Source organism: Trachypithecus francoisi, unplaced genomic scaffold, assembly GCF_009764315.1.
Source record: "Trachypithecus francoisi isolate TF-2019V2 unplaced genomic scaffold, Tfra_2.0 Lachesis_group12, whole genome shotgun sequence".
Classification (NCBI taxonomy): Eukaryota; Metazoa; Chordata; class Mammalia; order Primates; family Cercopithecidae; genus Trachypithecus; species Trachypithecus francoisi.
The window spans coordinates 16103442-16244677 of record NW_022681457.1 but is presented as its reverse complement, the minus strand read 5'-3'; the positions used below and the strand labels follow the sequence as shown (position 1 = coordinate 16244677).

The following is a 141236-nucleotide window of genomic DNA, read 5'->3' as shown; positions in this document are numbered from 1 at the left end:
TATGGGAGCCTGGAACAGAAAAGAAAAAAGGGGGGACATCAGTAGAAAAAGTGTTAACATTCAAATAAGACTGGTAGTTTAGTTGATACTATGGTACCAATGTTAATTTCTAGTTTTGATCATTGTGCTATGCTAATAATACTAGGGGGAGCAGGATGGGAGATACGCGGGACCTCTCTGTACTATCTGCACATTTCTGCAAGTCTAAAATTATCTAGCATTACAGCTTCCACCTCACTCTCTGCGTCAACTTGCTCACCGTCTGGCCCTCCCCACAGTCCCCATGACGTGGCCTAGCTTCCCCCCGAGCAAGTAGACCCAGAGGAGTGTGTGAGCCCCTTAGAAGGGCATTCTCCCATCCCTTTAAACCCTTCTGATGACTGGACCCCAGGCCAGTGTCTTCGAACCAGAACCATGTGGATCAGCCACTCTCAAATACCTGACTCACAAAAAGTGTGTGAGACAATAAATATTTACTGCTTTGACCTCCCAGATTTTCTTTTTGAAATTCAGAAAATTGTTGTTGCACATACTGACAACTAGATGGCACCAGAATTCCAAGGATAGAAGCCGGCTGCCAGCATCATGAACTCAATTGCCTCTGAGTTTGTTTACAAATTTATCGCAATCCCAATACAGATATCATCAAAGTTTTTTTGTTTTTGTTTTTGTTTTGCCCCAGAGCTAGAAAGAAGCAGTAGCAGCCGTAGCTGCCACCAACAACTTAGGCAGTAGCTCTACCAAATACTTAAAACAATAGAAGTGGCCAGGCATGGTGGCTCATTCCTATAATCCCAGCACTTTGGGAGGCCAAGGCGGGTGGATCACCTGAGGTCAGGAGTTCAAGACCATCCTGGCCAACATGGTGAAACCCCATCTCTACTAAAAATACAAAAATTAACTGGGCATGGTGGTGGGCGCCTGTAATCCCAGCTACTGGAGAGGCTGAGGCAGGAGAATCCCTTGAACCCGGGAGGTGGAGGTTGCAGTGAGCCGAGATCGCGTCATTGCACTCCAGCCTGGGTGACAAGAACAAAACTTCGTATCAAAAAATTTAAAAATAATAAAAATAATAAAATAAAAATAAAACAATATGTGTCCTTGCCATGGTTGGGGCTAAAAACAAAGTAAATTAGAACAATATTTAAAAATGTGTTACTGATGCACGAATAAGCAGACAGATCAAGATAAGGTTAGAAAATCCAAAGACAGAAGCAATTGCTTATGGAGATTTATATGATGATATAAGAAGGGACTTTAGAAAAGGTTTTAATTTAGTAGTGTTGGAGCAACTGGATGACCACGTGAAAACAAAGAAGCTTGAATGCATTTCCCACCACGTACACCAGATTAAATCCTAAGCATATCAAAGATCTAAATGAAAAAAACACAGCCTCACAGATAGTAAAACACTGGTGAGTTCCCTCATGACCTGGGAGGCTGTAAATTTTCCAAACTATTACTCAAGATCCAAAAGCCATAAAAAAGAATTTTGTTAAATGAGCAAACAAAAATACAAACCTTTTGCGTGGCCACAAAATAAGCCATACACAACCAAAAACTACAGATGACAAAATAAGAAAAATATTTACCACTTATATCACAGAAAACAAAGAGTTAAAATCCCTAAAATATAAAGTGTCTAAAATTAAGGGGGGGAAAAAAAAACAAGAAACCTATTGGAAGTGGGCAAGATACATAAACAGAGAGTTCACGTTAAAAAATGCAAATGTCACCTAAATTTATAAAAATAGCCAGACACAGTGGCTTATCCCTGTAATCCCAGTACTTTCGAAGGGAAGGTTGGGGGGGATTGATGGATCCCAGGAGTTTAAGACCAGCCTGGGTAAGATGACAAGACCTGGTCTCTACATAAAATAAAATAAAATAAATTAGCTGAGTGTGGTGGCACACACCTGTGATCCCAGCTACTCGGAATGCTGAGGTGAGAGGATGGGAGGACTGCTGGAGCCCAGGAGTTCAAGGCTGCAGTGAGCTATGATTGCACCACTGCACTCCAGCCTGTGTGACCGAGTAAAACCCTGTCTTCAAAAAATAAAACATCACACCTGTAATCCCAGCATTTTGAGAGGCTGAGGCAAGCAGATCACCTGAGGTCCGGAGTTCAAGACCAGCCTGGCCAACACGGCAAAATCCTGTCTCTACAACAAATACAAAAATTAGCCAGGCATAGTGGCACGCACCTGTAATCCCAGCTACTCAGGAGGCTGAGGCAGGAGAATCGCTTGAACCCGGGAAGCAAAGGTGGCCGTGAGCCAGCCGAGATCACGCCACGCCACTCCAGCCTGGCTGGCAGAGCGAGCCGCCGTCTCAAAAAATAAAACATGAAATAAAGCTCAATCTCACTAATAATAAAAGAAACGCAATTAAAACTGCCCTGAGATCCTATTTCTCACCTAACAGATAAGCAAAAATCCAAATGTTGGACAGCACTCTGTTGGCAACGCTGTGGGGAAAATGTGTTCCATTTTAGTGATGGAATATAAAAAGATAAAACCTCCATGGAGAAGAATTTGGCAATATCTAGTGAATTTGCCCTCTGACTCAGCAATCCTACTTCTAGGAATTTGTCCCAAAGACACATAGACAGAAATAGGAAACTTCATATGAATGTGCCTCTTCACTGGAGCCCTGTGCATGATAGCAAAAAACATAGTTTCAACTACTGCAATGGCCATGAAGAGGGTGCTGCTTAAATCAACTATGCTATATCCACAAACATAGAGCACTGTACAGCTGTAAATATGAATAAGATATATTAAGATTACATATATGTGTGATGTGTGTGTATGTACAAGCATGTACACACATGTTTTCTTTGTTGTTGTTGTTGTTGTTGTTTGACTGTTTGTTTTGTTTTGTTTTGAGACAGAGTCTTGCTCTGTTGCCCAGGCTGCAGTGCAATGGCACGATCTTAGCTCACTGCAACTTGCACCTCCCGGGGTTCAAGTCATTCTCCTGCCTCAGCCTCCCTAGTAGCTGGGACTACAGGCACATACCACGACACCCAGCTAATTTTTGTATTTTTAGTAGAGATGGGGGTTTCATCATTTTGACCAGGCTGGTCTCGAACTCCTGACCTCAACTGATCCACCCGCCTCAGCCTCCCAAAATTGCTGGGATTACAGGCGTGAGTCACTGCACCTGGCCCAAGGCTGCCATTTAAAATGGGTTGTAGGCTGGGTCCCGTGGATCATGCCTCTAATTCCAGCACTTTGGGAGGCTGAGGCAGGAGGATTGTTTGAGGCCAGGAGTTGAGACCAGCCTGAGCAACATAGCAACACCTCATCTCTATAAAAATAAATAAAATAAAATAAAATACATATGTTCATTGGTTTATATTTTCCAAGTAAATGGAATGTTGAAACATTTTTTTGCAATTGGGACTCAATCACCCCCAAAACAATGGTTTGGGTTTTTTGTTTTCTTGAGACAGGGTCTTGTTCTGTCACCCAGGATGGAGTGCAGTGGTATGATTATAGCTCACTGCAGCCTCCACTGCCTGGGCTCAAGCAATCCACCCACCACAGCCTCCACAGTAGCTGGGACTGCAGACGTGTGTGACCACGCCTGGCTAATTTTTTACTTTTTGTACATATGGGGTCTCATTATGTTGCCCAGGCTAAAACAATGTCTTTTTTTTTCTTTTTTTTTTTTTTTTTTGAGACGGAGTCTCGCTCTGTCGCCCGGCTGGAGTGCAGTGGCCGGATCTCAGCTCACTGCAAGCTCCGCCTCCCGGGTTTACCGCCATTCTCCTGCCTCAGCCTCCGAGTAGCTGGGACTACAGGCGCCCGCCACCTCGCCCGGCTAGTTTTTTGTATTTTTTAGTAGAGACGGGGTTTCACAGTGTTAGCCAGGATGGTCTCGATCTCCTGACCTCGTGATCCGCCCGCCTCGGCCTCCCAAAGTGCTGGGATTACAGGCTTGAGCCACCGCGCCCGGCCAACAATGTCTTAAAGTAATTTAAGACATATGAATTTGGCATAAATCCCTAATGGGGTATAGCCTACTGGGAAAAAAAGCACCATAAGAAAATCTTGGCCGGGCGCGGTGGCTCAAGCCTGTAATCCCAGCACTTTGGGAGGCCGAGACGGGCGGATCACGAGGTCAGGAGATCGAGACCATCCTGGCTAATACGGTGAAACCCTGTCTCTACTTAAAAATACAAAAAACTAGCCGGGCGACGAGGCGGGCGCCTGTAGTCCCAGCTACTCGGGAGGCTGAGGCAGGAGAATGGCATAAACCCGGGAGGCGGAGCTTGCAGTGAGCTGAGATCCAGCCACTGCACTCCAGCCTGGGTGGCAGAGCAAGACTCCGTCTCAAAAAAAAAAAAAAAAAAAAAAAGAAAATCTTATACTATATTTAGTCATCATATTACTAGTGATAATATTGATATTGATATTTTAAAATTTTACATATGCACATACATATTCAGATATGCATGTATATTCACATATATAATGCACATACTTCAAAACGTATGTTAATGTCACTACAATTCAACATTCTCTTTTTTTTCTTTGAGAACTCAACATTCTCTGAATAAGAAAAAAGAGACATAATAATAACATTTTAGAAGTTGTAAAGGGCAAAACTAAACTATGGACATACATTTGGATAATTAATTACTATACAGAAACACAGAGATAATTGCTATAGAAGTCAGGCTGGCCAGGCACAGTGGCTCACGCCTGTAATCCCAGCACTTTGGGAGGTCGAGGCAGGCGGATCACCTGAGGTCAGGAATTCAAGACCAGCCTGGGCAACATGGCGAAACCACATCTCTAAAATTTTTTGTAAAAATACAAAAAATTACCTGAGTGTGGTGGTGCACACCTGTAATCCCAGCTACTTGGGAGGATGAGGCTGGATTATTGGTTGAACCTGAACCTGGGAGGCGGAGGTAGCAGTGAGCCCGAGATTGCGCCACCTCACTCCAGCCTGCGTGACAGAGTAAGACTCTGTTTTAAAAAAAAAAAAAAAAGGCCGGGCGCGGTGGCTCAAGCCTGTAATCCCAGCACTTTGGGAGGCCGAGACCGGCGGATCACTAGGTCAGGAGATCGAGACTATCCTGGCTAACACGGTGAAACCCCGTCTCTACTGAAAAAAAATACAAAAAACTAGCTGGGCGAGGTGGCGGGCGCCTGTAGTCCCAGCTACTTGGGAGGCTGAGGCAGGAGAATGGCGTGAACCCGGGAGGCGGAGCTTGCAGTGAGCCGAGATCCGGCCACTGCACTCCAGCCTGGGCGACAGCGGACAGCGTGAGACTCCGTCTCAAAAAAAAAAAAAAAGTCAAGCTGAGGGTTAATTTTGGTAGAGAGAAGGGAGGCGCTGGGCCTGGGCGCCTGGGCTAGGGCACATGGAGACGCTTATGAACAGCTGGCAAATTCTATTTCTTGACTTAGATGTGGTTACAAGTGGCTTGCCTTAAAATAACACAATTTGTATTTTCGCTGAATTTCAGGAACTCCTATTTTAAGAACTTCCTGTTTTTTGTTTTAACAAAGAAATGTAGTACTTTGTTTTTCAAAAGGAAGATTTTTATTATATGAATCAGTACCTAACAAATCAGAAGCAAAGCCTCTTGTAGAGAAAAAGATCCACCAATAAGGAGATCTGCATTTCTTCAGGGGGGAAAAAAAAAGTCACCACCATCACAGAATCAAAAACAAAGGAATAATCATACAGATTTGGGAGGCTGCGGACTTTGCCTTTGTTTTCCTTATTTTAAATTAGGAGTGCTGGCTGATGAAATCAGGGCACCCTGAACCAGACATCTCGATCAGCCCTATTTTGGGCCTCTGTAATGTCAAATAATTTTGAATATATTTTTGCTTTTACAACCTTATGCTAGCTGTGAAACCACTTGAAATGCAGCATTTCCTGCAATTACAAAGCTCCTCCATGGGAAACTCTCCTTCTTTCTAATGTGTTGAGAAATAGACTTAGGTCAAGAAGAAAAGCATTCTCTATGAAACGAAAACGCTTTGGGAGTTTCTAAAGGTGCCCTAAAGGTTGTAATTCTCTCTCCACTTGCAAGATTTTCTTTTTTTTCTTTTTCCGAGATGGAGTCTTGCTGTGTCACCCAGGCTGGAGTGCGGCAGCTCAATCTTGACTCACTGCAACCTCCACCTCCCAGGTTCAGGTTCAAGCAATTATCCAGCCTCATCCTCCCAAGTAGCTGGGATTACAGGCACATGCCACCACGCCTGGCTAATTTTTGTATTTTTAGTAGACACGGGGTTTCACCATGTTGGCCAGGCTGGTCTCGAACTCTGGACCTAGTGATCTACCCGCCTCAGCCTCCCAAAGTGCTGGGATTACAGGCGTGAGCCCACCCAGCCTGGTCTTTTTTTTTTTTTTTTAAGACAGGGTCTCATTCTGTCAGCCAGGCTGGAGTGCAGTGGTGTGATCTCGGCTCACTGCAACCTTGAACTCCTGGGCTCAAGTGATCCTCCTGCCTTGGCCTCCCAAGGTGATGGTATTACAGGTACTGAGTGAGCCTTCACATCTGGCTCACTTACAAGATTATAGTGAGATCAAATGTGGAGAACTTCTGATCTAGATTCAAATGGTCTAGATTTATATTCTGGCTCCCTCACTTACTAGCTGTGTGATCGTAATCAAATCACTTAACCTCTCTGATTCTATGACCACACACATAAAACTGACACATGACAATGCCTACCTCATAGAGGTTGTCGTGAGAATAAATTGTCTTAATAGAAGTAAGACACTTAGAATAGGGCAAAGCTACCTTGAGCTTTACAGAGAAGCTCAGATCCAAGCCCTCCATGCTGAGTGGACATGCTGCAAAATCCACGCATGGAAGAAGTTGAGCAGCACCTCTGAATCAGTTTCCTGTGGCTGCTGTCACAGACTCCCACAAACCCCACGGCTTAAAACAACACAGATTGGCTGGGCGAGGTGGTTTGCGCCTGTAATCCCAGCACTTTGGGAGGCTGAGGTGGGCGGATCACTTGAGCCCAGGAATTTGAGATTTAAGAAAGAATGAAAGAGAGAGAGAGAGAAGAGACAGGAAGGAGGAAGGGAGGGAGGGAGGGAGGGAGGAAGGAAGGAAGGAAGGAAGGAAGGAAGGAAGGAAGGAAGGAAGGAAGGAAGGAAGGATTGATTTATTCTCTCATAGTTCTGGAGGTCAGAAGCCAACAACCAGCTTCCCTGGGCTAAAGCCAAGTAGTTGGCAGGGTTGATTCTTTCAGGAGGCACTGAGGGAAGACCTCATGTCCTTGTCTTTTTAGCCGCCCACATCCCCCGGCTCATGGCCCCCTCCTCCTTCTGCAAAAGCATCCCTCGGCTGGGCGCAGTGGCTCACGCCTGTAATCCCAGCACGTAGGAAGACCAAGATGGGTGGATCACCTGAGGTCAGGAGTTCGAGACCAGCCTGGCCAACATGACAAAACCCCATCTCGACTAAAAATATAAAAATTAGCCAGATGTAATGGTGAGCGCCTCTAATCCCAGCTACTCGGGAGGTTGAGGCAGGAGAATCGCTTGAACCCGGGAGGTGGATGTTGCAAAGAGCTGAGATTGCATCACCGCACTCCAACCTAGGCAACAGAGCCTAGATTGAGACTTCATCTCAAAAAAAAAAAAAAAACCCCGCATCCCTCTAATGTCTGCTTCCACTGTCACCTTGACATCCCTCTGACCAACTTCTCCTGTGTCCCTCTTGTAAGGATCTTTGTGATTCTATTCAGGACCCACCCAGGTAACCCAGGATCATCTCCCCATCTCAACAAACTTAATCACATCTGAGAGTCCATTTTGCCATATAAGGGAACGTTCACAGTTCTAGGGATTAGGATGTAGAAACTTTCTTAATTATTATTAATACTTAGCCAAGCCTTGGGGAGCAAGAGAAACTTTTTCTTTTTTTGTGTGTTTTTTGGGTTTGTTGTTGTTGTTGTTGTTGTTTTGGTTTGGTTTTGTCGTTGTTGTTTGAGATGAAGTCTCCTCCTGTCACCCAGGCTGGAGCACAGTGGCACAATCTCAGCTCGCTGCAGCCTCTGCCTCTGGGTTCAAGTGATTCTTATGCCTCAGACCCCCGAGTAGCTGGAATTATAGGAGCCCGCCACCACACCCAGCTAATTTTTGTTTTTTAGTAGAGATGGGGTTTCACCATGTTGACCAAGCTGGTCTCAAACTCCTGACCTCAAGCCTGCCTCGGTCTCCCAAAATGCTGGGATTACAGGCATGAACCACTGTGCCCAGGCTTTTTTTTTTTTTTTTTTTTTGAGACTGAATCTCACTCTGCTGCCCAGGGTGGAGTGCAGTGGTGCAATCTCAGCTCACTGCAACCTCCTCCTCCCGGGTTCAAGCAATTCTCATGCCTCAACCTCCCGAGTAGCTGGGACTACAGGCACCCACCACCACGCCCAACTAATTTTTTTATTTTTAGTAAAGACAGGGTTTCACCATGTTGGCCAGGCTGGTCTCGAACTCCTGACCTCAAGTGATCCACCTGCCTCAGCCTCCCAAAGTGCTGGGCTTACAGGCATGAGCCACCGTGCCCAGCCTTTTTTGTTTTGTTTTGTTTTTGAGAGAGTTTCCCTCTGTTGCCCAGGCTGGAGGGCAGTGGTGCGATCACAGTTCACAGCAGCCTCAAACTCCCAGGCTCAAGTGATCCTCCCACTTCAGCCTCCCAAGTAGCTGGGACCATAGATGCGTGCCACCACGCATGGCTTATTTATTTATTTAGTAGAGACAGGATCTCACTATGTTGCTCAGGCTAGTCTTGACCTCCTGGACTCAAGTGATTCTCCCACCTTGACCTCTCAACTGCTGGCATTACAGGGATGAGACACTGAATCCAGCCAGGATATGGAAATTTTGGAGGCCACATTATTCAGCCTACCACAGTCTCAAAGTGTGGTCTGATTCCATTCTGTCGGCTGTGTTATTTCTTCAGGTCTCAGACCTAACGTGGACCTATGGGTGCTACTTAGGACATAGGTTCACCCAGAAGTCAGAGAAGGCTACTGGAACTGCCAGTTCAGGACCCTTGAGCTCCCCTGTACATGCCTTTGTGCACATTAGGAAAAGGCTGTCCTCCCTTCCTCTGGGTAGACACAGCCCCACACCAGGATGTGTGACTGGTGAAAGGGCACAGGTTGCATTTCAGCCTCCACATGCCTCCTGGGTCAAACAAATTTGTGCAGTGCACAACCTATACAACCCTACTTTAAGGCACAGGGCCCCCACCTCACCCTGATTTAACAACAACAACAACAACAAAATTAGGGAAGCATGCCCAGTCTTATTCTTGTCTTTCTCGGTATAATTTAGATCTGCACAAACTCTCTACTATGACTCACACTTCCTGAAACCCTGGAGCCTCCCAGATGTGAAATCACTGAGACCTGGCTCTTCAGAAACAGTGACTCCTTTAACAGGCAGGCTTGGAGGACGTCTCTTGTGGATCTAGGTCTTGCCGTTATAAGACTGACTCCTGCGGGGCTGCCTGGGACTGGTGGTAGGTCAGGGCTTGACAGAGCCCCAGCGCAGGGTGAGATTGGAAGAATTACATCTCTGTCCTTTGGCCAAGAACCAACACCTTTGGAGCCTGCAGAGGTCTGGAGGAGTCCAAGGAGACTCCGAGGCAGAGCTGGCAAAGTCTGGGAGGGAGCGTGGGTTTGCCGTGTTCTCCCCGCGCCCTGATTCCCACTCACCTGAAGGAGCAGCTGCTCTCTTGTGGGAAACCCACCCTTCAGCCCTTCCACGCGCAGGAAGCTGGGTGGGAGGAAGAGTGCAGCGCCCTGCTCTGTGTGAAGGCTGCCCGAACAGGGACTCTGGCAGGATCCATCCCATAAACAGTACAGTCTGGGATCAGTGACACAGCTCTGTGGATCCTGGGATGTCCCCTGTCATCCTTCATTCTCATTTTTCTTGGACATACTAAATTCGTCTCAATCAGAATGAAATTAACAATAATGTTTATTTTCCACTTGGGTGTTTTTTGTTTTTGTTTGACGTGTGGCTTCCAAATGTTGTCAATAAACACTGTTACAAGGATGTTTCAGGGCTCTGAAATCCCAGCCGGTAACCCCAGCACTATGGGAAGCCCAGGCAGGAGTTTGAGGGGCTTGAGGCCAGGAGTTTGAGACCAGCCTGGGCAACATAGTAAGATCCCCGTCTTCACAAAAAAAAAAAAAAAAAAATTGAAAATTGAAAATTAAAAAATTAGCCAGGTGTAGTGGCACGCTCCTGTAGTCCTAGGTACTCAGGAGGTGGTAGAGGGAGGATCACTTAAGCCTGGGAGAGCGAGGCTGCAGTGAGTTGTGATCCCGCTGCTGAACTCCATCCTGGGTAACAGACCAAAATAAAATTTTCGACTGGGTGCGGTGGCTCACGCCTGTAATTCCAGCCTTTTGGGAGGCCAAGGCGGGTGAATCATTTGAGGTCAGGAGTTCAAGACCAGCCTGGAAAACATGGTGAAACCCTGTCTCTACTAAAAATACAAAAAATTAGCCAGGCGTAGTGGCAGGTGCCTGTAATCCCATCAACTCAGGAGGCTGAAGCAGGAGAATTGCTTGAACCTGGGAGGTGGAGGTTGCAGTGAGCCAAGATCATACCACCACACTCCAGCCTGGGCAACAGAGCAAGACTGTCTCAAACAAACAAAAATTAGCACATGCCTGTAATCCCAGTTACTCAGGAAGCTGAGGCAGGAGAATCGCTTGAACGCAGGAGGCGGAGGTTGTAGTGAGCCGAGATCATGCCACTGCACTCCAGCCTGGGCAACAGAGCCAGATTCCGTCGCAAAAAAAAAAAAAAAAAAAAAAATTCTTGTTGGAGTGATGAAAATGTTCTGGAATTGATTGTGATAATGTAATGGTTGCACAACTCTGGAATATGCCTGATATGGTTTGAATCGGTGTCCCCGCCCAAATCTCGTGTTCAGTTGTAATCCCCAGTGTTGGAGGAGGGGTCTGGTGGAAGATGATTGGACCAGGGGGGTAGAGTTCTCATGAATGGGTTAGCACCATCCTCTTAGTGCTGTTCTCATGCTAGTGAGTTATTATTTTGAGATTTGGTTGTTTAAAAGTGTGTATGTGTAGCACCTCCCTCCTCTTTCTTCCTCCTGCTCTGGCCATGTAAAGTGCTGGCAACCCCTTTGCCTTCTGCCATGATTGTAAGTTTCCTGAGGCCTCCCGAGAAGCAGGTGCTGCCATGCTTCCTGTTCAGTCTGTGGAACTGTGAGCCAATTAAACCTCTTTACAAATTACCCAGTCTCAGGTATTTCTTTATAGCAATGCAAGAATGACCTGATACAATGCTAAAACTAAGTAATTGTATCTTTTAAATTGGTGGATTTTATAATATATGAATTCTATCCCATTAGAGCTGTTCCTAAAAATAAAACAAAGAGCATGGCACAGTGGCTCACACCTGTAATCCCAGCACTTTGGGAGGCTGAGGCGGGCGGGTCACCTGAGGTCAGGCATTGGAGACCAGCCTGACCAACATGGAGAAACCCCGTCTCTACTAAAAATACAAAATTAGCCGAGTGTGGTGGTGCATGCCTGTAATCCCAGCTACTCGGGTGCCTGAGGCAGGAGAATCATTTGAACCCAAGAGGCGGAGGTTGTGGTGAGCCGGGATCATGCCATTGCACTCCAGCCTGGGCAACGAGAGCGAAACTCCGTCTGAAAAAAATAAAATAAAATAAAATAAAAATACGTAAAACAAAAAGCGTAGGGGCAGGAACCCGAATTACCTTGACTTCTACTTACTGTCTGTTACTTTTAGCACATTGCCTCATGACCCAAGACAATTGCTTGAGCTCTAGACATCACATCTAAATTCTAGGCAATGAAAGCAAAGAAGGAAGAAGGGCATGGCATCTCCCTTGCAATGTGAATTACTGGAACTTATGCAAACATTTCCATTTACGTGGTTTTAGTGAGGACACGGAAACAAAGCCACATCTAGCTGCAAAGGGGGCTTTCCAATCCCACCATTATAGGGAGTCATTCTTGAAGGGGTTGGAAGGGCATTGACCAAGCCAATCCCAAAGCGAAGTTATTAACCCCACTTTAAAGATGAGTAAACTGAGGCACAGAGAGTGGAAGCTGCCTGCCCAAGGCCTCAGCTATTAGGTGGAAGGAAAGGAAAGGAAAGCCACTATGCTCAAAGATTCCAGCTCAGATCAGGAAATTCATCAAAGATGAGCCATCCCACTCACAGTAAGACCACAGTAGAAATAATGTCACCAGTTCTGGATATGTGTCCCTTCATAGAGCCATCAAGGACGTGGTCAGAGTGCAGATGAGGCTGAGGTTTATGAAAAGCAAACACATTTAACGGTTAACCCAGGCCTGAATCAGGCTGTCTGGATGGACAGGTTTTCAGTTTGTTCGTTTTTGTTTTTCTAGGTTTTTTTGAGACAAAATCTCTCTCTGTTGCCCAGGCTGGAGTGCAGTGGTTTGATCTCGGCTCATGACAACCTCCACCTTCCAGGTTCAAGTGATTCTCCTGCCTCCGTCTCCCGAGTAGCTGGAACTACAGGTGTGCACCACCATGCCTGGCTAATTTTTGTATTTTTAGTACAGATGGGGTTTCACCATGTTGGTCAGGCTGGTCTCAAACCCCTGACCTCGTGATCTGCCCACCTCGGCCTCCCAAAGTGCTGGAATTACCAGTGTGAGCCACCGCGCCTGGCCAATGGACAGTTTTTATAAGCTGTTATCAGGAAGGAATGCTTTTGGCTGCAATAACAAACAAACAAAAAAAAAATTAACCTGGTGAACACTAGCTGAAACCTATAAGAAATTAACTTTATGCCTATTTTTCAAGGTCCAGAAGAAGGCTGTCCAGAACCATTTTTCTGGTTCGGGTGAGCTTAAAAACCAAGTCCTTGTGGAAGGATCACTCGAGGCCAGGAGTTCAAGACCAGCCTGGGCAACACAGCAAAACCCCATCTCTAAAAAATAAAAACAAAATTAACTGGGTGTGGCGACATGCACCTGTTGTCTCACTTACTTGGGAGGCTGAGGCAAAAGGATCTCTTGAGCTTAGGAGGTGAAGGCTGCAGTGAACTATGATTGCACTACTGCTCTCAAACCTGGACAACAGAGTGAGACTCTGTCTCTAAAAATAAAAATAAATTTAAAAAATTTTTTAAACCCAGGCCTCTAGGAATCAGAGGTCCTCTATGGGTCTCTAAAGAATGTCCATTTAACTTTATTAATACTTTGATACATTTTACTTTACTAATACTCCCTTAGAGAATCAGCTCCAAAGACAGCTAAGCATAACACAAGGGGTTAGGGCTTCAACGTAGAAACTTTGGAGGGCACAAACATATTAGGGGTGCACACTGGGGTGACAACCAGAAGGAACTGGGAAACGTGATTGCTATAAAAGACAGCACAGGCTGAGAGCAGTGGCTCACTCCTGTAATCCCAGCATTTTGGAGGCCAAAGCGGACGAATCACGAGGTCAGGAGTTCGAGACCAGCCTGGCCAACATGGTGAAACCCTGCTCTACTAAAAATACAAAAATAAGCAGGCCTGGTGGCACATGCCTGTAGTCCCAGCGACTCAGGAGGCTGAGGCAGAAGAATTGCTTGAACCCGGGAAGCAGAGGTTGCAGTGAGCCGAGATCATGCCACTGCACTCCAGCCTGGGCAACAGGGCAAGATTCCATCTCAAAAAAAAAAAAAAAAAAGACAGCACAGTGGCTACCCAGGGGAGTAGGGAGAGGATTGGGATGGGGAACAAGGCGGGGTTCCCGGAGTGCCTGGCAATATTCTGTTCTTGAAGCAAGTGGAAGTTAAAAGGCTTACCACTTGAAGCAAGTGGAAGTTAAAAAGTTAAAAGGAAGTTAAGGTAGACCTTTGTTTGGTGTAGCTTGCTTCCTTCCTTCCTTTTTTCTTTCTTTTCCTGGAGACAGGATCTCGCTCTGTTCCACAGGCAGGAGTGCAGTGGCACTGTCATAGCTCACTGCAGCCTCAACTTCCTCTGCTCAAGCGATCTTCCCACCTCGGCCTCCCAAGTAGCTGAAACTACGGGCACGCACCACCACACCCAACAATTTGGTGTCATTTTCTGTATATATGTTTTATTTTACAACACATAGGCTTATAAAATAGGCTCCCAGGCCCAGCGCAGTGGCTCACTCCTATAATCCCAGCACTTTGGGAGGCCAAGCTGCGAGGATCGCTTGAGCCCAGGAGTTCGATGCTGAACTCAGCTATAACCATGCTACTGCATTCCAGCCTGGGTGACAGAGTGAGACTCTGTCTTTTTAAAAAATAAAAATAAGATGGGCTCCTCTGCTCCTGCTTCATCATCCAACCCTCTGGCTTTCTTCCTCCTGGTTGCAAAATAACTCCTGCACCTCCGGGTTTCACATCCACATCTCTGGCAGGAACTGAAGGGCAAACATCTAGAGTCTTCTCCACGTAAAGCTTTGCCTTACCATTTAGAAAGAAAACCCTCTTCAGGCCCACAGCAACCTTTGCCTCCCAGGTTTAAGTGGTTCTCCTGCCTCAGCCTCCTGAGTAGCTGGCATTACAGGCACCTGCCACCACGCCCAGCTAATTTTTGTATTTTTAGTACAGACGGGGTTTTGCCAGGTTGGCCACACTAGTCTCGAACTCCTGACCTTATAATCCACCTGCCTCAGCCTCCCAAAGTGCTGGGATCACAAGTGTGAGCCGCTGCGCCCAGCTGACTTAATTGATCATTTAAACCCTGACATCTTTGAGCACCAATCCCCCACCTTTTTGGCACCAGGGAGCAGTTTTGTGGATGACAATTTTTCCATGGGTGGGGTGGGTGAGGTGGGAATGGGTGGATGGTTTTGGGATGATTCAACCACATTACATTTATAAATAGCTTCTCATAAGGAACGAGCAACCTAGGTCCCTTGCATGCACAGTTCACAATAGGGTTCACGCTTCTATGAGAATCTAATGCCACTGCTGATCTGACAGGAGGAGGAGCTCAGCTGCCCTGGCTCACCCGCTGCTCACCTCCTGCTGTGCGGTCCAGTTCCTAACAGGCCATGGACCCATATCAGTCCATAGCCTGGGGGTTGGGAACCCCTGTCTTAAACAACTAAGCCCGATGCTCCTAAATTCTTGTGGCATCAATTTTTCATCAGCCAAGCATCTAACCCTCCAGGCACAGCCTTAACAAGCTTGTCTCTGGTACTTCAGTTCGACTAACCTTCTGCAAAATCAGTGGTAACTGGGCCCTGACCCTCCATCGTGGATATGGGGAACGGATGCCCTGCGTCTACTCCCAAGCTCCCCCTACTGTACCCTTGAGTACTGTAGAAGCTGGAAAGCTATTTTTAAAATAGTAACTTCACCACTCTCACCCAAATTATCAATACTTAATTGCCAAATGGTTTTCTGTGCCTACCCTCCTGTCTTAAAATATGGTGTAGACCAGGCGTGGTGGTTCACACCTGTAATCCCACCACTTTGGGAGGCTGAGGCGGGTGGATCATGAGGTCAGGAGATCGAGACTATCCTGGATAATGTGGTGAAACCCCGTCTCCACTAAAAAATACAAAAAAAAAAAAAAAATAGCCAGGTGTGGCAACTCGCGCCTATAGTCCCAGCTACTCGGGAGGCTTAGGTGGGAGAATGACATGAACCCAGGAGGCAGAGCTTGCAGTGAGCCAAGATGGCACCACTGCACTCCAACCTGGACAACAGAGCAAGACTCAGTTTCAAAAAGAAAAAGATGTAATACTAATAGAAAATTTGAGGCTGGGCATAGTGGTTCATGTCTGTAATCCCACCACTTTGGAAGGCTGAAGCAGAAGGACTGCTTGAGCCCAGGAGTTCAAGACCAGTCTGGGCAACACAGTGAATCCCCATCTCTACAAAACATACAAAAATTAGCCAGGCATGTTGGTGCATGCCTGCAGTCCCTGCTGCTCAGGAGGCTAAGGTGGAAGGATCGCTTGAGCCCAGGCAGTGGAGACCACAGTGAGCCAAGATTGTATCACTGCACTTCAGCCTGGGTGACAGAGCTAGACACTGTCTCTAAAGGAAAAAAGAGAGGCCAGACACAGCGGCTCACGCCTGTAATCCCAGCACTTTGGGAGGCCAAGGCAAGTGGATCACCTGAGGTCAGGAATTCAAGACCAGCCTGGTCAACATGGTGAAATCCCATCTCTACTAAAAATACAAAAAATTAGCCAGATGTGGTGGTGGGTGCCTGTAATCCCAGCTACTCGGGAAGCTGAGGCAGGAGAATTGCTTGAACCCGGGAGGCAGAGGTTGTAGTGAGCCAAGATCACTCCATTGCACTCCAGCGTGGGCAACAAGAGCAAAACTCTGTCTCAAAAAAAGAAAAAAGAAAAGACATTTTGAAGTAACAGATGAGGAGATGATTGCTGTAGAAAAGATAGTTTGTTACAGTTCCCAAGAAGAAGGGGCACATGATTCCATGGGGCACCACACGGGGGAGCCCCTGAGTCAGTCAGGGGAAGAGACAGAGGAGGAAACTGGGCAAGAATTTTTACCGTGGTTGCCACAGGAAGGAATTGCTGATGCTGCTACTGGAGTGAAGTGTTGCTACAGTAACACTCACAAGAACAGCAGGCAGACAGGAAGCAAAAGTCCCTTCTCCTGGAGGTGACCAGCCTCCCTGGAAGGGGTTCCGGGATGCAGAACTTTCAGTGCTAAAAATGGGAAAAATCTGGGGAAAGTGGGACGAGTTGATTACCCTACTTCTGCAGTCTCCTAGCAAACTCTCTTGCCAGAGCCCAACATAGAACCATCTGGCAAAGCAGAAATGTGGTTTGCTTGTCCCAGCATCACAAAGCAGAGCACAAGATGGTGCGTTTGGAGCTGAGAGACAGTAACTCTGTAATTGATACTGACTTTTTTTTTTGACAGAGTCTCACTCTGTTGCCCAGGCTGGAGTGCAGTGGTGTGATCTTGGCTCACTGCAACCTCTGCCTCCCGGGTTCAGGTGATTCTCCCAGCCTCCCGAGTAACTGGGGCCACAAGCAAGCACCACCATGCCTAATTTTGTATTTTTAGTAGAGACGGGGTTTCACCATGTTGACCAGGCTGGTCTCAAACTCCTGATCTCAGATGATCCACCTCCTCAGCCCCCCAAAGTGCTGGGGTTACAGCCATGAGCCACCTGGCCCAGCCTGATACTGACTCTTTATGATCTTTCTGGTCCTCTCCAACCCATCCTCTGGGCTGCCATTGAGAAGAGCTTTATGAATAGATAAAATTGATCATTTCAGACTCTTGCCAAAAGTTTTCCATAGTTACTTACCAGCCAATCAGGGTGAAATTTCAACTTTTTAATGAGGCATAAAATGTTCCGCAAAGTTATCCTCAGTTACAGCCCAGTTTTATCTCCTCTCCTGAACTTGACTTTCCAGAAATATATAAATCTTTGAATTTTAAAAAATAAATCATATTCTCCATTTCCTATGCTTTTTAATATACTAGTCCCTCTTCTGGATAAAAAGAAGATTAGGCCAGGGGCAGTAGCTCACACCTGTAATCCCAGCACTTTGGGAGGCCAAGATGGGCAGATTACCTGAGGTCAGGAGTTAGAGATCAGCCTGGCCAACATGGTAAAACTCTATCTCTGCTAAAAATACCAAAATTAGCCAGACATGATGGTGTGCACTTGTAATCCCAGCTACTTGGGAGGCTGAGGCACGAGAATCACTTGAACCCAGGAGACAGAGGTTGCAGTGAGCCGAGATCGCACCGTTGCACTCCAGCCTGGGTGACAGAGGGAGACTCTGTCTCAAACCAAAAAAAAAAAAAAAAGAGCATATTAAGCCCCCCTTTTTAGAGACAGAGTTTTGGTCTGTCACCCATGCTGGAGTGCAGTGGCGTGATCACAGCTCACTGAAGGCTCAACTTCCTGGCTTCCTGGACTCAAGCTATCCTCCCACCTCAGTCTCCCAAGTAGCTGGGGCTACAGGCCCACACCACCATTTTTTTTTTTTTTTTTTTTTGTAGAGACAGGGTCTTATCCTGTTTCCCAGGCTGGTCTTGAACTCCTGGCCTCAGGGGATCCATCCACCTCGGCCTCCCAAAGTGCTGGGATTACAGGCGGGAGCCACTGTCCGCCCAGCCAAACCCCTTTTTTAGAAGAAAATGTCAGATCAAAAGATATGCTTCCTCTTTAAGAATGGAAGTTAACTTCTGATCAGCTCAATGGATTTGAAGGCCAAAGATAATTGAAGCAAATGTATTTTTGAATTACACAGTATTTACTGTTTTCACGCTTCTGACACCCAAGGAGAAGAAAGATAACGCTCCCAGTGCTAATGAAACTTGCTAGGTTTTCTTTCCTGTTAAAGATATTTATACTTGAATTCTTTTATTTTTTAAATTTTTTAGAAGCAGGGTCTCACCGTATCACTTTTTTAATTGAGATATAATTCACATGCTATAAAACTCGCCATTTTGTTTATTTTTTGTTTGGTTGTTTTTTTTTGTTTTTGTTTTGTTTTTGTTTTTGAGATAAAGTCTGGCTCTGTTACTCAACTGAAGCGCAATGGTGGGATCTTGGCTCACTGCAACCTCTACCTCCCAAGTTCAGGCAATTCTCCTGCCTCAGCCTCCTGAGTAGCTGGGACTACAGGTGTGCACCATCAGGGCTGGCTAATTTTTGGATTTTTAGTAGAGACAGGGTTTCTCCACGTTGGTCAGGCTGGTCTTGAGCTTCTGACCTCAAGTGGTCCTCCTGCCTCGGTCTCCCAGAGTGCTAGGATTACAGGCATGAGCCACTGTACCCGGCCGAAATTCATCCTTTTGAAGTCTGCAACTCAGTGAGTTTTCATGTATTCACAATGTTGTGTGACCATCACCACTAACTCAAGCACATTTTCACCACCCTGAAGAGAAACTCTGTACCCACCAGCAGCCACTTCCCGCTTCCCCTTTCCCCCAACCCCTGGCAACCACTAATCTACTTTCTATCTCCATGGATTTGCCTCTCTGGACAATTTATAGAACAATTTATAGAATGATACCTTTGTCGTGTGTGTGTGTGTGTGTGTGTGTGTCAGAGAGAGAGAGAGACAGAGAGAGAGAGGTGGTCTTGCTACGTTGCCCAGGCTGGTATCGGAGTTCTGGCCTCAAACAATCCTCCCACTTCAGCCACCTGAGTCGCTGGGATTACAGACCCATGCCACCAAGCCCGGCTAATTTTTAAAAACTTTTTTAGAGATATGGTCTCACTACAACACTTATCCTTTAACATCTGGTTTCATTCAAGGTTCATTCAGATGGCCAAGCCTGCGGGGGACCTTCCTGAAGGCACAGCAAATATCATGACCAGTAATGCAATCTGCAATACCTTGGCACGCCAATACTGTTTCCACATACTGTCACTATTTCTTCTCTATACTTTTTTTTTTTTTTTTTTTTGAGACAGGGTCTTGTTCTGTTGTCCAGGCTGATGTGCAGTGGCTGGGCAAACAATCTTGGTTCATTGCAGCCTCGGCCTTCTGGACTCAAGCGATCCTCCCACCTCAGCCTCCTGAGTAGCTGGGACTATAGGTATGCACCACAAAGCCCGCCTAATTTTTCTGGTGTTTTGTTGTTACTGTTGCTTGTAGAGATGGGGTTTTTGCCATGTTGCCCAGGCTACTCTTAGACTTCTGTGCTCAAGCCATCCTCCTGCCTCAGCCAACCAAAGTGCTGGGATTACAGAAGTGAGCCACTGCACCTGCTCCATCCATAGTCTTTGTTTTTAACCCTGTCGCTTTGAGGCTTATGCTCTTGAGCTGTACTGCTTCCACTTCCCCTTAGCAAGCCTCCTAGACAGATCCTCTGTTTTGGGGTTTGTTGTTTTCTTTTTTCTTTTCTTCTTTCTTTTTTTTTAGATGGAGTCTCGCCCTGTCGCCAGGCTGGAGTGCAGTGGCACAACCTCGGCTCACTGCAACCTCCGCCTCCCGGGTATAAGCGATTCTCCTGCCTCAGCCTCCCGAGTAGCTGGGACTATAGGCGTAGGTCACCACACCCAACTAATTTTTGTATTTTTAGTAGAGATGGGGTTTCACCATGTTGGCCAGGCTGGTCTTGAACTCCTGACCTCGCGATCCACTTGCCTCAGCCTCCCAAAGTGCTGGGATTACAGGTGTGAGCCACTGCACCCTGCCTCTTTTTTTTTTTTTTTTTTCTTAGAGGTAAGATCTTGCTCAATTTCCCGGGCTGGAGTGCAATGGTGTAATTACAGCTCACTGCAGCCTTGAACTCCTGGGCTCAAGCAATTCTCCCGTCTCAGCCCCACGAGTGGCTGGGACTACAGGTGGACACCACCACACCAGGCTAACTTTACAAGTTTTTTGTTTTTTTTTTTTTTGTAGAAACTAAGTCTCACCATTTTTTTTTTTTTTTCCAGAAACAAGATCTTACTCTGTTGTCCAAGCTATAGTGTTGTGGTGCCATCATAGCTCACTGCAGCCTTGATCTCCTGTGCTCCTCCCTCCTTGGCCTCCCGAGTAGCTGGAATTAAAGGCACATGCCACCACACCTGGCTAATTTTTATGTTTTGTAGGGATGAAGTCTCGCTATGTTGCCCAGGCTGGTCTTGAACTTGAACGCCCAGCCTCAAACAATCCCCTCTCCCCACCAAAGCCTCCCAAAGTGCTGAGATTTCAGGTGTGAGCCAACGTGCCTGGCCAGGTCCTCTTCTCTCTTGCTCTCCATGGTCTGCTTGGAAATCTGAGAGTCGGCTGCGTGCAATAGCTCATGCCTGTAATCCCATCTCTCTGGGATCCCAAGGCGGACAGATCACCTGAGGTCAGGAGTTTGAAACCAGTCTGGCCAACATGGTGAAACCCCATCTCTACTAAAAATACAAAAATTCGCTGGGCATGGTGGTGGGCGTCTGTAGTCCCAGCTGCTTGGGAGGCTGAGGCAGGAGAATTGCTTGAACCCAGGAGGTAGAGGTTGCAGTGAGCTGAAATCACGCCATTGTACTCCAGCCTGGGCGACAGAGCAAGACTCTGTCTCAAATAAATAAATAAATAAATAAATCACTCCTCCCTCTTCCTTACTCCCATAGCAGACCTCTTGGAATGTCCTGGAAGTTCTAAGCCTGCCACTTCTCAGTCCCCACAGAAGCCACCCTCTCCCAAGCCACCATCATCTCTGGTTTGAACTACTGTTGCAGGAGCCTTCCAAGTCTGGCTCCTACACTTAATTCATGATCTACCCAACAAGCAGAGCACGTCAAGTCACTCCCCTCTTAAAATCCCCCATAGTTTCCTGTTTCCCTTAGGAAAAGTCTAAAACCCTTAACTTCTTCTAGAAAGTTCCTCCAGGAAGATCTCTACCTGCTGTCTCAGCCTTGGACCTTCTGTGCTTCTTCAGCGTCCTGTGCTGGCACTCAATTACTTTAGGGGTTTCATGACAAGGTTCTGTCCCTCCCACTCCTTTTCATCGTTGGGGTCTTAGCTTGCTTCCCGAGGCCTCCCCACCCAGTTGTTCTCGGTCTCTGTGTGCCCACAGCGCCCTCTACTGCCCCTTCCCAAACGCGCAGCATGGGTGTGTTCGCCCAGCGCCTCTCCGCACACCCAGGCTTCAAGTTTCAAGACGGCAGGCACTGCCTCCTCCATCGCTAAGTACCTGGTAAAGCAACTGCAGTCAGTAAATATTATTTTCTTTTCTTTTTTTCTCCTTTTTTTAATTTTTTTTTTTTTTTTTTTTTTTTTGGTAAAGAAAGGCATTTATTAGGTCTGGGCATGGTGGCGCATACCTGTAATCCCAGCACTTTGAGAGGCCAAGGCGGGCAGATCACCTGAGGTCGGGAGTTCAAGACTAGGCTGACCAACATGGAGAAACCTCGTCTCTACTAAAAATACAAAATTAGCCGGGTGTGGTGGTGCATACCTGTAATCCCAACTACTCGGAAGGCCGAGGTAGGAGAATCACTTGAACCTGGGAGGCAGAGGTTGCAATGAGCCGAGATCGTGCCACTGCACTCCAGCCTGGGCAACAAGAGCGAAACTCCACCTCAAAAACCGAAACAAAACAAAACAAAAAAACCTTTGTCTCCCTTTGCCTCCCGGAATATACACAGAGTTTACTGTGACCTGTAGTCCTATTGCAATGCTCTGTTCTCGAGTAAATACCTTTTTCTTTTAGAAAAACTCTCTCTGTTATTTAGGTTGGCATGGTTAATAGGTGTGAGGGTTAATGATTACTAGATAATTAATATTGATTAATGGATGATTAATAATTGAGTAATATATGTCATGGATAATAATTATGAATTATGATTAAATTAGCTTTCTGGATGTATTAGTCTACTTGGGTTGCTGCAACAAAATACCTTAGACTGGATAATTTATAAATAATATAAATTTGGCTGGATCTGGTAGTGTATGCCTGTAATCCCAGCACTTTTGGAGGCCAAGGCAGAAGGATTGCTTGAGGCTGTGAGTTCGAGACCAGCCTGGACAACATAGCAAGACTCCATCTCCACAAACAAAAAAAATTTTAACACTTTGGAAGGCCAAGGCAGGCAGATCATCAGGTGAGGGATCAAGACCATCATGGCCAACATGGTGAAACCTCATCTCTACTAAAAATACAAAAAAATTAGCTGGGCGTGGTGACGCATGTCATCCCAGCTACTCAGGAGGCTGAGGCAGGAGAATCGCTTGAACCTGGGAGACAGAAGTTGCAGGGAGCCGAGATCGCACCACTGCACTCCAGCCTGACGACAGAGCAAGACTCCATCTTAAAAAAAAAAAATTAATTAAATTAGGCAGGCTTGGTGGCATGAGCCTGTGGTCCCAGCTACTGGGGAGGCTGAGGCAGGAAGATCACCTGAACCCAGAAGACTGAGGTACAGTGAGTCGTGATCACACCACCACACTCCAGCCTGGGTGACAGAGTGAGACCCTGTCTCAATAAAAATAAAATAAAATGGGGCCGGGCGCGGTGGCTCAAGCCTGTAATCCCAGCACTTTTGGAGGCCGAGACGGGCGGATCACGAGGTCAGGAGATCGAGACCATCCTGGCTAATACGGTGAAACCCTGTCTCTACTTAAAAAATACAAAAACTAGCCGGGCGACGAGGCGGGCGCCTGTAGTCCCAGCTACTCAGGAGGCTGAGGCAGGAGAATGGCGTAAACCCGGGAGGCGGAGCTTGCAGTGAGCTGAGATCCGGCCACTGTACTCCAGCTGGGTGGCAGAGCAAGACTCCGTCTCAAAAAAAAAAAAAAAAAAAAAAAAAAAAAAAAAATAAAATAAAATAAAATGAAAAGAATAGGGCCTGGCGCAGTGGCTCACATCTGTAATCCCAGCACTTTGAGAGACCGAGGCAGGTGGAACACTTGAGGCCAGGGGTTCGATACCAGCCTGGCAAACATGGTGAAACTCCATCTCTACTAAAAATATATATATATATACAAAAATTAGCCAGGCATGGTGGTGTGCACCTGTAGTCCCAGCTACTCAGGAGGCTGAGGCATGAGAATCCCTTGAACCTGGGAGGCAGAGGTTGCAGTGAGCCGAGACTGCACCACTGTTCTCCAGCCTGGGCGGAGGAGTGAGACTCTGTCAAAAAAAAAAAAAAAAAAAAAAAAGGCAAAAAATAAAAAGACTAGAAATTTATTGCTCACAGTTCTGGAGGCTGGGAAGTCCAAGATCAAGGTGCCAGCAGATTTGGGGTCTCGTAAATGGCACTTTCTATGTATCTTCACCTGGCAAAAGAAAACGACAGCTCTCTGGAGCCTCTTTTATAAGGACATGAATCCCATTCATGAGGGCAGAACCCTCATGGCCCCATCACCTTCTAATACCATCACCTTGGTTATGTGGTTTCAACAGGGGAATTTTGGAGGGTCACAAACATTCAGGCCATAGCACTGGCTTATAAAGAGAAGCAGAACAGGGCTGGAAGCCCAGACATCCATGCCACCTCTGAATCACCATTAGTTCTCGATTCACCTGACATCATTCCCTTTCAGTGTTTCCTTCTATGTTTCTTTTTTAAATTATTATTATTTTTTTCTTTTTTTTAAAAAAAGACAGGGTCTCGCTATATGGCCCAGGCTGGTCTTGAACTCCTGGTCTCAAGTGATCCTTCTGCCTTGGCCCCTCTAAGTGCTGGGATTATAGGCATGAGCCACCACACCTGGCCCCTTCTATACTCTAGACCTCATGAAATGCCCTTCCTTGCTATGCCTATTGAAAGAAAGCCAGTTTCATGCTTGAGAGGGTGTGTCCCCTTCCTCTGCCCTCCCTAACTCCTTTGTCTCGCCTCTCCCACAATCCTCCTTCTGGGTGTGTCCTCGAGTCCTCCCCATTTACCCCCCCTGAAACTCCCACAGCTCTCTCAGCAGAGTCCTCTGCAGAAGTCTGGAGCCTCACCAGGATGTTGTCTGTCCCCGAGCTCATTTCTGAATAGAAGGATTTGAAACCCTCAGAAACTACACCCTGAAAAAAAGAAACAGAACGGTGCACCCGAGAGATATATCCCAGGCCTGGGCTTGTTAAGTCTGTCTGCCAAACCAGGCTGTGCTTTGGATGCAATGTGGACAGCTTTGCAAAGCCCCCTCCCCCCGTGCAAATCATAGTTCCTCCCTCCCGGCTAAAACGGGGGTTGTCTGAAATTATAGCACTGGAGGCTGTGTTTGTCTGCGCAGGCTGCCATAGCAAAGTGCCACAGACTGGGTGTCTTAAACAACAGAAATTTATTTTCTCACAATGCTGGAGGCTTGGAAGTCTAAGACCAAGGTGTTGACAGGTTTGCTTTCTTCTGAGGCCTCTCTCCCTGGCTTGCAGTCGGCTGCCTTCTCACTGTGCACTGTGTCCTCACATGGTCTGTCCTTTATACATACACCTCCCTGCTGTCTCTCTGTGTCTAAATTTCCTCTTCTTAGCCAGGCATGGTGGCTCAGGCCTGTAATCCCAGCATTTTGGGAGGCAGAAGAAGGAGGACCACTTGAGGCCAGGAGTTCAAGACCAGCCTGGGCAACATAGTGAGACCCTGTCTATACTAAAAATACAAAAATTAGCCAGGTGTGGTGGCACGTGCCTGCAGCCCCAGCTACTCAGGAGACTGAGGCACAAAAATGGCTCGAACACAGGAGACGGAGGTCACAGTGAGCCAAGATTGCGCCACTGCACTCCAGCCTGGGTGACAGAGCAAGACTCTGACTCAAAATTATTTAATTAATTAATTAAGGACATCAGTCAGTTTGGAACTGGACCCAGCCTCATGACCCTATTTTAACTTTATCACGTCTTTAACAGCCCTATTTCTAAATATAGTCACATTCTGCGGTGTCGGGGGTTAGGGCTTCCACATACGATTTGGGGGGAGGGGGAACACAAGTTGGCCATAACAGGGAGAGTCCTTGGTTTTAGGATATTACCAGTCCTTCAGGGTTCTCTGAATAAGAGCAATAACCAATGGAAGAATAAGTAAGTAAGTGTCATGTCTGTGAAAGCTGGAGACAGGATACAATTAATTTTTAAATGAATAGGTACAGGCTGGGTGTGGTGGGTCACACCTGTAATCTTAGCAGTTTGGGAGGCAGAGGCCAGGAGGATCACTCAAGCTCAGGAGTTTGATACCAGCCTGAGCAACACAATGAGACCTCATCTCTCTAAAAATACATTTTTTTTTTTTGACCAGGCGCAGTGGCTCATACCTGTAATCCCAGCACTTTGGGAGGCCGAGGCAGGCGGATCATCTGAGGTCATGAGTTTGAGACCAGCCTGGCCAATATGGCGAAACCCTGTCTCTACTAAAAATACAAAAATTAGCCGGGCGTAGTGGCATGGGCCTGTAATCCCAGCTACTCAGGAGGTTGAGGCAGGAGAATCACTTGAACCAGGGAAGCAGAGGTTGCAGTGAGCTGAGGTCGTGCCATTGCACTCCAGCCTGGGCAACAGAGTGAGACTATATCTCAAAAAAATTTTTTTTTATTAAAAAAATAAAGAATAGGCCGGGCGCGGTGGCTCAAGCCTGTAATCCCAGCACTTTGGGAGGCCGAGACGGGCGGATCATGAGGTCAGGAGATCGAGACCCTCCTGGCTAATACAGTGAAACCCCGTCTCTACTAAAAATACAAAAACTAGCCGGGCGAGGTGGCGGGCGCCTGTAGTCCCAGCTACTCGGGAGGCTGAGGCAGGAGAATGGCGTAAACCCGGGAGGCGGAGCTTGCAGTGAGCTGAGATCCGGCCACTGCACTCCAGCCTGGGCGACAGAGCGAGACTCCGCCTCAAAAAAAAAAAAAAAAAAAAAAAGAATAGGTATAAATAATTGTATGTCAGCTAGCTTTTTTCTTTCTTTCTATCTTTCAGATGGAGTTTCATTCTTGTGGCCCAGGCTGGAGTGCAATGATGCAACCTCGGCTCACTGCAACCTCTGCCTCCTGGGTTCAAGTGATTCTCCTACCTCAGCCTCCGGAATACCTGGGATTAAAGGCACCCACCACCATGCCCAGATAATTTTTTATATTTTAGTAGAGACAGAGTTTCCCCATGTTGGTCAGGCTGGTCTCGAACTCCTGACCTCAGGTGATCCACCAGCTTCAGTCTCCGAAAGTGCTGGGATTACAGGCATGAGCCACCGCACCTGGCCAACTAGCTTTTTAACTCAATGAAAGAGAGCAGAGGAGGCCTGGGATCCACACATCTGGGTCCTTGCCCCAGTTGTGCCACTGTTAAAGGTGAGACAGTACCAGTTAAAGAGACTGGAAGAGAAATAAAAAGGAAGGTTCCAAATTGCAGGAATTAGTATCTCCAAACAGCCTCAATTCTTTTGGAACTGGGAAGCATGCCTGAAGGACTGAATGATAAAATTAGTAGTAACTCTGTATAAAGCAGAATTTTGGCCAGGCGCGGTGGTTCACGCCTGTAATCCCAGCACTTTAGGAGGCCGAGGCGGGCGGATCACGAGTTCAGGAGATCAAGACCATCCTGGCTAACATGGTGAAACTCCGTCTCTACTAAAAATACAAAAAAATTAACCAGGCATGGTGGCGGGCGCCTATAGTCCCAGCTTCTACCTCAGAGGCTGAGGCAGAAGAATGGTGTGAACCCAGGAGGCGGAGCTTGCAGTGAGCCGAGATTGCGCCACTGCACTCCAGCCTGGGCAACAGAGCGTGACTGTATCTCAAAAAAAAAAAAAAGTAGGATTTTTCTTTCCAACTCTGAGGACTGCGGTGCACATTTGATGGAAAAATGGGAAGAAAATCAAATCAAATGCACTAAACTTGTTCCAGGGGCAGGCACAGCAAAGTATCTGCCAAGAAGGGGGGATCCCAAGGAGAAAATTTATCAGCCTCAGTTTTCCGTGGGGTTAGCTTTGTACACAAGGATCCCAGGTATCCTGCCAATAGCGTAGGATACATTGTTGTGGGACAGATATGCTAAGTACATGGTATCGTCATGAAGATCTGGAGAATATCTTCATACATTACATGGCAGGTTTGATTGTGAAATTTTTATTTTGTTTTGTTTTGTTTAATTTTATTTTATTGTTTTGAGACAGGGTCTCACTCTGTCGCCCAGGCTGGTGTGCAGTGGCACAATCACAGCTCACTGTGTCCTCCACCTCCCAAGTTCAAGTAATTCTGCTGCCTCAGCCTGCTGAGTAGCTGGGGCGACAGTCATGTGCTACCACGCCTGGCTAATTTTTTGTATTTGTTGTAAAGACAGTGTTTCATCGTGTTACCCAGGCTGCTCTCAAACTCCGGGGCTCAAACGATCCACCCACCTTGGTCTCCTAAAGTGCTGGGATTACTGGTGTGAGCCATCACAGCTTGCTGATTATGAAGTTTAAAAAGTTAAGTCCTGGCCGGGCGCACTGGCTCAGGCCTGTAATCCTAGCACTTTGGGAGGCCGAGGCAGACAGATCACTTGAGGTCAGGAGTTCCAGACCAGCCTGGCCAACATGGTGAAATTCTGTCTCTACTAAAAACACAAAAAATTAGCCAGGCGTGGTGGCAGGCACCTGTAATCCCAGCTACTTGGGAGGCTGAGGCAGGAGAATCGCTTGAATCCGGGAGGTGGAGGTTGCAGTGAGCTGAGATTGCGCTACTGCACTCCAGCCTGGGTGATAGAGCAAGACTCCGTCTCAAAAAAAATAAAAATAAAAAAGTTAAGCCCTCTGTGTCACATGAGTTTGTATGCTTGGGTAGAGGTACAGCTCTCCATTGTTCCTGGACACATAGTAAGACTAAATGAACGGAGTCTTGGCTGGGAAGCGTGTGTTTCCCATTGACGTGTTCCCAGGCACGTGTGGACATGGCTGGCATGGGCCTCGGGAGTAAGACAAGGGGAAGTCAGGAGTTCCTCTCTCTGTGACACATGACAGCTTAGGTCACGTTCAAGTTCCTTTGTTATATGCTCTCATACAGTTGCATTCTTCTCCTTCTGTCTTAGTCCATTCAGGCTCCTTATGACAAAATGCCATAAACTGGATGACTTATAAACAACAAATATTGGCCAGGTGCAGTAGCTCACACCTGTAATTCCAACACTTTGGGAGACCGAGGTGGGCAGATCACAAGGTCAGGAGTTTGAGACCAGCCTGACAAACACAGGGAAAACCCTGTCTCTACTAACAATACAAAAAATTAGCCAGGCATGGTGGCACATAACTGTAATCCCAGCTACTCAGGAGGCTGACACAGGATAATCACTTGAACCCAGGAGCAGGAGGTTGCAGTGAGCTGAGATCAGACCCTTGCACTCCAGCTTGGGCAACAAGAGTGAAACACCACCTCAAAAAAAAAAAAAAAGAGAGAGAGAGAGAGAAAGAAAAAACAACAAATATTTATTTTTCGTGGTTCTAGAGGCTGTGAAGTCCAAGATCACAGCACAGGCAGATTTGGTGTCTATTGAGGGCCCATTTCCTAGATGGTGCCCTCTCATCGTGTCCTCACATAGTAGAAGAAAGAAACAAGCTCTCTGGGCTTTTTTTTTTTTTTTTTTTTCCTGAGACGGAGTCTTGCTCTGTCACCCAGGCTGGAGTGCAGTGGCGCAATCTCGGCTCACTGCAAGCTCCGCCTCCCGGGTTCATGCCATTCTCCTGCCTCAGCCTCCCGAGTAACTGGGACTACAGGTGCCCGCCAACACGCCCCGGCTAATTTTTTGTAATTTTAGTAGAGACAGGGTTTCACCATGTTAGCCAGGATGGTCTCAATCTCCTGACCTCATGATCCGCGCACCTCAGCCTCCCAAAGTGCTAGGATTACAGGCGTGAGCCACAGCGCCTGGCAGGGCTTATTTTATAAAAGCACTAATCCCAGCCTGAGTGCTCCACCCTCATGATCAATCACGTCCCTAAAGACCCCAGCTTCTTTTTTTTTTTTTAGAGAGATGAATGAGGTCTCACTCTTTCACCCAGGCTGGAGTGCAGTGACACCATCACAGGTCACTGCAGCCTTGACCTTCCAGGCTCAAGTTATCCTCTCACCTCAGCCACCCAAGTAATTGGACTACAGGCATGCACCACCATGCTGGGCTAATTTTTTTATTTTTTTTGTTGAGACAGGGTCTCTCTAGGTTGCCCAGGCTGGTCTCAAACTCCTGGGCTCAAGCGATCCTGGGAGGATCAGCCTCCCAAAGTGCTGGGTTTACAGGCATAAGCCACCATGCCCAGCCATATTAACATTCTTGCTTGTGTGATGAATGCCATCACTGAAGAAACCCTCCCAGGTCTCTGGTAATGCCATGAATTTCTAATATTTTCAGACTCAAAGCAATACCCAGAGTTCAAAGAAGAACATCAGAACCTCATTTGACACTCACCTGCCTGACCCTAGTGAGGGGCAGTCATCTCAAGTGCAACTGACTATCAAGTTCAGATCTGACACTTTTATCATAGATTTATGAGCTAGCTGGTCCCAGGTGTGCATGGCCCACTTCTCCTTGTCCATGATCAAGACAATTTGCTTGTTATTTGCTTTTTATTATTTTATTTTATTTTTTGAGATGGAGTCTTGGTCTGTCACCTGGGCTGGAGTGCATGGAGCGATCTCGGCTCACTGCAATAAAACCTCCATCTCCCAGGTAAAAGCAATTCTCTGCCTCAGCCTCCCAAGTAGCCAGGATTACAGGTGCCCACCACCATGCCTGGCTCATTTTTTGTATTTTTAGCAGAGACAGGGTTTCACCATCTTGGCCAGGCTGGTCTTGAACTCCTGACCTCGTGATCCACCTGCCTCAGCCTCCCAAAGTGCTGGATTACAGCCGTGAGCCACCGTGCTCGGCCTGCTTTTTATTTTTCTACCAAAGACTTCTGTCCTCAGTTTTCTTCTCCCTCCAGCCCTTCTGACCCAGCTAGCCACAGACCATGATGGATGAAGTGCAGAAGTCCTCGCTGCCAAGCTGCTTCTCCCTTGTGACCATGTCCATGCTAAGTATTTCTGTCTTAGAATAGAGCTACAAGAATTATAGAGGCTGAAGACTCTCATTAATAAACAGCCCTTTGCATTTGACAAGGTGTTACAGAGGAAGAAAGAAGTGAACTTTTTTTTTTTTCCAGACAGAGTCTGGCCCTATCACCCAGGCTGGAGTGCAGCGGCACAATCTCGGCTCATTGTGACCTCCACCTCCCAGACTCAAGCCATCCTGTCACCTCAGCCTCCCGAGTAGCTGGGACTACAGGCATATGTCACCATCACACCCGGCTAATTTTTGTATTTTTTGTAGAGATGGGTTTTTGCCGTGTCTGATCTGCCCAGGCTGGTCTTGAACTCCTGGACTCAAGCGATCACCTGCCTAGGCTTCCCAAGGTGCTAGGATTATAGGTGTGAGCCACTGCGCCTGGTCAGAAGTGCGTATTCTTGATGGCCTCTAATCACATTCTCAGGAAATGAAAGATGTATTACTGGGCCCATACTCAGCTCCTGGCAAAGCCACTTCCATCAACTGCCCCCATTCCAGCTGGCTGGCTGTGAAATTGCCTTTGCAAAAATTATGACAGGGAAAGAAATCTAACGTAACTGACTCCATCTTGCTTCTAAGCTCACAGCTGTCCTTGATCATTCCTGCACATAGGCCAAACCAACTATAGGAGGAAATTAGGTTATAGTTTAACTTTAAAACAAAGCAAGCCAGGCATGGTGGCTCATGCCTGTAATCCCAGCACTTTGGGAGGCCAAGGTAGGTGGATCACCTGAGGTCAGGAGCTCCAGACCAGCCTGGCCAGTATGGCGAAACCCCATCTCTACTAAAAAAATACAAAAATTAGCCAGGTGTGGTGGCACACGCCTGTAATCCGAGCTACTTTGGAGGCTGAGGCAAGAGAATTACTTGAACCAAGGAGGCAGAGGTTGTAGCGAGCCAAGATCACGCCATTGCACTCCAGCCTGGGCAACAGAGCAATACTCCATCTCAAAAAAATAAAAATAAAAATATAGAATAAAAAGAATAAAATAAAGCTGATAACAGTCCCTTCCTGAAACTAACCCCCTTCTTGCTCAGGGACTGACTGACACTGCCTTTGTATAATCTCAAGGTTAGAATTGTGGTAGGGGCCTGAATTCTGCTAAGATGAAGGCATACTTAAACTTAACAAGTCATTGTTTCTTCTAAGATGTGGATGTAGTTAAACTCTAACCAGTCATTGTTTTATAACTTGCCTTTTTTTGTAGCTGCTTATTACTCAGAAGTCATATAGCCAATGGTCACAAGATTTATAACTTTCCCAATTCCCCCATGGACAACATCACTATTGTAAAATCAAAGACTGGTATTTGAGATATTTTCCAGACCTTGCATTCTGTATGGACCAACTGGCGCCACCTGGACCAGCAACTGACACCCAGGAACTGACTTAGCACAGAAGACAGTTTCGATCCCCTATGATTTCATTCCTGACCCCAACCACTCAGCAGTCCTCATTCCCTAGTCCCCTGCTTGCCAAACTATCCTTGAAAAACCCTAGCCTCCAAATCCTTGGGGATGTGGATTTGAAAAATATCCCCCGTTCTCACTTGACTGGCCCTGTGATTATTACACTTTCTCTGCTGTAACTCCTGCTGTTCTCAGTATCTTGGCTTTTCTGGGCAGCAGGCAAGAAGAACCAGTTGGGTGATTACAACAAGGATGGGTTTCTTGCTCAGTTATGAGATCCTTCTTTGTAGCAGGCCATTATCCCGATGAGATAATGGGGATAATGGCCTGGTCATTATCCCCATTATCAGCCATCCTTGACTACTTTTGTCCAGAAGCACGCCCCGCAACTTGTCTGAAGTGCAACCTACACCCACCCCAGTAGGAATTGCCCTGGGACATGACTGAGCTCTTCAGACCCACGGCAGTGTCAACTGTGAGTCATGCAAAGGAGAAATGCCAAATAAAAAAAAAATTGAGACAAAAAATAAATAGAGCCAAGGAAGACTCTGGGGATCTTCTAGGTTGTACAAACCAAAATAGGTTTGGGGGAAGGAAAGAGAGTGAAGGAATTACAAACAGATCCATCAACACCCTCCTTATCCTCAACGTTTACTGTGTTTTTGTTTTATTTTGTTTTGTTTTGAGACAGGGTCTTGTTCTGTCACCCAGGCCAGAGTGCAGTGGTGTGATCATGGCTCACTGTAACCTCAACCTCTGGGGCTCAAGCGATTCTCCCACCTCAGCCTCCCGAGTAGCTGGGACTACAGGGCATCCATCACCATGTCCAGCTGATTTTTTAAAATTTTTTTGTAGTGATGGGGTCTCACGATATTGCCCAGGCTGGTCTCAAACTTTTGGACTCAAGCAGTCCTCCTGTCTTGGCTTCCCAGAGTGCCAGAGTTACAGGCATGAGACACTATTGCTGGCTTACTGTGTTTTAAAGAAGCCAAAGAAGTACTTCAGCGCCCTGACACGATCTTTGCTGACAGTCCTCCAGGCACGTTCAAAGGCAACTTATCATATAATGATGCATCCATTTCAATCCACTGGTCCAGGAGCGGCCTTTGGGGCATTAGGACAACTGGGTCTTACAAGCCACTTCTGTTCCAGCCCACTCTTCAGGGGAGTTGATGGAACACAATGAGAATGTTCCAGCAAAAAAGTGTATACCTAAAGGTGAGAGTCACAGGTACTCAAAAGAAAGCAATATTGGTATGCACAAAATGAAAAGCTTCCCAGCAAATATTCCCATACCAGCTTCTTTCTTGCCCCATCCTTTGGCTTCTAACGGCCTCTTGCACCTGTCCTTGGCCAATTCTTTTCTCTCTCCATGTTTATTGTCTCACCTCCCTCCCCCTCACCCCCAGTCCTTATTCTCATCTTCTGCTTCAGATTCCTGTCTGTTTTCAAGACAAAGGATCTAGTCTCTTCTTGATCGTCATGTCCATCTTGACTCTTGCATGACCAACACCCTCTGACCTACCATGCAATCACCCTACCTCTTCCACCTCACATTTATTGTCCCTGAGTGACAAATTTCTCTCCTGTTCTTTGCTTTTCAAAAGCAAGAACTGACTAAGAAAAATTTTGAAGCCAGGGGCAGTGGCTCATGCTTATAATTCCAGCACTTTGGGAGGCTGCGGTGAGAGAATCGCTTGAGGCTGACTGCAAGATGAGCCTGAGCAACAGAGTGAGACCCCATCTCCACAACAAAGAAACAGCCAGGCATGATGGCGTGCACCTGTGGTCCCAGCTATTTAGGAAGCTGAGATGGGAGGACCACTTGAGCCCGGGAAGTTGGGGCTGCAATGAGCCATGATTGTGCAACTGTGCTCTAGCCTGGGTGACAGAGCAAGACCCTGCCTCAAAACAAACAAACAAACAAACAAACAAACAAACTTTGAGATTATGAAGAGCTTCCTGATTGTTAAATATATCCCCAGATGGGGATGGTGGTGCACTCCAACTCTATGCAGATAGAAACTCCCATACTTAGAACGCTTCCAGACCTCACCCTATGCACCTCTTCATCTGTTCCCTTGTACCCTTTATATTAAACTGGTAAACGTAAGTAAAGTGTCTTCCTGAGTTTTGTGAGCTGTTCTAGAAAATTATCGAACATTATGAGGGAGGCATGGAAACCCCCTGATTTATAGCTGGTTGGTCAACCAAAAGAGTCAAACTCTGTAAAATATTTGAAGAGATTTATTCTGAGCCAAATATGAGTGACCATGACCCATGTCACAACCCCAGGAGATCCTGGGAACATATGCCCAAGGTCGTTGGGACACAGCTTGCTTTCACACATTTTAGGGAAACATGAGACATCAATCAATATACGTAAGATATACACTGGTTTGGTCTGGAGAGGTGGAACAACTCAAAGCAAGGTAGAGGGGTAGAAGGGAAGGGAGGTGGGGATTCCAGGTCATAGATGGATTCAAAGATTTTCTGATTGGCAATTGGTTGAAATAGTTTAACTAAAGACCTGGAATCAATAGAAGGGAGTATCTGAGTTAGGATAAGGAGTTATGAAGGCCAAGGTTCTTTTTTTTTTTTTTTTTTTTGAGACAGGGTCTCTGTCACCCAGGCCGGAGTGCAGCGGCACAGTCTTGGCTCACTGCAACCTCCACTTGCCAGGTTCAAGCTATTCTCATGCCTCAGCTTCCCTGTAACTGGGATTACAGGCGTGTGCCACTACACCCAGTTAATTTTTGTATTTTTAGTAGAGACAGGTTTTTACCATGTTGGCCAGGCTGGTCTCAAACTCCTGACCTTAGGTGATCTGCCTGCCTCAGCCTCCCAAAGTGCTGGGATTACAGGTATAAGCCACTGTACCCAGCCAAGACCAAGGTTCTTCTTATGCAGATGAAGCCTCCAGGTAGCAGGCTTCAGAGAGAACAGATAGTAAAATTTCTTATCAGACTTAAGAGTCTATTATGTCAGTCTTAAGCTTTAATGTCAATGTTAGTCGTCTGTGCCGGAATTCCAAAGGGAGGAGGGTATCATGAGGCATGTCAGACCCATTCCCATCATGGCCTGAACTAGATTTTCAGGTTAACTTTGGAATGCCCTTGGCTGAGAGGAGCAGTCCATTCAGTGGGTTGGGGGGCTTAGACTTTTATTTTCACCTGGTTGTAGTTGCTCACACCTGTAATCCCAGCACTTTGGGAAACTGAAGCAGGAGGATCACCTGAGGTCAAGAGTTCGAGACCAGCCTGGCCAGCATGGTGAAACCCTGTCTCTACTAAAAAGATAAAAATTAGCAGCTGGGAGTGGGGTGACTGCCTGTAGTCCCAGCTACTCAGGAGGCTGAGGCATGAGAATTGCTTGAACCTGGGAGGTGCAGGTTGCAGTGAGCTGAAATCACGCCACTGCACTCCAGCCTGGGCACAGTGAGACTCTATCTCAAAAAAAAAAAAAGAATTTTATTTTTGGTTTACATTGGTCAGAAGTACAGGAGACCTGGGACTTGCAACTGGCATCTGAAGTTGGGGGGTGGGGCAGTTTTGAGCCCTTAAGCTGTGGAGACTGCCCTAACTCCAGGTAGTATAAGAATCGAACTGAATTGTTGAATATCCAGTTGGTGGCCAGAGGATCAGAGAACTGGCTGTTGGTGTTGGAAAACATCCCAGGAGTCCTCGAAGTAGGAGAACAGAAAACCAAGAAGAGCATGAGAACCAGAGATAGAGTAAAAAGGATTCAAAGATGAGCTGTTCTAGAGTTTACCCCCTCATACGCTCATCACCTGTGGACAAACCACCTTTCAATAGAGTTGAACGCTTACAGGCTCCCTGAATGGAGGCTGGGTGAACTGGACACCTTGTGTGGATAAAGCATGAAAGAATTTCCATGTAAAACAAGATGGAACCAAACAAACACAATTGGAAACGTCCCTATGGACACCGATGGACCTACCTGCACTGTCCCTTAGGTATGGAGTCAGCAAATGCTCACTGCAGTGTCCCAAGAGTGAACAGGGATTAGCAGGAGATCCTTTCACAGAGAAGAATCCTTCTAGGAAGTGCCCACTGCAACATCCAGTCAATCTAAGATTTAGGCACTGAGAATGGAGCAGAGAATTTTTTTTCTTTTTTTTTGAGACAGGACCTCACTCTGACACCCATACTGAAGTGTAGTGGTACCTACATGGCTCACTGTAGCCTCAACCTCCTGGGCTCAAGCAATCCTCCCATCTCAGCCTCCCGAGTAGCTGGGACCACAGATATGTACCACCACACCCAGTAATTTTTTTGATTTTTATAATTCTTTTGATTTTCAGTAGGGACAGTCTCACCATGTTACCCACGCTGGTCTCAAACTACTGGGCCCAAGCGATCCTCCTGTCTCAGCCTACCAAAGTGCTGGCCTTATAGGTGTGAGCCACTGCCCTCGCCTGCAAATTCTTATATCAAGGCTTCATCCTTCTTTCTGTTTATAAATATCTGGAAGTTCCATGGAGCTATACCAGATGTCAGGAAGGGCCTCATTTAGAGTCTCATCTCCTGCTTTTCATAGTAATTAAAATCTTAAGGTTGGCCAGGCAGAGTGGCTTATGCCTGTAATCCCAGCACTTTGGGAGGCTGAGGTAGGCCGATCACCTGGGGTCAGGACTTTGAGACCAGCCTGGCCACATGGTGAAACCTTGTCTCTACTAAAAATACAAAAATTAACCAGGCATGCTGGCACATGCCTGTAATTCCAGCTACTCAGGAGGCTGAGACAGGAGAATCACTTGAACCCGGGAGGTGGAGATTGCAGTGAGCCAAGATCACACCAATGCACTGCACTGCACTCCAGCTTGGGTGACAGAGCAAGACTCCGTCTCAAAAATAAATAAATAAATAAAAATCTTAAGGTTTCCAAAAGGCAGAGTTAAAATTTAAAGAGAATAGCAGCCAGGCGCAGTAGCTCACACCTGTAATTCCAACGCTTTGGGAGGCCCAGGTGGATGGATCACCTGAGGTCAGGAGTTCGAGACCAGCCTGGCCAACATGGCAAAATCCCATCTCAACTAAAAATACAAACAATTAGCCAGGCGTGGTGGCAGGTGCCTGTAGTCCCAGTTTTTTGGGAGGCTGAGGCAGTAGAATTGCTTGAACCCAGGAGTCAGAGATTGCAGTGAGCTGAGATCATGCCATTGCACTCCAGCCTGGGTGACAGACAGACTGTCTCAAAAAAAAAAAAAAAAAAAATTTAAAGAGAATAGCTTCCTGTTGGTCCCCAGCCCAGAGCTAAGCAGCTCCATGAGTGACATTAAGCCAGATGAAGATGACATAGCAGAGTAAATGGCAATGCTATCTTCTAACCAGAATTGTCAGTAATTTACCTCCAGTCCTGCCAAAGCCCAGGAGGAGGCTTAATTGAAGAAGGGATGTTTGCAGGCCACAAATCGAAATGACATAAAGAATTATGAAAAACAGGCTGGGTGCAGTGGCTCACGCCTATAATCCCAGAACTTTGGGAAGCTGAGGCGAACAGATCACTTGAGGTCAGGAGTTCAAGATCAGTCTGGCCAACATGGTGAAGCCCCGTCTCTACTAAAAATACAAAAATTAGCCAGTGGTGGTGGTGCGTGCCTGTAATTCCAGATACTGAGGAGGCTGAGGAACAAGAATCACTTGAACCTGGGAGGTGGAGGTTGCAGTGAACCAAGATTACACCACTGCACTCCAGCCTAGGTGACAGAGACCCTGTCTCCAAAAAAAAGAAAGAAAAAAGAAGAAGAAAGAAAATAGGCCATGCACAGTGGCTCATGCTTGTTGATCCCAGCACTTCAGGAGGCCGAGGTGGGTGGATCAGGAGTTCGAGACCAGCCTGGCCAATATGGTGAAACCCCGTCTCTACTAAAAATACAAAAATTAGCCATATGTGGTGGTGGATACCTGTAGTCCCATCTACTTGGAGGCTGAGGCAGAAGAATCACTTGAACCCAGGAGGCCGAGGTTGCAGTGAGCCAAGATCAAGCCATTGCACTCCAGCCTGGGCAACAGAGTGATAGCCTGTCTCAAAAAAAAAAAAAAAGGAGGCCATACTTGGAATAATGGCACTTGTATGGAGGTGCTGAAAGATGGCCTTAGAGTAAGGGGTTAGGGGGACACATGGGAGGAGTCGCGATTGTATTGCACACAAAGGCTTTCTTCTCTGAGCTATGCCTTCCTCTTCCCACTCCTGAAATTTACCAGGAGTGGCCTGATGCAGGGTCTGGGCTTTCACTCCTCCACCAAGCAACACACACTTCCAAGAGAATATGAGTTCCAGAGGGGAAAAGGGTGAGGAACCGAAGCACTATATGGGAACAAACTATAGCAGAGGGAATGAAATTAATAAAGAACCCTCAAGGATATAAAGGAGAATACTGAAAACCTGAAGCAAAGACAAGCAGTCCAAAGAAAAAACAGCCAGGTATATAGTGGCTTACACTTGTAATCCCAGCACTTTGGGAGGCCGAGGTGGGAGGATCACTTGAGCCCAGGAGTTCAAGACCATCCTGGGCAACATAGTGAGACCCGCCCACCATCTCTCAAAAAAAATTAAAAGTCAGCTGGGCGTCGTGGTACACCCCTGTGGTCCCAGCTACTCAGAGGGCTGAAGTGAGAATCTCACTTTGAGCCCAGGAGGTCGAAGCTGCAGTGAGCCATGATCACACCACTGTACTCCAGCCTGGGCAACAGAGCAAGACCATGTCTCAAAAAAACAACCAGGAAAAGAAATTATAAAATCTAAATAAAGAACTCACTGGAGGGACTAGGCAGTAAAACAATACAAGCTGCGAAGAACTTAAGTGAGAGACGGCCGGGCGCGGTGGCTCAAGCCTGTAATCCCAGCACTTTGGGAGGCCGAGACGGGCGGATCACGAGATCAGGAGATCGAGACCATCCTGGCTAACATGGTGAAACCCCGTCCCTACTAAAAAATACAAAAAACTAGCCGGGCGAGGTGGCGGGCGCCTGTAATCCCAGCTACTCGGGAGGCTGAGGCAGGAGAATGGCGTAAACCCGGGAGGCGGAGCTTGCAGTGAGCTGAGATCCGGCCACTGCACTCCAGCCTGGGCGACAGAGCGACACTCCGTCTCAGAAAAAAAAAAAAAAAAAAAAAAGAACTGAAGTGAGAGAACGTATCCATTTCAGAAGGTAACAGTAAGAGATAAAAAAGTGGAGAATATTAACATTTTTAGAATTTAAAAAAATTAACATCTTATGATGGATAAAAGTAGATATGGTAACAGCTGTAAAACAACAGACTCATAGGAAAGACAGAAGGGAAGAAATATTTGGGAAAAATAATGACTGCATTTTACAAAGATCAAATGAAATATGTAAGAGTCCAAATAAAAGGGCTTGTATATGTTTGCCAGGGCTGTTGTGACACTGGGCCACGAACTGAGTGGCTTAAACAATCCAAATGTATAGCCTTATAGTTGCAGAGGCTACAGGTTCAAGATCAAAGCATCAGCAGGATTGGTTCCTTCTGTTTCCTTTTTTTGAGACAGAGTCTCACTCTGTCACCCAGGTTACAGTGCAGTGGTGTGATCTCAGCTCACCGCAACCTCTGCCCTCCGGGTTCAAGTAATTCTCCTGCCTCAGCCTCCCAAGTAGCTGGGATTATAGGCATCTGCCACCATGCCCGGCTAATTTTTGTATTTTTCGAAGAAACGAGGTTTCGCCATGTTGGCCAGGCTGGTCTTGAACTCCTGACTTCAGGTGATCCACCCGCCTCAGCCTCCCAAAGTGCTGGGATTACAGGCATGAGCCACCTGTATTTTGGTGGTTCAGTACAAAAACAAATCCCGGCCTGTATTTTTTTGTTGAGATGACGTCTCGCTATGTTGCCCAAGTTGGTCTCCAAATACCGGCCTCAAGCAATCCTCCCACCTCAGCCTCCCAAGTAGCTGGGACTATAAGTGTGTGTCAACACTCCTGGCTAATTTTTGTATTTTTTGGAGAGATGAGGTCTCGCTATGTTGCCCAGGTTGGTCACCAAATACTGGCCTCAAGCAATCCACCCACCTCCCACAGCGTTGAGATTATAGGTGAGAGCCTCTGCCCCTGGCCTCAAATTTCCCCTTTTTATAAGGACACCAGTCATGTTGGAGTAGGGACCCACTCTACTCCGGTATCACCTCATCTTAACTAATTACACCTGCAGCAACCCTATTTCCAAATACAGTCAGAGGCACTGGAGTTAGCACTTCAACATGTGAATCTGGGGGGCGGGGTACCCACACCAGGCTCATAGACAAATAGGTTTCAAAATATGTAGATAATTTTCAATCAGTCTGAAGACCATCAAAGAGAAAAATTATAGCAGCTTTCAGAAAGTAAACAACACCAGACTTATAAGCAGCAACAACAGATGCAAGAAGACAATGGGGTAGTATTTTGTTTGAAGAATAAAAGGAAAAAACTTGGAACTTAGAGAATTTTATGTCTAGAAGAACTGTCATTTAAATGTGAGAGTACATAAAGATATTTTCAGACATAAAAAACTTTCAAAAATTTGTCCTGGGCCAGGCGCAGTGGCTCACGCCTGTAATCCCAGCACTTTGGAAAGTCAAGGCAGATGGATCACGAGGTCAGGAGTTCATGACCAGCAAGGCCAGTATGGTGAAACCCCATCTCTACTAAAAATACAAAAAAAAAAAAATTAGCCGGGCATGATGACAGGTGCCTGCAGTCCCAGCTACTGGGGAGGCTGAGGCAGGAGCATCGCTTGAACCCGGGAGGTGGAGGTTACAGTGAGCCAACGTCCCACCACCGCACTCCAGCCTGGGCAAGAGTGAGACTTCGTCTCAAAAAAAAAAAAAAAAAAATTTACCCCACAAACACTTTCAAAAATAATCCTGGAGGAAGTATTACAGCAAGAAGAGAAACAACTTTTGAGACACAGGAAATAAGTGACTACATTTCTATGATAAATAAATAATGCCCCCAAAAGGCATATTTATACAAAGCCAAAATCAGAAGTCTAAAAAATATCAATATGGCAGTTTCAGGGCAAAAGGAGGCAGAGGGGAGAATTCATGGGGTAGAATAAACACAAATTAGTCTGAATATGTTAGGAATAACTACCAGAAAAAAATTTTTAAATGCATAATTTTCCAATCAGAAGTAGAAAATAATCAATGTATTCATGGAAGCAAGGAAAGGAGGAAAAAAAAAGAAAGTATGGTAAATAAAAGACTGAAAAGAGACCAAAAAAAAAAAAAAAAACAGTCTTTTGTTGTTGTTGTTGTAGAGATGGGATCTTGATCTGTTGCCCAGGCTGGAGTGCAGTGGCTCAGTCATAGCTCACTGCAACCTTGACCTTCTGGGTTCAAGCAATCCTCTCACCTCAGCTTCCCAAGGCGCTGGGATTACAGGCATGGGCCACTGCACCTAGCCAGGAAAATACATTTAAACCTGGGCTTTAAAGAATTTCCTTAGGGCCGGCCGCGGTGGCTCACACCTATAATCCCAACACTTTGGGAGGCCAAAGTGGGAAGATCAGGAGTTCCAGACCAGCCTGGCCAACATGGTGAAAACTTGTCTCTACTGAAAATACAAAAATTAGCTAGGCGTGGTGGCAGGTGCCTGTAATCCCAGCTACTTGGGAGGCTAAGGCAGGAGAATCGCTTGAACCCGGGAGGGAGAGGTTGCAGTGAGCTCAGATTGTGCTACTGTGCTCTAGCCTGGGCAATACAGCGAGACTCCATCTCAAAAAAAAAAAAAATCCTCATATAAAATCCCAAGGAACATAAGTTGGTATTTTTTAAAATCACTAACAGGAAATAAACTACATAAGCAGAAGCAATAAGCCTCAGAATCAGACTCACAAATGGCACAGCCACTGGAATTATGCTGTATGGAATATAAAATAAATATATTAAATCTTTAAAGAAATAAATGGTGGATCTTTAAAAATACTGAAGGAAAAGCAGATTATTAAATTGTCAAGGAAGATTTGAAGAGGAAAAACTAAAATTATATAAATGAAAATTTTAAAACCCAGTGAACAAATGAAATCGATTACAGCACAGCTAAAAAGAAAAGAAACTGGCTAGGCGCGACGGCTCATGCCTGTAATCCCAGCACTTTGGGAGGCCGAGACGGGCGGATCACGAGGTCAGGAGATCGAGACCATCCTGGCTAACATGGTGAAACCCCGTCTCTACTAAAAAAAAAAATACAAAAAAAAGAAAAATTAGCCGGGCGTGGTGGCGGGTGCCTATAGTCCCAGCCACCTGGGAGGCTGAGGCAGGAGAATGGCATGAACCTGGGAGGCAGAGCTTGCAGTGAGCAGAGATCTCGCCACCGCACTCCAGCCTGGGCAACAGAGCGAGACTCCGTCTCAAAAAAAAAAAAAAAAAAAAGAAAGAAAAGAAAAAGAAAAGAAACTAGGCACATATTGGAAGAAATTATACAGGGTGTGGCCAGGCACAATGGTTCACACCTGTAATCCCAGCACTTTGGGAGCCTGAGGCAGGAGGATGACTTGAACCCAGGAGTTCGAGGTCAGCCTGGGCAACATAGCAAGACCTCATCTCTACTAAAAATTTTTAAAATAAGCCAGGCGTGGTGGCGTGTACCTGTGGTCTCAGCTCCTGGAGAGGCTGAGGTGGGAGGATCACTTGAGCCTAGGAGGCAGAGGTTGCAGTGAGCCAAGATCACACCACTGCACCCTAGCCTGGGCAACAGAGTGAGACCCTGTCTCAAAGGAAAAAAAAAAAAAAAAAAGAAGAAGAAAGAAAAAAGAAGAAGAAAAGAAAAAGAAAAGAAACTAGGCACATATTGGAAGAAATTATACAGGGTGTGGCCAGGCACAATGGTTCACACCTGTAATCCCAGCACTTTGGGAGCCTGAGGCAGGAGGATGACTTGAACCCAGGAGTTCGAGGTCAGCCTGGGCAACATAGCAAGACCTCATCTCTACTAAAAATTTTTAAAATAAGCCAGGCGTGGTGGCGTGTACCTGTGGTCTCAGCTCCTGGAGAGGCTGAGGTGGGAGGATCACTTGAGCCTAGGAGGCAGAGGTTGCAGTGAGCCAAGATCACACCACTGCACCCTAGCCTGGGCAACAGAGTGAGACCCTGTCTCAAAGGAAAAAAAAAAAAAAAGAAGAAGAAAGAAAAAAGAAGAAAAGAGAGAGATTGTTAGAACATAGTATTAGGGAACCTGGCACTTGTAAGGAGAAAAGTAAAGTTAGTTCCCTACCTCTCCCCATAATACAAAGGTCAAATAAATGGGCTAGAAACCTAAATAAGAAAGGTAAAACCAGAAGGCTAGGACTGTATGTTAATTTCCTAGGGCTGCCGTAAAGTACCACAAACTCGATGGCTTACCCCAACAGAAATCTATTTTCTCCCCATTCCTGGAAGCCAGTAGAGCAAACTCAAGGTGTCAGCAAGGCCACGCCCGCTCTGAACCCTGCAGGGGAATCCTTCCTCACCTGGTCTTAGCTTCTGATGGTTTATTAGCAGTCTTTGGAGTTGCTTGGCTTATGCTGCATAACTCTAATCTCTGCCTCTGTTGTCACATGGTATTCCCCATTTGTGTGTGTGTGTGTGTGTGTGTGTGTGTGTCCTCACATTGCTGTCTTCTTTTTATTTATTTATAGAGACGGGGTCTCACTGTGTTGCCCAGGCTGATCTTGAACTCCCGGGCTCAAGTGATTCTCCCACTTTAGCGTCCCAAAGTGCTGGGATTACAGGCATGAGCCACAGTGCCCAACCAGGCTGTCTTCTTAGAAGTACAGCAGTGATAATGGCATTAGCAGCCCATCCTACTCTAGTATGACCTCATCTTAACTAATTACATCTGCAATGACCTCGTTTCCAAATACAGTCACATTCTGAGGTACGGGGAGTAGGAATTCAACATATCCTTTTGGAAGAACACAATTCAACCCATAACAGCTACTAGAAAAAACGTAGAATATTGATATGGCTTTGGAGGGAGCAAAGATTCTTCAACCCACAAAGCACATATGGTGAAAATGTGACGGGTTTGACTATATGAAATTTAAAGATTTCTTCCAAACAAGGACATCAGAACATCATTGAAAAAGTTAACACAGCTGGGTGAGGTGGCTCATGCCTGTAATCCTAGCACTTTGGGAGGCCAAGGCGGGCGGATCACTTGAGCTCAGAAATGGCTCGTGCCTGTAATACCAGCACCAGCCTGGTCAACATGGCGAAACTCAGTCTCTACTAAAAATACAAAAATTAGCCAGGTGGGCGTGGTAGCGCACGCCTGTAATCCCAGCTACTAGGGAGGCTGAGGCAAGAGAATCACTTGAACCCAGGAGGCAGAGGTTGCAGTGAGACGAGATTGTGCCACTGCACTCCAGCCTGGGCGACAGAGCGAGACTTCATCTCAAAAAATAAATAAATAAATAAATAAATAAATAAATAAATAAATAGTTAACTTGATATTGCTCAAGGGATACAAAATATCAGTTATGCAAGATGAATAAGTTCTAGCGATCTAATGCACAATGACATGACTATTGTTAATAAGGTTTTATTGTATACTTGAAATTTGTTATTATAAGGGTAGGTCTTAAGTGTTCGCACCACAAAAAAAAAAAAAAAAAGCTCCCCGACTCATTGGACAGGGCTAGCATTCTGCCAATGTCAAAACTGGGCAAGAATAACACCAGAAAGAAAATCGTGAACCAATCCCATTTATGAAGACAAATTGCAGGCTGGGCGTGGTGGCTAATGCCTGTAATCCCAGCACCCTGGGAGGCCAAGGCGGGTGGATTCCTTGAGGCCAGGAGTTGGAGACCACTCCAGCCAACATGGCGAAACCCCGTGTCTACTAAAAATGTAACTATTAGCTGGGCATGGTGGCATGCGCTTATAATCTCAGCTCTGGAGGCTGAGGTGGGAGAATCGCCTGAACCCAGGAGGTGGGTGAACTGAGATATCGCCAGTGCACTGTAGCCTGTGTGACAGAACAAGGCTGTCAGAAAAAGGGAAGGGAAGGGAAGAAGGGAAGGGAAGGGAAGGGAAGGGAGGGAAGGGAAGGGAGGGGAGGGGAGGGGGGGAGGGGAGAGAAGGGAAGGGAAAGAAGGCCGGGCGCGGTGGCTCAAGCCTGTAATCCCAGCACTTTGGGAGGCCGAGACGGGCGGATCACGAGGTCAGGAGATCGTGACCATCCTGGCTAACATGGTGAAACCCCGTCTCTACTAAAAAATACAAAAAACTAGCCGGGCGAGGTGGCGGGCGCCTGTAGTCCCAGCTACTCGGGAGGCTGAGGCAGGAGAATGGCGTAAACCCAGGAGGCGGAGCTTGCAGTGAGCTGAGATCCGGCCACTGCACTCTAGCCTGGGCGGCAGAGCGAGACTCCGTCTCAAAAAAAAAAAAAAAAAAAAAGAAAAGAAAAACAACCCTAAATAAAGTATCATTAAATCAAATCCAGCAATGGTGAAAGCAAGAAAGAAGATATAATCAACATTAATGGATTAAAGGCAGAAAAACCATCTGATCACATAAATAAATGCATAAAAAGCATTTGATAAAATGTAACACCTGTATTTAAAAAGAAAGAAAGAAAGAAAGAAAACCTCTAGCAAGTTAGGAATAGAACTTGATAAAGGACTTCCACTAGAAATATACTAAAAGCATCATACTTAATGATGAAACCTTAGGATCGTTCCCTTAAATGTCTAGGACAAGACAAGCATTGTCCATTAATACCACTGCCATTCAACATTGTATTGGAACTCCTAGCCAATGAGGAGAGGATTAAGAAAAAAAAGTATAGATATCAGATTTTTTTAAGCTGTAATTTTTTTCTTTTTTCTGGACAACAGGATCGTCTAGCTAGAAAATCGAAGAGAATTACCTGTCAAGCTATTCTAGAACAAGCAAGAGTGAGTTAAACAAGGCAACCAAATCCAAGATAATTTTTTTTCCACTTTTTTTTTTTTTTTTTTTTGAGACGGAGTCTCACTCTGTCACCCAGGCTGGAGTGCAGTGGCACAATCTCGGCTCACTGCAACCTCTGTCCCCCGGTTCAAGCGATTCTCCTGCCTCAGCCTCCCGAGAAGCTGGGATTACAGGTGACCGCCACCACGCCCTGGCTAATTTTTGTATTTTTAGTAGAGACAGGGTTTCACAATGTTGGCTATGGCTGGTCTTGAACTCCTAACCTTGTGATTTACCCACCTTGGCCTCCCAAAGTGCTGGGATTACAGGCATGAGCCTCCACGCCTGGCCATCCAAGGTTTTTTGTTTGTTTGTTTGTTTGTTTGTAGACAGTCTCACTCTGTCGCCCAGGGTGGGGTGCAGTGGTGCCATCTTGGCTCACGCCATTCTCCTGCCTCAGCCTCCCGAGTAGCTAGGACTACAAGCCCCTGCCACCACGCCCAGCTAATTTTTTGTATTTTTAGTAGAGATGGAGTTTCACCGTGTTAGCCAGGATGGTCTCCATCTCCTGACCTCGTGATCCGCCCGCCTCGGCCTCCCAAAGTACTGGGATTACAGGTGTCAGCCACCGTGCCTGGCCCAGAGACAACCTGTTGTGCAGCCCATTTGCTCCTTCCAGAGTCTCCCTCTGTCGTCCAGGCTAGAGTACAGTGGCTTGATCTCGGCTCACTGCAACCTCCGCCTCCCAGATTCAAGCGATTCCTCTGCCTCAGCCTCCTGAGTAGCTGAGATTACAGGTGCCCACCACCACCCCCAGCTAATTTTTGTATATTTAGTAGAGATGAGGTTTCACCATGTTGTCCAGGCTGGTCTCAAACTCCTGACCTCAGGTGATTTGCCTGCCTCAGCCTCCCAAAGTGCTGCGATTTACAGGTGTGTGAGCCACCGGCCTCAGCCTCTATTTGCTTCTTTGAGATGAATCACCCCATAAATGATTGGTAAACGGAGTAATGATGTCAGCATAACTCAAGCATGTTGGTTAACATGCAATTTTCTCCAGGAAGTTAACATTTTGAAGCAATCAGGGCCAAGCTTTCTCACAGTTAAAGGGGAAACCTTAGTACTAAAAGATCTTCAGAGGAAAAAGCTGCAAATGTACAGAAGTGTCTTCCTTTAGATCCATGGCAGCTGCTTTAGTGACTTCAAAGACCACCATGTTTGTCATAATGTTATGCATAGAGCAAAGCCATGAATGCAGATGAAGAAATTGCAAATATATTTCTCCCATATTAAAATAACAGATTAATGAAAAAGATCACACCTTGGATCACATTTTGAATTTTGATGAAAACGATCCCCATCAATAGTTAATATCTCCAGACCAGCATCCCCAAGGAGGAAGCACAAGCCCCAGCCTTCAAGGCTGCAAAGTGCTGCTGAAAGCAAATGCTCATGGAAATTTACCTATTCTACTGTTCCTATTAACATCATTATTGGTTTTGTAGCACTCTGAATATAAAGTTGTATCCCAGAGGCCAGGCACGGTGCCTCACACTTGTAATCCCAGCACTTTGAGAGGCTGAAGTGGGAGGATCACAAGGTCAGGAAATGGAGACTATCCTGGCGAACACTGTGAAACTCTGTCTCTACTAAAAATACAAAAATTAGCTGGGCACGGTGGTGCGCACCTGTAATTCCAGCTACTCGGGAGGCTGAGGCAGGAGAATCACTTGAACCAGGGAGTCGGAGGTTGTGGTGTGCCAAGATCGTGCCACTGCACTCCAGTCTGGCGACAGAGCGGGACTCCATCTCAAAAATAAAAACAATAAAAAAAAAAAAAGTTGTATACAGGTTTTTATTTTTACTTCTCTTTTTTCTTTTTTTCTTTTTCTCTCTCTTTTTTTTTTTTTTTTTGGAGTCAGGGTCTAGCTCTGTCTCTCAGGCTATAGTGTAGTGGCCCGATCACAGCTCTCAGTAGCCTCGACCTCCTGGGCTCAGGTAATCCCCCTATACCTCAGCCTCCCAAGTAGCTGGGAACACAGGTGTGCAACACCACACCTGGTTAATTTTTTTTTTTTTTTTTTTTTTTTTTTTGTAGAGATAGAGCCTCCCTATGTTGCCCAGGCTAGTCTGAAACTCCTGTACTCCAGTGATTCTTCCTCCTCAGCCTCCGAAAATGCTGGGATTACAGGCATGAGCCACCATGCCCAGCCAATTGCATATATTTTGAGCAATCTGTCTCTAACTATTTTTTCCATGAAGTCTTGTTAATTTTAGTGCACCGTTTTGAAGAACTGAAGGTTTTTTAAGAATGCATATAGCAGGTTATAGCAGAAACACTTATACTCAGAATGAAGCTGGGGCTCTCTCTTCCAGCAAGCATTTTTGGTATGTTCCGAGTGTCCCTGCTAGGTAGCCAGGAGACCAGGTAACCCACTTCCCTTTGAGAGTGGAACGATTTCCCAAGGAGCCTGAGGGGCAGTTCTCTGGAGTTTGGGCACTAGAGCCTCTCTTATTTCCTCTTCTTCTCTCCTCCCTCTAGACCCCATACCACTCAGGAGAAGCCAAGTAAAAAGACCCAGAATTTTGCCTCTTAAAAGCTTAGAGGTCTTGAGGAAGTCACTGAACCTCTGCGGGACCCATTTTCCTCATTCTTTAACTGGAAAAGCCGTATTTTTGTTGCTGTTGTTACTCGTGGCGATGGTTGTTATTTTTTCTTTTTTCTTTTCTTTTTTTTTTGAGGCGGAGTCTCGCTCTGTCGCCCGGACTGGAGTGCAGTGGCCAGATCTCAGCTCACTGCAAGCTCCGCCTCCCGGGTTTACGCCGTTCTCCTGCCTCAGCCTCCCGAGTAGCTGGGACTACAGGCGCCCGCCACCTCGCCCGGCTAGTTTTTGTATGTTTTAGTAGAGACGGGGTTTCACCGTGTTAGCCAGGATGGTCTACGATCTCCTGACCTCGTGATCCGCCCGTCTCGGCCTCCCAAAGTGCTGGGATTACAGGCTTGAGCCACCGCGCCGGGCCTCTTTTTTCTTTTTTTTGAGACGGAGTCTTGCCCTGTAGTCCAGGCTGGAGTGCTGTGGTGCGATCTTGGCTCACTGCAACCTCTGCCTTCCGGGTTCAAGCGCTTCTCCTGCCTCAGCCTCTGGAGTAGCTGGGATTACAGGCGCACACCACCACGCCCGGCTAATTTTTTTTTTTTTTTTTTTTTTTTTAATATTAGAGACGGGGTTTCACCATGCTGGCCAGGCTGGTCACGAACTCCTGGCCTCGTGATCCGCCCGTGATCCGCCCGCCTTGGCCTCCCAAAGTGCTGGGATTACAGGCGTGAGCCACCGCGCCTGGCCTGGTTGTTAATTTTTAAAACTGCCTTTCATTCTTGCTTTGCCATTTATAGCTCTGCAGCCTTGCGCAAATGACTTCACTTCTCTATGAGTCATCTGTAAAATGGGGCTCTTTGTGAAGACTTAACGATACCACGTGTACAAAGCACTGAACACAACATGCACATTAAGCTCCCCGAAATTGAAACTCCTATAAAATAGGAATCGGGGACTCTCAAGAGCAGTTCTGACTTCAGCAGAGGAACCCAGAGCTGGTGGGGAAAGCTGACGTGGCTGTGACATCCCCAGAGGCACTAAACACATCCTCCCAGCCCCATCATCCCCGCAGGGTCCCGCCACCGGCCCGACCCCTTACTTGCTCCAACCACCCGCCGACGCCCGCAGCCCGCGGTTTGGGGACCGCCCCCTGCAGCGCCAGGTCCCCGCGCGGACTACAGTTCCCAGCGTGCATCTTGGCTCGGGGGTCCGAGGGACCGTCCTGCCTCAGGGACCGGGTCCAGGCTGCGTTCGCAGCTCTGGGCAGTCACCGTCATGCATGCAGCTCCTATTTTTCGCGTTGCTAATCCCGTCCGTTGCAATGCACCCTATCCTGGGCCGCGGCCCCAGCAGGGTCTGTGAGGAGCGCTTCCCCCAGCCCTGGGCACCCGCTACGCCGCGTCCGAAGGAGGGGCCGAGGCCGGGCTCATCTCCCCGGGAGGACTCCCTCGGCCCCGTAGGGTGTCGTGTCCACTGCGGCCCCAGGCTGGCCGCGGGGCTCTGCGGGGGGGCGCTGAGGGCAGGGCCCCGAGGCCGCACGGCCAGAGACTACAACTCCCAGGCGGCACCGCGGCGGCGGCGCCCACACGTCACTCGGGCCCCGCCGGCTGCCCCGGGAAGCAGCACGGGCGGGGGCAGGGGCTGGGGCCGACCGGAGGCCGGTGCCAAGGATGGGGGCCGCCCGACTGCCCCGAGCGTGAGGAGGCCGAGGGGCGCGCCACCCCGACCCGGGGCGGCCGCCCCAGGGGCCCCGCCACCCCAGCCCGGCCCGGCAGTCGTGGCCCGGGATGCGGAGCCGGGGGCCGCCGGTGGAGCTGCGCGGGGTGAGCGGCGCGGGGAACAGGGACTGCCTGCCGCCCTCGCCCTCGTCCCCCACCGGCGGACCCCGGTGGGCATTCGAGAGCCGCGCGGCCAGGCCCTCTTAGTCACCTGCCGCTTGGGAGGCACAGGTGAACCTGCCGCCCCACTCCCACCGCGCCCCGCCCGGACAGCCAAATCGGAAGGGTCGAGCCTGCCCTTTGAAAGGGGGGTTTTTCTTGCTCCTGCGGAGGGCGCCCCAGCCATGGCCCTCAGGAGCCCCCTAGACACCGCAGGGACTGCCCTCCATCCCGGCCGCCGGGGCCCGCCCTCTGCATCCCGCGGGCAGCCTGTGTGAAGCGGCCTCCCGCAGCCCCCGGCCCCTCCCCCATGGAGGAGGAGGAGGGGGTGGCGGCCAAGGAGTGGGGCACGACCCCCGCGGGGCCCGTCTGGACCGCAGTGTTCGACTACGAGGCAGCGGGCGACGAGGAGCTGACCCTGCGGAGGGGCGATCGCGTCCAGGTGCTTTCCCAAGACTGTGCAGTGTCCGGCGATGAGGGCTGGTGGACCGGGCAGCTCCCCAGCGGCCGCGTGGGCGTCTTCCCCAGCAACTACGTGGCTCCCGGCGCTCGTGCTGCACCCGCGGGCCTCCAGCTGCCCCAGGAGATCCCCTTCCACGAGCTGCAGCTAGAGGAGATCATCGGTGTGGGGGGCTTTGGCAAGGTCTATCGGGCTCTGTGGCGTGGCGAGGAGGTGGCCGTCAAGGCCGCCCGGCTGGACCCTGAGAAAGACCCGGCAGTGACAGCGGAACAGGTGTGCCAAGAAGCCCGGCTCTTTGGAGCCCTGCAGCACCCCAACATCATTGCCCTTAGGGGCGCCTGCCTCAACCCCCCACACCTCTGCCTAGTGATGGAGTATGCCCGGGGTGGCGCACTGAGCAGGGTGCTGGCAGGTCGCCGGGTGCCACCTCACGTGCTGGTCAACTGGGCTGTGCAGGTGGCCCGGGGCATGAACTACCTACACAATGGTGCCCCTGTGCCCATCATCCACCGGGACCTCAAGTCCATCAACAGTAAGTGGTGTCCTCTCCCTAAAATTCCTTCCACAGAACCTCTCGAGGCCAGGCCTAGGTGGTGGGAAACAGGGTGCGGGACACCAGATGACACTGTGCCTGGAGCGAAAAGGGGCAGCAGTATGATACCTTCAGGATGAAGGTGAGGTAGGCCTTGCCGGCCTTAAGGGAGAAAAAGGAGGCTCAGAAAGGTTGAAGGACTTAACTGCCTCCCAGGCTGCAGAGTCACAATCGCTCAATAAACATGTATCCATGAACACCTGTGTTCCTGCGTGAACAGGACAGATACAGTGCCTGCCTTCAAGGTGCTCACCATCCAGCCATGCTGCCAGAGTCCACCAGGCAGAGACAAAAAGAGCCTACCCCTTCTGGAGTCAGTGTCTCTCAACCCCAGCACTATTGGCACTTGAGGCCGGATCATTGTTGTAGAGGCGGTCCTGTGAATTGTGAGTTGCTTAGCGGCATCTTCAGCCTCTTCTAACTAGATGCCATTAGCATTCCCTGCCCCCTATCCCCAGCTATGACAACCAAAAATGTCTCCAGGCATTGCAAATGTCCCCTGGGGGGCAGAATCACCCCCCAGTTGAGAACCATTTCCTGGAGTCTTCATAGGCCCAGCTGGCCAAGGCAAACTGGAAAAGATGAGGGAGGAATTAAATGGATGTGGCTTATATAAAAGCTTCCAGGCTGCCTCACAGGTTCTCCAAAGTTGATTGGCTGGTTGAATAAATAATGGAGCCAGGTAGAAGGGAACGTTCTACAGGACTCATTTCTAGATCAAGGAGCTTCATGTGGCATCAGCAAGTATTAATTGAGCACCTATTAAGCAGGAGCCCAACTGGGACTAAGATAGCCACGGTTTCTGCCCTGACGGTACTCACAGGTTAGCAATTTTGTTCATTCATTCCACAGATATTTCCAGAGTGCTGTGTGCCAGACCCTGTCCCAGGGATACAGCAAGAAAAAAATCTTACATTCCTGGCTCTCCCATTCTTGCTCTGCCCCATCTCACTCCCTTTCATTTCTTCATTTATTTGTTAATTATTCCATTTGGTATTTACCAGGCCAGATCATGTGCTAAGCAGAGGCATCAGCAGTGGAGAAAGCCAGCATGTCCCCGGTCCTCACATCACGTACACTGAAGCCCTGAAATGTGAGGGTGCCCCCTTTGCTCTCAACACCCATATCTCATCTACTCCTGATTTCTATCACTTCTACATATTGAAATGTATTTTAATCCGTCCCACTATTTTTATGAATATATTGCTATTCCCCCACCCATAGCAACTGTAAGCCCCTAGAATGGAGGGACTGCATCTTCCTTGCCTCCCAAGCCTGACATTTGTGTATCAACAGAGAGCTTGGCAGGGCGCGTTGGTTCACGCCTGTAATCCCAGCACCTTGGGATGCCGAGGTGAGTGCATCATCTGAGGTCAGGAGTTTGAGACCAGCCTGACCAATATGGTGAAACCCCGTCTCTACTGAAAATACAAAAATTAGCTGGGTGTGGTGGTGTGCGCCTGTAATCCCAGCTACTCAGAGGCTGAGACAGAAGAATTGCTTGAATCCAGGAGGTGGTGGTTGCAGTGAGCTGAGATCGCACCATTGCACTCCAGCCTGGGTGACAGAGCAAGACTCCATCTCAAAAAGAAAAAAAAAAAAAGAGCTAATACATGACCACGATGTGCCAGGGCTGGTACCATGTCTGGGGAACTGATGCTTATGCCCCAGTACCTCTGAAATGTTGGGTAAATGGAGGCAGGGCCACCCAGCATGTTCCTGTTGATGGCTGGGGCTCCTCGGTCCTTCCTTGCCCCTGCTGATTGACAGCACGCCCCACACCCCCAGGTTTTTTGTAGCCAATGTTATCTGGCCAAAGAGACAGTGGGCCTTTTATGGCCAGGGCTTCCTCCTGGGTGATGGGTCTGCTCTGCGCCAGACACAGAGGACACAGTGCCTCCACAGCACTGCTTCCCTACTCATCCTACCCTAAGGAGCTCCTCACCTGCCATCATTCATTCATTGGTTCATTCCACCAGTAATTATTAAGCGCCTAGTCTGTACTAGGCACTGTCCTCAGCTCTGGGATTACAGAAGTGAACAAGGCAAGATTTCCCCCTCCCCCCATTATGGAATTTATATTCCGGTGAACAGGAAAAAATGATGAATAGATGGATACCAAAATTTCAGAGAGTATCAGGGGCTCTCAGTGGACTAAGGCAAAGGCTGGAGCAGAGGGTTTCTTTACATTGGGCGGTCAGGGAAGGCAACATTTGAGCAGAGACCTGAACAAAGGGGACCCAGCCTTACAAAGATCTGGGGAAGGGGAACAGTGGGGTGCATATCCTGAAGTGGGAGTGAGTGTGGCTCACTGGAGAATAGCAAGACCAGAACAGCAGGCATTGAGGCAGAGATGGGAGGAAGTAGGATCAGAAAGGCAGGCAGGAGCAAGATCACATAGGACCTTGGGGGCCATGGTGAGGACTTGAGGTATTTTATTTGATGTAGTGGAAGCCATTAGAGGATTTGAAGCAGGGAGTGACATGATCACATACAGATTTTGAAGGGGGACTGACTTAGGCCCATCCTGGGAAATACAGAAATAAAGCATAAAACCATGAGATATTCCCTCTGTCACAGGGTTTCGACACAAACAGGAGAGGTGGGGACTTAAGAAGGGAAAGTTTCTGCAGAGGTGGAGTCACAGGCTAGGAATTTACTGGGTTGGGGGGGGTGCTTCCAGGAGGGGGTGGCATTGAAGCTGGGCTTTTTTTTTTTTTTTTTGAGACAGAGTCATCTCAGTCTATGATCCAGGCTGGAGTGCAGTAGCATGATCGCAGCTCACTGCACCTTCCACCTCCCGGGTTCAAGTGATTCTTCCACCTCAGCTTTCCAAGTAGCCAGGGCTACAGGCGTGCGCCACCACACCTGGCTAATTTTTGTATTTTTAATAGAGACAGGGGTCTCACCATGTTGGCCAGGCTGGTCTTGAACTCCTGACCTCAGATGATCCACCTGCCTTGGCCTCCCAAAGTGCTGGGATTTCAGGCATGAGCCACCGTGCCCAGTCTGAAGCTTGGCTTTAAAGGATGGGCAGGATTATCAATTGTGTGACCCTGGGTGATTTGCTGATCTCTGCCACCTTCAGTTCCTTCATCTGCCAAATGGGCATGATAGTAGAACTACCTTACTATTATTGTTATGACTGGTAAGTAGCCAGGAATGGCAAAGAGAAAGGTGGAGAAATTCAGAGCAATTACGGCAACATCACACACTAATAATAACAGCTAGCACTCTTAAAGGCTCTATTGTTTCAGGCAATAAATGTTTACTGTAACGGTAGAAGGTAAATTCTGTTACCAGCCCTATTTAACAGAGGAGAAGTCTAGTTGTAAAGATTAAAGTAAACTGTACAAGGGTATGCAGCTAGGAAGAAGCAGAGCTGAGATTCAAACCCAGGCAGCACACTGTATACTTTGGGGCCTCTGTGTGATGGAAGGTAGTAAAATATCCCAGCAGTTAAATTGGGCTCTGATGACAAAACTAATTCAAGCCTTTGTCCTGCCATCTTCTAACCATGTGATCTCTTGGCCAAGTGACTTCTGAGCCTCTGTTGGCTAGTCAAGAAAAATGGGTTGTGGCTGGGTGCAGTGGTTTACTCTTGTAATCCCAGCACTTTGGGAGGCCATGGCTGGAGGATTGCTTAAGCCCAGAAGTTTGAGGCTACAGCAAGCCATAATCACACCACTGCACTCCAGTTTGAGTGACAGAAAAAGACCCTGTCTCTTTATTTTTTTTTTCATTGAGATGGAGTCTTGCTCTGTCATCCATGCTGGAGTGCAGTGGCGCGATCTTGACTCATTACAACCTCCACCTCCCAGGTTCAAGTGATCCTCTCACCAAAGCCTCCCAAGTAGCTGGGATTATAGGCACCTGCCACCACACCCGGCTAATTTTTATATTTATAGTAGAGTCAGGGTTTCACCATGTTGGCCAGCCTGGTCTCAGACTCCTGACCTCAAGTGATCCACCTGCCTTGGCCTCCCAAAGTGCTGGGATTACAGGCGTGAGCCGCTGCTCCTGGCCAACCCTGTCTCTTTAAAAAAAAAAAAAAAAAAAAAAAAAGAAGGGGGAGGTCGTTTGTGAGTCAATTCGTATAGAGAGCTTAGCACAGTACAAACACTAGCCATGATCCTCATCACTGTTAGTGACAACCCTGGTAGAAAGTAAGCTGGAACCATCCAGTATGTTTAGGGAACACATCAGTCAGATTTTGTCACAATAATGCTGTGTAATAAGCTACCCCCAAAACTCGGCATCTTAAAACCACCATTGTTTATTACTGCTGGTGCATTTGCGGACCAGCTGGAGGGTAAACCGATGGAGGCTGGGCTCAGCTGGAGAGGCTTTGCTCCAAGTAGCTCTCATCTTCTTGGACAAGCAGAGTAGCTGAGGCATGTTGTCACGGTGACCAGACAAGTGCAAGAGGGCCCGCAGACATGCGAGGCCTCGGCTTGGAATTGGCACCCTGTCATTCTTAGCCAAAGCAAGTCATACGGCTGAGCCAGAGTCAGGGTGCACTCTGCCTTTTTTTTTTTTTTTTCTGAGAACAGAGTCTCACTCTGTCACCCAGGCTGGAGTGCAGTGGCGCAATCTCGGCTCACTGCAACCTCCACCTCCCATGTTCAAGCGATTCTCATGCCTCAGCCTTCTGAGTAGCTGGGATTACAGGCGAGCACCATGATCCCCAGCTAATTTTTGTATTTTTAGTAGAGACGGGGTTTCACCATGTTGGCCAGGCTGGTCTCAAACTCCTGACCTCAAGTGATCCACCCACCTCAGCCTCCCAAAGTGCTGGGATCACAGGTGTGAGCCACCATGCCCAGCCATACTCTGCCTCTTTAGCAAAAAGAATGGCAAAGTCTCATGGCAAAGAGTGTGGACACAGGAAGGGGTAGAATTGGCACACCCTGACTGCAGTGTGCCACAGGGGTGACAGACACAATGGGGAAGCCATGTTCCTCCCTTCTGCCCAAGGTTTGCAGTTCCTGCTTCCAGGGTAGCTGGGAACTCAAGGCCTGGATGACCAAGACCTTGGCTGTTGTTTCTTTTTTTTGAGACAAGGTCTCACTCTGTTGCCCAGGCTGGAGTGCAATGGCAAGACCATGGCTCACTGCAGCCTCAACCTCTCAGGCTCAAGTGATCCTCCCAACTCAGCCTCCCAAGTAGCTAGGACTATAGAGATGCACCACCACAACCAGGTATTTTTTAAAAATTTTTTGTAGAGATGGGGTCTTGCTATGTTGCACAGGCTGGTCTCGAACTCCTGGGCTCAAGTGACCTGCTTCAGCCTTGGCTGTTGGTTCTCGACCATTCATGGAGCTCCCCAAAGCCCAGGACAGAGTCAGGAGGGCAGAGGATGCAGGAGGAGCTCCCTACTCCCTCATGGGAGCCTGGGACAGGGATTAGACCTGGGTGGAAGGGCTCATGGATGTTCCAGGCCAGGAAAGGAGCTGCCACAGAGTGGGGCAGCCTGAGGCAGTGAGAGGAGAGACGTGTTTCTGACTGAGGCGGTGGGCCGGAACACTTGGGTCTGCAACACGGCAAGTCTGGGGTGACCCACCTTTCTTCCCACCCCACAGTCCTGATCCTGGAGGCCATCGAGAACCACAACCTCGCAGACACGGTGCTCAAGATCACAGACTTTGGCCTTGCCCGCGAGTGGCACAAGACCACCAAGATGAGCGCCGCGGGGACCTATGCCTGGATGGCTCCGGAGGTTATCCGTCTCTCCCTCTTCTCCAAAAGCAGTGATGTCTGGAGGTGCTGAAAGGCGCGGCCGGGATGACCTCTGCGGAGTGAGGGAGGGAGGAAGGGTGAGGGCAGAGTGGGAGGGAGGGTCTCCTGCTGAAGCCAGGATCTCAGTCTGACAAAGGGACCTGCTGGCAAGGTCAGGCCACCAGACAGGTGCCGGTTACCTGTTCAGCTAGCACAAATGGCAACTAGGGGGCACGTTGGATCAGAATAAAAAATTCATGGCCAGGCGCGGTGGCTCAAGCCTGTAATCCCAGCACTTTGGGAGGCCGAGACGGGTGGATCACGAGGTCAGGAGATCAACACCATCCTGGCTAACACGGTGAAACCCCGTCTCTACTAAAAAATACAAAAAACTAGCCGGGCGAGGTGGCGGGCGCCTGTAGTCCCAGCTACTCAGGAGGCCGAGGCAGGAGAATGGCATAAACCTGGGAGGCGGAGCTTGCAGTGAGCTGAGATCTGGCCACTGCACCCCAGCCTGGGCAACAGAGCAAGACTCTGTCTCAAAAAAAAAAAAACTCCATTAAAAAAAAATTCATTAGATCTAGAGACAAGGCTGGGAGCAGTGGCTCACACCTGTCATCCCAGCACTTTGGGAGGCCGAGGTGGGTGGATCACTTGAGGTCAGGAATTTGAGACCAGCCTGGCCAACGTGGTGAAACCCCATCTCTACTAAAAATACTAAAGTTACCTGGGCATGGTGGTGGGTGCCTGTAGTCCCAACTACTTGGGAGGCTGAGGCAGGAGAATCACTTGAACCCAGGATGTGGAGGTTGCAGTGAGCTGAGATCGTGCCATTGCACTCCAGCCTGGGTGACAGATCAAGACTGTGTCTCCAAAAACAGAAAAAATTAAAAAAGGCATAGAGACAGCGTGTAGATGCCAGCACTGAAAGCCCCCTCAGACACAAGCCCATGCACCGTCCCATCTGTTAGATGGGAAAATGATGAATTCACTCATTCATTCATTGATCCACCTGCACCGGGTTCTAGGGATATAGCAGCGAAGAAAAATAGACGCAATCCCTGTCCTCAGGAATAGTAAGTAAATAAACATACAAGAAGCTCTTTTTTATAAAGCTGTTTTTAAGAAAATTATAATTTTTAAAGATAATTAAGTACACCAGAAAAAAGTGTTAGTACGAAGCACGAGGGGCTGAGAGGAAGGCGCTTTGAGGGCTGGAAGACTACTTTTGGGAACGCTTCTCTGAGCAATCTGAGAAATGATACTTCATCTGAGTTCCGAGTGGCAAAAAGGAACCAGCCACGAGAAGTTTGGGGGAAGAAGCTGCCCAGTCAGGGGGAGCAGGTACCCAAAAGGAGGTGCTGAGGTGAGCGTGGTGTGTTCCGGAAACAGCAACAAGGCCCACGTGGCTGCCACTGTGCAGGCAAGGCAGAGAGAGGTAGGAAATGATGTAGGAGAGGGAGCTGGAAGGCCCTGTGGGTGAGGGAGTGGCCTTCAGGTTTTATTCTAATGAAGTGGGAGGCCATGAGGAGCCATGTCTGAATGGCATGGTAGCTCACACCTATAATCCCAGTATTTTGGGAGGCCAAGGTAGGAGGATCGCTTGAGGCCAGGAATTTGAGACCAGCCTGGTCAACATAGTGAGACCCCATCTGTATGAAAAAGAAATTTTTAAGCTAATTTTTGTAAAAGGAAGTAAATAAAAGCTCCTTTGGAGGTTGGGCGCGGTGGCTCACGCTGGTAATCCCAGCACTTTGGAAGGCTGAGGTGGGTGGATCACTTGAGGCCAGGAGTTTGAGGCCAGCCTGGCCAACGTGGTGAAATCGCATCTCTACTAAAAATACAAAAATTCTGCCGGGCACGGTGGCTCACGTCTGTAATCCTGGCACTTTGGGAGGCCGAGGTGGGCGGTTCACTTGAGGCCAGGAGTTCAAGACTAGCCTGGCCAACATGGTGAAACCCCATCTCTACTAAAAATACAAAAATTAGCCAGGCGTGGTGGTGGGTGCCTGTAGTCCCAGCTACTCGGCAGGCTGAGGCAGGGAAATTGCTTGACGCAGGAGACAGAGGTTGAGATGGCGCCACTGCACTCCAGCCTGGGCGACAGAGCAAGACTCCATCTAAAAAAAAAAATTAAAAACTAAAAGCTCCTTTGACTGTTAGGTAGAGACGGCCAATGATGGGACTGTTGCTGTCACCAGTGAGAGTTGATGGTGGCCGTGGAGACTTTCAACCCAGGACCTTCTGCTTGGTTGGAGCCAAACCTGGGTCTCCCCATTTACTGTTCCCGTCAATTCCCAGCTGAGGCTCCAGATTGTCCAAGCAGCAAATTAATGGGTATGGGACAGAGACAGGAAGTCTCCGGCTCAGCCTAGAGCAGAGCAGCCCTTTGGGAGAATTTCCAACTGGCTGTACATCAGGCATTCATTTGTGCTACCTTTTTTTTCTCTTTTCTTTTTTTTGGGGGGGGACAGAGTCTCGCTCTGCCACCCAGGCTGGAGTGCAATGGCACAATCTCCGCTCACTGCAACCTCCTCCTCCCAGATTCAAGTGATTCTCGCACCTCAGCCTCCCAAGTAGCTGAGATTATAGGCATGCATCGGCTGATTTTTTATATTTTTAGTAGAGACAGGGTTTCACCATGTTGGCTAGGCTGGTCTTGAACTCCTGACCTCAGGTGATCCACTCGCCTTGGCCTCCCAGAGTACTGGGATTACAGGCATGAGCCACCATGCCTGGCTGGTCAGGCTAATTCTTTCTGGCGTGGTCCTGTCCTATACTTACCAGGATGCAGGATATCCACACCTCCCAGCCACAAACTTCAGTAACACTCCCAGTCATTATAACAATCAAAATACCTCCATAGGTTTCCCGGGACATGGGAAAGAGGGAAGGATCATGCTACCCTCCAGTTATAAACCACTGTTTTTTCCCCCACCTTGTGTGGTCTCCATTCTCAAGTTTACTTCATGATCCAAAATGACTGCTTGAGCTCCAGCTTTTTTTTTTTTTTTTTTTTTTGAGATGGAGTCTTGTTCTGTCACCCAGGCCAGAGTGCAGTGGCGTGATCTCGGCTCACTGCAACCTCTGCCTCCTGGGTTCAAGCAATTCTCCTGCCTCAGCCTCCCAAGTAGCTGGGACTACAGGCGCCTGCCACCACACCCAGCTAATTTTTGTTATTTTATTTTTTTAAGTAGAGATGGGTTTCACCATATTGGCCAGGATGGTCTTGATCTCTTGACCTCGTGATCTGCCCACCTGGGCCTCCTAAAGTGCTGGGTTTACAGGCATGAGCCACCGTGCCCGGCTTTTTTTTTTTTTTTTTTTTTTTTTTTTTTTTTTTGAGACGGAGTCTCGCGCTGTCACCCAGGCTGGAGTGCTGTGGCCGGATCTCAGCTCACTGCAAGCTCCGCCTCCCGGGTTCACGCCATTCTCCTGCCTCAGCCTCCCGAGTAGCTGGGACTACAGGCGCCGCCACCTCGCCCGGCTAGTTTTTTGTAGTTTTTAGTAGAGACGGGGTTTCACCGTGTTAGTCAGGATGGTCTCGATCTCCTGACCTCGTGATCCGCCCGTCTCGGCCTCCCAAAGTGCTAGGATTACAGGCTTGAGCCACCGCGCCCGGCCTTTTTTTTTTTTTTTTTTAAACAGGGTCTTGCTCTGTCACCCAGGCTGGAGTACAGTGATGCCATCACAAATCATTGCGGCCTCAACCTCCTGGGCTCAAGTGATCCTCCCACCTCAGCCTCTCTCGTAGCTGGGACCACAGGCATGCCACCACGCCAGGCTAACTTTTTGCAGAGATGAGGTCTCACTTTGTTTTCTAGGCTGGTCTCGATCTCTTGGGCTCAAGAGGTTCTCTTGCCTTGGCCTCCCAAAGTGTTGAGATTACAAGCATGAGCCACTGTGCCTAACTCCAGACTCCAGCTTTTTTTTTTTAAGTTCTGGGATGCACGTGCAGAATGTGCAGGGTTTGTTACATAGGTGTACGTGTGCCATGGCGGTTTGCTGCACCCATCAACCCATCATCTAGGTTTTAAGCCCCGCGTGCATTAGGTATTTGTCCTAATGCTCTCCCTCCCCTTCCCCCTACCCCCCAGGGTCCAACTTTTATGTCTACATTCCAACCATAGGAAGGGGAAAAGAGAAAAAGGGCACCCTTTCTTTTTTTTTTTTTTTTTTTTGAGACAGAGTCTTGCTCTGTTGCCCAGGCTGGAGTGCAGTGGCACGATCTCAGCTCACTGCAAGCTCTGCCTCCCAGGTTCATGCCATTCTCCTGCCTCAGCCTCCCAAGTAGCTGGGACTACTGGCGCCCGCCATCATGCCAAGCTATTTTTTTTTTTTTTTTTTTTGAGACCTAGTCTCACTCTGTCACCAGGCTGGAGTGCAGTGGCGTGATCTTGGCTCACTGCAAGCTCCGCCTCCTGGGGTTCAAGCAATTCTCCTGCCTCAGCTTCCCCAGCAGCTGGGACTACAGGTGCACGCAACCACACCCAGCTAATTTTTGTATTTTTAGTAGAGACGGGGTTTTACCATGTTGCCCAGGATGGTCTCGATCTCCTGACCTTGTGATCCGCCCGCCTCGGCCTCCCAAAGTGCTGGGATTACAGGCATGAGCCACCGCACCCGGCCAGGCACCCCTTCTTTTTACGGACACTTCCTGGAAGCTAGTTGCCTACTACACCCCCTCCTACATCCCATGCACCAGAACTGTGGTCATGTGGACATGCTTAGCTGCAAAAAAGAATGGAAAATTCATGCAGGCAGCATGTGGCCAGCTCAGTTCACCAGCACTGTCACTGAAGAATGGGAGGCTGTAAGCTGCATGGGGGCAGTGATTGTGTCTATCTCTTCCCAGTGTCTAGAACGGTGCTTGGCACACAGTAGGCACTTAATAAGTATACGTTGAATGGGCCGGGCGCAGTGGCTCATGCCTGTAATCCCAGCACTTTGGGAGACTGAGGCAGGTGGATCACCTGAGGTCAGGAGTTTGAGACCAGCCTGGCCAACGTGGTGAAACCCCATCTCTACTAAAAATACAAAAATTAGCTGGGGTGGTAGTGCGCACCTGTAATCCCAGCTACTTGGGAGACTGAAGCACAAGAATCACTTGAACCTGAGAGGCGGCGGTTGCAGGGAGCCAAGATCATGCCACTGCACTCCAGCCTGGGCGACAGAGACTTTGTCTGAAAAAATATATACCTGTGTTGAATGAATGCATGAGTGGATAGTGGGGGAGACCAGGGATCTACTCCAGAATAAACACCACACAGAATGACCATCAGGATCTGGGAGGATGTAGAGTTTGCAGGGGAAGATAGCCTCGTAGGGACCACAGCACAGTGACGCACGCCCTGGTACCATGGAGCCACTGAAGGCATTGTCGTGGGCAGCAGGCAGACCTGAGTCCAGGTGTGGCTCCACCACTCACTAGCTGTGTGACCTCAGGCAAGCCCCTTACCTCTCTGAGCCTGTACCTGCTCATCAGATAAAGCAGGGGTCATACCAAACCCTTCTGCCTTACAGGGCTGTTGTGAGGATTACCGAGTGCCTAGCACAGTGCCTGGCCCACAGTAAGCACTTTATAAATGTTAAATAATGTTAACTGGTTTTTAGAGGTAAGTGCTGAGTGTTTTGGGAAACATAGAGGAGGGGCCTCTAACCTAGCTTTGGAGGCTACGGAATCAAGGAAGGCTTCCTGGCAGCGGGGGGCAACCTGAGTTGAGACTTGAGGGACAAATAGTTACACAAGGGAAGAGTGTTCTCCACAAAAGGAACAGCATGTGTGAAGGCCGGAGGTTAGAAAGAACAGGGCCTGTTCAGTATTCAGTGTGGCTGCAAGATGAAGTTGGGGTTAGAATGGGCTGAGAGTGTTTGGAGGTGAGGCCTCAGGGGTCTTCAAAGTCCAGGGCCGAGAAGGATGGATTTAGGCAGGGTGCAGTGGCTCATGCCTATAATCCCAGCACTTTGGGAAGCTGAGGCAGGAGGATCACTTGAGCCCAGGAGTTTGAGACCAGCCTGGGCAACATAGTGAGACCTCCATCTCTACAAAAATAAAAATGAGAAAAATGGATTTGCCCAGTAGGAACACAGGACCTGAAGATTTTCAGGTAGGGGAGAGGGAAGAGAGGCCGAGCAAAGGAGAGACATCAGAGAGCCAAGCGCACCCCATCTATTGGAGAACAAGGCCACAGAGGTCAAAGCAAGTTCTTGTGACCTCATTGGCCAGGAGTGGGTGTTGGGGTGAGGGCGGCCCTGCATGGGACCAAGGGCAGGGCTGGGTATAGGTGAGGATTGGGGTGGGCTGTGATATCACTCCTCCCTCTCCCCTGCCTGCAGCTTCGGGGTGCTGCTGTGGGAGCTGCTGACTGGGGAGGTTCCCTACCGTGAGATCGACGCCTTGGCCGTGGCATATGGTGTGGCTATGAATAAGCTGACGCTGCCCATTCCCTCCACGTGCCCCGAGCCCTTTGCCCGCCTCCTGGAGGGTGAGCCGGGGCCCCGTGGTGAGGGTAGGCTCAGCTTGAGGTGGCAGGGACCTGTGGGCCCAGACCTCGCCCCTTCACACCCATCCATACCAGTGGGCCTGGGAGTGAGGGAGAAGGGGCTAGAACTCACTGGACTCTAAACAGTCTCCCCATGGTTGGCTCCATTCCCCATGCCCCAACCCTTGTTTGGGCCAGGCCCAGAGTTCTCCAGGACAACCTGTTAGGACTCCTTGGCCCTGGGATTCCACTGTGATCCTGACTGCACCACCAGCTTCTCCTGGGGGTGCAGGTCCCGGGGTTTCTCTCCCAGCATTTCACTGAGTGGAATTGGCCAGGAACTTGGCTTTGAATCCCTTCTCCTCAGCTCCATAGCAGCTGTTTGTCTGCAGTCCCCAGAAATTCTGCCTTCCTCTGAGCAGGCTGAGTTCCCAGAATGTGACCACTGACACCTCCACCCCCCACCACTGTCCTTCCTCCTCCCACCCTAGAATGCTGGGACCCAGACCCCCATGGGCGGCCAGATTTCGGCAGCATCTTGAAGCGGCTTGAAGTCATCGAACAGTCAGCCCTGTTCCAGATGCCACTGGAGTCCTTCCACTCGCTGCAGGAAGACTGGAAGTTGGAGATTCAGCACATGTTTGATGACCTTCGGACCAAGGAGAAGGTGAAGGCAGGGGGCAAGGTGGGAAAGATGGAGCAAGACCCCTGAGTTCTGATGCCTTGGGCTGCTCAGAGACCCCTCCCCTGAACCCCAGCCTTTGGGTCCATGCAGGGTTAAGAGAGCCTTTTTTGCATATTAAGAAAAGACAGCCTCCTGTTGGTGGATTAATAAGAAAAAGGCACCCTGTACTGAAGTACTTACAGGTGACACTGCATGATGTCTGGGGTTGGCTTTAAAATACCACAGCAGAAACGAAGAGAGGGCCAGAGGAGAGAAGGATGGGGATACAAGATTCGCAAAGCATAGGTAATTGTTGAAGTTGGGTGATGGGTACAGGGGGGTGCACTGTTCTCTGCCTTTGTGGATATCTGAAGTTTCCTAAATTGAAGAGTTAAGAAAGAAAAGCACCCCTTTCTTTGGGCTAACACAGTTCCCTGCCCTGGCACCCAGCTTGGATAGCAAAGCATGAGTCGGGTGGCAAACCCAATGTGCCCCACAGCAAGGTAACCTTGTGTGAGGCACCAACCAGACCCAGCAGCCCTGGGTCCCTACCCAGGAAGCAGAACAGCTAAGCCCCTCCCCCCAGCCACCGCCTCTCCTCCCCAGGAGCTTCGGAGCCGTGAGGAGGAGCTGCTGCGGGCTGCGCAGGAGCAGCGCTTCCAGGAGGAGCAGCTGCGGCGGCGGGAGCAGGAGCTGGCAGAACGCGAGATGGACATCGTGGAAAGGGAGCTGCACCTGCTCATGTGCCAACTGAGCCAGGAGAAGCCCCGGGTCCGCAAGCGCAAGGGCAACTTCAAGCGCAGCCGCCTGCTCAAGCTGCGAGAAGGCGGCAGCCACATCAGCCTGCCCTCCGGTACCCACCCGTGTCCCCAAAGCGCCCCCCAGAGGCTGCTGGGAGCAGCCCTGACCTAGGATTTATCTCTTCCTTTTCTTTTTCAACTTGTTTTTATTGCTAAATATATCACACATAGTCAGTGATCAGCCCAGTGCAGTGGCCAGCATCTGTAGTCCCACCCTACTCGGGAGGCCAAGGTGGGAGGATCACCTTGAGGCCAGGAGTTTGAGACCAGCCTGGGCAACATAGACCCCATATTTACCAAAAAAAAAAAAAAAAAAAAAAAGTGTTTTAATTAGCTGGGCATGTTGGCGTGCAATTATAATCCGAGCTACTGGGGAGGCTGAGGTGGGAGGATCACTTGAGTCCAGGAGTTTGAGGCTGCACTGAGCTGTAATTGCACCACTGCACTCCAGTCTGGGCAGCAGAGCAAGACCCTATCTCTAAGGGAAAGAAAGAAAAAAAGAAAATGACCAAAAACCTGTACAGCTAAGTGAGTTACTCTAGTCACCCCCATGAAAGCAAAGAGAACCTCACAGCCATCCCAAGTGCTTTCCACCTGCCCCTTCCAAACACAACCTCACACCACACTCTGAGAGGAACATCTGTCTTGATACTTAGGACAGTCACTTCTGAAATTTCTTTTTCATTTTATCTCTCTTTAAAAATATATTTTAATCTGGCCAGGAGCAGTGGCTCACGCCTGTAATCCCAGCACTTTGGGAAGCCAAAGTGGGTGGATCACTTGAGGCCAGGAGTTCTAGAGCAGCCTGGTCAACATGGTGAAATCCCACCTCTACTAAAAATACAAAATTAGCTGGGCATGGTGGTGCAGGTGCCTCTAATACCAGTTATTTGGGAGGCTGAGGCACAACCATCGCTTGAACCCGGAAAGCAGAGGTTGCAGTGAGCTGAGATTGCGTCACTACACTCCAGCCTGGGTGACAGAGCGAGACGCTGTCACAAAATATATAATTAAGATATACGTATATATGCTGATATTTGATCATTTTTGACCTACAAAAACAGAAGTTTCACATGGATCAACCTAGTAATTGGATCTCAAGACTTAATCAGATTCAGATTCAGGTTTGATTTTTATTTTCCCCCACACTGCTTCCCAGGTAATGCATTCAGGAGGGAGGCACGTAGTGTCTGGTTGTCTCTCTCTGTGATGTTACAAGCCAGGAAGCAGTGCCTTAAACAGCAGTGGCCAGTGGAAATATAATGCAAGCCACATGTATAATTTTAAATTTTCTAGTAAGCTACACATAAAAGCAAAAATAAATAAGAGATGTCAATTTTAATATTTTTTATTAGGCCAGGTGTGGTGGCTCACGCCTGTAATCCCAGCACTTTGGGAGACTGAGGCGGGCAGATCAGCTGAGGTCAGGAGTTCGAGACCAGCCTGACCAACATGGAGAAATCCCTTCTCTACTAAAACTTCAAAATTAGCCGGGCCTGGTGGCACATGCCTGTAATCCCAGCTACTCAGGAGGCTGAGGAAGGAGAATCGCTTGAACATGGGAGGCAGAGGTTGCAGTGAGCCGAGATCGTGCCATTGCACTCCAGCCTGGGCAACAAGCGTGAAACTCCATCTCAAAAAATATATGTATTTTTTATTTAGCCCAATATATCCATGCAATCAATACAAAATCATTGTGAGATATTTTACCTTCTTTTTTCACACTAAAATTTTGAAATCCAGATGTATTTTACATGTATAGCACATCTAAATGTGGACAGAAAATGTTCATTAAAAAAATTTTTTTTGGCCGGGCGCGGTGGCTCAAGCCTGTAATCCCAGCACTTTGGGAGGCCGAGACGGGCGGATCACGAGGTCAGGAGATCGAGACCATCCTGGCTAATACGGTGAAACCCCGTCTCTACTAAAAATACAAAAACTAGCCGGGCGAGGTGGCGGGCGCCTGTAGTCCCAGCTACTTGGGAGGCTGAGGCAGGAGAATGGCGGAAACCCAGGAGGCGGAGCTTGCAGTGAGCTGAGATCTGGCCACTGCACTCCAGTCCGGGCGACAGAGCGAGACTCCGCCTCAAAAAAAAAAAAAAAAAAATTTTTTTTCTGGGATGGAGTCTTGCTATATTACCCAGGGTGGTCTTGAACTCCCGGGCTTAGGCAGCCCTCCCAAAGTGCTGGGATTACAGGCATGAGCTACTGTTCCTGACCTATCAAAAACATTTGATCTGTATTTAGATTTCATAAAAGTTAGAGTTGAAAAAGTACATACACATACCCAAGTTGTTCCAAACATGAGTTTCCAATAATCAAATGGAGCACCTCTTTTTACAATTTAAACTTAAATTACTGTAATTACAAAAAAATAAAGAGTTGACTGGGCATGGTGGCTCACACCTGTCATCCCAGCACTTTGGGAGGCGGATACTGGAGGATTTTTTGAGGCCAAGAGTTCAAGACCAGCCTGGGCCCCACAGTGAGAATTCATCTTTTATATAGATATACAGTTTAAAAATTAGATAAATGAAGGTTAAACTCCAATTCCTCCATTGCACAAGCCGCATTCCAAGTGCTCGGTTGCTGCACGTAGCTACTGGCCGCCATATTGGACACTGAGGCCTAGGTCCTTGGTCCGCTAGAGCTCTTGTGCTTGTGCTTATTAAACCACAGTTCCATTGCTGAGCCTCACCCCAACTTGCTGATTCAGGGAAGGCCCAAGAATTTGCATTGCCAAGAAATTTTCAGCTGACAGTGATGCTGCTGTTCTAGGGTCCACACTGTGAGAACCACTGCATTAAGGAATGAAACATGGCAGTGGTCCCATTCTAGAATTCCTTCTCTGCTTCTACAGAGGAAACTTCCCTTTGGTAATCCCTGGAACCATTTGCTTAGGAAAGCTTCTCTTTCTTTCTGCAGGCTTTGAGCATAAGATCACAGTCCAGGCCTCTCCAACCCTGGATAAGCGGAAAGGATCTGATGGGGCCAGCCCCCCTGCAAGCCCCAGCATCATCCCCCGGCTGAGGGCCATTCGCCGTGAGTATCTCCCAAGGCCCTGACCAGTCAGTCAGTCAGTGAACAAACATTTTTGCACACGATGTTTATACCTGGCACCAAGCCAGAGTAACAGCAAGAAAGAAGACAAGCCCAGGCCCTTTTCCTCATTCTTATCATGGGAAACAGACAGTAAACAAATAAGTCTGTAAGCAGGATAATTTCCCTTTTTATTTTTATTTTTTTCTTTTTCTTTTTGAGATGGAGTCTTGCTCTGTCTCCCAGGCTGGAGTGCAGTGGTGCAATCTCAGCTCACTGCAACCTCTGCCTCCTGGGTTCCAGCGATTTTCCTGCCTCAGCCTCCCGAGTAGCTATAGTTACAGTCGCACATGACCACACCTGCCTAATTTTTTGTATTTTTAATAGAGATGGGGGTTTGAGCATGTTGGCCAGGCCAGTATCGAACTCCTAACCTCAAGTGATCCACTCACCTCAGCCTCGCAAAGTGCTGGGATTACAGGCAGGAGCCACCGCGCGCGGGCGCAGGATAATTTCTAATAGTGATAAATTATTTAAAGGAGCTCAGAGGAGACGTATTAGTCACAGTTCTTCAGAGAAACAGAATCAACAGCTTATGTTTAGAAATATAGAAAGAGATGTATTGGCTGGGCACGGTGATTCATACCTGTAATCCCACCACTTTGGGAGGATGAAATAGGAGGATTGTTTGAGCCTAGGAGTTCGATGCCAGCCTGGGCAACAAAGTGAGACCCCATCTCTACTTAAAAACAAAAACAAAAGAAATTGATGTATTATGAGGGATTGGCCCATGCGATTATGGAAGCTGGGAAGTCCTGCAATTTGATGTAGTTCCAAATCAAGTCCAAAGACCTGGTCAAGCACAGCGGCTCACACCTGTAATCCCAACACTTTGGGAGGCCGAGGCAGGCAGATCACCTGAGGTCAAGAGTTCAAGACCAGCCTGGCCAACATGGTGAAACCCAGTCTCTACTAAAAATGCAAAAATTAGCCAGGCATGGTGGCGCGTGCCTATAATCCCAGCTACTCGGGAGACTGAGGCAGGAGAATCACTTGAACCTGGGAGGCAGAGGTTGCAGTGAGCCGAGATCGTGCCACTGCACTCCAAACTGGGCAACACAGTGAGACTCAGTCTCAAAAAAAAAAAAAAATTGTCCAAAAACCTGAGAACCTGAGTACCAATGTCCGACGTCTCAGGGCAGGAGAAGAGGATGTCCACGCTCATGCAGAGAGCAAACTCACCCTTCCTCTGCCTTCCTAGACAAAAAGCTAACTCTCTTTTTGTTCTATCTGGACCCTCAGCGGATTGGATGGTGCCCACCCACATTGGCGAGGATGATCTCTCTTGACTCAGTCCACTGATTCAAATGCTAATCTTCCAGAAACACCCTCACAGAAATCATGCTTAACCAGCTACCTAGGCTTCCTTTAGCCCAGTCAAGTTGATGCATAAAATTACCCATCACAGAAGGGTTGCTATTTTACATCTGGAAGCCCTATGGGAGGAGGTGAGGTTTGAGCAGGGACCTTCGTTCTAAGGGTTGAGACAGGCTGAGACCTCAGGGAACCATGCCCCTGGCGGAGGGAGCAGCAAAGGCAAAAGCTGGAGGTGGGAGCAGCGTGGGCTGCTTGTCAGCCCGCTTGGCTGGAGCTGAGTGAATGGGAGGAGGATGTAGGTTTTGTGGTCAGGGAGTTCTCAGGGCTCAGATCAGGTAGCGCCCTAAGGGCAGGATAAGAGTCTGGATTTGATTTTCTTTTCTTTTCTTCTCTTTTAATTTTCATTTGACACCTTTGGTATGGATTTTTTTGTTTTTAATGTTTGTTTATAGTTCTGGGGTACATGTGCAGGATGTGCAGGTTTGTTACATAGGTAAACGTGTGTGCCGTGGTGATTTGCTGCACCTATCAACCCATCTGCCTAGATAGTAAGCCCATGCATTAGCTCTTTTTCCTAATATTGTCCCTCTTCCCACCCGCCCCCCCCCCCACAGGTCCCAGTGTCTGTTGTTCCCGTCCCTGTGTCCCTGTGATCTATTTGTTCAGCTCACACTTGTGAGTGAGAACATGCAGTGTTTGGCTTTCTCTTCCTGCGTTAGTTTGCTGAGGATAACGGCTTCCAGCTCCATCTATGTCCCTGCAAAGGACATGATCTCGTTCCTTTTTATGGCTGCATGGTATTCCATGGTGAGACAGGCTCTCGCTTTGTCTCCGAGGCTGGAGTGCAATGGCACGATCTCAACTCAATGCAACCTCCACCTCTGGGTTCAAACGATTCTCCTGCCTCAGCCTCCCAAGTAGCTGGGACTACAGGCCTGCACCACCACGCCTGGCTAATTTTTGTATTTTTAGTAGAGATGGGGTTTTCACCATGTTGGCCAGATGGTCTCCAACTCCTGACCTCAAGTGATTCTTCTGCCTCGGCCTCCCAAAGTGCTGGGATTCCAGGCGAGAGCACCGCACCTGGCCTGGTATGGATTTTCTTTTAACTGCCCTGGGGCAGCCCCCAGAGCCCATGTGAGGAAGGCACTGAGGGAATCAAGTTGACCTTTTTCCCTCTGGCTGCTGTAAGAAATAAAGATGGAGAGAGCAGTGAGATGATGGAGGCCAGGCCAGGGTGGGGGACTTGGAAAGGACAGATGTCCACAGTTGGGGCTATATGGCAGAGACATGGTCATCGGAGTTTCCTGATGGGCTGAAGGGTGAAAGGCTAACTCCCAAGTTCCAGCCCTTCATTCACCCCAGCACTGTCCCCACCCACAGCCTCCCTGCCCTCTGGGCACCCGCTTTGTACCAGTCCCAGGAGGTCAGTCCTGCAGGGGACACAGAGACAAATACCCATACCATGGCAGCAAACACTGGCACCAGATAGGTCCAGAGCATCGCAGGGACAGAGATGAAGGCAGCTGACACCCAGGGAACTAACTACCCAGAGCTAGAGACGGGAAGCGCAGGCAGCCCGCGGGAATGAATGGTGAAGGGTTAGGCTGTGAAGAGCAGGGGAGGCTGGAGGAGTTGGCAGGGAACCAACCGCTCATGGCCTTCAGTGCCAGGCAGAGGAGCTGGAACTTTGTCCTGACAGCAGTAGGGAGCTACGGGGGGATTTATAGCAGGGAGGGTCACGACTGGAGTTCAAAAGAACCCTTGGACTCCTAGGCGGAGGGTGGGGCTGAGCCGGGGGCGCTGAAGGCTGGGAGTCCAGTGGGGACAGACCCTCCACCCAGTAACCAAGTGGCTTCTCTGGACCTAGTGACTCCCGTGGACTGTGGTGGCAGCAGCAGTGGCAGTAGCAGTGGAGGAAGTGGGACATGGAGCCGCGGTGGGCCCCCAAAGAAGGAAGAACTGGTCGGGGGCAAGAAGAAGGGCCGAACGTGGGGGCCCAGCTCCACCCTGCAGAAGGAGCGGGTGGGAGGAGAGGAGAGGTGAGGTGTGGCGTGGCGGTGCCCACCCTGTGCCCAAGCCCCAGCTCCCAGGCTCCAGGCCACAGGACTGAGGTCTCCGACTCTCCCTGGGCCCCACAGGCTGAAGGGACTGGGGGAAGGAAGCAAACAGTGGTCATCGAGTGCCCCCAACCTGGGCAAGTCCCCCAAACACACACCCATCGCCCCTGGCTTCGCCAGCCTCAATGAGATGGGTAAGAGCCTGGGTGCTTGTAAGGGGGTGGGGGTTCCCTGGCCAAAGGGGTGAGCCTTCTGGGGCTGAGGGAGGAAACCAGATTTCACTGGGCCAGTGGGTGGGAGGCCTTCCTGGAAAGGGAGATGGTAGCCCCTGGGGCGTGGGGGAGCCTTTCCAGGGGCAGGGACCACCCTTCTCTGAGGCTTCTCAGGGAGACAGATTCAAGAACATGCTCGTGGGCCTTGGTCTTGCTGTTGGAGGGGTCCCTTGCCACATGTCCCCGTGGGGCCCTGGTCAGCCCTGCAGCCGAGTGATGGCCCTCTCCGATTGCAGAGGAGTTCGCGGAGGCGGAGGACGGAGGCAGCAGCGTGCCCCCTTCCCCCTACTCGACCCCGTCCTACCTCTCGGTGCCACTGCCCGCCGAGCCCTCCCCGGGGGCGCGGGCGCCGTGGGAGCCGACGCCGACCGCGCCCCCCGCCCGGTGGGGACACGGTGCCCGACGGCGCTGCGACCTGGCACTGCTAGGCTGCGCCACGCTGCTGGGGGCTGTGGGCCTGGGCGCCGACGTGGCCGAGGCGCGCGCGGCTGACGGCGAGGAGCAGCGGCGCTGGCTCGACGGCCTCTTCTTTCCCCGCGCCGGCCGCTTCCCGCGGGGCCTCAGCCCTCCCGCGCGTCCCCACGGCCGCCGTGACGACGTGGGCCCCGGCCTGGGCCTGGCGCCCTCGGCCACCCTCGTGTCGCTGTCGTCCGTGTCTGACTGCAACTCCACGCGTTCACTACTGCGCTCTGACAGCGATGAGGCCGCGCCGGCCGCGCCCTCCCCACCACCCTCCCCGCCCGCGCCCACACCCTCGCCCAGCGCCAACCCCCTGGTGGACCTGGAGCTGGAGAGCTTCAAGAAGGACCCCCGCCAGTCGCTCACGCCCACCCACGTCACGGCTGCATGCGCCGTGAGCCGCGGGCACCGGCGGACGCCATCGGACGGGGCGCTGGGGCAGCGGGGGCCTCCCGAGCCCGCGGGCCATGGCCCTGGTGAGTGAGGTGCCCCGCACCCAGGCCGCAGAAAACCCCTTCTTTCCTCCTCTGCCAGGGTCGCAAGTCCAGCCCAGCCACGACCCCTCAAGCAGCCAATCCTCCTGCTTCTTGTGGAAGAAGGAGGGCCTGTGTCCGTTTAGCCCTCACTCCTGGAGGCATTGGGGGTCTCCAGGGGACTGAGACACAGGTGGCAAACTGATGCCTACAACGCTAGATAGGTGCCTTTAGCAGTGGTGACCAGCATGACTATTCCAATTCTTACACAGCCTAGACACTGTTCTCCATCTGTTAACTGGGTGGGAGATGCAGCCATGGCAGTGTTATTAAGTACCCACGTCAGGCACTGTGCTGCTTGTTGTAAGTTATTATTTTATTTGCTCCTCACCCGTGCAGTGAGGTTCCATTTTTATCCCCCTTCAGAGATAAGCCATGCCTGAGGTCTGTGCATGAGCTTAGCCCAATGTAGAAGAGTCAGGAAGACCAGGGCTTTGGCCCCAGCGGCTGCTGCTAAGTAGCAGCTCCAGAAGGTTGAGGAACAGGCCAGGGTCCACCTAGAGGAGCAAGCAGCTGGGAGCGGTCCCAGCCTAGGTCAAGGTCCCAGCACTGCCACACTGCAGATGGAAATTGGATGCAGCAAGATCCATGGATTTCTCGAGAGAAACCAGAACTCATGCTTTTCATGTAAAAGCTCTGGCCTTTTTTTAATGCTACCCTCTGCCCCACACCACTCACCTCCTCTGAACCTCTTTTACCAGGCCCTCGTGACCTTCTGGACTTCCCCCGCCTGCCCGACCCCCAGGCTCTGTTTCCAGCCCGCCGCCGGCCCCCCGATTTCCCAGGCCGCCCCACCACCCTGACCTTTGCCCCGAGACCTCGGCCGGCTGCCAGTCGCCCCCGCTTGGACCCCTGGAAACTGGTCTCCTTCGGCCGGACACTCACCATCTCGCCTCCCAGCAGGCCAGACACTCCGGAGAGCCCTGGGCCCCCCAGCATGCAGCCCACGCTGCTGGACATGGACATGGAGGGGCAGAACCAGGACAGCACAGTGCCCCTGTGTGGGGCCCACGGCTCCCACTAAGGCCTGCCCACCACTGCCCGCCTGGGCAGCCATGAATGTAGCGCCCCAGGCCCCGCCCCAGCCCGCCATGCCACAAGGTGGGGGAGGCCCTGGGCAGGATGTTCACTCTATTTATTGGGGAAGGAGGGAGGGGGGAACACTTAACTTATTCCTTTGTACCCCAGGGGGTGGAGCCCTGTGCCCACCCTGCACTGGGGGGAGGGTGGGCAGGGATACTCAGGGACAGGGCCTCATGGGGGATTTGGCACAAAATGGAGCATTAAAGGTAACCCCTGCCCCCTACCGTGCTTGACTGTCTTCCTTTTTCCTTTTTTTTTTTTTTTTGGATACAGAGTCTTGCTCTGTCACCCAGGCTGGAGTGTAGTGGCACCATCTCAGCTCACTGCAACCTCCGCCTCCTGGGTTCAAGTGATTCTTCTGCCTCAGCCTCATGAGTAGCTGGGATTACAGTCTCCCGCCACCACACCTGGCTAATTTTTGTATTTTTGGTAGAGACGGGTTTCACCATGTTGACCAGGCTGCTCCCAAACTCCGGACCTGAAGTGATCTCAGCCTCCCAAAGTGCTGGGATTACAGGCATGAGCCACTGCGCCTGGCCTAGACGTGTTTTTTTCCCTGGCCCAGGCCCTGATGCTAGGTCATCCTAGCGGAACATTCCCCCCACCAACCCCACACACCCTCCCTGGGCTCTTCTGGATTTCTAAGGTCCAAAGGATGAGGCCCTCCCTGGTCCCCCCAAGAACACCACACAAAGAAGTTGTGATCACCAGTGACAAGTTTTACCAACGAACACATGAGTCGAGGGAAGTTACATGGTGAGGTGGGAGGGTGAGGGGTAGAGAGGTCCCCCTGGGTTGGCCTCAGCCAATTACATCCCGAGTCTGGGCCCCAGCCCCACTGTCTTCCCGCTGGAGGCTGCAACGGTTCATCTTCAGCTGAGTCAGCTGGATGTAACGGAGCACATTGGTGTCTGCAGGGGAGGTGGGCAGGGCATCATCTGGGTGTCCTGGGGCAGCAGGTGACTTCCACACCACCCTGGCTCACACCCCATTCTCCGAAGTCACCAGCAGCTCTCTCACACAGCCAGCAGAGCCAGAGCCCTTCCTCAAAGCCCCAGCCCCAGCCAGCAAAGCGGAGGCATCGCACACTTCTACGTGCCCGTATTTGCGGCGCCCTCTGCCAGAAATGCCTCTTCTCAGAGGCTCCTGTCACACTTCTCATCCTCCAGTGACATCTGCAAGAAGTCTGTTCTCTCCCAGCCACTTAACGGGAAAACTAATCTCGTCTCTGCTCCCACAACTCTGCACCTGTTGTAATCTCTCTTCCTTCCTCATTGGCTCTTAATACAAAACCGAGTGTTGTGTCTGCCCTCCTGCACTCATGTGTGTAAGTGCATACATGCACGCACACACACACACACCAATTTCCTGGCATCGCCCACCCGAGTGGATGAGTGGATGGTGGAGGCAGTGAATGAATAGGTGTGTGTGAATGGGTGAGTGGAGGAATGAGTGTGTGCGGTAGGCGGCCGTAGGAGGGGGTAATTGAGATGACAGTGGGTGGATAGGGAAGTGGCTAAGCAAGTGAATAGGAGATATCAGGTGTGGCAATGACAGTAGATGAGAAATGACTGGGGAGATGTCAGAGGAGCGATAGGTGGATGGATGTTTGAATGGCGGGTGAAGGGCGGGGTGGATGAACGGGTGAGTGGGCGTGTAGGGAGTAGGTGGGTGGCACAGCCCTCCCTAGAGGCAGCTCCGCGGGAGGAGGGCTCTGCTGTTCTGCCCTGATCTTCCTGCCGCTCCAGCCCCTTTCACCGCCCTGGGCCCAGCCCTCACCTCTACCCCACCCCGCCACTCACCTGTGGGCTCCCGGCTGCGGGCCTCCTGCAGGTAGCGCAGCGCGCGTGTGTAGTCGCCCAGGTGGTAGAAGGCAATGCCGGCGCGGTAGGTGGCCTTGAAGTTGCCCTGCTGTTTCTCCAGCACCTTGAGACAGTACTCGCGCACGCGCTCGTAGTTTACCAGCTCCGACTGCAGCAGGCAAGCTGCGGGGGCGGCGGGGCCGGCACTCTCAGAGCCTGCTGGCACCCCCAAAACCCACCTGACCTCTAGGAGCCGGGCCTCCAGGCTGCAGGGAACCCGGCCTAAGGGATTGCTCTGGCAACCGGGGGCGCCAATCCGCTCGCCTATCAAAACAGACGCAACTGCGCCGCCGCTAGGTGGCGCCAAAACACGGACTGGCGCCACTGGGCCATCCACCCGGAGCTGTCGGTGGGCAAGAGCACTAAGGGCCCGCACCGGGGCGAGGGCTGGGACCTCGAGCGGCTGGCTCAAGGCAGACTTCCTCACCTTAGGTCCACGTGCGGCCAGGGGGTAGAAAGAATGACTCAGGGGAAGCGGGGCCCTGAAGACCCTACCCAAAGACCATTTCCTGCATCCCAGCTCCCTCTGGCCACAGAACCTTGTCATCCCCTATCCCTAATCCCTTTCCTTGATCAAGCTCTGAAGTCTCCCCCAGAAGCCCACAGCCCTGGACCTTTCAGTCCCAGAGCCCTTGCCGCCACAAGTCGCCAAGCTCTCCCGATTGCCCCCTCCCCTTGTGCCCCATCCCCCCACCCTCCGACGGCGTACCTGTGAGGGAGTCGTAACACTCCACCTCCGTGCTCTCCACCAGGCGCCGCTGCTCCTCGCTGAGACGCGCCGGCCCGGGGCTGCTGGTGGGCCCGGGGGCGGGGGCGGGCAGGCCGCCAGGGCGGGCCCCCTGCGCCGCCTTCAGCTGAAGCAGCGCTCGGTGGTACTTGCCGATGGCCTCCCGGAACTTCTTCTCTCGGTAGCAGCGCTGGCCCTCTGCCTTGAACGCCACGGCGGCCCGCAGGCTGCTGTCGAGCGCCGCGCCCAGGCTCCCCGACGGCTCTGGGGTAGGACCCGGACGAGCCGAGCCATGGCGGGAGCCCGAGCCCGGGCCGGGGCCCGGAGGGGAGATGGCAGGAGGCGGGCGCGGCGGAGGCTCCGGGGCAGCGCTGAGCATCAGCACCGGGGACAGCGCGCCGCGCTGCATTGTGGGAAACTCCTGCCGCCGCCGCTGCAGCTACCGCATCGCCCCCCGCGGGGCTGGTCCCCACCCTTTCTCCGCCCCCTCACCTCCGGCAGCTGACTCCGCCTGCCCCCTATGGGTCTAGGGAAACCCCTCGAGACTTCCCCCATGCTCACTCTCAGATTAGCCAAGTCCTAGTTCTCCAGCCCGCCCCCCAAATTGTTCCCATTCCCCTTACCCTCCCCACCCTCCTGCCTGCTCTTCTCCCTGGTGCCCAAAGCTCCTGAAGATTTCTAGAAGGAAAAGAAGAGCCTAGGAGGAAGAGCAGGAAGACATCAGCCTCACAGAAAGCTGGCTTTCAGCCCACTGGCCATTTGGCATATCAAATGAGAACACAGGATTTGGACCCAAGCTTCCCAAATTCAAATCCCTGCTTATTTTCTCACTAGTGGTATGACTTAGACAGCTCGCTTAAACTACCTGGAACTCTGTATCCTCATCAGTAACATGGGATAATAATATCACCTTTAGGGCCAGGCGAGGTGGCTCACGCCTGTAATCCCAGCACTTTAGGAGGCCCAGGCGGGTGGATCGCTTGAGGTCAGGAGTTTGAGACCAGCCTGGCCAATATGGCAAAACCCTGTCTCTACTAATATACAATATATACAAAATTTTTGTATATATACACAAAAATTAGCCTGGTGTGGTGGCGTGCACCTGTAGTCCCAGCTACTCGGGAGACTGAGGCAGGAGAATCGCTTGAACCTGGGAGGCAGAGGTTGCAGTGAGCCGAGATTGTGCCACTTCACTCCAGCCTGGGTGACAGAGGGAGATGCTGTCTCAAAAAAGGAAAGGAAAGGAAAGGAAAAAGAAAAGAAAAGAAATACATTAAAAATAATACCACCTTTGGGATTCATCTGTTAATTTATGGAACAAATATTCACTGACGTCCTTTCTGTGCCCAGCTCTGTGCTGGATGATGCTGGGACATAGCAGGGACTGTGTGAGCTTCAGACCCTACCCTCACTGGGCCCCCAGTTCAGTGGGCAGACAGACCAGTGACCAGACAGTGACAGCCCTGAGCACGCTAGCCTGGGAAGCACAGGCAGAGGGGTCAGGGCCAAGGTGGAAGAGGCACAGGCAGGGGGTCGGGACTGGGAAGTAGGAGGTACCTGCCCTGGGCTGAGGTGGTGATAAAGTCTTCCTGGAGGAGGGAATAACTCTATAAACAAGAGAGGCAACAAGGCAATCTCCTTATTGCCCTCACCCAGCTCGCCTGTCTATGGGGGAAAACTAGTGAGAAGGCAAACAAGTCCCCAGGAAAGGAAGCATGCAGGAAGCTTTCAAGAAAAAAACCAAGGGTGAATGAGTCAATTGCCCTTCAGTCCTCCTTAGCCGACTCTTTAGTTGTGGGACCTGGCCCAAGTTCCTCTATCGTCCTCCTTGGACTTCCTCTGTGTGACATGAGGATAAAAGGCAAGTTAACCTCAGGGCGGTTGCAGGAATGGAATTATCTTATTCAGGTAAGGCACTTAGCACAGGGCTTCATACATTAATGGGCACTTAACAACTGGTGTTCTTATCATCCATTAGACTCTGAGTCATGTGATCATGAGGGCCTGGCTCTGAGTCAGCATCCATATATAGTTGTTGAATGAATGAGTGTGTGAGTGAAAGGCATTATGCATTACTACTCCTTCCCCCTCCCCTGAGGGAGAAGGGAGAGAGCCCCACTCTCCCACCTCCACCCTCACAGCACATCCTCCAGCTGGAGGTCCCATGGCAGGTCACATGTGACAGACAGAAACCGGAACTCAGCACCTTTCAACTCAACCACAGCATCTGCCTCTATCTCTTATTGTACTTTGCTGTAAAACGCTTTTACTGAGTGAATTTCTCCCTTATCCCTGGGGTCCAGCCTTGAACACCTCAGGGGCGCAAACATTTTCCTCTCTGTATCTCCAAACCCAGGCTCAGTTAGGAGTGTAAAACTCCTGAGTTTGAGTTCTTGGGCAGTGCACACACCTTTCCCCACCTTGGGTGTGTCTGTTTTGTAATTAAAAACATGGAGATCTGGCTGGGCGCAGTGGCTCACACCGGTAATCCCAGGACTTTGGGAGGCTGGGGCAGGTGGATCACCTGAACTCAGGAGTTCGAGACCAGCCTGGGCAACATGGCAAAACTGTGTCTCTGCCAAAAATACAAAAATTAGCCAGGTATGGTGACATGCACCAGTGGTCCCAGCTACTTGGAAGGCTGAGGTGGGAGGATTGCTTGAACCCAAGAGGTGGAAGTTTCAGTGAGCTGAGATCACACCACTGCATTCCAACCTGAATGATGAAAGAGTGAGACCCTGTCTCAAAAAAAAAAAAAAAAAAAAGATCTGTTGATTCATAACCATGTTTTCTGACCAAGTAAATGCCTAGGTACCTGGGCACAGTAGCAGAGGACAACCATACCTAAAAGCACAGTCCTGCTGGGATGCAATGTTAACACTTTTGCAACACCTCCTAGGTGTCAGACATTGTCATAAAGCTTTCCTTTTTTTTTTTTTTTTTTTTTTTTGAGACAGAGTCTTGGACTGTCTCTGGGCTGGGGCTGGAGTGCAATGACGTGACCTCGGCTCACGGCAACCTCCACCTCCCAGGTTCAAGCGATTCTCTTGCCTCAGCCTCCTGAGTAGCTCGGATTACAGGTGCCGGCCACCATGCCGGCTAATTTGCTGTATTTTTAGTAGAGACAGGGTTTCACTATGTTGACCAAGCCGGTCTCGAATTCCTGACCTCGTAATCCGCCAGCCTCGGCCTCCGAAAGTGCTGGGATTACAGGCTTGAGCCACCGCACCTGGCCGCTTTACGTATCTTTTAACTCACATCCTCACCACAGTGTTGGGAGGTTGGTACCATAATTATCCCCATTGACACCTGGGCACTTCCCAGGTTAAGCATATCAGACCCCACTGATCAAACTCTCACCATCCAGGACTTACTACTACAAACTGATGACCTTCACAGAGCATCTTCCAGGCCTGGGAGACCCTATCTTCATAGCCCAGTATATGTGATGCCTCGGGCTTGTACTACCATTAAGAAATATTGAATTAGGCCGGGTGTGGTGGCTCACTTCTGTAATCCCAGCACTTTGGGAGGCCGAGGCGGGAGGATCACCTAAGGTTAGAAGTTCAAGACCAGTCTGACCAACATGGTGACACTCGTCTCTACTAAAAATAGAAAACTTAGCTGAGCATGGTGGCAGACGCCTGTAATCCCAGCTATTTGGGAGGCTGAGGCAGGAGAATCATTTGAACCCGGGAGGCGGAGTTTTGCAGTGAGCTGAGACCGCGCCATTGCACTCCAGCAGCCTGGGCAACAAGAACGAAACTCCGTCTCAAAAAAAAAAAAAGGAAATACTGAATTAGTTGACATCTAAACGCAGATTTAGAATTGCAGAATTTCAGATTTACTTGAATAAGATCTGAAAAGCTGGTAACATCGAGATAGCATTTCTTCTGACCGGGGCGGGCATTCTCAGTTCCTCACAGTCCCCATCCTTCGTGATTTCTTGCCAGTCCTTAAGGGATCCCAGTTTTATCCTGCTGAATGGCTCTTGGGGAAGCCCGCCATTGCCCCCTGGTGGAGGAGCTCAGAATTTGCATTTTATCTCCCAGCAACCATTGAAGGAAGTGGTAAGAACATCCAATCAGAGGGATGCGAGGCCTGCAAAGCGACCAATCAAAAGCTAGAAGGGACTGGAAATCGCCCAATGAGGTCAGACAGCGCTCAAAATAAAATACATTCTTTTATTGAGATGAGAGACGGACACACACTGGGAGGGTTTTGGTTTTTTTTTGTTGTTGTGACTAAGTCTCAGCGCTCAGGGGGGCTCAGGCTGGAGGCAGCGGAGCAGGCAGGCGGCGGCGAGGCTGGTGCCCTGGCGCTGGGGCCGCGCGTACTTGAGGAAGACGGCGGCGCGGCCCGGCGCGGGACCTCGGAGCGCAGCGCGGGCCATGCACGGCTCGAGGGGGCCCAGTTCCTCGGGGCTGCAGCAGGGAGATGGAGAAACTAAGGTAGGGCAAGGGGTTGGAGATGACCCATCCTTGGAACTGGAGACTCGAGACTGAGAAGCAGCGTCGACGTGGGTCCCCACGGACGGGTCAGGGGCTCTCTTGAGATCCGGTACGCGTCCCATCCTCAACTGGAGTGACTAGGTGAGCACCGGGGAGAGGTGGATACCCGATTCTTCCTACAGGGCGCAGCTAGTGCGGAGTCGGAACACTCGAGGAAGCACTCAAGGAAGCAAAGAGGGAGGACGGGCAGCCATCCTGTCTATCCTGGGGGAAACTGTGGTTCGCCCTGCCACCTGGTAGCATGGTTAGCGGCCCTAGCAGCTAAAGGGACCCCCATCCATCACCAGATACAGAGATGGAGCACTCGAGGCCTGGGAGACCCTTCGTTCTCAGCCCTGGAAGGCAACAGGAGCATCTTCTGGGCCTGGGAGACTATCTTCCACCCTGGGGCAAGGTTAAGAGCCTCCAGATCTGGACTAATGGGGTCCTCCCTCTCCATTCTCTCCTACACACAGAAAAATCAAGTCTAGGTGCCACCTCCTCCCCAATAATGGTCTCTCATTCTCTGAGACGGTAAAAATGACCAGGAAGGGAAGTCCCTGAAGCTGCTGTGATCCCATACAGGCCCTCCGCCAAGACTACACCTGTAAAGTTCCGGCTGGAGCCTGGAGCCCGCGCCGTCTAGCAAGCGGTGCGCCAGGCTCAGAGCCGCAGCCGCGCGACGACCTGGCTCCCATCCCGCAGCCTCGGCCTCCAGTAAAGACAGCTCCAGGAAGTAGGTGGCAAGTAGCATCACCTGCAAGTGAGGCGGGGCGACTGTCAGGCCACGCCCCACCTCGCGTCGGCCACGCCCCCACCCCCGTATCCACAGGGATTCACCTGGGGGCTGCTCCCTGCCAGCGCGGCCAGCAGCCCGAGGCACAGCAGCGGACCCGGGTGGTGCAGCCGGAAATCCAGGCGGCTCAGGATGCGGCGCTCGGCTCGCAGCAGCTCCGCCCGCGAGAAGGAGTCGGCGCTCAGGAGGCAGAGGAAGGCGGGCTGCAGATGGGGAATGCGGGGGGAGGTGAAGGAGTCTTTGATCCCGGCTCTTTACTCCCTGCCCTGGAAAGGCCCCAGGTTCCGGACCTCAGTTTCCTGGTGTGTAAAATGGGGCCATTGGCCGGGCGCGGTGGCTCAAGCCTGTAATCCCAGCACTTTGGGAGGCCGAGACGGGCAGATCACGAGGTCAGGAGATCGAGACCATCCTGGCTAACACGGTGAAACCCCGTCTCTACTAAAAAATACAAAAAACTAGCCGGGCGAGGTGGCGGGCGCCTGTAGTCCCAGCTACTCGGGAGGCTGAGGCAGGAGAATGGCGTAAACCCGGGAGGCGGAGCTTGCAGTGAGCTGAGATCCAGCCACTGCACTCTAGCCTGGGCGGCAGAGCGAGACTCCGTCTCAAAAAAAAAAAAAAAAAAAAAAAAATGGGGCCATTGACTTGTGTCTGGAAGTCGTAGATAGCACGGGCTTGAGAGTCCTGGGTTCAAGACCTGGGTTCGAGTTCAAACCCCACCATCTGCTCACTGTGACACACAGGACATTCACTTAGGCTCTCTGCCTCATTCCCAACCCCTCCCCGCCCCGCGTAAAAGAGATACTACTCCCTGCTTCACCAGGCAGTTCTGATAAGGCACTAAATTCATGCATGTTGACGGTAACTATTCAAGATGGCCTAGTTTATATTATTTTTATTTACTTTTCTAAATTAGAGACGAGGTCACCTTGGTTTCCCAAAGTGATGTATTTTTTGTTTTGTTTTGTTTTGTTTTGTTTTGTTTTGGAGTGCAGTGGCGCGACCTCACCTCACTGCAACCTCCGCCTCCTGGATTCAAGCAATTGTCCTACCTCAGCCTCCTGAGTAGCTGGGACTACCGGCGTGCACCACCACGCGGGGCTAATTTTTGTGTTCACAGTAGAGACAGCCTTTCACCATGTTAGTCAGGCTGGTCTCAAACTCCTGACCTCAAGTGATCTGCCCATCTCAACCTCCCAAAGTGCTGAGATTACAGGCGTGAGCCACCACCCCCAGCCTTAAGATAGACTATTCTAGACGGAATCGAAGTTCCAACTGTTTGATGTGGGGCAAGTGTCTTCCTCTCTCTGGACCTCGGTCCCCTCTTCTGTTTAAGGGACACATTGACAGCCCCTCCCTCATACATGTTGGGAATCCCAGACACAGCACGGTGCTTGGCACACAGTAGGCACTGAATCAGTGACTCCCCAAAGGACTCTATCCACCCTCCCAAACCCCACCCCGGAAGTACCTCGGGAAGCACGCACTCTTCCATTTTGCACGCCACAAACAGGCAGGCCACACCCAGCAGCTGCAGGCGATGTAGGCGCACGTGGCCAGCACTCAGGTAGGAATCAAGCAGGTGCACCGCCAGGTAAAGTGTGTCACTAGCCAGACCCAGGTACTCCTGAGGAGGGGCACAGGTGACCACGGGGTCCCGGGCGGCGACGCAAACTCAGCCCCCCACACCCTTCCAGATACCTACGTGCACCTGGACCAGCCAGTCTACCACCAGGGCGCGCATCTCCGGGGTCACAGCGCGGGGCAGGGCTCTCCGGGGCAGCACGCGGCACACCTGGGATTAGGGCAGGGACGCCTCACTCTCCACACCTGTGCCTCTGCCTGTCTGCTGAGCTCCAGCCCTGGGTGTAGCAGCCTCCTCCAGTCAGTTGGACATCTCAGCTGTGCCACACCCAAACTGGCCTCCAAATGAGCTCCTCTTATGTGTCCTCACCTAGAACTCTGGGCTTTGTTTCAGATGCCTCCATACCCACCTCTCCAATCTGTAGCCCCCAGAGCCACATAGTCTCCTGGGTGTCTCCCCCTAGGTTCCCAGAACTTCACCTTTTTTTTTTTTTTTTTTTTTTGATGGAGTCTCACTCTGTTGCCCAGGCGGGAGTGCAATGGCACGATCTCGGCTCACTGCAACATCCGCCTCCTGGGTTCAAGCGATTCTCTTGCCTCAGCCTCCCAAGTAGCTGGCATTACAGGAATGCAGCACCACGCCCGGTTAATTTTTGTATTTTTGTAGAGATGGGGTTTCACCATGTTGACCAAACTGGTCTTGAACTCCTGACCTCAGGTGATCTGCCCACCTTGGCCTCCCAAAGTGCTGGGATTACCGGTATGAGCCACTGCGCCTGGCCTCAGACTTCAACTCTTGACCACCAATCCTCAACCCCTCTGCCTCAGAGCACCCAAAAGGGTCTTCCCAAAGAAAGATCTGACCAAGGAACTCCCCAGCTTAAAATCCTTCCATGGCTCCCAGTGCCCTTGGAGAAAACTCTAATTTCTTTCAGGCTCTGCTTCAACATCACCTCTTCCCTCTCTCCCCTGACAACCCACACATCAGCCACAGCCACCTTCTTCTTGGCTCCTAGACTATACCATTTCTACCCCAGCTCCCTTGCACTTCCTGTTTCTTCTACAGAGGGTCCTTCCTCAACTCCTTGCACGGCCTTTCCGTCATTCAACTAACATCACCATGACTTTATCTATACTCCTCCCACCCAATCACTATCTCTTTGTCTCAGCATTTTCACTCTGAAGATGTCTCCCTGTGTGCTTTGTCTATTTGGCCACTAGGCTGCCAGTCCCACGAGGGCAGGGACTTCTGCCCGGAACACAGGTGTCTCTCAGGTCCTAACAGATATCCTGGCCCAGGAGAGTCGCTGGCAAGACGTTAAATAAACTCCTCCCTTCAGTCTTCCTGCCGCAGCACCCCTCTCATAGGGATGTCTGAAGGCTGGCGAGGGCAACGCTTTGGTGTGTATGGCCTTTCCCTAACTGTCCTATATGTTTGCTCATCTCCCCAGAATGAGGCCAGCATTGCAGTATCTCCAGCGCTTAAAACATTTGCTACTAAACCATTAAATATTTGTTGAATAAATGTGGAGGATAAGTACAGGGACCACAAACACCCCAGGACGTAAAGAGCTGTAAAGAGCCCGGGGACGGTGGGAAAGGGCATTCCCAGAGGTAGAAACGGCGCTCTGTGAAAACAAAACAACAGCCTGGACGTTGCAGGGAAGGAATGCCGGCCGCCAGTGATGGGGAGGAGAGAGGCTGGAGCGGTGGGAGTTCAGAGGTGGTGTTGAGTGGGTGCTGGGTGGGGGGCTGGCGTCGGCCTCACCAGGGCAGGCAGCAGGTCGGCTCACCATGGCTTCGGCGAAGATGTCCCCGGCGTACTCGCGTTCTCCCTGCAGCCCCAGCGCGCTCAGCGCCTCCTCCAGCCCTGGCGGCCTCTCCAGGCGTCTTGGGGAGACACTGGGGCCCGAGGGGAAGCCGTCGGGGACTGGGTCGCTCGAAGGCTCTGCATCGAGGGAGGCAGCGGGACTCTGCAAAGGAGAGGGCCTGGGGGCTCAGCGCCTAAAGAGAGGCCCGAGCCGGGAGCCGGGACCCCGGTCCCTGCCTCTCACCAGCATCCTCCAGGAGGGTGTTGCGGGCGAGGCCAAGCACGGACCCTTGCAGCTAGGGGAAGAGAGGCGCGGCGGGCGCTTTAAATGCGCCTGGGCGCGTGCGCACTGAGCCCGCCTCACCTGGGCAGGTGCACAAAGGTGAGTGCCCCGCAGGCTGGCTCTGTCCTCTCAAAGCCCTCTGAGGTCGGGCAGCTGGAGACAGAGCCTCATCCTGCTGCCCAGAAGCAGCCCCTCTGAGCCTCACTTTCCTCAACCATTAAGTCAGGAGTATTTCAAAAGGTAGAATCAGGGTTTGCACCGTCAGAGGATGCATGTACAAACATAGATCAGAGGTTAGAATGACCCTTGCGGTGTCGGTGTCGCAATGGAATTGGAGATAAAATTGTGTGAACACATATATAGAAATAAGTGTTGGGTATGCAAACATGTATTTCCTAGCTTAGTCCACTGGGAGGGCTTAAGAGCAGCGACACCCCAATAGTAAGAAGCTCCGTACCATCCAGGCCCTGGCCACCGCATCCCATTCTCCACTAAAAGGAACCAGGTCTACTTGGAGAAATGGCTGATCCCAGGGTCATACAAGAGAAGATACAAGATCTGGAATACTTATGTGTGGCAGAAAGTGTCCCAATGGCAGGGCAAGTCACATAGATGCTGAAGTCACTAGCTAAATCTAGAAAATGTGAGCATCAAGATGATGGTCATAGATCACCAACCACTGAATAAAATTAAAATACATGTTTATTCTGATATAACTCAGACAGTGGGAAAGATAAAGCTCTTCTAATCCTTAGAACGTGAACTAATAAATGTGTTTTGTTTTCAGACAGGGTCTCGCTCTGTCACGCAGGCTGGAGTGCAGTGGTGTGAACTTGACTCACTGCAGCCTCAACCTCCTAGGCTCAAGTGAGCCTCCCATCTCAGCCTCCCAAGTAGCTGGGACTACAGGCGTGCGCCACCATGCTTGGCTAATTTTTAAATTTTTTGTAGAGACTGGGGTATCACTTTGTTGCCTAGGCTGGTTTTGAACTCCTGGGCTCAAGCGATCCTCCCACCTTGGCTTCCCAAAGTGCTAGGATTACAGGTGTGAGCCACCATGCCTGGCCGAACTAATAAATATAGAAGGATGGAAAATTCTATTTGGCAACCACCACAGCATCGTTTCATGCAAGAAACATCAATAGATGTTCAAACTAGTGGGCGAACATCTGATAGGAATCAGCGTATCTACAAAACGTCTCTACACAAGATGCTAATTAACTATGTAAACCAAAAGGTATCTGAGATAGGTCTCAACTTAGAAAGTTTATTTTGCCAAAGTTAAGGACGTGCCCGTGACATAGCCTCAGGAGGTGTTCGGGGCACTGCTTGGTTTTATAATTTGTATGGAGACATGAGACGTCATCAATATGTGTAAGCTGTACACTGGTTCGGTCCGGAAAGGCGAGACAACTTGAAGCAGGGGAGGGGGCTTCCAGGTCATAGACAAGAGACAAACGGCTGCATTGAGTTTGGTTAGCCATTTACTGAATGCACAATTTACAGGTACAGTCATCCATGCCTAGTCTTGCTCAAATAGGGCAGAGGAAGCCATCTGATATGGGTTTGTCTCACGGAAGCACAGGGATGACTTTGAATTCTGTCTTCTGTCCACAAGGAATTTCCTTGTGGGCAAATGGTGAGAGGTAAGTAGCTTTACCAAAAACCTTTAGGCCAGGCGCAGTGGCTCAGCCTGTAATCCCAGCACTTTGGGAAGCTGAGGTGGGCAGATCACTGGAGGTCAGTTCGAGACCAGCCTGGCTAACATGGTGAAACCCTGTCTCTACTAAACATACAAAAAGTAGCTGGGCGTGGTGGTGGGTGCCTGTCACCTCAGCTACTCAGGAGGCCGAGGTAGGAAAATCGCTTGAACTCTGGAGGCGGAGGTTGCAGAGAGCTGCGATCGTACCATGGCACGCCAGCCTGGGTGACAGAGCAAAACTCTATCTCAAAAAAAAAAAAAAAAAAAAAACCAAAACAACAAAACGTGAGGCAACCAACCCTGGTTGAGGGAAAATAACTGCAAAATAACTGCCCTGTGGGTTTCACACCTGCCAACTGAATGCAATGTGTGAGCCTGGTCGTTAGCTAGGAATTTTTAACATACAAGGACATTGAGTGTGACCACTAGCGGACATTATAAAATCTGTAAAGAATAGTGGTTTCAATGTTAGCTTCCTGACCTTGACAACTGGAAGCAGTTATGTAGCAGAATGTTCTTTGGGACAGGCATACAGACGTGGAGCAGGAGGTGAAGGGGTAAATGTAAAATTCCGATCCCATTTTTGTCCGTTTTAAGTAAAATGCTATGAAGAACCTAGTGAAGGGCATATTTTGTAACTCTTTTACATAACTTTTAGTTTTGAACAGACAGTTCCCACCTACCGTAGCCACACCCAATGTCCCCAATGAACATCTCATATTAGTGTGCCCCATTTGTCGCAATCCGTTAGACCAATATTCATCTACTAAGTCCACGCTTTATTCAGCCTTCCTTTTTCCCTACGTTCTATTTCAGGACACATTTAGTCACCATGACTCCTTCAGCTTATCTTGGATGTGTCACTTTCTCAGACTTTTCTGATTAACCACCTTGACAGACATCCCTCAACTGAGATGTGATGTCTGCTTCCTCTCGGGGAGGTGGTGTGTGTCTGCGGGAGGATGATCAGAGGGAAAGTGCCCTTCTATTACATCACATTAAAGGGACACCATGAAGGTGATTCATCGGCAATGTTGACCTTGATCGGCTGGATGATGTTTCTCAGGGATCTTCACTGAAAAGTTACTTTTCCCCTCTCCACACTCCACTCTTTGGAGGAGTCACTGCAGCCCACACCTAAGAAGTGGGGGTTACACAGCCCTCCTTGAAGGTTGTCGACAGAAATTACTTATGATTTTGTGTAGATTTGTGTATTCTCCCCATTTTGACACTTAGCAGTAGACTTATTTCATTATTTTGGGTGAAAACCCAATATTATGCTATTTATTTTGCTGTTCAAATTCTTTTCAGCTTTGACCACTGGGCGCTTTCTGTTGGCTCCTGTGTCCCTGTGACTTAAGCACATCCGTGCTTACTTTCAGGCACTGCAAGATGCCCCAGGCTCATCTTGTACATTTCCTGCCCCAGGCCCGGAATAATCTTAGTACAGCATTATTTTCGAAAGTTTTCTGCAAGTCTGCAATTATTTCAAAATTTATTTATGTGAATGGCTACACTTTTTTGGAAAGGTACTGGACATTAAAATCCTGGGATGTAGACGACAAACAAAAGCACAAGCACAGTACAGACAGATAGCTAAAGTTTATTACAGGACTGCTGGTAGCACCAAACGAAACCAAGTCAATTCCTTTTAACAGGGCGGCTGAACCGGTTGAGGAGTCTACCCTGTGGAACCCGAGAAGCAGCTGGAAAGTCTGAGTTCCCCAAATGCAGCAGCTAAAAGGGAATCTCACTGCTACCCCTGACTCAACACAGCCATCAATGCAGCCCCCAGAGGCTTCACATTAACTGGAAAAGATGACGCAAAAAGAGCAGGAAACTACCAGTTTATGATGCCGTGTCCATTTGCACAGAGGTAATCAGCACCAAAGTGAGTACTCAAGGTCCTGAGACCGTGGGTGAATTTACTTTCTTATACTCCTGCTTTGCTGTCTTTTTTCATGGCACGTATCATGTTTTCTTTTTTTTTTAAGAGACATGGTCTCACTGTCCCAGGCTGCAGTGCAGTGTGGCAATCACAGGTCACTGCAGCCTCAAACTCCTGGGCTCAAGTGATCTTCCCACCTCAGCCTTCCAAGTCAGCTGGGATGACAGGCATGCACCACCATGCCCAGCTAATTTTTGTATTTTTTGTAGAGATGAGGGTCTCCCTATGTTGCCCAGGCTGGTCTCGAACCCCTGGCCTCGAGAGAGCCGCCCGCCTCGGCCTCCGAAAGTGCTGGGATTACAGGCATGAACCATTGTGCCCAGTCTACTGTTCTTTATATACAAAAAAGAACTTGTGAAATTTTTAAAATGTACATTGCAAAAGACGATTATTCTACTCAAAATTTATTTGGTAAGATTTTATTAAGACTCTTAAATTCAAACACCCTCCTTGGGAAAAGCTCTACAGGATAACCACATGTGCTCAACTATGGGGCCAGTTGCTGCAGCTGTGGGCCCCCATCCTGTGGAAGAGGAGAGAGCCACTAACAAGATGAGGTAGCCAGGCCTGTGCCCACACTACGAGACCTGCGTCCAAGTGGTGTGAGGAGCGGCAACGGGGGGTCAGCTCGGGGCTGGGACGAGAAGGAAGAGTAAAAGGCCTCTCCTTATAGGCCTGCCTGCTTATGACCACCAGGGCAGACTTTTGTAATTAAATTAAGGTCCACATGATTTTAGAAAGACAAACTAAAAAACCCCAACCGAACACGAGTCTTGGCTGTAGCTCACTCTGATTTCTGTAAATTGGATCTTTTTCTGCTTACATTCACTTAAAATCTCAAAGACTCAATGGGTGTGAAGTGCTAACACCTTGTGGCAAAATCTCAAATTCATCTGTGCCAGGCCCTCTGCACAGCAGGGCTCAGCAGGGCAGGCCAAAGCTCTGGTCCCTGGTCCCTGGCTGGGGGAGGCGTGCCATCCGGCCAGGGCCCGACCATGCGGCCACGTGACTCAAGCATGGGAAGTGCAGGGGCCCAGACACAGCCAGGCTAAAGGGCAGCGCCTAGCAGAGGGCTGACCCCAAGCTGAACGGGGTTCCAACCAAACGCTCAGCAGCTCCCAGGAGACAGCAGCCATGCCACCATGAACACACCACTGGGTCTGTACTGGAATTTGGGGGCCTCAAGGCTTCCAGGTGGCAGCATAAATGGGGAGGTGGGGCAGGACAGGAATGCCCCCCTCTAAGGCTCGGCAGCCCTGTGGAATGAACCACTCCCTCTCATTCAGTGACAGCACAGGCACGCTCCTCATTCTGGACTACCCAGATCTTCCACCCCTGTCCCTCCACCCCACCTCTCTTAGCTGAAGCAGCACTGAGAGCCTGGAGTGGTCTCTGTCCACCACACCCCCACAAGCGGGGAGCCTCCCCACACCCCTCGGCCCCACAGCACCAGCTGCACCCACCCTCTCCAGCCTGAGCTCCTGCACACACCCCAGCTGCCCTCGCCCTGAGCTCATTCTCACCTCCATGCCCCTGCTCAGCGCCCTCCTTGCTGAAGGGAGCGACTACTACAGGAGAAGCTGGGGCCCAGGGGTCTGACTCCATCACCAAGGCAAGGCCCAGAGTGGCTGGGCCGGCGTGAGTGCAGGCTGGGCCCTGGTCTGAAATGAGTGTCTTTATTGCTTGTACCGTACAAATATGAAGACGAGGAGAAAGGCCAGTAGGGACGGAGGACTGTCGGATAACGACAATGCACACAGAGGAAAAAGACCCTCACCCACCCGAACCAACCCCACCCTCCCCACCCTGCCATGAACTGCATAGTACAGGAGATGGGGCAGGGAGAGCAAACCCACAAAAGCTGAACTCCAAACACCCGGAGGTGTTGCTGCAGGGAGGGGAGGCGTGGGCAGGGCAGCTCATGGATCAAGGCGGGGCCCCTCCCACTGGGTCAGCACCCCTCCCCCACAGGATGAACTGCTCGGGCCAGGGATGGGGCCCAAGCCCACATACCATGCACACTGGAGGACACGCTGCCCTCACACACAACACACATGCACACACACCCACGTGTGCCTGCATCCCGCCGACACACGCAGTCCGAGGCACGCACAGGAGTCCCACAGCACTGACATGGAAGTGCGTTCATGTTCAACCTTAAGGCTGCAGAACATGGGGCCCTGGGGAGAGGGAGGGACGAGGAGGCCTAGGAGTCTCCCTTCTCAGAGGCCCCTCACTCCAATAGCTACCAGAGATGCCCACCCCCACCCCTCCCTGACCAAGTCCATGGGGCCCAATACTGTCCGGTGTAAGATTGTAACAGCCGAGGCTGGTGCCCCGCCACCCCCGCCGAGAAGGGGGTGAGCCCAGCCCACAGCCCCCAATGGGGTCAGGCCAGGCCCGGGGTCCAGCAGGAGGTAAGGCCAGCTGGAAGGAAGCCCTAATAAGGCACGGGGCTGGGAGGCAGGCAGGTTTGCCCCTAAATGTTCCTCCTGCCTCAATCTATAGGGTGAGGGCAGCTTGGTGGAAAGGAGACAGGACCAGGAGGCGGCGCCCAGCCCGACCCCTCCCAGTTCCGCATGGCGCAGATCCTGGGACCTGGCTCCATTCACCAGGGAGCAGCCCTAACCCCCATCCCTGCAGCTCCCAAGGGCCCCTGCCTGCCCCTGGACATTATTGCTTTTCTGCCCCCATGGGGGGACAGCAAGTGAGGGGTTGCACCGCCCTGTGCCTGGCCACTCCGAGCCTAGGCCACGGGGCCTGGAAGGCGTAGCACCACTGTCTGCCGGGTGTTGCGTCCCACCAGAAGGCAGCCTTCGTCCGGAAGCAGCAGCGCGGAGGCAGCCACCAGCATGACACCCGGGTCAGAAACTCAGGCAGGCCCCGGGCGTCAGGCTTCACCCCTCACTGGGGCTTGCGTAGATTAAAACCTGAATCTCTCCAACCGCCCAACAGCCCGGGCCTGGGCGAGAGGTGGAGTATCCCAAAAGCGAGTCTGGGCACAAAGGTGAGGCTGGAGGCAGGGGCTGCAGGGGCTACAGGGGCCGCTGGGGTGCGTCTGGGAGGGGCCTGAAGAACTGGAAAGGAGGTGAGGAGGTGGGGGTGGGGACACAAACCAAAAAGGCAAAGTAAAAAGTTAGGGGGAAAAAACCACCCGGCGGTGATGGCTGCCTGCGTGCGTGCGTCCTCTGCGTGGGCGGACTGCTCACTCGCGGATGCTGGCCGAGTAGGAGAACTGGGGGAAGTGGGTCCGCTGGTCCAGCTCCAGTAAGCCCAGGCTGTCATCTGCGGGCGGCGGAGGCGGATAGGGAGGACCAGTCAGGAGAGGGCCTGGGACACCTGCCCAGACTCCCTGGGAAAATGGCCCCAGCTGGCGGGGGCTGCCCACAGGAAAGGCCCAGAAACCTCCCTCCGCAATGGAGCCCCACAGCCACGGCTCCACTCCTCAAACCTGAGCCCCAGGCAGCCTCCTCTGGGAGTTTCCTGTGCCCTTGCCCATGTGCCCCACAGCTGGCAGGGCCTTCTGAGCCTCCCACTTTCTCTCTGTTCCATACACCACCACGCCAGGGTCCAGCCCAGAGCCCTGTCCTGGCCTGCCTCTGGCACCCTCCCATCCATTCTCCACAGGCAGCCAGGGGGGCGGCTTTCTAAAGGCCTTCTTTAACCCTGTCCCTCTCTGTACAAAACCCTTCCCTGGTTGGCTCCCCCCATGCAAGCAGTCCCCACCCCTCCCAGTGGCCCCCAGTGGTCCCAGTGGCCCCCAGACCCTTGCACTCCAGCCCCATGCCCTCTCTTCTTCCCGGCTGCTGCCTGTCCTTGGCTGTGCCATGCTTCTCCCATTGCTGGCATCCCACATGCCATTCCTCTGGCCAGCTGACATGTTTGCTTCCTCCTCCAGGAAGCCCTCCCTAACTGCAGGCCATGTCAGCTATTTCCTCTGGGATACCCTAGTCCCTGGGCTCCCACAGCCTAGCCGTGACCACTCCAGGCCATCCACCCTACCTGGGCTGGGAGCTTTCCAGGGCAGGGCCCAGGGCTGCCTCAATCAATGCTGTGTCCCCAGCATAGCCCAGCACCGGGCTGGGTTCAGAGTAAGAACTCAAACAGCTGTAAAGCAGTGAACCCAGCCAGCCTCACGGACCTGGCTGTCTCCTGCCCTGAACCCCCCAGTGAGCTACAGAATGTGCCGCAGCCAATGGCTCCTGGTGGCCTCACCAGGTCCAAAGAGGACCAACAGCAAAAGGACCTGAGAGCAGACCTTGGGGAAACCTCCCAGACATGAAGCAGGGGCCTTCAAGGGCCTTCCTGGAGAAGTGGGTTAAGAGCAGGCCCCATCCCTCCACCACCGGGGCAGGCACACCAGCACGGGGACCCCAGGCACTCACAGCGGTCGGGGGGTGTGATTGTGATGGACTGGGCGGTGAATTCATCATCAAAGTACCTTGTGTCGACCTCGGATGTGACCTGAGGTTTGAAGGGCGGCAGGAGCTACGGAGGAGAGGAGCTCAGGCTCAGGGACCCTGAGGCCAGGAGGCATCAACCAAGGTCACCACGAGTGGGCCGGGCCCCTGAGGGTCCAGCTGGGGCAGGCAGTGGGGGCTCACCTTCTTCTGGATCACGTCCTGCCAGTTGATGCTGAGGAAGAACCTGTGCTCCATGACCTCCTTGGCATCGCTGGGCCCCCCACCAAGCCTGGGCAGAGATGGCCGTCAGCACCTGCCTCCCAGAGCGGCTGGGTTCGGGGAGACGGGCTTTCGGCACAGGCAGGCCCCGTATGGCCTTTAATGATTCTGTCTTGACTACAAACCACCACTTCACAGGAGGAAACCGAGGCTCAGGGAGGGAGCTCACTTGCCCAGGGTCCGAGCCAGGGAGTCAGCAACCTGGACCCATGTGTCCTCACAGCCTGGCCTCACCCCGAGTCCAGAAAGGGAGTTGGCAGGGCAGGCTCAGTTCCTATCCTGGCTCTGCCACATATGGTTTGGCGGCCCCAGCCAGGCCTAGGGATGCCCTGTTCCTCAGCGTCCCCATAAAAGTGTCCCCCATAAGGCAGTGTCAAGGATGGGCCTGCCCTGGGGGGAGCACTCCCTAAGTGCCACTGTGGACATTTTCAGGGGCTGTGTGGGGACAACACACACTGCGACCCCACAAGCGAGCGCCCTTGTGGACGCTGCCGCCTCCAGGTCGCAGGGACAGCGGCAGCAGGTGGCGCTGGGCTGGGCTGGGCTGGGCTGGACTGGACTGGACTGGACGGGGCCGACGCCAGCCCTCACCTCTGCTTGGGGTCCTTCTTAAGCAGCCCGGCAAGCAGGGACTTGGCCTCGGGGCTGAGCGTGCGCGGGAAGCGGATCTCTTCCATGAGGATGAGCTCGAAGAGGCGCTCGTGGTCCTGGTTGTAGAAAGGCAGGCGGCCGCACATCATCTCGTACATGACCACACCCAACCCCCACCAGTCCACGGCCCGGCCATAGTCATTGTCCTCCAGCACCTGAGGATGGAGGGGAAATGAGGGCTGGGTCCGTGGCCCTGAGGCTGGCATCACAGTCCTGCCCTCAGGGCATCTGGGCTGGAAACACACAGGTCTGGGGGTTCCCCCTTCCCTTGGCCTCACATGTTCCTACCCCCCTCAAACCCCAGACACCTCAGGCGCCAGGTACTCTGGGGTCCCACAGAAGGTTTTCATGGTAGCCCCGTCACTGATGCCTTCTTTGCAGAGGCCAAAGTCAGTGATCTTGATGTGGCCGTCTTTGTCCAGCATGAGGTTTTCCAGCTGTTGGAAAAGTCAACGGATCTCAGGCGTGTGCTCCGAGGGGTTCCTGCTACCCCAGCCTTTCCTTCCAGGGAAAGATGCCAGGGGCTCCTGGACATCAACCCTCCCATGCCAGGCTGGGCCCAGCACACACAGCCTCACCCTCTGAGGCTCAGAGAGAGGCCAGATCCAACCCTCCCCACACCCTGGCCCACCCCCAGGGTACCTGGAAACAGCTGGGCAGGGAGAACCGAGAGCCAGGCCCTGTCCACCCACTGCCCCCATTGTCAGCTGTAGGTTCTTATGTTCCAACATGGGGGCATAAGCTTTCTTCTATTTTTTTTTCCTAGACTTTTTGTCTTTTAATTATGAAATATGCAACCAGGCAAAGTGGCTCACACTTTGGGGGGCTTAGGCGGCAGGACTGCTTGAACCCAGGAGTTTGAGACCAGCCTGGGCAACACAGCAAGAACCCATCTCCGTATTTTTTAATATGAAAAATAAATTAGCCAGGCATGGTGGCACACACCTATAGTCCCAGCTGCTTGCGAGGCTGAGATGGCATCTCCCCCTGGAAGGCCCTGTGTGCCCCTCCCACTTACTGACCATCCTCCACAAGAATTAACCTCTACTTCCCGTCTGTACCACTGCACACAGACACACCTATGAACTGTGGACTCACCTCCTCTGTGCGGCTTTCCCTCGACATTAGCCTATGAGATGCGTCCACACTGTCGCATGTCGCTGTAGCTCATTCCTAACTGCTGTGTGGCACCCTACTGTGCGAACACTCCACAGTGGGTCTGACCTCTCCTCTCACAGTGGGTACTTGGGTTTTTCCAGTTGGGGCTAGAGTGAGTCCTGCTGCTGAGTGAGGGGGACACTTTCTAAGGTGAATGTGTGTACCCACTTCTCTTGTGCACACACTACCGAACTATCTTCTAAACTTTGCTGGGTGCGGTGGCTCACACCTGTAATCCCAGCACTTTGGGAGGCTGAGGTGGGTGGATCATGAGGTCAGGAGTTTGAGACCAGCCTGGCCAACATGGTGCAACCCCATCTCTATTAAAAATACAAAAATTAGCTGGGCGTGGTGGCGGGCACCTGTAATCCCAACTACTCGGGAGGCTGAGGCAGGACAATAGCTTGGACCCAGGAGACGGGAGGTTGCAGTGAGTCGAGATTGCACCACTGCACTGAACGGAGCAGGACTCCTCATAAATAAATAAATATAAATAAATAAAGTAGGGATTGTGTCAGTTCACACTCCACTAGCGGCCTAGGAGTGCTCGTGGGAGGCTTGGAAAGGTCCCTACTTGGGGCCACTTGCTACAGAACCACCACCCTGGACCTTGGTGGGAAGCTTGGCGAATCAGGGCAGAAGGCCTCAGCCCCACCTCCCCAGTGTGAGTCCCATGTGGTGTGCGTGCCACAGGTCAGCCTGGTGCACACCCTGCCACTAACCTTGATGTCACGGTACACCACGTCCCGCGAGTGCAAGTACTCAAGAGCCGAGACAATCTCTGCACCATAAAACCGGGCCCGCTCCTCTGTGAAGACACGCTCCCGGGACAGGTGAAAGAACAGCTGCGGGAGGAAGGGGTGAGGAGAGGAGGTCAGGCCCCAGCCCACCCACCTGACCTCACCTTCCCAGCCCAGTGATGTGGTGACACCTGTGTCATGAACCAGTAAGTGACAGCTAGAGGGACCAAACAAGGCACAGCGCAGAAGCTCACGAGTGACACAGAGCTGGGGGTGAAGGGCGAGGGTCCACCAGGAGACACCCACAAGAGGGTACGACAGGGACATCCAAGACAGAGGAGGGAGGACAGCATGGAGGCAAAGAGAAGCACACGTCACGACCAAGTAGCAACAGGCCGTGGGCAAGCCCAGATCGGACGGATGAGCAAACCTCCCATCCCAATACAGGCGTGCCAACCGCTGCAGAGAGAAGGCGCGAGGCAAGCAGTGGGTGACAGAAGTGAGGTAACTCTGTGAGGGGGAGCTGAGTGGCTGCTGGAATCCACTTCGGAAGGACACGGGAACAGAAGGCTGCTAGGTTTTAACCCTTGGGAGCCTTTTCTGGGGCCTTTAAGACCATCCTTCCCAGTGCTGTTGCCCCACAGCCCTCTCCACACCTCTCTGGACTGGTGTGGCCCTGACCCACCCACTCACTAGCTGTGTGAACCTGGGCAAGCCACTGAACCTCTCTGAGCCTCAGTGACGGCCCCCCAAAATGGAGATGATGCCACCTGCCTCAAGGAAGAGGAGCACAAGATGACACTGAAATTTCCCTCCACCCTTCCATCTCACCCACAGCTCCTCTCCATCCCGCCCCACCCTAAGGAAGACGTCCCCAGAGGGCAAAGCCAAGGCAGCCGCGGCTCACCTCGCCACCGTTGGCGTACTCCATCACGAAGCACAGGCGGTCGTGGGTCTGGAAGGCGTACTTCAGCGCCTGGCGGATGAAGGCAGCAGGGTAGGAGGTGGGAGGGAGGAGGACTCTGCTGAGCCATACCAGGGCAGGGCCCTGGCCCTGCTTATTCTGCACACATACACGCTGCCCTGGCTGGGGCCCCCGGGAATCAGCCAGATGGGGTTCACATACTGGCTGCACCTTTTGGGGCGTTAAGTGAAGGCATGGCTCTGCGGGTAGGAAAGGGTTACATGCTGAACCATCTTGTCCTCTGCCTCCATCAGGCACAGCCAGGGGAAAACTAGAGCAACCAGGGCTCTTGTTTTTACAGTAAAATGTGTTCAACTTACACACACAAGTGATGTCTGCTGTGGCTGGGAGTGGCAAAGGCTTGGGAGCCAACTTCAATGACAGGATGGACAGGGGGTCCCTCAGCTCATGACAACTCAACTATTCTGTTTTCTACTCTGTGGTACCTCATAAGAGTTTATTCGAAAAAGTACCATGGCTTAATAGGATACCTGGACAGCAACTGAGATAAACAAATGACACATATGCCATCCTTAATCTAATCCATTTAACTGGTGGCCACTGGCCTCGATGGAGACTGCAGCCCAAATAGGCATCTACTCAGTTCAAGCTGACAGACAACACAATGCTAACACATCTGCTTCTATGAGCATATCTGAAAACAAAAACAAAAAAATATATATTTCTACTTCAACCAGCTGGGCTAAATGCCCTAACTCATAGAGACAGCAGCCATCAAATAATGTGTTATCTTCAGTTGGTTCAAGTGCTTACACGAAGCCACCATCTCTGAAGAAGCTGTCACCCTCCCACTCCCTGAGCCTGCTCACCCCCACCCCATGTCTTGGTTCGATGACTTGGCAGGGCGCAGCAACACCGTGCCCTGCCCGCCTGGCCTACCCCAAGGCTGTGCTTTGTAGCAGAAGATTTGGGCTCTTTCTCTGAGCTCTGTCCAAAGGCTGGCCTCACACTGTCTGGGAGGGGGAGGGCAACTCACAGTGAGGAACGGGTGCCTGGTGTTCTGGAGGACCCGGCTCTCGGTGACTGTGTGAGCAACTTCATCCTGCAGACAGACTGTGGGTGAGGGGCTGGTGGGCAACACCATGCCTGCCCACCCCACCCCGACCCGAGGAAGGGGAGCAAGGCCTTGTGAGATGCAATTCCATTCCCATCCATAAATGCAGAAACAATCACAGGAGTGGAATGTGAAGGCCTGCAAGCCCTCAGCAAATAACAGACCCAGACGAGGATCATCAGTGGCTCTCAAAGCCACAGGTGAAAAGTCAGCAGGAATGTCACAATGAAGGGACCAGGCTGCTAGGGGCAAGACACTTGTGACATCCCTGCAGGGGAGACAAACAGACATCACAAGAGCCCCGAGGTGCCACCACAGGCTGTGGGAAGCCCCGCCTAGAAAGCGTTCTTGCCCAAAGAAGGAACTGGGCCTAACGAAGCTCTAGACAGCAAAGCAGTGCTTCTCAGGGTGTGGTCCCCACACGGGGCACATCAGCACTGCCTGGGAACTGGCAGCAATGCAAATTCCTGGGACCTACCCCCAGGCCCACTGGGTGAGAAACTCAGGGTGGGCCCAGCACTGTCTCACAAGCCCTTTGGGTGACTCTAATTCAGGTTCTAATTGACTGTACGGCAGAACCACCAGGAGAGGTTCCAAACATCTGGAGCCACCTGCAGCAACTTCACACAGGCTCTCCCTGGGGCAAGTTGATCCCCAGGGGACACCTGAGAACGTCTAAAGTCTTTTTTTTCTTTAGCTGGGGGTCTGGCTCTGTTGCCCAGGCTGGAGTGCAGTGGTGTGAACATGGGTCACTCCAGCCTCAACCTCTGAGGCTCAACTGATCCTCTCACTTCAGCCTCCTGAGCAGCTGGGACTGCAGGTGCACGCCACTATGCCCGGCTAATTTATTTTTATTTTTATAGAGACAGGGTCTCGCTTTGTTGCCCAGGCTGGTCAACGAGCCCAGCCCAGCGATCCTCCCACCTCAGCCTTCTAAAGTGCTGGAATTACAAGCATGCGCTGCAGCACCCAACCCAAAAGTCATTTTTGATTGTCACAACTTGGGGAGCTACTATTGGCTTTAGTGCGTAGAAGCCAGGGGTGCTGCTAAAACCCTACAATGCACAGGGTTGCCCCGACAGCACAGAACAATCTGTCCCAAAATGTCAACAGTGCTGAGGCTGAGGAATGCTGCCTTAGGCCCAATCATCACATCAGGAATGAACAGTTAATGCGATTGGCTCTGATGGCAGCACCACAATTATATTCTTCACAGCCTTCATCTGTCAGGGCACGTGTTCGAGTATGGATGAGTGAAGTGACGTGATGTCTAGGACAGGCCTTAAAGTATTCCAGAACAAGAGGGGCAGGCAGAGCTAAGGAAACAAGGCTGGCTAAACGCTGATAACTGGTTAAACTGGACAGTGGCTACATGGGGGTCCGTAATATTTATTTTCTTTTTAAATTTTTGAATATTTTTGGAATCTTCCACTACAAAAACTTCAAATAAGGGAAAAAGTAGAATTCCATTCCTGGCCCGGCCTCCAACTGGGATACCCTGAGCAGAGCCCTGGCCTCCCCAACAGGAACGTCCTCACAGCCTCCCCAACAGGCCGCAGCCTCCCTTGACAGTACCTGCTGGGTGGGGCCCCGAGGCTCGCTCTCTCCACAGGCACCCCCAGCCCCTACCAGAGGGTGGAAGTGGGGACTCAGCAACAAGGCCTGCTGCTCCTCTCTGGGCCTCAGGCTCCCCCTTTTCTGTCTGGAGGGAACTTGTGGGGGAAATAAGCCCACGGCAGCAGAAAGCGTGGGTAAGCGTCCAGGCCTCAGGGTCAGGCTCCAGACCGCAGCCCCCCCAGGGGCCAGCAAGCACAGTTCCCGGGGCACGCACCTTGGCAATGATGACTTCCTTCCGCAGGATCTTCATGGCGTAGTAGCGGCCAGTGGCCTTCTCCCGCACCAGGATGACTTTGCCAAAGGTTCCCTTGCCAAGGAGTTTGAGATAGTCGAAATCATTCATGGTCTGCCAGGGACAGGGAGAGTGGGGACAGTCAGCGCCTGGCTCACGGCCCATGGGAGGAAATTTTAACAAAAGAAAGAGGAAAACCAAAAGACACTGTTGCCAAACGGCTTAGGCTGGAGCAGGAAGGGAGGCTCTGGGCAGCAACTGTGTGTTCTGAAGTGGCCTTCAGACCAGGCTCTGCAGGCACAGGGCCTTGGGAGGGCTGGGCTCTGATGTGGGGGTAGCCAGGTCTTCACCACCTCCCAGGACGAAGCTGCAGTGGGTCCACCTAGGGTTGCTCCCTCCCCCACGGGCATGGAGAAGACCTGAGGGCACCTGCCACCTGAAATCACCCCACCCTGCAGGGCAGCTCTGTTGTCTCTCAGCTGAGCCCCCTGAACTGTGTATGGAAACCAAGGAGAGCAGGGCCAGCAATGGGGGTGGGGGGCAGCGCAGGCTGGCAGCCTCACCCCTGCTTCCAGCACTTACCACTTTAGCCCGTGCCTTGCTGACAGCCACTTCCATCTCCTCGGCCGCGGAGGAGTCACTGGGGGAGCCACACTTGTAGTCCATGGGGTCCTCACCTGGGGCCCGCTGCTTGAGGCTGTTGGCGACCATCTGGATGGCCCGCATCCATTCCTCCCTGTCAGGGACACACGTGAGTCCCAGAAGCCAGGAGTCCTGGGCCTCAGAGTCAAAGGGCTGAGTGCCACCTCCCAGCCACCCCCTGCAACAGGCAAGCAAATGACCACATACCCGTGGGAATTTGGGCAAGATCTGTCAGAACCAGAGAGAGCTGAAGGGACCTGAGTGAAACTCCACAGACCCCTGGCTGTGATGGTGAGGAGCGGGTAAGTGTGGAATGCAGGCCAGGCGCGGTGGCTCAGGCCTGTAATCCCAGCACTTTGGGAGGCTGAGGCGGATGGATCACGAGGTCAGGAATTCGAGACCAGCCTGGCCAACATGGCAAAACCCCGTCTCTACTAAAAATACAAAAATTAGCCGGGCGTGGTGGTGGTTGCCTGTAATCCCAGCTACTCAAGAGGCTGAGGCAGGAGAATTGCTTGAACCCGGGAGGCGGAGGTTGCAGTGAGCACAGATCGCGCCACTGTACTCCAGCCTGGTGACAGAGCAAGACTCTGTCTCAAAAAAAAAAAAAAAAAAAAGTGGAATACAAAGAGAGATCACCAATTTCCCTAAAGTGACCTGGCCTGAGGGTGATCTGAAGCCAGGCAGCAGGCAAATGATCAAAAAGGAGTGACCCTCTCTTTTCACAGCCCCTTGAAAATGAGCCAGCACCCTGAGCCTTGAATGAGGGAGAGACAGGGCTCCTGTAAATTCTTCGGAACAAATGACAAGCTCCAGTTTATAAGTTACCAATGTTTTGTAAAGTTAAACCAAGAGTAAGGAGCAGCATTCATTAGCCAAAGGAGCTGAAGACATTACAAGGCAAGAGCTGGCCCACAGGGTCCCTGGAGGGGACAGTCCACTGGGAGCAGGGAGTCTGCATGGCAGGAACAGAGGTCCTGGCAGCCCAGGGATGTAGAGGAGAGAAGCTGGTGGACAGGAAGCAGGTCCCAGCAGAAGGGAGCCTGGTTTAAAAACAGTCAACTAGAAGCTAAGTACTGTGGCTCACACCTGTAATCCCAGCATTTTGGGAGGCCGAGGTGGGCCAAGTGCTTGAGCCCAAGCGTTCAAGACCAGCCTGGGCAACAAAGCAAGACCCATCTCTAAAAAAGTTTTCAAAAAACAAAAATAAAAAATAAAAACAGGCCAGGTGCGATGGCTCACGCCTGTAATCCCAGCACTTTGGGAGGCCGAGGCGTAGGATCCCTTGAGGTCAGGAGTTTGAGAACAGCCTGGCCAACATAGTAAAACCCAGTCTCTACTAAAAATACAAAAAATTAGCCAGGCGTGGTGACATGCACCTGTAGTCCCAGCCACTTGGGAGGCTGAGGCAGGAGAACCACTTGAACCCGGGAGGGGGAGGTTGCAGTGAGCCAAGATTGCACCATCGCACTCCAGCCTGGACAACAGTGCGAGACTCCATCTCAAAATAATAATAATAATAAGAATAAACAATAAACTAGTTCTGTCACTCATGGTTTAGAACTTGCTGGGAAAGAAATGTCTTTGGGCCAGGCTCGGTGGCTCACACCTACAATCCTGGCACTTCGGGAGACTGAGGTGGGAGGATGGCTTGCATCCAGAAGTTTAAGACCAGCCTAGGCAACACGGATACCCATTTTGTAGAGATCAAAGATAAAAAATTAGCCAGGTGTTGTGGTGGCACATGCCTGTGGTCTCAGCTACTCGGGGGCTGAGGTGGGAGAACTGCTTGAGCCCAGGAGGTGGAGGCTGCAGTGAGCCATGATCATGCCACTGCAATCAGCAAAAAAAAGAAAAGAATTTTCTTTGGATACTTACAAACGGTTCTGCTTAATAAGTGAAAATGACCAGAGACCAAAATGAAAAATATACTAGGCTGAATGACACCAAATTGTCCACATCCCCCATTTTTGACCACACCACAATTAGGTGTTTTCAACCCAATGCATTTTGAACCCTCTGTGTATTTTGCTTGTGTCTAGAAAATACCCACATGTCCAATAGAAAAAATAAAATGTTTACTAATAATGAAAAAATTCAAAGAGTACAAGTAGGCAACTTCCCAAATCCCAGTGATTTAAATAAGCCACAGGGAGTGCAGCCAGCTTTTCACACGCATCTTCCAGGGTGGCCCCCGCCCCAGGGCAAGTGTCACTGCTCCTGTGTTCCTGAGGCACTGGGGCACCCACCCAAGGTCAGGCAGGGAACAAGTGGCTGGGACTGGGCTTCAAAATCCAAGCCGGGGCACCCTGCTGGGCTGTATTCCTCCCCAGTCTCGTTTCCTGGTGTACCACGCGAAACTACTTCTATTTCCATCCGTCCCACCATGCACCCTCTTCCACATTTTGACACTGCTGAAATGCAGATGCATCTCACAGTTGGGGTCTGTCTTGATTTAACTAGCCACTCCTTTTTCTTGGCACTATACGAAATAGGGGTGCCTCCCCGACGACAGCACCTTTGATTTGATGAACTATCACAGCAGTGTTGAACACACAGGCTGTTGTGAGGTAGAATGCCTGTGAGGCATCTGTGCAATGAGACAGTCTGCAGCTGGGGGAAAGATTGAGGCAGCTCTGTATGCTGACTTGGGATGATCTGAGACATCTTAAGGAAAAAAGGAAGGTGCAGGGCCGGGTGAGGCAGCTCACTCCTGTAATCCCTGCAATTTGGGAGGCAGAGGCTGGAGGATTGTTCGAGCCCAGGAATTTCAGACCAGCCTGGACAACACAGGAAGGCCCCGTCTCTATAAAACATTTCAAAATGAAGGAAGGTGAAGAACAGTGTGCAGTTCTGTGCTCCTGAGTTAGAAAATAATGAACCTCTGCGGACACATACTCACACAGGCACAAACATCTCCAGCAGAGAAGTCACGATCCTGGAGCCCTGCCTGCCTCCAGGAAAGGGAACTGGGAGTCGAGGAAAAGGAACAGCCTCTAATAACACATGGGAAGCACTCGCTATCATCAACCACTCCCACTCCCACCCGTTACGAAGGAGGAACTGAGGCACAGATTTAAAAACCAGATTCCAGAAAAATAGCAGTTGTTCCAGCCTTGGTAGCTGGAATCACAAAAGACACGCTGCCCTCCCCACCCACTCAGAGACTGGAGTCCCCATAACCCATCTCTGTCCACCCCATGGAGGCAGAGATTTCTACCTGCTTTGAACACGGTTCTGCCCCCAGAACTCATGGTGGATACTCTGTAGATACTTGGGTAATGAAAGAGTGAGGCAGCCAAAGTCCAGGTGGTCCCAGAGCCAGGGCGCAGCAAGGCCCAGTGCAGACCCGGGCAGAGCATACACCGAGCCTTGGTGCACACCCAGGCAGAGAGATGTTGGCTTCCGCACTCCCTGGCCCAACGTCTCAAGCCAGTATTTCTCAACTTGCTTTAACCCATGCCCTCTTTGGAACAAATTACAGCCTAATTCCCAAACGCTACACTAATATTCCTGTTTTCCAAAAAAAAAAAAAAGGGGGGGGGAGGTGCACGGGGCAGGAGTCGACTCCATGACAGGTTTTTTCTTTCTTTTTTCTTTTTGGAGACAGGGTCTTGCTTTGTTGCCAGGCTGGAGTGCAGTGGCTCCCTGGTTCAAGCAATTCTCCTGCCTCAGCCTCCAGAGTAGCCGGAACTATAGGTACCCGTCACCATGCCCAGCTAATTTTTGTATTTTTAGTAGACACAGGGTTTCACCATGTTGGCCAGGACGGTTTCGATCTCTTGACCTCATGATCTGCCCACCTCAGCCTCCCAAAGTGCTGGGATTACAGGTGTGAGCCACCGTGCCCGGCCTTCCATGACATGCTTTATCAGACATAGTTGTCCTCTCACAAATTTTAAATTTTTTTAATGCTGACTCTGAGTAAATGATGGTGGATTGAGGAAAAAAAAATCACAGATCTCCTAAGAGATACAGTGAATATATTAAAAAGGAAAATATGTCTTTCATATATAAAAATCTTGAGAGACTGTCACGTGAAGATGGCAGATTGCAGACTAAGATGTACAGCATGGTATCATCTTTGTTTTCAAAGAGAGGGGTGGAGAGAACACAGATGGTCTCTCTGTGGAGAGAACCCAAATACATGAAAGATGGCACAGCCATACCACCAGCCCAGAAGCAGCTCTGGGAGGCTACTCCAGACGGGAATCAGGAGCACAGGCCCTGGAGACACCCCAGCTGGGGCTCCAAGAGTGGCTCTGCCACCTGGACGAGCTCAGCCCTCCCAGCTCTCCCCACAACAAGGGGCTAAGAGGTTGGTGGACTGCGGGCACACAGCACCGCACACAGGGCTGGGCGGAAGGCATTCAATTCGGGGAGGGTGCTGAAGACACCTGCAGGGGCAGGCCTACCCCACCTACCCTGGCTCCCACTGCCCACCCTACAGAGAGCTCCAGAAACCACAGCGATGCAGGAGGTTGTCCGGGAGTAACTGGGGCTCGCCTGCTGCCTAACAAGCCTCCGATCCAATTCTAACTGGACCAAAGTTGCAAGGTTGCAGCATTAGGAATTCCAGACGAAAAGCAAGGGCCTATGTCCAGGATCCTTCTCAAGGGTTTGCAACATGGGGTCTGGGGCAAAGGGGAGCTCCCCATGAAGCTGGGCCTCAAGTATCTTCCAGCCCCCAGAGGAGAGCCCTGGGGAAACCACGACTGTAAAAATAACAATACTGAATGGCCAGCTCCGGACACCACCCTGCTTGACTCTCAAGAGCACTGCAATTCTCAAGAGCCAGCATTTCTGCTGTGGGGACCGAGGCACATGGAGGTGGAGTCCCCTGTGAAGGTCACATAGCAGGGACATGGCAGAGCTGGGACTCACCTGTGCACAGCCTACTCCTCCTTAGCACCACCCGCCTGTCCCTGAGCCTCAGCGAAGCTGCTGAAAGCTATGCGAGACCCAGGAGGGTAAAGCAGGGACCCTCTCTAGGGAAGGTTCGTGGGACCCAGCCAGGGAGCCCAGGGGCAAAGCGAAGGAAGAACTCTCCTCGGAAGCCATGATCTGCACCCGCCTTTCAGAGAGGGGCCCCCAGCCCCGCCCCTCAACAGCAGTCCCACGAACATCTTCCACTTGTGGAGGCTGGTGCCACTGTGTGCTCTGCGGGAGGACTCCTGTCACCCTCCCAGCAACCCTGTGTAGTAGGTACTGCCATTCACTTCATGCTAAAACGACAAGACCGAAGCACAGAGAGGCTCACCTGCCCACCTACAGAAGCCAGGGACATCACCCAGGCACTTCTACCTCCAAGAGCACTTCTCCCGTCGGTATTTTTCGGAAACTTCCAATCCTCATTTGGGCTCGGGGCCAGGGGAGGGACATGGTGGGAGCCACGTTCGCCCTACCAACACTGGGAAGGGCACAGTACAGGGCGAGCCCAGGCTCTGGGCCAGGAGCTGTGGGGACCTTGCCGCCCAATGTGCTGCCTGCCTTCCACACCAGCTGGGGACCTCACAGTGGGTGAGAGGACAGGCTCTGGGGGATGGCCTGGGCGTGGATCCCAGTTCTGCCCCTTCCTACAGGCAACACAGGACAGGCTGTATGCCCTTCCTGTGCCTCGGTGGGTGAGGCACTAGAGGGTCCTATCAGGGTGAAATGAGACCCTGGACATAAAAGTGCTGAGAGCAGTGCCCAGCACAGTGAAGTCTCAGAACGCTGTCATGAGAGTTTGCCCAGCCGGCCTGCAAATGTGGAGTGTTTCTGTGCACCAGGCTTGTTCAGGGCACTGAGGATGCAGCAGGGGACAAGCCCATCGGGGCTCCTGACCTGAAGGGGAAGACAAGTGTGTAGAAGGTCCAAGGTGGGGGCCAAACAGGGAGACTCCTTCTCAGAGGGCAGTCAGAGGAGGCCTGAGGAGGTGATGTTTAAACCAGGACCTGAACAATGGCCATCCCCAGTGCCTACAACAGGCCCTTGGCACACAGCTGTGAAATAAATGAAACGGAGGGAAGGAGGCAGGGGATTGGGAGGGAAAGGAACCCAGGCAGAGGGAACTGTGTGGCGAAGACCTCAGGGCAGGAGCAAGCTGGGGTGTCTGTGGAAGGCGCACAGGTGCCAGAATGGCTGGAGCCAACAGAGGGGAGTGAAGGAGATGAGGACAGGGAGGAGGGCAAGCCCAGACCACTCCAGGCTCTACATGCCACCATGTTAGAGATCTGGGTCTTATCCTCAGCACCACAGGAAGTCGCTGAAGGGTTTTAGTCAGGGGGGAACAGGCTCTGATTTCTGTTTTAAGTCAGTAGCTGCTGTGCAGGCTACAGACTGGGGGTAGTGAGAGGAGACCCCAGCATCCTCCACAAAAGAGATGCTGGTGGCAGAGGAGAGAGAGGTAAGAAAGTCACCGGCGCTGCGTGTGCCAAAAGCTGCCATGGGCAGGCCCTGCGCCAGTGCCTTCACGTTTACTTCCTCCCCTGAGCCCCCTAACAGCCAGGGAACTGAGCCCCACTGAGGGAGGGACGTGGCAGCTGGCCTGAATCCAGGGCCTGAACCCCAGCCCTGGGCCATCCTGCGGGGCACCCCAGAGAGAAGCTCGGTGAAGCGGAGGTGGCAGGGCTGTCCTTCATGCACAAGCAAGTCCTCATCACTTCGGGAGTGACGGCTGACTGTGGGGACTCTCCCCTAACCATCACCTCCCCGACCTGGAGGGGCATTTACAGCTAGAGGGCATCTGGGGCCCTCTCTGTGTGCGGATAGCCTTCCTTGTGAGGATAAAATACATTAATATATGTAAAGTCCTCGGAACAGGATCTAGCTCAGAGAATTTAATTATTTTTTCTTCATCCAACAAACATTTACTGAACACCCATTTGTGTGCCAGATACATAAATAAATATAAATGCCCCACTTGGTGGACAGGTGCTGTGAAGAAAAGCACAGCTGGGGAAGGGCAAGAGAGTGAAAGGAGGCGGGGCAGGACGCACCAGGGCAGCGGCACTGGGGCAGAGACCTCGTGGAGTCGGGGAGAGCTGTGATGGCATCTCGGGGAAGAAGGCCTTAGACAAACGCCACAACAAGTGCTGAGGCCCTCGGGCAAGAGATGTGCAGGGCATGTTTAAGGAACAGCAAGGAGACGTGTGGCTAAGTGAGAGTGCTTGTGGTAGGAAACACTTCTGGAGAGGTGGCTGGATCATACAGGACTCTGCAGGACACAGCACAGACCTTGGAGTTTACTCTAAGTGGGAGTAAAAGCCATTCAGAGTTCTAAGCAGAGAAAATACATAAGATTTACATCAAGGCCAGGCACGGTGGCTCACACTTGTAATGCCAGCATTTTGGGAGGCCGAGGCAGGCAGATCACCTGAGGTCAGGAGTTCGAAACCAGCCTGACCAACACGGAGAAACCCATCTCTATTAAAAATAAAAAATGAGCTGGGCATGGTGGCGTGTGCCTGTCATCCCAGCTACTGGGGAGGCTGAGGCATGAGAATCACTTGAACCCAGGAGGAAGATGTTGCAGTGAGCCAAGATCACGCCATTGTACTCCAGCCTGGGCAACAAGAATGAAACTCTTGTCTTGAAGGAGAAAAAAAAAAAAAAAAAAAGATTTATATCAAAAAGATCACACATGGCCAGGCACAGTGGCTCATGGCTGTAATCTTAGCACTCTGGGAGGTTAAGATGGGCGGATCCCTTGAGCCCAGAGTTCAAGACCAGCCTGGGCAACATGGTGAAACCCCGTCTCTATAAAAAATACAAACATTAGCCTGGTGTGGTGGCAGGCGCCTGTAGTTCTAGCTACTAGGGAGGCTGGGGTGGGAGGATCACCTAAATCCGGGAGATTGAGGCTGCAGTGAGTCGTGATTCTGCCACTGCACTGCAGCCTGGGCAACAGAGACCCTGTCACAACAACAACAACAACAGAAGGATCATACTCATCTGATGCACTATTAAAAGTATTCTTGACTGCCAAGACCAGGGGTCTGCAAACTTTTTCCATGAAGAACCAGAAAGCGGGGTGTGGTGGTTTGTGCCTATAATCCCAGCACTTTGGGAGGTCGAGGAGGGAGGATTGCTTGAGACCAGGAGTTTGAGACCAGCCTGGACAACACAGCAAGACTCTGTTTCCACAAAAAAATTTAAAAATTAGCCAGTAGTAGTCCTGTAGTCCCAGCTACTCAGGATCCTGAGGCATAAGGATGGGTTAAGCCCAGGAGTTTGAGGCTGCAGTGAGCTATGATTGCACCAATGTGCTCCAGTCTGGGCAACAGAGCAAGAACTTATCTCAATTTAAAAAAAAGTTTTAAATTTAAAAAATTTTAATTAAAAATTTAAAAGGGCCAATTATTTAATTTTTTTAGCCTTTGCAAGCCAGTCTTTGTCACAACTACTTAACTCAGCCATAGTAAGCCAAAAGCAGTCAGACTATTCATGAACAAATGGACATGGTCATGTTCCAATAAAACTTTATTTACAAAAATGGAAGGCAGGGCCCTAGTTTGTCAACCCTGTTCCAGGCCTAATTCTAGTTTACAAGAAATACAGACATGGAGAACAAAAGTAAACAACACCAGAAGAAAATAATATGACACACCCAGAAGGTGTGACATTCTACAAGACAACTAGCTTGTTAAAAAATAAATAAATAAATAAATAATCAATGTCTTGGGGAGGGAAAAAAAAGACAAAGGGCTGGACTAGATTAAATAAAACAAGTCAAAGAGACATGTACCTTGAATGAATCCTGGTTTGAAAAACCATGTTCTAAAGGTTGCATATCCTTCAAAAGGTAACTAAAGAAATTCAAGTATGGCATGGATAAGGAGAAGTTACTAGTAAACAAAGATTATAATCATCTCAGGCGTGACAGCATCATGATTCTGTAGGAGAAAGTCCTTATTCTTAGGAGATGCCTACTGAAACACTAAAAAATGTCACTAAGTAAGAACACAAGTTCAAGTTCAGCATAAAACACAACCAGATGAGGCAGACACGGTGAATGCGGGCCTGCAGAGTCTAGGAGTGGGGCACCTGGATGTCCATTCATTATACTATTCTTTCAACTTTTCTCCAAGTGAAACACGTCTGCAGTGAAGTGGGGGACAGGGAGGACGGTCTCTCAAGCTGGAGAGGCAACCAGGAGCCCAGTGAGGAGGCGCTGCAGCACCTCGCCAACAAGTAGTCACCAACCGGCACCCACCTACCCTGCGACCCCTGCCTCCCTCCCCAGGCTTAAGAGAGGCCAGCTGACATCAGCCTATGTGGGCCAGAGCTGTGAGGACAGCATCAGTCAGCCAGGAACAGAGTGGAGGGGGCCTCCCTCTTGCTGGGTTTCTGGCTCACCCCCTCCACCCATCCATAGTTAAGGTCAGAAATCTGGGACCTGGTCTCTTAGTAGTTCCGGCAGTTTTCTCTTTGGCAACAGCAGCAGGTACCAAGAAGAAAAGGCAGGTGGGGCTCTCCAGCCTACAGAATCTGGGTAAAGGAAAGGGCATGTTGTCTTGTGAAAATGGAAACAAGACCATCTCTCCTGCCTACTAAAACACTTTGCTGGCTCCCCGCTCCCATTCCAGGCTGGCAAACTATGCCAGGTACTGCTGCATCAGCCGCTCCTGTTTATCATCCCCCTGCATCGTGTAACAACTCTGGGACAAATCCCAATTTATTAAGCACCTGCCAAGCCCTGTGGGGATCTCCAACTGGAGTCCAAGGCCTTGGCTGAGCTCTCCAGCTTCCAGCGCCTCCACTTCCCCTCTCCCAACACTCCTGGCCCCTTGGTTCTCTAGTGACACAGAAACCCCTGTGGTGGCTGGAATGCATGAGCTATTTCACCTCCAGGCCTTTGCATATGCTGTCCCTTCTGAACTTTTTTCCTTGCTATCTCCAGGGCCAACTCCTATCCAGTCTTCAAAACCCAGCCCCCAACACCCAGGACCTATACACCTACTGGTTTTGATCTGTTTTTATTGGCCATTCATGCTTTGGTCCATGGTTTTCAACTGAGTAGCACCTCAGCTGGCTTGAAACGGTAATTTTGTTCCCCTCAGTGGGGCAAGTATATTTTTTACCTTGGGAGGATATGCAACGATAATTATAGTATAGATTATAGTAACAAGTCTCATGATACTGTAGGCTCCTGAGCTGTACTGTCCAAGAAGGTGGCCACTAGCCATATGTGGCTGTTTAAATCAATTAAAATAAACTAAAAAAATCCATTCCTTGGTGGCTGTATTTCAAATGCTCAATTGGCACAGTCAGCACAGGCAATTGGCACAGGCAATCGGCAAAGGTGCCTAGTGGACAGTGCAGACACAGGGCATTTCCACAATGGCCGGAAGTGTTCTTGGACGGCACTATTTTAGGGCTCTCCAGAAGGTCTGCTGAAACCTTACCCCATAGATAAGCTAGAAGACTGTTTCTCAAAGTGAAGCCCAAAAGGACAAAGTGGGAAAAAGAAACATTTCCCACTGATTACAAAGGACTAAGCTCCTTAATATATAAAGAGCTAATACATAAATAAGAAAAAGACCAACTAGCCAACAGAAAAATAGATAATATAGACAGTTCAGAATAGGAAACTCACATGGCCCTTGAGGGTCAAACTCATCCACAGAGAAAGAAAGGAAAGTTAAACACCCCAAAGTGCTGAATTTTTCCACTGTTCAGACTGGTACAAATCCAAATGTTGGAAAACACAAGGCCATGGGGGCACTCTCAGATATCGCCTAATGGAAACATCGCAAAACTACAAACGCATTTTCCCAGTGACTCGGCAATCCTGCATCTAAGCACTCGTCACACAGCTCTACCTGTGCACACATCGAACAAGACAGACACGGCTATTTCACTGCAGCACTGCTTATAATGAGCCAAAGGCTGGAAGCAACCCCCGGCATCACAATAAAAAACAGCTAAATAAACACACCTGGGACACGCATATCCAATTGTCCAAAAAAAAGGGAAAGCAAAACATGAAACAAAGCAGCCGCATCTCTCCATATATCAAGGCAAATTCTCCAAGGTACACTAAGGGAAAAGCAAGTCCAGAAGCATGTACAATGCCACCTTTTGTATTAAAAAAAAAAGGGGGGGCACAAAGGTCTCCCTCTGCTCTTCGAGGGCACCTAAGAACAGTGATTAACTGGGGGGCGGGAAGGTGGATGGAAAGGGCAGGGTGGGGGAAGCTCCACCTTACACTGTTTCAGTTTTGAAACAGATGAGTCTTTATCATCTCTTCTGATGACTAAATTGATCTTTTTAAAATGACTCTCTGGACCACCTGCCTCAAAATCAATAGAGATGCTCATTAACAACGTAGTTCCTGCCAGGCAGGATAGCTCATGCCTGTAATCTCAGCACTTTGGAGGCAGGCAGATCACTTGAGGCCAGAAGTTTGAGACCAGCCTGGCCAACATGGTAAAATCCAGTCTCTACTAAAAATACAAAACTTAGCCAGGTGTGGTGGTGTGTGCCTGTAATCCCAGCTACTCGGGAGGCTGAGGCAGGAGAATCACTTGAACCTGGGAGGCGGAGGTTGCAGTGAGCTGAGACGGTGCCACTGCACTCCAGCCTAGGCAACAGAGCAAGACTCTGTCTCGAAAAATAAAAATAAAAAAAGAGGGTCAGGTACGGTGGCTCGCACCTGTAATCCCAGCACTTTGGTAGGCCGAGGCAGGCGGATCACCTAAGGTCAGGAGTTTCGAGACCAGCCTGGCTAACATGGAGAAGCCCTTTTTCTACTAAAAATACAAAAACTAAGCTGGGCATAGTGGCACACGCCTGTAATCCTAGCTACTCGGGCGGTTGAGGCAGGAGAATCGCTTGAACCTGGGAGGTAGAGGTTGCAGTGAGCCGAGATCGTGCCACTTCATTCCAGCTTGGGCAACAAGAGAGAAACTCCATCTCAAAAAAAAAAAAAGAATGTAGTTCCCTGACCCTGGGCAGATCTCTAGGTAGTCACAGGTCTTGAAACGAGGCCCAGCGGTCTAGACTTTTCATGAGCTCTGCCTGTGATTCCAATGCACCCGCAAGTCTGAGAGCAGAGTAGGGTCTTCAGACTAAGAACTCCAGCTCTTCACAGCCCCAGCTGGGGAGACCCCCCCGCCCCACCAGAAGTGCAGACTGGAAACCCCTATGTAGGGTCCCAGGGAAAATCTCTCCATCTGTACCTTTCCTCCTCACACCAGGCTTGGTCCCTCTCAAGGGTAGCCACACAGAGGCCCAGACTCACCTCTCGTCTGGAGAATCCACGTGGAAGGTCCTCTCGATGACTGTGGTCCACTGCAGGCAGCGTATGACGAATGTGTTGGGCCGTGGCCTCTCGGTCTTCATCAGCTGGCATTCTGCAGGCAGAGGGAGCAGACAGCAGCGGGCTGAGGGGACAGCCCTGCCAGCCTGCAGCCCAAAGTGCCCGAGCCACCTCCCACAGGCCCAGCCCCATGCCAGATGGTGCTGGGGACACTCTAGGGACTGAGACAGCCCTGGCCCTGCTCTCACAGGGCTCAGGGTCTAGTGTGTGTGTGGAAGGAGAGGAGCCCACCAGAAAGTGATGGCTCCATAGACAGGGCCATGATGGGGACAAGCCCAGAGGTGTGCAGAAGCTAAGAGGCAGCATCCAACCCAGCCTGGGGGATGGGGGGACTTCTCAGAGGAAGCAGCTTCTCTGAACTAAGCCCTGAAGGAAAAGGGAACTTAGAGGGTACATGGAGAACAGATGCCCAGAGGTGAGAGGAGGTTCAACATCCTCAGCGGGTGGCCAATTCTGCTCCAAGGGTAAGGAGGGGTAAGTGAGAGACAGGCCTGGAGAGGTGGGCTGGGGCCAGCCAGGCGGGGCTTTGGAGGCCATGGGAAAGAATCTGGACTTTGTCCTCTGGGCAGCAAGGAGCCCCAAAGGCTTTAGATAGGACACAAACAGATTGAGACTGATCCCTCTGGTTGCCATGTAGAGGGTGAGACTGAAGGTCAGAAGGCCAGGGAGGTGGACAGCCAGCTAGGGAGGATGGGGCCACACCAAAGTGGAGCCCTGCAGATAGGCCATGGGGAGAGGGCACTGAGGACCAGGCCCAGGCCTCTTGGCCTGCTGTCCATGAGACGGAGACAGGAATAGAAAGCTGGGAGAGGCCTGACGGTCAGGTTGGGATGTGGCAGGTATGAGGGACCTAGAAGACACTCGGGGAGACGTGTCCAAGGAGCAGCCTGGGACAGGCTGTGAGTTCTAGCGAGACACTGAGGCTGGGAACAGATATGTCAGGGTCACCAGCACACGTGGAGAGCAACCAGAAAAAGGCTTCACGCAGAGCAGCATGGGACGGATGCTGGGTTCCAGAGCATGGCAGGAGAGGACGGTGGTCTGAGCTAAGGCCCTGGCGGTGGAGATGGGGGTGCCTCTGTAACGTTCTTAGCAGGCAGAACAACAGGACATGGTGACCCACCAGGTCAGCAAGGAAGGAAGGAGGAGGAAAGGGGCAGGGGTATCGATAGGACTGTATTCTCCAAGGCTCAGTCAAGGGCTTGGGGCTTGTGACACCTCACCGCCAGGGTCTGGTTGGAAGGCATCCCTTTGGGTATCACGGAGGGACAGATGTTGCGAGGCCAGCCCTGTGACTGGCTGAGCGGGAAGCTGCGACCCCTCTACGTCCGAGGGACAGAAGATGGAGGCTGTTACCAAAGTGCAGGATGGGACGCACCTGCCACCAGCTGGGGATCCCAAGGCCTGGCCGACAGATGCTGGCACCACAAGGAGGCGATGCATGGGGCTGGGTGTGGGCAAGTGCCCTGGCTTCTCCCTCCCTCCCACTCTGCATCTCCCCACAGGACAGCCCCACCTGGCCAGCTAACAAGGAGGGAGAGCCGGGGAAGGGCGAAAATGGATCCAAGGGCAGGCAGGCCCAGGAAAGGCCCAAGGCTCAATGACCAAGTCCCACGAGCCCCTAAGACCTGCCAGCCATTCTGTGAGCACCAGAACACTGACCCACTCACTCATCCCAAGACACACCTGCGACAGAGAAGTTGTTTAAGGGGGGAAGGGTCTGATCAGGGGCCTCGGGCCTCTCCTTGTACCCAATGAAGGAGCCATCGCTCTTCAGAAGGAAGTACCGTGGCCTCCAGGTCTTGATGTATTCACCTGGAATTAGGCAGGAGGGGAGGGAGAGAGGTTAGGACAAAGTTGAGCAATGTCCCAGGTGGGTGGCAGGAGGCCCAGTGTGATGGTGACTCACGAGGGGTACCACGGGGCGGGGGAGTGCGGGGGACACACGAGAATGCCCCTCCCGGAGGAGCCCTCCAGGTGGCCCCTGCTGACGCAGGCCGGGGCGCTGGGCTGAGCCCGGGTGATCCACAGGTCATGCCTGGCAGGAAGGTGCCAACAGCAGTGCCCTGGGGCACCAGTTGCCTCAGCGTGTGGCCAGGAGCAAGCTGTCTGTGCCAGCTCCTGGCCTAGTCCCAGGGGAGGCCCCGGCTTCCAAACACACTTGCCCTGTGGCCCTGTAAGGCCAAATCCCACAGGCTAGGACTCACCAATAAAGCTGTGCAGGTAGATCAAATGCCAAAACACCTCTGTGCCAGCTGGTGTGGCACTGCTGCCACACCCTCCCAGTACCCCTTGATTCCTTCCAACTGTTCTTCACCACGAATATCCAAGCACCCTACACACACACACACACACACACACACACACACACACACGAACCCACTCCTTAGAGAGCTGCTAAGGATTAAAAGGAGATGGTGAAACACAAAACCTTACACACAAATGTCCGCAACAGCATTATTCATAATAGCCATCATTTGGAAACAACCCTAATGTCCATCAACAACGAATGGATAAACAAAATGTGGCAGATCCATACAACGGAAAACCATTCTGTCATAAAAAGAAATGAAGTACTGAGACGTGCTGCCATGTGGAGGAACCATAACTCATGTTAAGTGAAAAAAGCCAGTCACAAAGGGACCACATATCATTATGATTCCATTTATACAAAATGTCAAGAATAGGCAAATCTATACAGATGAAAGTAGGGCCTGGCGTGGTGGCTCACGCCTGTAATCCCAGCACTTTGGGAGGCCAAGGCAGGTGGATCACCTGAGGTCGGGAGTTCAAGACCAGCCTGACCAACATGGAGAAACCTCGTCTCTACTAAAAATACAAAATTAGCCAGGCATGGTGGTGCACACCTGTAATCCCAGCTACTTGTGAGGCTGAGGCAGAGACTCCTTGAACCCGGGAGGCAGAGGTTGCAGTAAGCCGAGATTGCACTATTGCACTCCAGCCTGGGCAACAAGAGCGAAACTCCGTCTCAAAAAAACCAAAAACAAAAACAAACTGACTATGGTGACAGATGCACAACTCTGAATACACTAAAAGCCACTGAACTGTATACTTTAAATAGATGAATAATGTAGTGCATCAATTTTACCTCAACATTGCTATTAAAGGCCAGCACAGTGGCTCCCACCTGTAAAATCCTAGTACTTTGGGAGGCTGAGGCAGGTTTAAGTCTGGAGTTTGAGACCAGCCTGGGCAACACAGTGAGATCCGGTCTCCACAAAAAAATTTTTTTAATTAGCCAGGAATGGTGGCGTGTGCCTGAAGTCCCAGCTACTCAGGAGGCTGGAATGGGAGAATCACCTGAGTCTAGGAAATTGAAGCCATGATGGTGCCACTGCAGTCCAGTCTGGTGACAGAGCAAGACCCTAGCTTTTAAAAATAATAATAATTTACAAAAGCCTCCAAAAAAATACTTAACCAAGGGGGTGAAGGGCTTGTATACTAAAAAACATTGTTTAAAGAAATTAGAAATCTACATAAATGTAAAAATATCCTATGTTCATGGATGAGAAGACAATATTGTTAAGATTGCAATACTACCCAAAGAAATATACAGATTCAATGCCAACCCTATCAAAATTCCAACAGGCTTTTTCTTTTTTCACAAATAGAAAAGTCAGGCTGGGCGCGGTGGCTCAAGCCTGTAATCCCAGCACCTTGGGAGGCCGAGACGGGTGGATCACGAGGTCAGGAGATCGAGACCATCCTGGCTAACACGGTGAAACCCCCCCCGTCTCTACTTTAAAAAACACAAAAAACTAGCCGGGCGAGGTGGTGGGCGCCTGTAGTCCCAGCTACTCGGGAGGCTGAAGCAGGAGAATGGCGTAAACCCGGGAGATGGAGCTTGCAGTGAGCTGAGATCCGGCCACTGCACTCCAGCCTGGGCGACAGAGCTAGACTCCGTCTCAAAAAAAAAAAAAAAAAAGAAAAGTCAATCCTCACATTCACGTGGAATTTCAAAAGGCCTCAAAGAGCCAAAATAATACTGAAAAAGAAGAACAAAATTAAATACTTTCCAATTTCAAATTTACTATATAAAGCTACAGTAATCAAAACAGTGCAGTATAAGGACACCCATACAGACCAATGGAAGAGAATTCAGAGCCAAAAAATAAACTCAAATATCTACACTCAATTGATTTTTCAACACAGGTGCCAAGATCATTCAATGGGAAAGAATAGTTTCTTCAACAAAGAGACTATATTTTTTCAAAACGAAAGAAAAGAAACCTAGAAGAAAAAATATCCTTACAATTTTTTTTGTTAATTTAAATACTGTTCCTTGAGGAGCAGGGAACAGTGACCCATAGGCAATGTGCCCAGAGTAGCCTATCCACAGAATCTTATCCCTATTCTGCAGATGAAGAAACTCAGGCAACTGGGTATCCACATTCAGAAGAATGGAGTTGGACCCCTACTTCACACTACAAACCATATACAAAAATAAACTCAAAATGAATTGACCTGAATCTAAGAGCTAAAACTACAAAAACCGTCTAAGAATACATACGAGTAAATCTCATTACTTTAAATTTGGCAATGAATTCTTAGATGACACCAAATGCACAAGCAACAAAAGAAAAACTTAAAGTGAACTCATCAAAATTAAAAACCTCTGTGCGTGAAAGGACACTGTCAGGAAAGTAAAAAGATATCCTACAGAAGGGGTGGAAATACTTGGAAATCTAGTAAGAGTCTATTAACCAGAATACATAAAAGAACTCTTACAATGCCAACAACAAAAAGACAAACAGCCTGATTTTAAAATGAGCAAAGGACTCAAATAGACATTCCTCCAAAGATACACAAATGGTCAACAGAAAGATGAAAAGATGTTCAGCATCATTAGTCATCCGGCAAACATAAATCAAAATCACAATGAAGGCCAGGTACGGTGGCTTACACCTGTAATCCCAGCACTTAGGGAGGTCGAGGTAGGCAGATCACTTGAGGCCAGGAGTTCAAGACCAGCCTGGTCAACACGGTCAAATCCCATCTCTACTGAAAATACAAAAGTTAGCCGGGCATGGTGGTGCACACCTATAGTCCCAGTGCTTGGGAAGCTGCGGCCTGAGAATCGTTTGAACTCAGGAGGCGGAGGTTACAGTGAGCTGAGATCGCACCACTGCACTCCAGCCTGGAAGACAGGGCAAGACTCTGTCTCGAAAAAAGAAAACACATACACACACACACACACAATGAGATACAACTTTACATGCCCAAGGATGGCTGTAATGAAAAAAAACAAGTGTTGGCAAGGATATAAACGGACACCCTCATGGACTGCTGGTGGGAATATAAAATGGTGCAACTGCTTCTTCAAAAAGTTAAATATAGAATATATCACCCCAAGGTCGGGCACCCCAGGGCCCACCTCACCTTGCCCACCTCTGCCAGCTGCTACTCAGAAACATGGGCACTGGAAAGGCCGAAGAGTGCAGGTGTGCACATGTGTGTGTGTAGGGTACAAACCTGAGACAGGTGTGTCAGAGTTAGGCCATCCCAGATGACAGGGCAGGCCTGTGGCTGGGTCATCTGGCCCCTTGTAACATGAATGGGGACACTGAAGACCCAAGAGAGGCCAAGACTCATTTAATGCCATCAGTAACCCCTGCCCCTCCGACAGTTCCGCACCCATCCCAAGGCTCTCACAGTCCAGCCTAGTGAGCCACAGCCTCTGCACGTGCTGGCCACGGGGACAGGAGCCCATGACCCTGTGTACTAGCATACCACCCACACACCATGCCAAACATTCATTCAACCATTTACTGAGTGCCTACTATATGCCCACCATTTTTAGACGTGCTGGGGATACCACTGTGAAGAAGCCTCATGAAAATGCCTACCCTCGTGGAGCTGATGACATCAGAGGTCTGGCTCGTTAACCCACTTGACGGATGTGAAACCAAGGCTCAGCGAGGTGACATGGCTTGCCCACAGTTACACCAAGAGGAAGCAGCGAACCAAGGTTAGAACCTTGATAGCTGCCAAGGCTCAGGAAGCTCCATCGACAACCCCAAACTCCAGGCTCAGGCTGGGGGACTAGGCCAAGGGACCTTGAAAGCCATCTCTGTCCAGAAAGAGCAGCAGGACACCAATCTCCTCTGCTCAGTCAGGTGCGGAGACTGCTCCCAGGGAGGGGCCTCCATCCCTCATCGCTGCTCCCTGTCTGCAGGCTGGTACAGCGCAGGATGCACGGCTCTTCCTGATGCCTGCAGCGCCAGCGCGGTCAGCCTCCTGCTCCTCTCTGAACAAGATCACTTACCCCCTCAGGACTCACTGGCTGCCGCCTCTGGCAGAACTGTGAGGCTCACTCCCCGACTTCCTTCAGGCCTGTATTCAGATGCCCCCTTCTCAGCGAAGCCCCCTCTGGCCGCCCTGCCTGCCTCAGGCCCTCCCATCCTCACGTTGCTTGTTTTTCCTCCATGGCTCGCGCCACCGTGTGACACGCTTGTCTGCCTGTGAGCTGTCTGCCTCCCCATCAGCGCCCAAGATACCAACACGAGGATGGGATGTTTGCCTGTTTGGCTCACTGCTGGACCCCGGGACCTAGAACAGTGCCTGGCCCACAGGCGCTGCTCAGCTCATGTTTGCTGAATGAATGCAAGTGCTCACAGGGCAGCCACCCCCACACCTGGGGCCCTTCCTCCCAGGGGGAGGCCCACGGAAGCTGGCCTGGGACAAAGTCATCTCTCAGCACGTGGCACTTCTCCCCATCTGCCTCCCAGTCTTGCTTGGCAGCCACTTGGGGACAGACAGCCCTGGGGTCAAAAAGGGTCTCTTCCCTGTCCTAACTTCACTAAAAGGGGACCTCAGCTTCCCACTAGTACAAATGGATTAGGTCATGCATCGGCTCAGGACATCACAGGGTTGCCCTTGTCTGGAGTGCCAAAGCCAAGGTCCTTTTCCATGGCCTGCGGGTGCGACATGGCTGGATCCTGCGTTGCTCCCCTGCTTGCCTCCCCCAGCTCGCCCTCGCTCACACTGCTCCAGCCACGCTGTTACCAGAAAACACCAGGCACATCCCCACCTGGGAGCCTCCGTCCTTGCTGTCTCTCTCCCTGGGACACCCTTGTCCAGCCAGTGCCTCACCTCCTCCAGGCTCCAGGCCTCTGATCACTGCCGTCTCCTCAGGGCAGCCTCTCCATGTCCCCCCGCCCCCAGCCCCCAGCCCATTGCCCTCACTCACAGTTCCCACTTTTCACCCCAGCACTTGCCACCCCAACATTCCATGTCTACTTATTTACTGTCTGCCTTACCCCCAGTGGAACGTAAGCTCCATCAGAGGACCACTGTGTCCTGGAGCCCAGGGCTACCGGGCACAGCACACAGTCAATGAATACTTGCTAACTGAATGAATGCTGAATATTGCCTCACTGTGTTACTTCAGTGACGTGACTTCCCCTCTCTGGCCCTCAGTTTCTTCATCTATAAAATGGGGCTACGAACGAGATCACTCACGCACAGGCAGATCCCCACTCTCCTGCCCAGGTGACCACTGAAGGAGTCCATGAAACAGGGGCATAAGCAGCTGTGGGCCTGGGGCTGTGGAATGCTGGCTCCTCAGGCTGGTAAGACCCTCTGCCTCTGCCTCTCAGGACACAGCTTCCACGAGGAGCCAGCGTGGGAGAAGGAAGCAATCTGGCGGGCAAATGCGGCCTCTTACCGCGCTTGTGGAGCCAGCCTTCTTTGATGACAGACACCTCGTTCATGGTGGCAGCGTGGCACGCTGTCACCTAGCTCGGGACAGCTCAGGGCAGCAGGACATGCAGGAGGCGCCGTGGACAGGGCACAGTCTGCAAGACAAGAGAGGAGCTAGTCAGGGTGGGAGGGGAGTCTACACCAGCCCCTTCCCTGAGGACACCAAGCTCTGAGGCCCTCTGGCTGCTCTGCCCACTCGGCAAAGGGTAAGGCCAGTAAGGGTGGCGTGGAGCCCTGCTCTCAGGGATCCATTCTGAGCAGAGAGATGCGGCCATGTCCCCAGAGACCCCAATCTGGGGAAGCAGAGCTCCCTGGCCTAAGCGCAGGCCAGACCCCAAACTCAGGACACTCATGCTTGGGGGAGGGGGCCCCTCCACCCACAGTCACTCCTGACTGAGCGAGCATCAAGGTAGCCGTGCCCTGGCCCCCATGTCACTCCCATGGCCCAATACTGAGGTAACCCAATATGAATCAGACAGCCCAGGGCACCTGAGGGAGTGCGCAACTGCCTGTCCCCTCACCATCTTACACACACACACACACACACACACACACACACACACGTGTGCGCACGCGCACACAGAGCCACCAGCATCCGCCTGTCCCATCTTACACACATACACACACACACACACACACACACGCACACGTACTCTTTTCTCTCTCTCCTCCCCCTCCCTTCTTTCCAAACCAGGAAGCCACCAACCTGCCACCTTCAACAAACTAAGCATACTCCCGTCCCCCCATGCCATCCCACGCCACTCCCCAAGCCTCAGCGGCCTTCCTCCCCCGGTCAGATGATAGAGAAAAGACAGGTCTCAGACAGCCCAAGATCTTGAACAAGAAAGCAACCTACTGCGTATGCACGGTCTGGAGCCTAGAAGCCAGACCCAGGGGCTTGACCAAGGCCCTAGTCCCTAACCCAAGACCTCCACTTCTGTCCTCAGGGACCAGCAACCGACAGACTGAGGGACGCCAAGGCCACTGCTTCGTCTCAGGTTCCCGGAGCAGAGGGGAGGAGGGCGCAAGGCAGTGCCAGCTGGGCCCCTACCTGGAGCCTGGGGCCTGGCCAGGGTCCACAGAGACCAAGGCGCCTTTGCCTTTCCCAGCTTGGGGTTATTTGCGGACAGCAGGTCGGGCGCTACGGTGGCCCCCAGAGAAGTGGCAGCTGGCTCTAGGGACTCCGTGGGCATCAGCTTTCTCTCGTGCCCCAGGGGAGCTGGTGGGCCGGACACGCTACTGCCTGGCATGTGACAGTGGCAGGCTGCCCAGGCCCCAGGCAGAAGGAAGGGAGGTAAGTGGGAGGAAGCGGGAGGAAAGACAAGATGGACAATGACAGGGAAGTAAACAGGAGGGTGAGAAATCACATTCTGGGCTCCAAGCTGCAAAGGCAATGATGTGAGGCTGGGAGCAGCAATAAGGGGCTCCCCTTGCCAGCAACATGCCCGGCACCCCACAACCCCAACACACAGGACTGCCAGACTCTCCATCCTCAACATCCCCACATCTCAGCTGGGCATAGTGGCTCACGCCTATAATCCCAACACTTTGGGAGGAAGGCAGGAGAATCCCTTGAGCCCAGGAGTTTGAGACCTGCCTGGGCAACGTGGTGAGAACCTGTCTCACTATGTAATTTTTTCTACAAAAAAATTAAAAATTAAAAAATTAGCCAGGCATGGCGGTGTGCACCTGAAATGTCAGCTACTCCAGATGCTGAGGCAGGAGGATCACTCGAGCCTGGGAGGTCAAAGCTGCAGTGAGCCTTGATCGCACCACTGCACTCCAGCCTGGGTGACAGAATGAGACCCTGTCTCAAAAAACATAAATATGTATGTATTTCTATCTCTCTCACTGTTCTGTGTGTCAACCTCTAACATGACCACCTCTCCCCGTCCTGCCGGCGGCCTGGCTCTAGTCAGGTCTGCCCCCACCTCTTCCCCGAGTTCCTACGCTCCACTCTTGCTCCCTTCCCACTCACCCCACATTCAGCAGCTAGAGGGATCCTCAACGCTGAACCTGTCTTTCTCCTGCTTCAAAACCCTTTGTGGCTCCCTGGTGTTATGAGCAAAACAGCCAAACTCCTCAGCTGAGGATCCAAGACCCTTCAGGACCTGGCCTCTGCTGCCCTGCGTTCCAGGTGCATGAGCTGAGACGTGCACCTAGAAAGCCCTCGGGAAAGGCTAAGGACCATGACATTGACCTCTCCAGCCTCTCCACCCCACCCCACTCTCCATGTTACGCTTCTGTCACTCAAGCACTTCCCTCTGGCCTCCATCAGGGACAGGGCCTCCTTCTGGGCATTCTTCTCCCTCTTCCTTGAGGTCTCGGCTAAACCAGTGCCTCCTCCAGGAAGGCTTCCCCACCTCAGAGGCTGCACTGTGTGCGCTTTGTGCACTCTCGGAGCAACCCTCCCAAACACCCATATACACCAAGGCAGTGGACCAGCAAAGCATCTGATATCTAATGAGCACAGGAACAAAGAGGCCAAGTGCCCGCAACGGATCCCCACCCCGGGAACAGACACAGCCAGGGACACACTACCAGACTCTCTTCACGACACCAATCTTTTCTGGGGTGCATCCTAGGCTCCAGATGGTACCAGCAACAGAATATCACTAAGACACAGCCCTGCCTTCATGAGGCTCACAGTCTGGTGGGAGGGGCAGAAAACTACACAGATATGCAAATCATCAGGTGATGGGGAGGCTGGAGAGGGGGAAGAACAGGATGTTAGCTTGGTGTGGGGGACTTGTGAGCAGACACCCGAGTTAACTGAGGGAGTGAGCTGTGTAGACACGAGGAAATGCATTTCAGCAGGGGAACAGAAAATGCAAGGACCTGAGGCAGGAGGGGCCTGGTGAGCGGAAAGTCAGGGAGAGGTGGACAGGGGAGAACACCAAGGGCCTTCTGGGCTATGGCTGGGACTGAGAGAAGCCCATACCCGAAAGGGACCTACACCACGCCTTCCCTGATGCAAGCTCAGTTCAAAATACTTCCGAAATGGCTGGGAGGGAGAACTCAGAGTCCAAAGGAAGAGCTGATGCAGAGGGAACAGAACAGGGGCTCCATGTCTCATCTCCCCGCTTGCTGGCCCACAGCAGCCCAGGGACATTGACTCTCAGGGACCCCGTGATGCAGCAGCACCGGGGCTACTGGTAGCACTAAAGTACCCACTGTGGGCCCAGGACTTGGCCTACTGCCTGGTGCCCAGTGAACAGCCAAACGCACGGCTGCCGTTACTCCAGAGAGAGCCAAAGGCAGACAGGTGTGACCAAGAGCGGTCAGGGTTCCAGAGTCCGAGAGCCACCACCAGCTGGGTGGCCTTGGGCAGGGTGCCGGTGCTCCCACGGAGTCTCTCCTGAAGGTTCCCAACACCCCACCAGACAGTCGGTGACCATGCCCAGGTGAGGACAGAAGCTCAGAGAAGAGAAGCTGTTTACCTTGGGTCTCCCAGCTGAGAAGCAGTGGAGGCCCTGGCCCCTGCTGGGATCAACAGAGTTGCTTTTTACAATCTCATCTCAGCAACTAAGGAGTCAGCACAGCTGGAGGGAGAGCAGGGGGAGGAGTTGAAGATCCCCTGCGTCCTGCCTGGATCGTTCCCTGTCCCCCTACTGAGGGTGGCGCCTCAGCTGAGGTGTTTGTGACGCAGTCCTGTGGTAATGAAATACCAGCCACTGCAGCCAAGAAGATGGCCTGCTCACTGGGGGGCTGCCAGCGGAGGACACCAGGCGGGGGGACAGAGACTTGCCTGTGGAACCCCCGCAGCACGCCCTGCCAAGGGGAGTCCCTGCACGGCCCCACCCCACTCTCTACTTCCTAAGGTCCCTGGGCATGAGTCTTCTGAGGGCCTGGGCCAGAGCTGCAGCTGCTGACTAAAGGCAAGCCACCTGGGAGGCAAGGTAAAAAGAGTAAGAGCACCTCACAGGAGAGGACACCCATACAACCAAGAAACACACATAATCTCATTAGTTATAGGGAAATGCAAATTACAACCACCTACTTGGGATGGCTCGAATTTTAAAAACTGACAAGGCCAGGTGCTGGCAAGGATGCAGAGGAACCAGAACCCTTACTCACTATTGGTGGGAGTTGCAAAATGGTTCAACCACTGTGGAAAACTGTTAAGCAGTCAAAATTAAAGCTCAATATATGCCTATCCCATGACCTAGCAATTCCTCTCAAGGAAATTAGTGTATGTACAAAAGACTTGTACTAGAATGCTGACAGCAGCAATACTCACAGTAACCCCCAACTGGTTAACAGACCAGGAGTCCACCCACAAGAGAATGGATAAACAAACACGTAGATCCATAGTTGAACACTACTCAGCAACGAAAAGGACTGAACTGTTGCTAAATACAGCAGGGAAGGACTAAGAGAATGTTATAGAATGAAAGAAGTCAGACAGCACTCTGCCCACGCCCCTCCTGCAGTCTGGAGCCCTGTGACCACTTGAGTCAGCTCCCACCCCTCCTCCGCTTGAACCCACTGCTCTTGCAGCATAAAAGCCAAAGTCCCCACAGCAGACCCAGCACCCTACGCAGCCTACACTTTCTATCCCCCTTTGCTTCTCTGAAGGCATTTCACTTCAGCAGTGCCTGGCTCCCTCAGCTGCCAGGACACACCAGGACAGTCCACCTCAGGGCCTTGCACACACTGCACCTTCAGGTGGAAACTCGGGCCCCGCCCCACTCTCTTCAGCCTCTGCTCACATCCCTTTCTTGAGAAGCCTTCCTAACCTCCCTAAGCAAAGCATGCCCACCCTACCTCCCCTTACCCTTACTCTTCATTTTCCCCTAAGCACCCATCACCACCGATGTTACTGTATGCGTTTGTTTACGTTAACTGCCCACCACCTGCACTGGAACGTCAGCACAGCGAAAGCAGGACCCTTGGCTGCCTTGGTCACAGTTGGATCCCCAGAGCTTTGTATGGTGCTGGGCACAGAGTGGGTACTTAACAAGTATCTGTGGAATGAACGTGTACAGAGTGAAGCCCTGTGCCCGGAACAGGCTCAAAATAAGCTCAATTTCTTTCCTTGCCACTTACTAAGTCCTTTTTCTCTCGCCCCCTCTCACTGACCTGGTTTTGATGCCAGACAGCACAGATGGGCTAGGGAGGCAGGTGGGGAAGCAGAGATCTGCGTCTCTTGGAGCTGGAGCTGGTGGGTGGGGCTCCCTTCCTGGTGTTGCAGAGGCTCATTGGGGAGGTGGCAGCGACCTCCTCAGGAGCCTCTGTCGCCTGCACTCAGATCTGTGCCTTTCCACAGTGCCCAGAGGAAGACTTGCTCAGGAGATAAATTCAAAGACAACAGGAAGCTGGACGCGGTGGCTCACGCGTGTAATCCCAGCACTTTTAAAGGCTGAGGCAAGAGGATCTCTTGAGACCAGGAGTTCAAGACCAGCCTGGGTAACAGAGCAAGACCTTATCTCTACAAAAAATACAAAAATTACCCAGGTGTGGTGGCGCACACCTGTAGTCCCAGCTACTTGGGAGGCTGAGCTAGGAGGACTGCTTGAGCCCAGGAGGTTGAGGCTGTAGTGAGCTATGACCGCATCACCACACTCCAGCCTGGGAGACAGAGCAAAACTGCGTCTCAAAAAACAAAGAAACAAACTAAAAAAAAAAAAAACAAAAAAAACTGGTCGGGCATGGTGGCTCACACCTGTAATCCCAGCACTTTGGGAGGCCAAGGCGAGAGGATCCCCTGAGCCCAGGAGTTTGAGACCAGCCTGAATAACATGGTGAAACCCTGTGTCTGCCAAAAAAATAAAAATAAAAATATAAAAAGTAGTCAGGTGTGGCAGTAGTCTCAGGTACCTGTAGTCTCAGGTACCTGGGAGGCTGAGGTGGGAGGCTGACTTCAGCCTGGGAGGTAGAGGTTGCAGTGAGCTGAGACTGTGCCACTGCACTCCAGCCTGGGTGACAAGGCCAGACTCTGTCTAAAAAAAAAAAAAAAAAAAATACAAAAAAGCCAAAGACAACAGGAACTAGTGGTGTAACAGGTGGCACCTGCTCATGGGAACTTAGCAGAAAGGCACCTGAGGCAAGACAGGAGGGAACCAGCTCTCTCATCTGCCACCAGCCATTCACCACTCTATAAACTGATCCCAGCGTCTTGTGAGGGCATTCTGGTAAAACTGATAAAGTGGAAAATGTCCATGTGCTTGGAGGAATTTCTCCTGCAGAAAATGCCAGTGCCGGGGCACAAAGGTTCTAAGGTGGGAATTCTCAGCCTCAGCACTAGTGATATTTGGGGACAGAGAATCCCTGATGTGGGGAGTCTTCTGCACCCTGAAGAGGTCTGGCAGCATCCTGGCTCTCTCGTCACTAAAGCCAACAGCACACCCTCCCCTGGTTATGACAATCAAACGTGTCTTCAGTCATCACCAAATGTCTCCTGGGGTACAAAACCACCACCAGCTGAGGACCGCTGTCCTAAGTATGTACTGCTGAAATAGGGAGACCTGGCAACAATCTAAAAGCTCACAACAGGGGTCTAGTGCTATAATATTGGTGAATAACATGACTACTAAAAAGAGCAAGGCTCACATAGCCCATACCACGTGCCAGGCCCATCTGAGTGCTTTGCACTTACCAACATAACCCTCACAGCAACGCTCTGAGGCAGAAATTCCTACTGTTTCTATGATAATGAGGAAACTGAGGCACAGAAGTGAAATGACTTGTCCTATGACCTGATCTCAGGAAGTACAGGCGGCCCGGCTCCCCCACGACACCGTGCCACACAGCCTCCAGAGTCAGGCAGATCTGGACTGGGGTCCTCCCCTGCCCACTTTCTAGCCTCCCAAGCCTTTGTTTCCTCCTGTCCCTGCAAGGACAGACAGCAGTGCTTTCATCACAGGCTCACGCAGGGAAGGGCTCAGCACAGCACCCAGCCCGTGAAGAGGGTCTGGCCACGCAACACAACAGGCCATCCTGAGCATAGAAACCCAGAAACCAGCCCCGCTGTGCCGACACTAAGGCCATCAGCATTGGCTAACGAAGGCTCGCGGCACAACAGAACTCAGGTAGGATGCCTTTTCTGAGACACACACGCACATGCCCTATCACCTCAATTCTACAATATGTGTACTGTTTCACATGCTGACGTCACTGAGATTGGCATGTACCTCGCAATCCATGGATAAAACTCACCTATCGCATTCTTTTCAGAAAAGCAGTTATATGATCAATAATGGACCTTACAGGATATACTGTCTTAGACTTCAGGGCATGAGGAGGTATGTGTTTAAATCTCACACGCACAGAAAAAAGAAATCCGAAGGAAATACCCTACACTACCAGAGGCAGGAGAGTGGGTACGGGAGTCAAGGCAGCCTCAGGAACCAAATGCCAGCATTTCAGCCCTGGCTGTGTCACCTGCTGTGGGACCCTGGGCAAGTCACCAAGTCACGTTCCCTTTCTTGACCTCTGTTTCCTCATCTGTGTATCAGAGATAATAACCACACATACCTCTAAGGCTATCGGGAGGGTTCAGTGAGTTAATCCACATAAAGTCCTCCCAAAACAGTCAGAAAGGGCAACTGCTAAACACGTTATCAAATATTATTATCATTGGCTGGATGCAGTGGCTCATGCCTGTAATCCCAGCACTTCGGGAGGCCGAGGCGGGCAAATCACAAGGTCAGGAGGTTGAGACCAGCCTGGCCAATATGGTGAAACTCTGTCTCTACTAAAAATACAAAAATTAGCCAGGCATGGTGGTGGGTGCCTGTAATTCCTGCTACTCAGGAGGCTGAGGTAGGAGAATTGCTTGAACCCAGGAGGCAGAGATTGGAGTGAGCAGAGATTACGCCACTACACTCCAGCCTGGGGGACAGAGCAAGACTCCATCTCAAAAAAAAAAAAAAAAAAAAAAAAAAAATCATTATTTCCTCGGATGGAGACACGAGAAACTTCACTTTCTATACTGTATGTTCTGAACAGGTGAATTTTTTTACCTATTCTACCTCCTTGGTGAGAAGGTGGCACGGAAGAGACTTTTTTTTTTTTTTTCCTGAAAAGGTCTGGGTACCTCAAAAAAAAAAAGAGAGACTTTTTTTTCTTTTTTCTTTTAAACACGCTCCCCACACTCCCCATACTCGCCCCATCTGTCTGCTTGGAGCAGGTGGGACTGGAGGCACGTTGAAGCCGTGGGCAGGCTGCAAAAGAAACAGGGACAAGAATAAGCACAGAGCAGATTCCTTCTCCTCCCTGCCACCCCCCCAACACACCTTCCCCCTCACACCACCCAGGGCCTTACAGCACCCACAGAAATCATGTCAAATATTCTATTCTGCCTGGCCACGGGCTCCACACATCCTGAGAGTTCCATGTTGTGACCAGCAGGATCCTCCAGGCAGTTCTGACCCTGTCCCTCCCCTGCTCAGGACCTCTCCCCAGTGCCCATGGATCACGTCCAAGGCCCCTATGGAGGCTGCCAGGGGCCATCTGCCTTGGCCCCGCCTGCTCTCCGGCCTCACTGGTCTGCTCCCTCCAACACACAATCTCCCCTTGGCCTGGCCCCAGGAAGACTCCCTGCTCTCACATCCCAGGACCTTTGCACCTGCCGTACCCCTGCCTGGCACGCTGTTCACCCATCTTCCTCAGGGAGGCCTTCCCTGACCTCCCACCAGCAGCCGACTCTCAGAGCTCAGCCTTCCCTTCCCCTCACAGCGCTTGCCTCTGTCTCCTGCATGACTATGGGTAATGTCGCCTCTCCCACTGGACTGAGTTCCACAAGGCAGGGACACAGTCTGTCCTAGCCCCCATTGTGTCCCCAGCTCCACTCAGCACAGGGATGGACTCATAGCTTTCATTATTTCAAGGCAGGAGTGGTGAAAAGAACCACAGCATTTGTGCCAAGTGAAGGTAAAACAAAAAGTCCTGCATTCATTCATTCCACAAATATCACACCAACCCTGCGTCATCACTGCTCGGGTCACCAGGGATTCAGCAGTGACCAAAACAGAACTCCCTGCCATTGGGGAGTTGGGGGGATGAGGGAACCGGCAGCAAAGTAAAAAATAAACATATAAACAAATTAGGACAGCCAAAGCTGACAAATGCCACGGAGAAAAGGAGCACTCAGAAGATTCAGTGCAGGGAAAGGGAGCAGGGGTTTCCGATTTAAAATAGGATGGTGACAGAAGGGCACACTGAGACTGTGCAGTCTGAGCAGAACTGGAAGCAGGTGAGAGAGCCAGGGGAAGACCTGAGGAAGAACACTGCAGGCAGGCAGGCAGGCAGGCAGGGGAAGAGCAGGGCTGAGGCGCCCACAGGAGCTGGTGAAGGGGAGGGCCAGGAGATGTAGCTAGAGAGGAAGCTGCTGGGCAGGGCCTTGGGGGCCACTGTCAGCACTGTGGCTCTTAGTTGGAGAGGGGAACTCTCAGCCTGAGGAGAGCTGGGGAGTGGGGGAGGGGGCAGCAGGTAGAACCCCTTGCACCCAGGGTGGGGCAGGAGTCCTTAGGGAGACAGCCTTCCTCTCCAGGAGCTGTCCTCAGAATAAGCCCTGGGCACTGGCCTGATAGGCTCACCAGGTGCCTCAGTTAAGAACCATGAGGACCCATATGCGGCAGATGAGAAAACCGAGAATGGGAGAGATTTGGTGAATACCTACAGCCAGAGACAGCAGGGACACAGCCAAGGAGCCCGGACCCCTGTCCTCCGAGCCCTTAGTGGCCTCCACCTCCCTCTGCCTTTGCTCCCAAGAGACAGGGCCACCTCCCATCTTGTGTCGCCTCCTCCCACATCCCAGCCAGCCCTCCATTACCGTCCCTGATGTGCACACATGCACGGGAGCCCTCTAGTCGGACTGCATGGGGTGTCCCTGACCCACGTCGCTCTGCATCGCCACCACCTCCCTGGGAGCTCTGGGGCAGGGCCCAGTGGCAGAAAGAGAAACCGGTGGGTCTGCATCAAGGCTAATACTCAGTGAGTGCTCACAAAGCGCCAGGCATGGATTAATGTTCATCTTCACAGCCAGCCTGTGTTACTATCCCCATTCCTCACATGGGAAAACTGAGGCCCAGGGAGAGAGTCACATGCACACAGTCACAGCGAGTGGGTGCAGGACAGGGGCCGCAACCAGAGCAGAACTAGCCCACAGACCTTTCCGTAACGACAGAAACGTGGTTACTAAACGTTTGAACGATGGCTAGTGCAATTAAAGAACTGACTTTTTACTTTTATTCAATTGTAATTAATTAAAACTTAAAAAGCCATATGTGAGGCCGGGCACGATGGCTCATGCCTGTAATCACAGCACTTTGGGAGGCCGAGGTGGCTGGATCACGAGGTCAGGAGTTCAAGAACAGCCTGGCCAAGTTGATGAAACCCTGTCTCTACTAAAAATACAAAAATTAGCCAGGCGTGGTGGTGGACGCCTGTGATCCCAGCTACTCGGGAGGCTGAGGCAGAGAACCACTTGAACGTGGGAGGCAGAGGTTGCAGTGAGCCAAGATCGCGCCACCACCCTCCAGCCTAGGTGACAGAGTAAGATTCCATCAAAAAAAAAAAAAAAGTCCATACATGGCTAGTAGCTACCATTCTGGAGTGCAGCTCTATAGAATCCCTGCTAATTAAGCTTAAGCACCAGGAGCCTAAAGGCAGGAGACGGGAGTGTGACTCTCACAGGCCCAAGAGGAGTCAGATCATCCCAGCCCAGCTAGAAGCTCCCATGCTACATCCCATCTCTCCCGCATCCCAACGCAGCTTATCTGGGGAACTGGAGCAGGACTCAGGCCCAAACTCACACCTCTAGTCAACTCAAATCCTGACTCTACCACTTCCACGCTACACAGGTCACTTCTCTGAACCTCAGCTTCCGCATCTGTAAAATGGAATCTTTTTTTTTTTTTTTGAGACAGAGTCTCGCTCTGTCGCCAGGCTGGAGTGCAGTGGCCAGATCTTGACTCATTGCAACCTCTGCTTCCCAGGTGCAAGCAATTCTCCTGCCTCAGCGTCCCGAGTAGCTGGGACAAAAATTACCCACCACCATGCCTGGTTAATTTTTGTATTTTTAGTAGAGACAGGGTTTCACCATCTTGCCGGGCTGGTCTTGAACTCCTGACCTCATGATCCACTCCCCCTCCTCGGCCTCCCAAAGAGCTGGGATTACAGGTGTGAACCACTGTGCCTGGCCTGTAGAATGGAATCTTAACAATCTGCCCAAGCACGTGTTTATGTTATCTCAAAAGATAAGTTTTGTAGGCCAGGTACAGTGATTCTCGCCTGTAATCCCAGCACTTTGGGAGGCTGAGGCAGGTGAATCACTTGAGCCCAAAAGTTCAAGATCAGCCTGAGCAAAACAGGGAGATTTCCATCTCTATTTTAAAAAAAAATTTTTTTTTAATTAGCCAGGCGTGATGGTGCGTGCCTGTGGTCCCAGCTACTCAGGAGGCTGAAGTGGGAAGATCACTTGAGCCCATGAGGTCAAGGCTGCAATTAGCTATGATGGTGCCACTGCACTCCAGCCTGGGTGACACAGCCAGACCCTGTCTCAAAAAAATAATGAAAAATTTAAAAAGATAATTTTTCTGATAACCATGGGTTGTCCTGGGGACCCAATGAGATGGCTTCACATACAGCTGGGGACAAGGCCAGTGCTTGAAAAACAGGTAGCAATTACATAAAGGACTCTGAAGTCAGGGGCCATCATCCTGAGCCTGTCAGAGCCATGGAGTGGCAGCTAAGGTTACTGCTGTCACTACTTGGTTCTAAAGGAATCATCCCGATAATTTCCAACATACCCCTATTAACTTTTTGAAAATATCATCTAAATGAAAACACACAGCTAAAAAGAGTCAACGCCCTGCAGACACCTCCTCCCAACCCCTAAGACCTTCGGACACCAGTTTGAGTAGCTGGGCTCTAGGGGACCCTGTTTCCAAAGCAGAATATAGTCTGCTTTCTCCATCCCTGGCTGCCACCTGAATCCAGCCAGCTCTCTCCCACACAGGTCCCTCCCCACCCACCTGTGTCCCTCCTCTTTGGGGATAAAGCCCTGGCTCCCCACCACAGCCTAGGCCCTGAGCCCTGCCACCCTGCTCTCTCCCCTTCACCCACTCCCCCGGCTCCAACCACATGGGCCTGCTGTTCCACCACCCCTTGCGGCCTTTACCTGACTGCACCCCTGTCCAGCCCACTCCTCGGGCTCTCACATCACAGGGGCTCCTCAGCAGCCTTCCCAAGCCTCTCTCTGCTCTAGATCCAGCTAGATCTCTGTTCCCTCCTTCAGCCACACCAAGCACTCACAGGCCAACACAACCTCTCTGCCACCTCTGATCACATCCAGAACTACACGTGGCACACAGTAGTTATTCAATCAATATTTGGTGATGGATGGAACACACGAATGACCAAGAACAGCCAAGGGCCGGCTCCTGAGGCTGTTCGGCAATCAGACCCCCAGGGCAGCGGGGACGGGGTGCCTCCCATCCTCATCCCTTCCCTCTGGGCTCTGGGAAAAGGAGGGGCCGAGGTCATGGTATTGGGGGTGGAGAGCAGCAGCCACACCCCACCTCCCGAGCAGGCATAGAATGGAGTCATTTCTAGATGACTGAGGCCTACTTTGTGCCAGCTCTGTCTAGGAGAAGAGAAAGCAGGGAAGAAATCCTGATGACAACAGTGACAACTCCAGTCACAGCAAGCAGGACAAGGGGATGAGGCATTCTTCAAAAGGCAGCTTCGCTGACAGAGCAGGGTTCAACCGTCATGCCTATTGGACTTTGGGCAAATCCAATAACCTCTCTATGCCTGTTCCCTCCCCTGTAAAATGGGGACAATCATGACAGCGAGCTGCCAGGCTGTGGTGAGGATGAGTGAGAGCAGACACCTCAAGCTCTGCAGCAGTGCCCAGCACACAGAGACGAACTACTCACGAGAATGACCCCAACATTCTATGTAGTTTCCTGGGCCTCAGTTTCCTATTTACAGGATGGGGGTGCTCACACTGCCCACCTCCCAGGCTGCTGTGCAGGTCTGCAGAGCTAATACACAGTGTCTGGCTGGGCAGGAGTGCAGCAGTGGGAATGATTCATATTTCTGTCTGGAGCCCTCCCATCAGCTAACAGGCCCCACCACTCTCTCCCAAGGACCAACCACAAGCCTGTGTCCACTGCCCCACAGAGCCTCTTCTGTGCTCTTCGGTGCCTTCAGTCCTGTCTGGCCATCACCAGAAGCAGCATCAGCCCAAATTCATCCCACACCTCCTCAGGAGGCCCGTGCTTTCCAACACGGCAGTTCCCTGCATCCTCCCCACCACCCCACTCAGCAGGAAGGTTCCCGTTTACAGCTGAGCACACTGTACCTTAGGGAGATGAAATAAGGCCCCAGGGTGCCACGGCCACCAACAGGGGTGCCAGGAGCAGGGTTCTCACCCATGTCAGCTGCCCCCGGGACCAGGTCACTCAGCAGCCCCAGCTGGGTAACGGTACACCAATGACCCACCAGACCACGAAGAACTCGAAGCCAGGCTGGAGAGAAGAACCGGGGAGCGGGAACTGCCCCAGCCCGTTCAGAAAGGGCCCACGAAGTGGCAACCAAGGAAGGCTTGGGTTTCTGGCCTCACCCTTAGAAACAACATCTGCGAACGAGCTTCTCCGGCAGGACGGCTGGGCTGAAGAAACTCCTGCGGGGACCTCTGACATGCAGTCTCCTCTTGGCCGGCCTGGCTTGCCGTCCCTTACTCGGCACACTCAGAGCACCCGGGCCCTGCTGTGGGTGCCGAGTTGGCAGTGGGTCTTGCCCCAAGGGGGCCAGGCTGAGCTCCCACCCAGCACCCCTCCCACACTCGCTCCCTCCCTCCTGGTCCTGCTCCCAGGCTGTCTCCCCGAGTTGGGCCTCTCGCTGCTTGGCTGACTATCCAGAAGAGCCTGCCATGGAACCACCCCACCGTGCGGCCCGGAGGCCTGTGGTTGAGGGCCTTCCACTGAGAGTTCTGGGAAGCTGAAGAGAGGCCCGGGGAGGGGTGTCCCTGGGTCCTCCAGGGGCTTGGAGCTCAAGTCTGAAAGACACTCCTTTCCATCCCAACCCATCCCAGGGGATTTCTGGGGACCCTAGAGATTTGTTCTGAGGGGCTGTGCTCCTTCTAGGAAGATACCCTGGAACATACCTCAAAAAAAAAACAAACGCCAGGGCGCCTGCCCCTGCACTAAGCCTTAGGGGTGAGCCCATGGGTGGGATCAGAAGTCACACTCACCAGGGGCTACTGAGCTGTGCTGGGGGAATCTCTGGAGGCCCAGATTCATAGCCTGTCCCCAACACTTCCTGGCTGGGGGACCCAGCGCAAGCTGCAGAGGCCCTCCAGGCTTCAGTTCTCACCGCTGTAGAGCGGGAATCAGAGAAGCTTCCTCCTGGGTCTAACACGTCTTCCCCCAGATACTCCCATGGCTCTCTCACGGCACTGCAGCCCCTGCCCACACGTCACCTCCTCAGGGAGGTCCTCCCTGATCACCCAGCTACAATGGAAAAACATGCCCACACTCTCAACCTGGCCCTCATTTATTTTGCCTTCGTAATATCAACTACACCTGACGCCTGCCAGAGACCTTGGTGCTGGGCGCCAGTCACAAGACCTGGTCTTTCCAATCCCAGAGGAGCACCGGGAATGGCGCAGGCCTGCAGGCCCACGGTAGCGTGGACGCAGGGTCAGCGGGTGCTGTCTGTATCAGGTGTGACTGCAGCTCTGTGTTGCTATTCAGTATTAGTCCGGCTGGTTGGGTTGGGGAGGGAAGGGCAGAGAAATCAGCCCAATGAGCCTCCCCTCCTCTTTCCCTAAAAGTAACAGCCACGGGGTCTGGGAACACGGTGTGAAAACCACAGGAGAGGGAGGCAACCCTCGGGCCTTTGCTGGCTGTAAGGCATTGATGCTACTCAAGGGGAAGTGGGAGGCCTGTGAAATGCCCTGCTCCGCTCACTTAAATCTACCCACCCCCCCAGGCAGGAGCCTGTGACCCTCTCCTGTGTCACCTACTAACACCCTAAATCTGACCAGGCTGTTCCTGCTGAAATTCCAAATTCCTTCACAGACAGTCCACAAGGCTCCCAGTGACAGGGCCCTGCCTGCCTCGCAGCCCCTGGACTCATCTCCTCCCTGCTCCCTCACTCTGCCAAGCCACACAGGCCTCCGTGAGGCTTGTCCCTGCACCTCACCAAGCTCTGTTCTCCCTTCAGACCTTTGCACTATGGTTCCCTCCACCTGGAGGGCTGTTCCTTCTCCTCCCATCCCACATGACTGCCTCACCTTGCCAAACTGGGATCAGCTCAGAGGCCCTCCGCGCAGCCGCATGCATCTAAAAAAGTGCCCAGTCTGTCACCCGATTTGAATTCGCTGCCTAGCACCTCCCCTCCTAACCGGCTCCTTGCTTATTCACCTGTTTCGGGTTGGTCTCCCTCAGCCCCACAAGGATAGGAACTTTGATAAGTACACCGCTGTATTCCCAGTACTGATGCAACGCTGGCACATAGGAGGCGTTCAGTAAATGGTGGTAGGTGAGTGAAACCTTTTCCTCGGCTCCACAATACCCTTAGGATCCATCCTCACCTCTCACCCAGGCCCACAGGCCAGTGCAGCATAGCCCCTGCCAACCCCTGCAGGCACTTCTGCTGCTCTCCTGCCCAAACCCAGCCTTCCTGCCACTCCTGGAACTGCGAGCTGTGGTGGACAGGGGCAGTGACATGCACCTATAGTCCCAGCTACTCAGGAGACTGAGGCAGGAGGATCACTTGAGCCCAGGAGTTCAAGACTAGCCTGAGCAACATAGCAAGACCCGTTTCCACAAAAAAATTTAAAAATTAACCGGGCATGGCGGCATGCACCTGTAGTCCCAGCTACTCAAGAGTACGAGATGGAAGGATCACTTAAGCCTAGGAGGTCAAGCCTGCAGTGAGCTGTGATCACACCACTGCACTCCAGCCTGGGTGACAGAGTGAGGCCCTACCTCAAAAGAAAAAAGTAAAAAAGCAGAGCCTGACCTCTGAAAAGACTCGAATGTGTCTACCTTGCAGGGGCTCAGGGCTGCAAAGCCACTGTGTAGAAGAGTGGGCCTGGGAGCTGCCCGTGTCAGTTCTGACTTGATTGCATGTCTCCTCCGACCTCTGTTTCTGCATCTGGAAAACCGAGATGCTAATTTCAGCCCTGATTTCCTCCTAGTGCTCTCTGACACGGTTCTGTGAACTGGCAAGGGCCTTCAAAGTCCTGGCAGAAATACTAAGAATTACAATTGCTAGGATATACCAACGGCTCACCATGTGTCAGGCACTCTTCTCAGTGAGAAGACGTTTCAGGTAGGCTTACTGTATGCCAGCATAGTTATGAATGCTTCCCACAAATTAGTCCACTCAACCTTCACAATAATCCTATCAGGTGGGAATTATCCTCCCCATGACACCGATGACGAAACGAGCTCAGAAGGGTTGGGGAGCCTGCTCAAGGTCACACAACCATGGAGTGGCAGGGCTGGATTTGAACCCTGTGCTCTCACTCGCTTCCATGCAGCTCTTTACAGAGGCTGGAAACCAGAACATCAAAGTTCTGGATCCTAGCTGGGCCAGGCTGGAGAGCTGGATCCTGGAATGCTCAAGGGGACCAAAAGTAGGGGGTGGGCGAGGCTGGATGCCTCAGTTCCATAACATAAGCATGACTGCCAACCAAGACTTACACAGTGCCGGGCACCATTCTAGGAGCTTCTCGTGGATTAATTCATTTAATCCTCACAACAGCCCAAGGTGGGTGTCCTTCTGAGACCACTGTATGGGAGTGAACAGTGTGGTCTGAGGTCACAGAGCCAGAACTCACTTCTCCATCCTGCTGCTAGCCAACGCAGGTCCCTGGTAGCTGTGTCACCTCCCGCATAGCTCTCTTGCTATCTTCTTCTCCCAGCACACACCTGCCCAGGGTTAAAGGATGCCCTGGCTCCACTCTGAGGAGGGACCAAGAACTGCTGGACTGGCTGCAGGCAGAGGTGCTCAGGGCAGCCTGAGACTCAGGGGTGAGAAGAAGGAAAGACATAGGATAGTCACCTCTATAGGTGGAGGACAGAGGACAGAGGTGACTCTATCCTATGTCTTTCCTTCCTTTCACCCAGCCTGGAACCTGGTGAGCAAGGAATGCAGGGTACTAGGGGCTCAGTGACCTGGGTTCAAATCCCACCCTGGCGCCCACAGGGTCTGATAAGACCTCGGGGAAGGCAATTCTTCCTCTGAACTTCAATTTCAGACTCTGCAAAAAAAGGACACAAATACCATATAAAACCCGAAGCACAGGGCTGGGCAGAGTATATGCTCATAGACAAAAGCCACTGCTCCAGTTTCTCCTTGACAAGAGGATCTGAGGCCAAGGTGGGCCAAGGGCTCACATCACACCTCTACCACTTCAGCTATGAGACCTCAGGGAAATCTTTACACTTCACAGTGAGTGAAATGATTCCTCATCTGTAAAATGGTATCACACTTCTAACTAGCTTGTAGCTCTCCATAAAATAGGCCTAACCACAGGTATGTTTTGAGACTTAAGTGAGGTCACATGTGCAAAAGCCCCGTCACACGCCTGGCATGGGGTGAATGCTATAAACACTGGGCATCCACTAGCTCTGGAAATGATTTGCCTCTCTGAGCTGCTGTTTTCTCATCTAAAAGGGAAAGCATAACAACAGCGCCTACTGCTCTAGAATTCAAGTATTCAGCAAGTTTATCTATAAGAAGCATTCCAAACAGCGTGTGGCCCACAGAATGCACTCAGTTACCGTCAGCCATCAATTTCATGATTACTGTTTTTACTGCCGCTGTTAGCCCCATCAGGCAAAGCCTCTAAAAGCTGGCAGGAGAGGACCAGAGGAACAAACCCCTAGTGGAGAAAAATTATAGAGCCCCTGCTGCCTCACAGACTGTGGGACGTGGGACCTTTCTCCCCAGGAACCACAAGGCACGGAAGCCAGTCAGCTTGGAAGTCACTGCTGCAGACTAGGGGCAACCGTCTGCCCCCTCTGACCACATCACCAGCCCAGGTCTGCTGGGTCAATCAGGGACTGCAGCCAGTCCTCCGGGAACTCCAGACCCAGAGCAAAGGCTACAGGGCAAGCCAAGGTCATGATCTGGCCTAGGGAGCAGGGACACTGGCCACAGACCTCTGGGGCTAGCTGTTCCCCGTACCAGTCCACAGACCACAATAAGACACCAGATCCACAGGGGATCAACTGTCCGAAGCCCTTCAGAGCAGCCTTCCTCCTTGGGCCAGGCTAGGCCAGGGGCACCCCCCTCCAAGTGCCCTTGGCCTATGCAAAGAGGAACAGCTGGGAAAACAGCTCCCGGCCTCACTGCAAGGCCAACTGTTACTGCCTTGGTGGGGAGTGTAAACATGATGTGTGACTGATCTGGTAACCGGGAGACACAAACAGCTTCGTGGCCAGCGACAGAGGAGTATGTAATGGTCTGCGTTGGTTCCTGGACCCTTCACATCCACTGCCAACCAAGGTCAGCCCATGAGTGAACTCCTGCTTCTCTGGAAAAGTAGGAGTGGATGAGGTTGAAAAGCAGCCCATTGGAGGCCCTAGTTACTCCAGCCCAGGCATCTTGCTGAGCCCAAGAGGTCTCCAAATGAGAAGAGGTTCTCACAATCCTAAGATCAAGATGGCCCCAGAATGCTTTCCCAGAGGGAACAGGTGTTCCCCCAAACACTTCTTCCTCCTAAGTTTTAACAAGCTGGTCCAGGGGCACGGCTCCTCAAATCCAAGCCTAATCCCTCTTCCTCTTCCGAATGTGGAGCCCAAAGCTCAGACAACTTCAGTGATTTCTAACGCAGCTTTCCTCCCTTCCCTATGGAAGGAAAGAACTGTTACTGACTGGTGAAAAATCTGAGAGGGTAATGGAATCCAGAGCAGCACCTTCGTGGTCCAAGGCACCCCAGTAACCATGACGTTCCCTCCAAAGTCGTTAAGAAGTTCAATAAAGGCTGAGCTCAGTGTAAACCCCCAACCCCACACACGTCAAATACAAGAAACAGAAACCCCTCCTCACCAACTGGAATCACAGTCCTCCCAAAATACGCCCCTAAAACCCACTAGGGCCTGTCCCGCCCCGTTCCAGTCCCTTAAAGATCACAAACATCACAGTCCTCCTCTGATTTGGGCTCCCCTACGTTCTAAGCAGGGCTCCCCCAACGCCGTGGTGATACAACCCAGCCACACTTCGGGAAGCATGCTCCCCAGAAGCTTCCACCCCTGTAAATACAGCACAGCAACTGCTTCCACAGCGCCAAAAAGGTACACCCCTCTACACTTGATGCGGCTCGCCCCCTCGATAGTTTAGCCCGCGCACGCCAGGCTCGATCTGCCCGCCGCGCCCCACGGGTCCAGCCCCCCGCCCGCACACGTTGGGGCCTGCGCTCCCCGTCCCGCACACTCGCAGCGCTCCCCTCGCCGCCTCAGTGGTACGGCCCGCCGCCACCCCCCCCCCGACCCCCCGCGGCAGGTCCCACCGCCCCCGCTCGGCCACCCCCACTCAGCTCCGGAAGGGGGGGCTCGAGGGCCGCGGTCCCCCCGGCGGGCACGGGTGGTACAACCCATCGCGGCACCGCGGGGGGCCCGGACGCGACCATCGCGGGGGGAGGGCGCTCGGGGACACGCGCTGGCGCACTCACCTGTCACCGGCAGCCGCGCAGCCTCTCCGGCGGGGCTCTACCCCCGCCCATCGCCATGCTGCGCTGGTTCCCGTTCCTTCTCTTTCCCAGTAGCGGCTACGGCGCCCGCAGCGACGGCGGCGACGCCTTCTCGGAGCCAGGCCCAACGGCTCGCGCGGCGCGGCCCCCCCGCCCCCTCCCCCCAGCCCCCGCTTACCGCCCCCTCCCACCCTCTGGACGGAAATACCGCCCTCTCGCGCCACAAACAGGAAGTGACGTACAAAGAGCCGAAGACGAACTCTGAGAGAGCAAAAGCGCAAGCGCAGGGCAGAGAAGGAGGCGGGCTCACAGCAGGGCGCCTGCGCACATTAGACAACTTTGGGCCTGTGTGGGTTAGAAATGGGCCTCGCTAATTCGTGGGGCGGAAAGCCGAGATAGGGTTACGCAGGCGCAGTAGGACTCCGAAGCCTGCTTTCCCTAGGGACTCACCGCAGCGATTATTTCCCGGCAGCCTCTAGTCCGTATTTACATACGCTTTGATCTTGTTTTACTTCGTTCTGTGTTCTTAAAGGAATCCGGAGCGGGAGTTAGTTAGGAGGGGTTTCCTTTTCAGTGTGCTCGTCATGGTTGAGCTCAGGCCCTGAAGCCACACAACCCGAGATTTGAATTTCCTCCTTTCTGGTGACTGTGGGCAGAAGGCTTGACCGTTTTCTGTGCCTCAGTATCCACATCTGCTAAATGGAAACAATCATCCCTGTGTCGCTGGCTTTTGAACTATTTTAATGTAAACAAAACGGTTTTTACAAATTAGTTCATGACTGCAAAATATTAATGCCACCTGCTCTCATCATACATATTCCAGTAAATCTGGGATATAACATTTTATAATGCAACTTGGGCCCA

The 141236-nt window shown here is 51.3% G+C and overlaps 4 protein-coding genes across 16 annotated transcripts; 1 reads left to right on the top strand and 3 right to left on the bottom strand.

Moving 5' to 3' along the window:
* Positions 1-49901: 49901 nt before the first annotated feature.
* MAP3K10 (mitogen-activated protein kinase kinase kinase 10) lies at positions 49902-73953 on the top strand. Its single transcript, XM_033225014.1, has 10 exons — positions 49902-51182; positions 56825-57005; positions 63297-63445; positions 63934-64109; positions 64713-64959; positions 67832-67948; positions 71193-71364; positions 71464-71576; positions 71891-72589; positions 73348-73953. Exons 1-10 carry the CDS (start codon positions 50501-50503, stop codon positions 73668-73670), a joined length of 2859 nt encoding a protein of 952 aa, XP_033080905.1. The 5' UTR covers positions 49902-50500; the 3' UTR covers positions 73671-73953.
* Positions 73954-74427: 474 nt separating this feature from the next.
* On the bottom strand, positions 74428-76764 carry TTC9B (tetratricopeptide repeat domain 9B). The gene is made up of 3 exons (XM_033225015.1): positions 76301-76764; positions 75532-75714; positions 74428-74640 (listed from the first exon to the last, which is right to left on the bottom strand). The coding sequence occupies exons 1-3, from the start codon at positions 76725-76727 to the stop codon at positions 74531-74533; spliced, it is 720 nt and encodes a 239-aa protein (XP_033080906.1). The 5' UTR covers positions 76728-76764; the 3' UTR covers positions 74428-74530.
* Positions 76765-80482: 3718 nt separating this feature from the next.
* CCNP (cyclin P) lies at positions 80483-86115 on the bottom strand. The gene is given in 6 exon segments (XM_033225013.1): positions 80483-80742; positions 81414-81565; positions 81649-81807; positions 83073-83228; positions 83307-83396; positions 84979-86115. Coding segments are annotated over 6 exon segments (990 nt in total). The 5' UTR covers positions 85246-86115; the 3' UTR covers positions 80483-80576.
* Positions 86116-89319: 3204 nt separating this feature from the next.
* Positions 89320-140524, bottom strand: AKT2 (AKT serine/threonine kinase 2). 13 transcript variants are annotated; one of them, XR_004440582.1, is made up of 15 exons: positions 140355-140524; positions 120681-120810; positions 114680-114808; positions 112916-113027; positions 100630-100783; positions 100030-100161; positions 98121-98186; positions 97067-97135; positions 96142-96264; positions 94570-94698; positions 94202-94416; positions 93533-93620; positions 93314-93416; positions 90452-92213; positions 89332-90184 (listed from the first exon to the last, which is right to left on the bottom strand). XR_004440582.1 is itself a non-coding variant. In XM_033225002.1 (14 exons), the coding sequence occupies exons 2-14, from the start codon at positions 120724-120726 to the stop codon at positions 92134-92136; spliced, it is 1446 nt and encodes a 481-aa protein (XP_033080893.1). In that variant the 5' UTR covers positions 120727-120810; positions 135250-139983; the 3' UTR covers positions 89320-92133. The 13 variants fall into 13 exon arrangements, 11 of the variants coding, with proteins under 11 accessions (XP_033080893.1, XP_033080895.1, XP_033080896.1 ...); XM_033225002.1 differs by lacking the exon at positions 140355-140524 and adding an exon at positions 135250-139983 and having other exon boundaries at positions 89320-92213; XM_033225004.1 differs by lacking the exon at positions 140355-140524 and adding an exon at positions 135268-139983 and having other exon boundaries at positions 89320-92213.
* Between the last annotated feature and the right edge of the window lie 712 nt (positions 140525-141236).

What these genes read in the sequence shown, in the direction of transcription:
- TTC9B (XM_033225015.1), bottom strand. Translation starts at nt 76,727, where the DNA reads ATGCAGCGCGGCGCGCTGTCCCCGGTGCTGATGCTCAGCGCTGCCCCG. An exon ending in GTGTTACGACTCCCTCACAG is followed by an intron (nt 75,715 to 76,300) that starts GTACGCCGTCGG and finishes CCGCCCCCGCAG; the next exon opens with CTTGCCTGCTGCAGTCGGAG. An exon ending in CCGCAGCCGGGAGCCCACAG is followed by an intron (nt 74,641 to 75,531) that starts GTGAGTGGCGGG and finishes CCTCCCCTGCAG; the next exon opens with ACACCAATGTGCTCCGTTAC.
- MAP3K10 (XM_033225014.1), top strand. Translation starts at nt 50,501, where the DNA reads ATGGAGGAGGAGGAGGGGGTGGCGGCCAAGGAGTGGGGCACGACCCCC. An exon ending in AAAAGCAGTGATGTCTGGAG is followed by an intron (nt 57,006 to 63,296) that starts GTGCTGAAAGGC and finishes CCCTGCCTGCAG; the next exon opens with CTTCGGGGTGCTGCTGTGGG. An exon ending in CGCCAGCCTCAATGAGATGG is followed by an intron (nt 71,577 to 71,890) that starts GTAAGAGCCTGG and finishes CTCCGATTGCAG; the next exon opens with AGGAGTTCGCGGAGGCGGAG.
- AKT2 (XM_033225001.1), bottom strand. Translation starts at nt 120,726, where the DNA reads ATGAACGAGGTGTCTGTCATCAAAGAAGGCTGGCTCCACAAGCGCG. An exon ending in GTGGATTCTCCAGACGAGAG is followed by an intron (nt 100,784 to 112,915) that starts GTGAGTCTGGGC and finishes TGTCCCTGACAG; the next exon opens with GGAGGAATGGATGCGGGCCA. An exon ending in GCAAGGCACGGGCTAAAGTG is followed by an intron (nt 100,162 to 100,629) that starts GTAAGTGCTGGA and finishes TGTCCCTGGCAG; the next exon opens with ACCATGAATGATTTCGACTA.